Raw genomic sequence first — 144,179 nt, forward strand, 5'->3', positions numbered from 1 at the left:
TAAAGAAAATTTATGAAATCTGTAAAAATTCTAGACTTTAGAATGTTAACTATAACATGGACGAATCTGGTTCATAATCTGTAAAGTTATGCATTTTTCAGGATTTTCAAAGCTTGATCAACACCTCAATGCAATGATTTCACACGGAATTATGAATTTAAAAAAATACCTGTTTATAGAAAAAAATTAAGGCTTCACGACAAAACTTTAATAGATTGTGAAAAAACTTTTCGTAAATGGGCACAGCAAAATATCGCTATGGTTAAGCTCCATGAAACTATTAAGTGAAAGTGATGTCGAAAAATACCATCACATCGGTTCGAACAAAAAAGGAGTTTTTTTTTCAGAAAACGGTTTAAATCTTTTTACGAACCATAGAAAGGCTTTCAAAATTTTTCAACAAAATAAAAAGGAAGCAATTGGTTTTTCGTTTTTGTAAAGAAGAATATTCGCTAAACATTTCAAATCAATTACATTATTTAAATTATTAAATTCGAGATTTAGTGATCAAGCTATTCAATTTTGTCTGATTTAATCACATTATATTGAAAAAAAAAATTTGGTTTTTGTCAAAAATTTTTTGTTGTCAAAAATAACGTAAAGCTCCGCAAACTATTATTACCTGAATTTCATTTTTAATGCGACCCGCCCAAAGAATTTCAAATTAAAAGTGGCCCTTTGTTTCAAAAGATTGCTCACCCCTGTTCTATAACATTTCACAGAAACCAGTATAACACGTGGTCTTCAATAAATTTGATCCTTTATTAAAAATTGTAAATTTGATAAAGTTACTTCAGTATTTACAATTTCTATATGAAATAGCCATAAACCTACACGCAAATATTCCGCACGTAGCGGCTGCGTGAGAAAGTACCGTAATCCGGGGTAAGATTGATCAAATTTTTCTATATATTTAAATTATTCTATCTGTTAAGGGGAATGTGGCATGTTTTATATTTTTAAAATCAAAACTGGACTCATATAAACGTAAAACATGGATGCAAAAATTTATTAGAATTCTTTAAATTTGATTTAAAAATCGTGCTCGTCTCTGTTCACAATTTGATGATTTGGGGTGACATTGAACAGTCTCTATTTTGACGGTTTTAACGAGTTTTCTTGATCATAAAGGATACAAAACACCTTCATAATATTTACATTTGTAAGTTTATCAATTTTACCTTGATTTCTAACGTTTTATTTTAAAAATATTTATAATCGTAAAAAGAACAATGATGTTGCCTACATTTAGGGGCAAAAATTGTAATAGTTGCTAAATAGTTTTAGCTTCAAAATACAAATGAAATTTTACTTTCACACATTCACCTAGGCCCTCTTAATATTTCCATTTTCATTTTTTCTTCAAAGTTAACGATTTGATAAGGTTCCTATCCATTTCTCCAATACGGGCTTACTCTAGCAAAATGTCCTTGTTTTTTTAATATAAAAAATTATTCATTAAATGTCTATAAAAACAACACCACAACTGTTCATATACAAAGAAAAAAAAGATGTTCTTTCACATTAAACAATCCGTTTGCTTCTTAATGCTTTTTGGTATCATCAGGAGAGCTGTTTGATTGCGAACCTAGGAAAAAAAGATATTTTAAGATTCTGAAATAAGATTTTTACTAGCAGAAAAAAATTTCAAATACAAACCAAATTTTGTCTATTTAATACTCAATTTATAGGCTTTCAAACGTAGAAAACAGTTTTCAAATATTCAAACTATAGACTAAGTTATTGATGATAATATGGAATAGTTTATTGTTGGTCAAAATTTATCCCGGTGATCAAAGTTGCCCTGTTTTACGGTACATAAATTTAATCCAATTGATTTACACGTAAAATCATTGAAATCAAAATGTATAAAAAAAACGTCCAATAATAACAGTTGCTTTGTGGAAGACACCTACAAATAACGTAAATTTCTATTGAAGTCAACACGATGTACAATAGGGAAATAAGGACACAAAATCTCTCAAAAATTCATATCCGACGTCGGATTTATCCAGAGCCATCTATGAGAGTTTTATTTGACCTTATTTACTTAGAAATGATTTTTTTTATATGAAATTGTTACAACAGTTGTTTTGAAGGACTGTGATATATGAAACAAACATCAAATGATTTTTAAAATGACGTTTTTTTTTATTTTCACAATGAAAACTTAAAACAGATATAAAATAAATTACAATCCATCGTTGGGTATATATTAGGTTATAAAACTCTGAATTCAGGTCGAAAAACAAAAGGTACAATCTTGCGTTTTCTTTCAAAACCGATCATCGATTGATAATATTTCTAATTATTTTATGACACAATATTCTCAAAAAACACTTCTTAGTTTCTGTTCTGATCTGCCCTTAAATTTAAGCCTGTCTTTATTTTTTTTTTGAGTAAATCTGATCTTTTATTAGTCAGAGAAGTTAACAGAAAATTATGAATGTACATGATGAAGTTGTCTAATTTAAGTTGGATTGAATTTTGCATTTGTCCTAGACAAACCTTTGTTCCTTTTATTCTTTGTAAGTGCTCTTTTTGTCTTACTGTTTTTTCCTAACCACGTTATATATTCATTAAATATGGCACAATTATTCGCCTTATGAATAACTTCAACACCACTTGTTTCAATTGGGTTTTTGCTCTTGATTGATTCTGGATACCGCTCCGGACTTAGGCTACCGAAATCCTCCCTGGAAACATCCTCTGGTAAAAACAGTAGCGATATCCTTTTGACACTCATCGGGAAGATTTCTTCGGTTTTTGTTGACAGAAAAGATTACTTGTCGTCAGCTTGAGGGTTGATTTAATTAAAAATACAAATTTTGATTCCTTTCTATCTGAATTGTATCGATTCGAATGATGCTTCGAAAGACATGGCTACAAAAATCAGTTTTATGTTGACAGTTGTTTGTTTGCAAATGAAACATTAATTGTCAACAGGAATTCATTTCACTTAAGAAATCTAGGATCTGAACAATCCTATTGATAATGGAAATAAAATAAGAAATTATCATAGTCAAGCATCAACCAGCCAACGATTTTTTGGATCAAAAACTCATACTTCTGTTCGAGGTATCGAGAGAATTCTTATTCCAAGAAATCCTAAAGATCAGCCAGTAGCAGTAAAATTAAGCTCCTATCAATAACCCTTCTGAGCTGTTATTTTACTTTTATTTTCAAATTCAGTTCATCTTATCCATTCAAGAGCGCATAACAGTACCTTGATTAGGTTGGGAATAAAAAAAAATCTTGTATACAGTATCTATTCGTTTCTTGAAGATTGATGCTGACGCTGAAACTTTTCCAATGTGGGAAATGAAAGGAGGAAAAAAGCGTCCGGCTCCAAAGAAATTCAACCAACCACAAATTCCGTGGAAAGCACCTTCAAAGTTGGTCCTTTTTTTCCGCAGAGACCCTTGGCTTAGCCACACAAAACTCTCCGCCACTTATTCAAACGTAACTCTCCTGCCGGTTCTTGTCCAACATAATGATGCCCCCGCCATTTGGTCGATGCTCGATGGTTAATCTCGTTACGTAGGGATTTCGAACCGCTGGAGCTGGTGTGGGTCCATGGACAACCGTAACAATCTGATCCGATTCCTGGAAAGTGGAAGCGGAACCAGAAGAAGGTGCTGATCCCGCTTGACCTCGGCTCTCGTTCAAACGGCGCTGCAGGCAGCTCAGGTCCCGGAAATGTTCACTTCGATCGTCCAGCAGCTGCTGATGGCGCCCTACCCGGGCAAAGATGGGGACAATCGTCGATTCGAGCAGCTCGTCATGGCCGCTGATGGCTCCACTAGCCAGAAGCCGGCTGAGCACCTGCAGGATGTGCCGGATGGTTTTCCGCTGGGCTTCCGCCTCAACCCGACTCTGCTCCTCCCCAGGTCTCGTGTAGAACTTTTGGTTGAAAGTTCCGGTCAGGAAATGGATCAGCGGTCGGCTGCTGGCCAGGTGATGGTGGCACTTTTTGTTCGAGGACATGTTGAACAGCATCGCGGTGATTTGTTCCTGTCAAAGAGATAGAAAAGGGAAAAAAGTGGAATTAATTGATTTGTTCTCTGGGGGACTGGTGCAAATTTTAAAATATTTGAACGTTTGGGAATTTTCAACTCTGATTTTTTTTTAATCTCATAGGAAATAATTCTAGAAATTTAAAGGAACATCTTTTTGACCTTACTTATTTTCTATGACAATTGATATGAACGACTGATTGTTCAAACTTAGAATTATTAAATTTTTTGAATCGATCCCACTTAAGTGCCACTTTCGGCATTAAAATATAGAAAATGCAGATGGTTCTGGAGAAAAAAACTCATTCGGCACTCCAAATAGTTTTTGAACCGACTTATCCTGGGGACATTGGACAAAGTTTCCCAATGAGTGACAATTAGCTTTGAGATGTAACAAAGTGAAGAACAAGATAATGATTTAAATTTTAAATTAAAGCTCTGAAAGAGAGAAAGAACATTTGAGTGAATGAACAATTCAATAAAATGATCTGATTTTTTGAATACTATCATACCAATGGCAAATCTGAATCAATTTAAATTGAAGCAATTGAAAATCGTCTTATAATCGATCAATCTTGTTTCGATCATAGTTTATAACATGTGAATTAGGGTTGCACGAAATCGCATTATATCTAGATTTAGGGAAATGAACTTCCAAATGAAATGACACCTAAAGGTGTAAGAAACAAAACTTGATCTGGCGACTCAAAAAAAAATAGTGCTAACAAGTTGCACTGATTTAATTTTTTTTCAAGGACATTCTTCACCACTAAAGTTTGAAAAAAAAATTATTAGACTTCAAAAAATTATAAAACATGTACCTAATCCCGTTTCCCCCGATCTCTATGAAACTTGATGTTGCCTCGAGGAGAATCCATTAACTTAACACTAAGTCGTAAATCTTTCGAATGTGATGGCTAGCACCGATCCTGGTTTTATTTATTTATTTTTCTTCGTAATGTGCGTTTAAAAACAAAAGTTTGTTTCGACTCTTATGTTGCATATATGTAAGTTACGGTCGGACCCGACGCGCACCGAAGGAAGCGCACCCGAATTGCTGATTCAGCTGGGACACGCTAGACACCGCGAGGTACTCAGGTGTCAACCAACAACGCGTGCAAAAGTGGATCGTTTTCTGTAACATCAAAAGCGAGTGAAATAAAGTTAGTTCATATTTAGGTTTGTAACGTGCAGGTTGTTCTTTTTAAAAAGACCGAAAACCCCACCCGGACATAACTTGTATGCTAGACTGGTTCGATTTGGGGTCCTTTGAATTTCTCAAACTCTTGGGTCTAAAACGTTTTGTTTTGGTTCAAAATTCATCGATGATTTGGAAGAATTTTTAAGTAGCGTTTGCATGAGTAAATTTGAGCTTTTGTGATTCTTTGGGAAAATTGAATATTTTGTTCTTAAAAGTCAACATCATTTTTGTTTCTTTTGTAGGATCGAGCCTGGTAATCGGTTTTGTACCAATATATTAGGGAAAAGTTATTATCAGTTGAATAGGGGTCTTTTGACATTGAAAATCAATCGATTCAACTGACATCACTGCTTCTGCCTAGCGAGCAGTAATTCGATAGGCGCAAGTAGTGATGTCAGTTTAATTGCTTGATTTTTAATGCTAAAAGACATACCCCTATTCAACTGACAATAACTTTTTTGCTTAATAAGAGACGAAGTCACGGTCTCGAACAAAGTTGTTTAGCGTAAAATTTCCTTAGAAGAATTTAAAAATTGACATGTTTCATATGTTTTTATTAATTTGTCGAATTATCTGACCCCAATATGCGCTCCAGTAGAACATTGTCACTTCTAGTAATGAACTCAGTGAAGGAATGCGTATTTGGGTCACAAGAATGGAGCAGTTTGGGTAATTTTTCTCTATTTTGACACTTTTTTTTTTGCAACATTCACAGAAGGAGGATACAATAAAAGGTGTGAAATAATAAAAAAAATATTTTTAACACCCTTTAGCCTTAATCCGCTCTTGAGTAACAATATAACACTATTGGAAGTTTGACGGCTTGTAACTTTATTCGGGTGCATCCAAACAGAATAATTTCTTTTGGGACCCTCATTAAATTCTCAAAATCTTTAAATTTACATCATTACTTTTTTATGGAGGTACCCTGAAGGCCCGGGCAGAAAAAACTCTAAAATTAGATGTTTTAAGACAATATTCTGCTACAACACTGATGTTTTCCAGTATTTAAAGTCTAAGAAAACAATCCGAAAAAACATACTTCGAAAACATATTACTGAAAAATTACTAAGCCTCTAAGAAAGCTGAAGTTAGAAGTATCGCAGCGCTTAGTTAATTACACTACTAGAATCGGTATGAATTTGGCTTTCTGGTGAATATAAATTTTACGTAAACATACTCAAAATCCACTGAATACTTATTTGAATTTAGGTGTTAAAGCATCTGAGAATTTGAAATTGACAGAAAGTCCCAAAAACTGGTACCTTGGAAAACTCGTTAAAAATCCTGTGTTTCGTATTTTAAAAATCGAAAGATGCGAAAATGTGCCGAGTTACAGCAACTTTACAATCCTCTTTTCAAATTTATTATACATATTCAAAGTTATCAAATAATTATGGTTTAAAATATATCCTTTTGTGTAATTTAAAGCCTATAACATCAGCTTTTTTGGATGACACAAAATAAAAATTGCTTCAAGCATTCCGTAGCTGATCTGTAATCTTTTTTCCGAAGCATGTTATCTCTTTTTCTTCTTAGATTCTGATTATCGGAAATTCAAAGTTTTGTAGCAAAATTTTATTTGAATTGCGTTACGAGTTTTCCAAAACTATAAATTTTGTATGAATCGGTTGAGAAACGAGAGAGATACAGCAGTTTAAGTCAGGAGAGTCGAATTGACACTCCAGGAACTCTAACTGGTCAAAAATTCAGAGACGGACCAGGGTTAATCAGCTTTTTGTTTTGGAATGGTTGTGATGTTCACTTTTCACAAAACAGTTTTTCTAGGAATTTTACAAATCAGTTTATATAAAAATAAGCCTTAATCACCGTAGACTGAAATTGCAAACAATTCATATTAGCCTTCCTTTTTTAAAGTTTGAAAAGAAATTATATAATTGGAAGTTTGAAAAAAAGGAAATCTGGTTTAGAATTTAAATGTGAAAAATAAAATAATAAATTGGACTAAAATGCTCAAAAGATGGTATGCAAAAAATGATAGAAAACTGCTTATTCGAGCTACGATTATCAGAGCTTTCGCGTTATATGACCCACCACTTTCATACAAAATCTAACGCAATATATTATTACGCTATTCAATTGACGTTTTTCAGTGAGTTTGAATACAAAAATGCCGAAAAACGTCGACCAAATAACATAACAAAATTCATACATGTAGGTACTAAATTATACGCCTCCAGATGATAGGCAGCACCTGATTAAAAGGGTAGGGTTTGTGTATGTATATCATGTGATCTGATGTGGTCCTCCTCCCGACTTTCTTGTATAAGCGAGGTTCTACTGTATCCACTTTGCACAAAACAGATATATGGAGCAGAATTTTAATGAAAATTTAAATATATCGAAAATTATAATTAAAGCTTCCATTTCTCAAATTCTGTTTTTTTTTTGTCTTTTGCAATTGTCCGAAAATTCGTTTTTTTTTCATTTCTAGAACACAGAGAAGTGATTGAAATACCCATCTTTAACAGTTTGACAGTGCTTTATTATTATATTATATTTGTATGAAATCATCGAGTTTGCAATAAAATATTTTAAACTTTTGGAGATTCGAAAAAATAGAAAGGAGAGATTTAATGTTTGTTCCGACTGTTTTTTAGGTAGCAGTTAGCGATTTGCGATTAGCGCTGTAATTTAATTAGCGATCGCTAACTTTGAATGTGTTAGCAATTAATTAAATTAGCGGCGCTCGTTTTGCAGTTAGCGATGCCAAACACTGATCAATACTAATGACAACTGTTTGACAAGCAGTTACCAAAGGATCATTACAGCTAACCCTCTATTGCATGGACTATTTATTCGTTGAGAAAAAAATTTCGTTAAGGGAAACAACTATACTGACCACTAACTGAGCAATTTCTGCCAAAAAATAAAACTGTTGTTAAAATACTTTTGAATGTGGAAACAGTGTAAGAAATGCATTTAGAACATAATAGAATAGATTCTTAAATATTTTTGTATTCTTATACAAGGTTGCATTACGCTAAAAAATGTGAAAAAAGTTCGAAGAGATATATGGTCTGGTACATGGCCGTAGGAACGGGGGGGGGGGGTTTGGGGGGTTAAACCCCCCCCCCCATGAGGATCCAAAACAGAAAGCGAAAGATCCTACTCTACATTCAAAATTTTGAATTTAGAAAGAACTAAATTATGGTAAAAGAGTAAGTTTAATCAACAGTAACAATCCAGACTAAAACTAATGCCAAAACCTCAAAATCTCAACCCAAGTTCAAATTCTGCTTCACTTTTTCATAATTATCTCACTTTTTCATCGAAATTCAGGTCTGAATACAGAATTGCGAATTAAATCAAACCCACTTCACAGGTTCTGATTCCATAATCCTCATGACCAAAAGTGTATTTACCGTAAAGTTTTTCGAATTTTGGATTCTGTATCCAGTTCAGGATTGTTGATTTTCAGTTCGAATAATCACAAGGAATTAGAAATGAAAAGCCGCTTTGAAATCCTGGTTGCGGACCTAAATGTGTTAAGATAGCTTGTCAATTCAATTTTCAGATTTCTGAATCAAAGCAACCGAAAGATTCCTTTTAATTCAACCACGGTAAATGAAAAGTTCATATACCAGCATTTCGATAGCAACTTTCTACCTTCTTCAGTGAACGTTTTCGATTAAGGCTTACAACACAACAGAGTTCCAGATTTCAATTTTTTATACAAAATTAGTTTGTGAACACAATTCAGCTGAAAATCACAAATAAAAGGTAGAATTTGATTTTTTCTTGTTTAATACTCAAAACCCACATTTAAAAAAAAAAACATCTACAGGATTTTCATTATGGAATTTATTTTTTATGAAAAACATTTACTGTTAAAGAAAAATCTTCACCTAAAAATCTGCAAAAAAATCTATATTTTTCCTGTGTATTGTTCAACATTATTAACACATTTATGACACAAAAATTTGTCATTTTATGTTTCAGAAACCAATGAACAAAATACTGTGTTGTGTTACATTTTTTAGAACGAGGTTTCGTTATTAGATTAATAACATTTGAATTATGTTAGCATACTAGCCGCAAACCAAAATCGAGATATCTCGTATTTGGTTCGCAATGTATTGCAGTTTTTTTTAAAACCAAATTTAAAACTGCATGAATTGGTTCAAAAAAATTTGATCCAAAAATCTGATGATTTTTTCCGCTTACTTTTTTTAATTGAAAATTTGATTTATCAAAGTTGAAATCTTTTAATTTGAAAAAAAGTTTGGAAGATTGGGCTTGTTTGTTTTGAGTATAGAAAAGCTTATTTTATTCCGAAATCCAATAAGTTTGATCTACCAGACTCTTAAACAAATTCAAAGATTTCGACCATCGATGAAAGCAAATCTAGCTGACCTTTAAGGTTAAGGACCAATTTTCTAAAGTAACAATTATTACGAAAACTTTTAAGTACTTAAAAATTAATAACCATATAGTTACAAACATTTTTTTGTTAATTTTTTTTTTGTTTTCGTTGTGTGTTGGGCAAAAAATCATAGATACAAATCAGTGACCAAAACCCCCCCCATGAGTCGGTTCTTCCTACGGCCCTGGTCTGGTATGCAGTACAGGGCTCATGACTGCATAATCGAACATTTTAGTTAAGCCCTTTAATCGTAGTGTTGTTTAAAAACAACATTACCAAAATCCAAATATCTCGAAAACGCGTGGATTTTTTTTAAGTAAGATTCTAGAGATTAAAAGAAATTAGCCCAAAGTATTTTATTACGATATTCTAATGTATGTGTGAGATATCGAACAATATCTGCGGAAAAATTTCAAAAATCTATTTTTTTTTTTTGAAAAAGTGGTTTTTAGAAAATCGTTGTAATTTCTTCAGATTTGCAAATTCTAACACATTTTTTAATCTCTATCAATCACAAACACAATTAACAAGGTTTTTAAGAAATTAGCCAAACCGTATTGTAATGAACTAAGAATTTCATAAGTTATTTTTCAACTTTGATGGACCATAACTTTTATAATACCTACTCAAAATAACGACTTCAAACCTTTTGAGTTTTGTTATTCGGATTAAAATGTTATTATTTCATTGAATCTATAACCGCAATTCTCATTTCAAAAAAGTCATGCATTAACGGTTAAGAACCAACTTTTCAATGAAACTTGTTAAATGATCATGCACTTTTTGGGTCAAATAAAAAAAACAGTTTGCTGTTAAAAAAACTCAGACTATTTTTACTGAATTGCTTTTTTCAGAAATATATCCTTTAAAGCCGATATTTTTTAAAGTTTAATTCTTTATACGATTTTTTTCATGAAAAACTTAAGAAATTTTCTATCTTAGTTATTGGTATTTACTGAACTGTAAAAGGTTTTTTCAAAAGTCACCTTGAACACTTGAAACAAATGTTGATGATGCATTTTGTGTACTCATGCTAAACCAAAATGTCAGGTTTTAATTTTTCAAAACTAAATTTTGAGACCAAAACCTCAGTAACTGAATTTTTGTGTAAAATTATTAATGGTCTCACGGAGATTTGAACATGATTGAATCCGATTAATAATTAAATATAGTAAAAATTTATCGAGTTCTTTTAATTTTTAGAAGAACACGATATCAAGAGATTTGGGTGGATGTCTGTCAGAACTCTGGAAGTGTTTGTTATTTTATTTTTATCTAGCAATTGTCAAGTTATTAAATTAGTAATTTGTTATTCAGTGGCTACCGACTAACTTTTTTAAAATAAATATGTTCACCAAAAGGTATTCTTCTCAAACAGTTGTATCACATTTGGTTGAAACTAGTGTTCAATGAAGGTAGTGCTTATCAATCCAACTAGTTAATACAAGTGGAAAGCTTAACTTTCAATAAATAAAAAAAAAAGTTATTAGCTCATTACTAAATAACCACTAGCATTCCATAAGTGGTTTAAATATTTCATGGTATATAACTAATTCAAAATTTCCTTGCTTGACAGCGTTTAATGACATTTCGATTAAATATCAATTGAGCAAAGCACAATATAGTATTTTCTTAGTACGTTCATTGACGCAGCATCCCACAGGACCTCTAGGAAACTCAGCAAAAACGAACCTTGTGGGTGTCAAATCACGTTGCACCATTGCATCAGATCAGATCATCGAACGTTTGACCACAATCCCAATCACCGGGGACCAGGTGCTGCAACGAACGGCTCCATAGACAATCATTTTGTCAACTGCTGCAGATTGCATTGATGAAAAGTTATTGATGCTTCAAAAAGCTTGCGTTTCAGCAGTGTTACCAATGAATGAAATAGTGGTTCCGTAGAAATCTGTCATCCCACCTCTCCGAATCAAAACGGCAGATGGTGATACCAAAGTAAACGTCATGGCTTTCAATCTTCGAGCTGAGTCGGGTGTTCGCCATAATTATCGAAGGCAACGCAAACAACTCCGGAGGGAAATTAATTCACATTAAGGTTTGAAGAAGCTCCCCACCCTCGCACATATTGGAGAGGAAGCTGCTTCAACTAGCTTAGGACGATGTCATCCCATGATTGAAGGTACCCACATTGTACCTATTTACTGGCTGCCACACCATGATGGACGGGTTTCGTTACAGATGGCAGGATAATGGTGATTGAAAACTATCGATTCATGGCTCAGCCCGATCGGCGACAGCAGCAGAACAATCCTTCTATGTCCTATTATACAATAAGGATGAATGAAGACAGTATAATGTATAATGTAGAACCGACCTCCAAGATTAAATGACAGATGCTTGGACTTGAGTTAGCACTTAACTTCTTGCGGTTATCAATTATTTAAATCAATTTGAGCAACTCTCATGAAGTTTTAGAAATATATCATAAATTTCAAAGGAAAAATGTGTAATATTGTATTCACTTACTTCATGCACTCATGATAATAATGTAAACTTTCGAAGGTATTCGTAATCCAAATACACATAGATTAAAATTGAAGGTAACCCGGGTGAATCTAGATCTAGAAGTTGGTAACTTGCGACTCTTTAAATAGCTTACCCTTTAGAACCCAATTTTTTAAGGATGATAGTTTTTTTTTGATAATTTTACACAAACTGCATAACTACAGGCACTAAGGAACATTACTTTCCGTAGTTTTTCGGTTGTAGTTTTTACAGACTTCAGCCATTTTTCCTTTATTTTGAATAACATCAACACTGACTCATAGCAAAGCCGTGCGAACGGGGGAGGGGGGTGGGGGTGATAATTAAGTGGTTTAACCGGCTCCCTAGGAGAATTTTTACATGTTAAATTTTCAATACAAGGAATGCATTTACCGGGAAATCCCAAAAGGTGTTAAAAAATAAGGGTTTACAAATATGCCAGAGAATTGGCTCGCCTCCGATGCAATTTAGTCTTTAATCACTCATGAATTGAAACTTACTTTTAATTGTAGATTTCGATTTGCAATTTAGTAAACCATTTGTATTGAAACTAAAATCTTTACACACGAAAATCCCACCACGTATTAAAAATGGGTTTTTATTTAGAAATGTAACCAAACAAGTTCTAAATTTGAAACCAACCATTTAAACTTCTAAATTCATTCATTTTAGTATTCGATGATTACACATCACAAGTTGGTAGCCATATGTCAGGTGTTAAATTCTCACGATAGTCAACAGAATAAGCCACATAAAAATCAAAACCTAGTATCCATTACGTTATAACTTATCAGCTTAATTATAAAAAAAAAGATAATGCTATTCAAAATTTTATGGTGATATGAAATATTCATCAAGAAACTAATTTCAGCCTTATTTATATTAAGTGTTTCTCATTCTTCTGAATTCTTAACTGCTTTTTTAAATTGGTTTTGATAAATTACTCAAGACTTCAAAATCCGTATTTTTCCGAGGTGCAAAAAATGTATGAGCTTGTTTCAAATAAATTTGAGTTCTGATACAAATGAATTAGTTTTTTTTGTCTAACAGCTTTTGTTTTTGAAATCACTTTTGAAGATAGGTCAAAATCATTTGAAAAAAATTCTAATTTGACTTTTTTGTCAAAAATTTTGAACCATCAAAAAATTTAAAAAGGCTTCATATCAATTATCAACATTCCTCATGATCCCAAATAATTTTGATTTTGATTAGAAAAGTTATAAAAGTCTTCTACTTGTTAAAAAAGACATACACCGTCTTAGCCGATTTAGGCTTTACAGACTGAATAAATGACGTGGACAACTTAAGATTAACATTTAACATCCAGTACCGAGATGGGAATCGAACCCATGCCATCAGTGGACCTAGCGATTACCGTCTTACCACGCTAACCACTCGACCACCGAGACGTACAAACTACTACTTGTTCACACCTCTACTCAAATGGACGAAATTGAATTTGTGATATTTGTAAATAATAAACAAAGCCGGATTCATCAAATTTGTTAAATGAATAAAAACTTTTCTATTTAAATTTCTTCAATCATTTCGGAAATGCTTGTAATCATATTTTCATCATCATCATCACCATCATTATTAGATATTCATTAATCAGTTTTTTAACGTTCTTGTAGATATGTCAAAGCATCAATTTTCAATGATTAATTTCACTCAAAACAATCAAAACTGATTCATTTTTAAACTTGTAAACTCCACTTCATCAAAACTAAAAAGGTATATTTTCAATGTTCTTATTTTGTTCCGATATTCAAATAAATTCAGCAAATTTTTTAACATATTTTTTTAACTTTCTTAGTTTTAAATTGAAAAAAAAATAAATTTTTTCCAAGCTAGTTTCTCATTGTTATTTAATTCTGAATTTTTGTGTTCTGAAAGCATAATGTTCTTCGTTCATAAATTTTCAAAATTATTATTGTGAACTTAAAAAACTATCTTGTCCTTATATTTTGATAACTGGAAGAAATTAAATATCTCTGAATTTGTTATTTGATCACTAGCACTCTTGAAAAAAAATGATTTTCTTCTTTTTTTAGAATAAAATTCAATCAACTAGTAGGTTTGTGTATTGAATAAATTTTCTCAAGTGTAAAATGATTTTTTTCCCTAATTAAGAATTCACAATTCGAATCTTAAAAAATATTACAGCGGAATTTTTCAATCAAGCCTTTAATTGTGAATGAAGAAAAGTAATGTTTACTAAGACGATTTATGAACTACACAGTAATTATCATTTTGCTGAACAATTTTTATTCATGATTATTTTTATGCTTGATCTGAAATTTATTTTGAATTCCGATTAGTTTCTTTTTAAATCTGCGATATTATTTAAACATTTTAATTCTATGATTCTTATGTTAGAAGCTTTAAACTCAGGTTTTATTTGAAATTTTTATTCGAATTTATTTTAAATTTTTAAATTGACTGCTAAAAATTTATTTTCGAGCAAATTTCTGAACAAGACATTTGCTTGAATAAGGAACATCTTTTTAAATAATTTATTGCTAACTTGCCGGAAACAGCATTGATTCGAGACTTCGATTCTGATTTGTTTGAAATCGTTTTTGAAAAATTTATTATTGCTTCGAGCAGTGTTCAGAATATCAATCAAAACAAACACTCAGGATGCGTTTCCTGTTGGAAACATTCTGATTGTATAATGGGATAGCGCCTCTCGCAACTGCTTCGCCTGGCTGGTATGCAATCTCGATCAGCGCTCCTATCAGCTATGCAAACCGAGTCGCATCATTCAGAATTATCGGTTTAGCAAACATCGCATATCGGAGATGATTGAGATACAAACTGATCCATTCTGAATGTAGCTCACTCAGTATCTGCCTGAATTATATGAAATTCAAAATTATTTTTTGCAGGACGAGAAAAATCAAACAGTTGTGCGGGTCACCATAAATTCTCAGTAGTTTTATCGTGACGGACGACAGTTTAATAAAAGTACTTGTAAAAATTTAAAAACACGGCGAAAGTGAACATCTTTCCCTCACAAACACAACTACAATTTGATTTTAATCCTACTGATGTTAAAAAACGTTATAACAACAAATAAATTTATTAATTTGCTGTATATCAAATCAAACAAAATACGCTAATGATCGGCTTCATGTATCACTCACTCACTGCCTGATCCATTCACTCCTGATCGAAGACCAACAAGATTCGCCATATGCATTGCGCATTGGTGAGATTCCAATTTGATGATGGTGCTGCACTGTTTTGACAGCAAGCATCGTGCGAGGTGATCTGTATTTTAGCGATGAATTGAACGATCGATGATCTGGTAGGTCCAGTAGCAATCAATAACGAAACCCGACCGCTGTACGTTCAGGTGCGAAGGGCAATCAGAAACATTCATTGAAAATGAGTGATATTTGGAACACTGGCTTCGAGTTAATATGATGGTCAAGAGTAAAAAAAATTGTCTTAGAAATCAATTTCCTTATATATTGTGCATTTTTGGTACAGTGAAAACCCGATTTTGTCACACACCGATTTTGTCTGCCCCCGATTTTGTCTACCCCCGATTTTGTCTCATTTTTTCTCCCGATTTTGTCATCATTTTTTATTCAACACAAAAATACTAAATATCGCCTTTTTTTCATTTCCGTTGAACATCTTGAGGTTGAAATCATTCTGAAGGGACAAAACTGATGGATGATTACATCGATATTGAAAGTGAAGATGATTGATCAGGGACGTATCAAGATTTTTAAACAAAAAATTCAAGTTTTAAACAGGTTTTTTTGTTAATCAAAGTTGTTGAATACAATTATAACTAAATAAAATGGTATAAAAGAACATATTCAAGTAATCTTAAAGCTGTGTTTTATTTGTTTGAGCTTTCTTCAAAGCAATCTCTCTGATACGTTGCAAGAAGATGACATCTTCTATAGAGAGATCTGAAGCATCAGCCCAATCAACTATGTTGTCTAACATACGTACAGCTTCCACATCAATTATGTTTCTTGAAATTTCACATGAATCATTTGGCGTAGATGCCGCTAATTTTAAGCCTGGAGCTATGTACATCCGAAATTTTTAATGGCCCCAATGATTCGAGGGGCTCTTTTAATGCTGACTGATCATCCAGCGTCATGTTCAGAATTTCTTCATCCGTAAAAGCTTTACTTGCATATCTCTCCTCAGGGTCCTGTGGCAAAATAGTTTCATCGCGGTTATTTACATCAATCAAATGAATCAAGGGAACATCATCTTCGTGAACGAGTTTGATATTTAAAATAATTCCAATTTTCTTCCATTACTACTGCATTACTGTACGCTTTATTTCACTCCAAGCATCGTGCATCCAGAAACATAAATCCCTCAACGTTATGCTCTTCAAGCTTTGACAGATATTGATTTCGCGAGCCATGACATGTAGCAAAAGTTTTTGACGATATTTAAGTTTACAGTTCTGAGTTACATTCTGGTCCATGGGTTGAATTACTGGAGTCACATTTGGAGGCATTAAAAACAGTTATCAAACCATCATCGCTACTTAGCTCATCATTCGTATGATATGCTGAGCAATTATCCAGTAACAACACAGCTTTAGGAAGAATAGACATTTCGGCTGAAAATTTGCGTACTGCTGGTACGAAGTCCTAGAGGAACCAGGGGCGGGATTATGGAACTCGAAACAATCGAGTTTCGTCCGATTCGACCAACTTTGGCATCACCGATCTCGATTCGAATGGAACGTTTCGAGATGATCTACTACCCGATTCACTCAAAATCTAATACGTTAAAATTTAGAACTTGAACGAGATTCGTAATACTGATTCTAATCCGATTCGAGTTCAACTCGAAACGGGTAACTCGAATCGAATAGGGTTCATAATTCCACCCCAGTTTTGGAAAATCATTTGAGTCATCCAGGCATTTTTAGAGGCTAAATATGTGACAGGCACATTATTTTTTTTTATTTGAACCGAAGCTTTGAATCTTATCTTCAGTAAATTATAACCAAAAGAAATAATTAGATCTTTTGGATTTGAATCATTAAAGATTATTTAATTTTTCTGATAACACCGGTCGAAACAAGGTGTTTAAAGATGCGTAAAACCAATATTGTATGATGTTTTGATGTAAAAAAAACCTATAACTAGTAATATATCAAAAAGAGAATATCTACTACAAAACCTCTAAACTGTTTTGTTGGGATAATATACGTTTTTTGTAGTAATTTATTAGTAATATGACGGATTAAAATCATTTTTTCAAAATCTCCCGGTTTTATCACTCTCCCCGATTTATCACTCTAAAATTCATCATGGGGGTGATAAAATCGGGTTTTCACTGTATTATCATTATTTCTAGCTAAATTTTTACCAACTGCAAATTTTTTGGATCACTACAAAAATGATCAATTTTCTAAAAACTGGTTTTTTTTTTACAGTTTTTCATGTTTTGAATCTTCTCTTAGCTGTAACTTTTGACAACTTCGTATCAAACAGGTTTCAGTAACAACGATTGATAGAATGACATATTCCTCATCATTTAGCGAAATTTTTTTTTTTAAACCAACTATTCGATGTGGTTTTATGACATTTTTTCGTAAGGGTTGGGCACTTAAGTGTTTAATACAGAAAGATATTGATCTTCCAAATTGAATAGATATACCAGACTTGGCATAAACTTCCCTCTTTTTTAGATGTTAGCTTTCCCAGAATCTAAAAGAAAACCTTGAAGATCACTCCTTCATCGTCAGTTTGAAACGAAAGTGAGACAGTATCACATGGAAAGACTTTATTAACTCTTCGATGCAAGACTTTTTTTTAAATGAGAATTGCAGTTATTGATTCCGTGAAATACTAACATTTCAATTCGAATAACACAACTGAACAGGTTTGAAGACGTTATTTTGAGTATTATGAAAGTAACGACCCAGCAAATTTGAAAAATAATTTTAGAAATTTCTAATTCAATTTAAAACAATATTTAAATTTCTTCCCAACCTTGTGAATTGGATGCACGAAGGTTTTTGTGATTGATTGAGATAAAAAAAAATTGCTAGAATTTGCAAATCTAATTAAATTATAGAGTTTTTCCCAAATCCTTTTTTTTTCAAAAAAATAAATAAATTTGATTTTTGCAATTTTGTTTTTATATTTTGTTCAATATCATGGACTAGTTTTTCTTAATCTCTAGAATGATTTATTTGTCAATACATAAAAATATATAAGCGTTTTCAAGATATTTGGATTTTGATTTATGTTGTTTTATAACAACAACATTGCATTAAAGCAAGGGTGGCCAAACCCGCGGGCCACATTGAGGAGTTAACTGGCCTCAGAAAAATGTAAGATCGTATCCAAATCGTTAAAAAATCGTAAAAAAAAATCACCTAATCATATTACGTCATAATTAAAATTATACTATTACAACAATTTTATGCTTTCGTAACTTGAATTCTATTTCAACATCTTCGTAGATCCATCAAAATTTACTAACTTTGGCAAACTAAGTGAAATATCAAAAGTTTGCTCTGTAAATTTTCCAAATTTGTTATTTTTTTGCTAAGCTTTAACAGAAAAAAGTGTATTAGCGAAAATTAAGCCAATTCCAAATATATTTTTATTGGCAACATGCTCTGTATTGATGTACATCAATAATGGAAAACTAGAAAGGATTTACAGTTGGGTAGTAGAATTCAACCGGTTTTGTGCTGACAAATATCTCAGAAAAAAACCTTTTTTTCATAACTATTTCTTAAAAAAGGTGCAAAGATTAATTAATTTCATATTTATCCTGTTCATAAAGAGCATTTGCCAAAATCGAATATTGCCAAACCCTCAACTATTTTTTTTTCTTATTACAACAACAAAAAACTGTTATTATCAAAATAAACGTAATTTTTAGTTAATTCTATACTATTTTTAATCATTTTGTTTTCTATATATCATGTTTTTGATACATTTTAAATATTTCTTGTTTTGTTTGTAATTTTGTTTTTTTCAGTCGCATTTGCTATTTTTGTCATTCTTCATCAGTTTTAAGTAATTTTTTTGTCATTTTAACTGTTTTTCTTGTATATGTTTTTCAGTTTTATGAAATATTCATCATTTTTGTCATTTTTTAGTGATTTATAATGTTTTAAAAAAATTTTGTCTCTGTTGTTGTATACTATCACCATTTAAGAACGTAAAAACGTATTTATAGTTTTTGTACAAATTATATAGATCCTGTTATAACGGAAACTCAAGGGCAATGTACCAAAAACCCGTTCGATTTTGGCACATGTGACAAAATCGGATGTTGCCAAAATCGAATGATGCCAAAAACGAACGGGGCCTGTACTGGAAAATTGGATTGCATTGATATTGTTTATGATATAACGAAACATCGTTAAAAATATTATTCTTTTAAATTTCAAAAGCTTATCAACGTTGTTTTTCAATAATTCCATTCTGCTTTTTTTTTTATTTGTCTTTGATCTTGAAAACTTTGGAAAATGAGCGGTTATGTTTATATTTAGAGACCATAAAATTGACTTAATGTCTATTGTAGACACGTGATTTGTCATTTCTGGGATGAATAAACCGAGAAAGTTTTAAATTACTTGAAAAGATTGACGTACATACATAAGTTGAGAGGGATAATTCATTTCGTATTGCGTAATGTTTCTTCTATACATACATCAAACAGAGCAAAATTAGTAAAAATATGAGGGAACCAAAATGACTTATTAAGATCAATCTATACTCGATGTGACGATAGGCAAATGTTTTAATGACGTTTTCAAAAAATCTGTTATCATTTGTTTTCTTTGAATACTCCAGAAAAATTTGTTGTTTGGCCCGCCAACCAATCTAATTTCTGATACTTGGCCCATCTTTGAATTGAAAGGTTAATTCTGAGAAATAATATATCCAAACAATTGCTCCAAGGTTCAAAATATTTAAAACTCCAGTATAATTTCACTTCATAGAACTTAATCGTCACAAAACTCGATGTAACTGAACAGCACTTTTAGTTATAATAAATTCAATTTGATTTTTTTTCGTACAATCGATTGTCGTTTCCAGGTTTTGAATTAAACCTCAAAAATCTGTGACGCAAAATGTGAGTTAAGATAATCAAAGTGAGTAACAGTAGAATATGTCTTAGTGATTATAATTTAAAGAAGTAAAGAGAGAAAAGTGTGGCTTTTTCAAACCTTCAAATTATCTTAATTGTGACATTTAGCTCAAAAGAAACCCTGATAATAAAGTATTAGTATAAATTCAGGCGATTTATTTGAACCAAAGCCAGAGAATGGCATTTACATTCTGAATGTTTTTTAACAATTTCTTTATATGCAACCGCTCATAACCTTTAGGATTTAAGGAGCCAAAATCGATGTTGGTTGTTTACAATTGTTTGCTTAACTTTGTGAGGGAAGAAAGGACGATAGAAATTCTGAATGTTGTTCAGGTTAATTAGAAAAAAAATCAACTGCCCCTTTATATCTTACAAATTAAAGTTGGATTCCATCTAGGTATACAATTCGATTAAAAAATGGAAAATTACTCATGATGACGCTCAATTAAGACATCTATACTTACATATAAAAATATCGAAGCACCGGGGCCACGTCGTTCCACGGCCACTCGCAGCTTGTTGGCCGTTTCGTGGGACATCAGCGAATAGAGAGCGGTTGATTCCAGGCGGGTCATGTTGTTGAGACAGGCCGAACAGAGGAGCAGTGTCTGGCAACAGGTCGTCCTATCGACGAGTGCTGAGGGAGAAAAAGAGGTGAAAAAAGATATTAATGAACAATGATAAACATTAAATCCCTAGAATTATTTTTGTTTGTTTGTTTTTTTTTTTATTTATTTAAGCAATGCATTCAGAACGAACAGACAATTTCAAGAGTTTTCCATTCAATCGCCCATCTTTCATTATCAGAAGACGAATTCTGGGAAACAACTAAAGGATATCGAAGATTTTCCTTTTATAGGGCCCAGAAAAACCTACCAAATGTCAGCCGGAAAAAACCCTTTTCCAATCTACGGAAGTGGAAAATTTTCCACTTCATCGAAATAATTAAGAAAACGGAATACTCGGTGAATGCCAAATACAACAGCCATCAGCAGGCAGCAGCAACTGCGCGGCGAGTAATTATGCTCGGCCATCATCGAAACCCATCCCATTTCTGCTCAAACAGTCTCCGGAAAGGCACAAACGAAACATCATCTGAGAGACCTCAGATAATACAACGGTAATGATAATGAAGAATTTCCTGCCGAGATAATGACCATAACAAGTCTTCCCTTCACATCCACCCTGCGCTTCTTTCCTTGAAGCAAAAAGGATCCATTCTGGTAAAAATAGTGCAGAAGGATCCAAGATGTCCCCCCAGCTAGACAAATAAAAGCCAGAGAGCGGGGGAAAACTTTTAGCAGCTTCAATTGCTCGCGCGAAGCACTTCAATAGTTTTTAATGACGATGGCGACGGGCAAAGACGACGTTCAATTGGTTTTCTTCGCCGCGACGCCCCAGTCGGTTTACTTTTCCCAACTTTATGGTCACTCAAATGGTATTTGTTCCTGAGACTGGCGCCATTCAAACGGACTGATAATTGTTTTCTCCTTCCGGACCTTATGGTGCAAGTAATTTGCTCCAGATGCAAAGTAGCAGCTCATCAGCTGGGTAGCTTAGATAAGTTTGAAAAATTTATATATCGAAAATATGGATTTACAAACTTAGAATGAGTAACGTAAGGAATTCTAATTTTAATCAAATATTTTGAAGTTTCAAATTCATTAAGCAATTTTTCACGGTCGCCATTCTACACTCAAAGAGGAGGATTCAAAATTTCAATGCTGATCGGGGCTAACTATGTGCCGAAAATGTCAGAATTGTGCATTACACCAAAGATGATATGATTGCTTTATACTTACTGGACTGGCTTACAGATTCGAGCTCTTGGGCAAAATAATGTAGGACCACTACATAAAAACATTCAAGCGACACAAAGAAAAATAGATTATGGGATTTTCATCTTATTGGATAATTGTTCAACTCAGAAACAAGAAATTGTAAAAGCTGCCGTTGAGGCAGAACCTTCTTAATGCTGGAAAAACCTCGTAACTTTTTTAAATCAACTCATAGAGGTTTGATGTCTTTGTATGAAATGTTTTCGGTAATAAAAGCTATTTCATCTATTAAAAGATAATATTAAGCACAATATTTGGATTCTTTTTCGAAAGGTACAAAAATTTAGAATATACGTAGGGTATATGACGATAAGTTCACCTTGCCTTGATTACGATAACTCCAGACGAAAAATAAATTACACATCTCAAAATGTTCTACGTTGAAGATGGGACACTGCTCTATCTAACGCACAATTCATAAGAAAAAAATCAGTTGATTCCTAAAAATTGTTTCTTGAAGTTTTGTAAAAAATAAACACGTTTTTTCGTTAAACTTCATGTCTTAATTTATCCAAAAATATTCAGTCCCAGTTTTTTTTAAATAAATGATAAAAAAATTTTCAAAGTCAACACAAAACAAAAATTGTAAAGATTTAACTATGTTTAGACAATTTTTGAAAATTCTTATCAGTTTTTTTTTAAATTATAACTTGACTAAACTAAACTAAATTTATTCATTTGTGACCTTGTGATCAACATAGAATAAACCATTTAGCTACGAGTAGCCAAAGACCTTTCATTAGCTGTTATTCAGTGTAAAAGATTGTTTAAGTTTCAAAAATATAAGGAACTAGTTGACCCGGTAAACTTCGTTTTACCCGTAATTTATTAAATCGTTGGAAAATGTTTAAAGTTCTTCAACTTCTTCGTGCTTGTGAATCGGTTTTCATGAAAATCGTTTTCAAGTTGTTCGAGTAAGTCCTGTTTCTAGTTGATTTTGTATAGGAGCACCTCTTCCATTGAAAGTGAGATTCTTGAAACTATTATACAAACCATCTCTGACCCGAAAAACCCTCGGATACCAAATATCACTTCATTCCGACTGTCCGTTTATTTATACGTGGTGGTGTTACAAAGAAAATGCCTCCATTTTTTCTATACAGTACCGTTCATAATTGTATAGAAATTGGAAGCACACTCACTGTCATTTCGACTTTGAAATTCCATAACTTTTTACTCTGATGATATTTTTTGGTCAAATTTTCTGCGTTAGATAGATCAACTATCACACTATAATATCACAAAGTTTGTGCTCTCTAAAACTTTTGTGGCCTGAGATACAGTAATTCTACAAAAATCGGACTCTTTGGACTTTTATCATTGAAACTGCAATATCTCAGAAACTACGCTACATTTTTTATTGAAATTTTTAAGGTTGATTGTTGAAATATAAAGCTAGCAAGCCTGAAGTTTTTGAAAAGTTCTATTGATGGCATGAAAAGTTACGCGAGGTATTTCAGGCATGAACCTAAAAATGCGATTTTTATAGAATTTTGGACGATTCAAAACAATATTGTTTCCATCCACAAATCAGTCAAAAAATGTCTGGCAAAAGCAATGAAGAAATGAAAAAAATAAATAACTGGTCCATATGTGTTTAGAAATTAGAATCTCGCGATATTGTTTTGATTTGTTGGTTGAAATAGATTTACTGGTTGTTAAACATAAAATAGACTTTTCCTATGAAAACATTCGTCCAAAATTCTATGGAAATCACATTTCTAGGTTCATGCCTGAAATATTATACCACGCTTAACTTTTGATGCCATCAATAGAATTTTTCAAAAACTTCAGACATGCTAGTTTTATATTTCAACAATCAACCTTCAAAATTTCAAGAAAAAGCGTAGCGTAGTTTTTTAGATATAGCAGTTTCATTGGTAAAAGTCCAAAAAGTCCGATTTTCGTAGAATTACTGTATCTCAGGCCACAAAAGTTTTAGAAAGCTCATATTTTTTGATATAATTTTGTGATAGTTGATCTATCTAACGCAGAAAATTTGACCAAAAAATATCATCAGAGTAAAAAGTTATGGAAGTTCAAATTCGAAGTGACAGGGCGCGTGCTTCCAAATTCTATACAATTATGAACGGTACTGTATAACATATAGGTCTTTTCTGACTTTTGTAAATCTGCATTACCAACATCTTCTGCACATAATTCTAGATCATATATGTTAATTCATACTATCGAAACTATTCACCAGAAAGATAATTTAATATCGATTATAGAGTAGTTTTGTATGAATTCTATGATTCTCTGTATGATTCTCTAGATATAGATCGCTGAGCTCACAGAGCATTTTAAAAAGTTTATGCACAAAAGTTCAAGTTTAAATTGTAATAAAAACTTAACTTGACTCCTTGAGTTTATGAAGTAAAAAAATAAAAGTATTTTTAAACTCACTAGGATCTCAAACTTAACAGTATGATTCTTTTTCAAGAACGAGTTAGTGAGAAAAATTATTCAAATTGCATGATAAACATAAAAAATATGCCTCACAAAAAGTTGAATAACTTCTTCATTATTAGCAGATATTTTATGTTGTTTCATAATGTTGAAACTTAGTTCCACATTTGAATATGTAACTTGAGGTAAAATTTAGCTGAAAAATAATACTTTGAGATGGTTGAAATTGCTGAACATCTACGATGTATTGTTATGGCATACTATTCTCGGTATGACTAAAGAGAAGTATTTTGTAAATTTCAATTTTCAAATTTTATGAAAATTAGCGTTAGCGTTTATCTTAAATAAACTTTATATTACAAAGCTATAAAGATATTTTAATTTTATTTTTCAATTAATCACAAAATATTTACCCCAACTTTTCCTACTTTGTAAGTTGCTCAATACATCACATTTTTTGAAGTTTTTGATAGGTTTGAGATGCGCTATCTATCTTTTTTCTTAAAATATAAATATCCAACTTTTAAATAAAAAATAAAAATTTGGTTTAATTTAAGTTTTTGTAGGTTCTACCCTACTGTGCGGCGGTCACAAATCAAATCATCACCGCTGGCGTTCACATCTTATGCCAATGGCGTTTAAATATTGAGCGCCCATGATTGGAGTAAAGGCTTAGCTTTAGGGTGTAGTTTTTGATTTTAGCTCTAAAAACGATATTTTAAATGGTTTTTCGGAAGTCTAAAATACGATTTTAAATCTGTAAAAAAAATGTCAAGTGTTTTTCTTCATTTTTAGGAATAGTTTCTGAAATATATTCGCTATTTCTTCCTACTTCAAATAATTTTTTTTATGTGAATGGCTGAAATTCGTCATAAATCAGCAAAAATGTTGATGAAAAAAGAACCCAAGTAAGAGCGGTGGTCAAATCCAAGCAAACAAAAAAAAAATGTTTTGAACAATTCCGTAGGCTTGCTGGAATTTTCCCGGATATTGCCCGGATTTAGGATTAAAATTTTTTAAATCGAATGCCCGGCTTTTTACAGGTTTTTAGATAAAATGGTCTGGATTTACCCGGTCCGGATACGTTCGGAAAAAATTCAGCAACTTCAGCTTATCCATATAATTATAGTTCTTGCCAACTCCAAAGATTTTTCAGCTTTTTTGTTATCAAAATAAACCTTAGAGCAGGGCGTTAGGAAGGAAACTTACGTTATCCATTGAGAAAAATTTTTGAATTTGCTCATAAATCTGAGATATACATATGAGGTCATTGATTTGGAAAAAAAACTAGTTATTTTAAAACAGCTTAAAATTTCTTTAAAAAAACTTTTTTTATACTTAAATCAAGTAAGAAAAATCTACTCATCTTGTGAGCAAGTTTAAGATTTTTTTTCCATCGATGAAAATTGTTAATCAGATTTTCGAGGTTCAAAATTGATTCCAGCGAACTCGATTCAAATTGAAGATTTTAGTTCGAAATTTGGCTCTTGAAAAATTTACAATTCACACAGAAAATATAGCATTTTCTGCAGGTTTTTTGACATTAATGTTTCTTAATTAGTGATTACTGTGCATTAAAAATCGATTTTAGGAAAAAAATTTTTGGTTAATTTAAGAACAATAAAAATCAGATATTAAATTAAACACAACTTGTAGATAAAATCAAATTGATTTGATATTTTCTGCCAAATTGTGTAAACAAACTGGCTGTGATTCAAAATGTGAAACTTTGAATTTGATTTACCCGACAACCAATATAATCAGTCTACGATTACCTGCTGTTTAAATCTCCTTACGAAATATTCATTTTGATGTTTTTAAAACTAAACGCATTTCTGAGCCGAATCTAAATATGAATTTTGAATAATTATACTGAATCTCTTTTTTTAACCTGAATCCAAAATTTTAATTTTCATTCTGTTTGCGATCTTCAAAACGATTTCTGAAATTTACAAAAAAAAAATTCTGCATCTAAATTGTAGGTCAGAATTTTCAATATGAGTTAAGAAGTGAAATTTGTTTAAGGGGCCCTCAAGCATGAATCTTTAATTGAAAGTCTTATGTTAAAGATTTGAATCTGAATTCATTGTTTCAATTTTTATTTTAAAATCAGACTTGTGAATCCAAACAAAAAAATAGTTTTGAGTTTCGAATCGATCTGATTCTGAATTTTTAATTCTGGATCGCCAGTAAGAAGCTCTGTTAAGTTTATATTTTTTACTAGAATTGAGTTTGAGAATTTCGTATCTGAAAAGTGAACAAAGAGTCAGGATGGTTTCTAATTTTCTTTTTTTCATGTTCGAAAAACTATTATCTGAATAGTAAAAATGCATTGTAGTTTTGAAAATAATAAATTTTGAACGAAATGCAAAACCATATTTGAATCAGAATTGCAGAACAGTATTTCATTTTTTTTTTTCTTATGATTCGAACTGAAAATCAAGAATCCCAAACTACAGACTCCGAAAAATGAATACAAAAAAATAATTTTGATTTTGAAAACAGGGAACCAAAACCTTCGAAACAAGTGACAATATCGAATAAAAATTTAATATTCCGAATCAAACTTCTATAAACATGTGAATTTTTTTTAACTGTAGCAGAATTCTGAACCTTGGATTAGTTTTCGGGGCTCTGTCATTCGTTTTGAAATAAGGATTATTACTCTTGAAAAGCCTTACTGAATCATTTAAATTTAATTGGAAAACAAAATTTCGAGTGAAAATAAGAATTTGAATTAAGAAAATAAGTCTTTTTTTAGCTAAATTTAAATTTTAAACATCTTTAAAGAAATGTGGCTTAAGCCACCATTTCGAGATCATAAGTATTAAGATGTATGTATCAAGAAGTAAAAAAAATACATCTCTGAAAATTTTCCGTATTTTAAAGGAGACTGTCCCTTATTCAACACTTTTATTCATAACCTTAATCACGGAAGAAATCCATCGAGAAGTCTAGAAGACCTTTGTTTTGAAGCATAACAAACAAGTACAAGTGTCAATTTTTCGATTTTTTACTAATAATAATCCTTTAAAACTCCAATCCCCAAGCTAAATATTCTTGATTTTCAGGTCAAATGTTAAATAAATTATGTTTTGAAATCCTGGTTTTTATAAACCATGTTTTAATTTAATTTTGCATTTCATACATACGAAAGTTATTTGCACTCTCAATATTCAAATAATAATTTTCCAAATGAATAAAAACTAGAACTTATCCTAAGTTTTTGTTAAATATTTTGATTCGAAGTTCTTAAACATAAATTTGAGGCAGAATAAAAAAGTAACAAAGCTTTAAAATGGAGAATCAGAACTGAAAACTTTGAATTATGATTCGAAATTCATATTTTAATTAAGATCCTCATGTCGTATTATTTTTTTTCGAAATTTTAAATTTAGATTGAAACCCAAAACTTCTTAATTTGAATAACAGATTCATAATTGAGGGTTCTGAAACAAATTTCACTTCTTTTCTCAAATTTTATCTTCTGATGGGGAATTGTGGGATGTGGGATTGTGCAAAATGCAAATGAATTCAGGTTGAAACTTCGGAATCAGAGTTATTATTTAAAATTAAGATTTTGATTCAGCTCTTTCATCCAATTCAGCTCGAAGAAAATCCCAAGAAAAATATCAAGTTGACTATTTTGTCGAGAAATTCAAGTCACAAGAGATTGCAATTTATATTTTATATTGGTAATTCAATTTCTAAATTTCAAATTATTTCAAAGTCAGTTTGTAAAAAGATTCACCTGTAAATCACAAATATTAATTTGCATTTGAGTTTCTTAAGCAAGTTTTAAAAAAGTCAAAACCTGAATTTTGTTAAAAAAAACATCAACACATTTTAATTATGGAATTTGTTTTGAAAAAATAAAATTAAATTATCATATCATCATCACGCATAAAAATCTGCAGGGAATTCAAGTTTTTCTAGGTGTATTGCCAAAAAAATTTAAATTTACAGGTTTGTAAAACTCAAATTTCCAACTACAATCTTAAATTTGGATCAAGATTGCGAAAAACAGATTTGAACCGCAAAATGTTAATCTGTTACTTTTACTTTTGAACATTTTAATTACTTTCTGCGATGATTGAAATCTTCTTGGTAGATTAAACTAGTTTTAAATTGAAGACTTTCTTTTAAAAAAATTGATTCTGTACTCAAATCAAATGAGCTTATCCTACCAGACTCTAGAGCAAATTCAAAGATTTCATCAAGCCATGAAAAAAACGTTCATTTTTTGTAACTTATTATACAAACGTAGATTTTAAAGCGTTTTTACAAAAGTGACGATTTAATAGAAAACTATTTACGTAAGAGTACTTTAAAATGGATCATCCATCAAATAATACAAACATTTTTTTTAATTCTTGCATTGTTTGATTAAAATTTTTTACCAAAAAAAATCAATCTTTCAACCAATCCCCCCCTCCTTCTTTTCCCCTGAGAAGATTCCTCCTACGGCGCTGATGTATAGTTGTTTCTGAGATTGAGAATGCCGAACCAAAGTGTTTTGAGTCTCAGATTTCTACGTCTACGCGGTCCTTTATTTGTTTATACAAGCTTCAAAATTCATATTTTCAAAACAGTTAACAAAACAAAACAGTTAAGGAATTTTATGTAAAAAATCGAAAAAATTCTCGGTACGTTTATTTTTCCCTTTTTTTTGCTAGACTCCCTGAAGGATTTGTTTCATAATAATGTGTTGAAAAGAGCAGATTCTCCTGTATAAAGTGGCAGAAAGTTTTTGATGATAAAAAAATACAGTGGCCACGCGTGGGTGTAAACGCAATAAAGGTCAAAACTATGGCATCATATAATTTCCAAAATATCTTAGTACCTACTCCTACCCTTGACAAGTGTTTCGTCAATGTGCAAAGTTTAGAACACATTTCGAACTTCAACTCACCAGTCACGGCTTCTACGATGGCGTGCAGATGCTGCTTCAGCCCATCGATGCGGTGATCCTCGCCATGCCAGGGAGCGGTAATCTGCGTTAGAACCGACACCGCCTCCCTCAGTTCCGGCTCGGCTCGTTCCGAGGCCGACCTTCGATCTGAGAGAATATCCCGAAGAACCTCTATTCCGTCAGCTTTCTCCAGCTGCCGGATCGTTTCGGTGGTAGAACAAACCGTTGCCAAGGCTCTCAAAGCGAGAGCTCGTATTGAGGAGAACTTGGACTCGATACAGACGATTAGCAGTGCTCGAACGGCTCCGTTCGAGATGAAGGCGTCGTTTAGGGATGCTAGGCCCTGGTAGTCGAGGTTTGATAGGTTAGCGATGTAGGAGAGGTTGGATCGAAGCATTAGGTCGCACCGAGAGTCCTCGATCGCGTCTACAATCACTTTAACCAGGTTTTTAAAGATTAGCCTCGTTGTTATGAGGAAGTACCGTTTGATGATTTGGATTTCTTCTTCGACGGATCGGTAGTCAAAGTCTTCGCCGTTGGCAGAGGCTATCCTAAGATCTGTAGTCATATCCACTAGGGATTGAGTGTTTTCGCGGAACTTTTTCAGATCTGCTTTCTCCTTTCCGAAGTAGTCGTTGGATTTTTGCTTCTGCACGAAGTCGTAGATGTTGTTGGCCAAGTTGAGGACTATGGGGGCCACCTGCTGGTAGATTTCCTTCTCGTCATCGTCTTCGTCGTCGTCCTCCTCCAGCTGCTGCTGGTAGCGTTTGATCGAGGAGAATATTTTTTCGACCCGTTCGAATTCTCCCTGCAGGGTCATGACTTTGGTTTGGAGGTGCCGGATTAGTTTGACGGCGGTTGCCGAGGTCATTTTGAGATTTCGGCCAGCTTCGGTGCTGATAGATTTGGTCTGCAGGATTGACATAACTTCACTTTGGTAGGAAAAACGAAGTCCATCGAGCCAGGACTGGACGGCTGGGGTGTGGCCGTTGAGGAGAGGATTTTCGTAATGGGTGAAGTTTAGATCGTCTCCGGTGGATATTCGATTGGTAACGTCATGCTGAGGTTCCTCGTAGAAGTTGTCGATCAGTTTGGTCGGTCGAAGTTTCATGGGTGATCGCTGGGTTCTTGTTGGAGTTTGTGGAAGCGATCGGTAGAACTTGGGTGGGTACATTATGGGTGTTGAAGTTCCGTTAGGGTACAGTTCTGAGTAAGTTGGTAACTCCTTGTCTCTCGTAGGTATACTATCGGGATCTCGATCTTTCCATGTGGCATGCTCCGGAGAAACGTATCCGAACACCACAGTTTCATTGTTGTAGCTCTCCGAGGATTTAAGTATACTTTTAGGGGTTTTGAGGGCAGCTAGGTTATCTTCATTCGAAAGTGTTTTGTTAAGGATATTTGAAAGTTCACTGCTGTCCAATGAAATCATTTGTTCGTCGGAATCACGAAGCTGATTGCTTAGATCGCGTTTTACACGAAGCACACACTTCGTAATGACTCTGCCTCTTTTGAGAGAGCTTCCACTACTTCGGGTGGGACATTGGCACGGTGTTGAAGAGCTCGGAGATTCATCCTCCTCGCTCGATTTGGCTGGCTTTTCAGCACTCGTATGACTAGAATCGATTAAAGGTGATGTGTTGTTAAAATTGATGCTATCTATTTTGGCCATCAGATCCTCTTCGCTTGGAGCAGGTGAACTGGGCTCACTACTGTACGATATCCTACGGATGGGAGCATCGGGGCGAGAGTGTTCCGATTGTGGAGCAGGTCTTCGGATCACTGTTGGTGGAGTAGGGGCTTCACTGCCGATTGACGGGGATCGTTGCTGGAACAGCTGTTCGTTGATCGTTCGTTTCGGCGTTAACTTATCCGGTGTGGAAAGGTTTTCGTTTCGATTTCGGCTCGTAGACGCCATGTTTGGCGATAGTTCGGTGTCAGAGAATCCAGAGTCCTGGTTGAAACATAAGAAAAATGTCAGATATTTGGCTTACTATTCTCTCCCTATTTTTATAATCGAGTAAACAAATCAAAATCAAATTCCTCTCCTCTTACCTGACTCTTATGACTAGCGGGGCTTCCCTGACGTCCATTCCAATTAAGATTAGTAGCGCTTCTTGTACTGCTATTATTGCTGCTGCTGCTGCTCACATTTCCATTCGCCTGTTTCTCCGGCGTTCGCTGCAGACTGAGCTCATCTTCTTCATCCAGTTCCGGAAAACTGCTAGGCAGATTCAGCCTCCCACCTAGTGGTGCCCTAATCGCACCCTGGAAATAGTATCCACTTCCACTAATCCCGAACAAACCGCTGCTGGAATAGGCTGGATTATCCTGTGGTGGGCCATTTCCGTACCACACCCGACTCTGGGACCGCTTGAAGTTTGATTGAGACATCTGTAAGTGAAACAGAACCAAAAAAGGCGTACATTAAAAACATGGCAGAGGATGGTGATATTTACACCGTCAAGTGTAGAAGGGACATAATCGATCAAATCCAATTAAAAACCACATGTCACTTGACTAGTAAACGAGCAAATGCTTCGATGTGGCTCGGTTTACATGGGAGCTAATCTGCTTTTAAGTATCGCGTTACAATTGGCTATCATTCAATTTTTTGAGGGATATGGAAGTGGAACTTTCCTTTCGGCTTTGATTCGGTTCAAAGGAACACATTTCACATTTTATGAATACTGTGCGTTGTTCAATATCATTAGTTAGAATTTTTTTTCGTTTATCAAATACCTTTTTAACATTCGGTCCGAAGTTCGACCTTGAACCATTTGCTAAAGTTTGACGGTTTCCTGAAAAAGTATTTTTTTATAATTTTTTCGCATTTACAGGAGCAAGTTTAGTTTAAGTTTTTTATGATCTTTGATGTAGCTGAAATCTAACAAGAATAATAAAACTAAAAGATTAACACTAAAGCACTAAACATGTGTTATTTTTCGTGGGTTAATTTTATGTTCGACCTCACAAATTATATATTTTATACTAGCTGACCCGGCTTACTTTGTTGAGTCTTTAAATTTCGCAAAAATAATGTGCAGATATATAAAAGAAGATAAATAGTGATCTTTGTTCATGAAACTGGACTGGTACCGTAAAATAGGGTGAATTGAGACAGTTTTTGGACAATTTTCGTTATATTTCTGTCATATTATGTTAAGTGTTCCTTAACAACTTACATAATCTTGAACGTGGATCAGGGCGTTGTTCTTTGCTTCGCAAATATTTTATAGCAATTTAACTCGTTAAAGTCAGGCTTCCTACTATTTTTTTTAAATCGAATTCCCCATATTAACCTTTTTGCACGAAATCTAAAATTCAAATTAGGTATTTAAGATCGAAAATTTGAAAATATCTCAAATACATTCTATAGTTCGACTTGTGTCCTTTAAACTGTTTGAATTTTCGAAGAATTTATCAAATTTTTCAATAAAATACCACTTCTGGGTTTTCGGAAAAAACCGAAGGGGGGGAAACAAAAGAAAAATTTGGTATTTGTTCCGGCCTTTTATTCATAGATATGTTATTGGTAGTGCCTACCTCCAGGGGCATAAATTATCGAAGACGATTGATTTCCGGTGAAAGTCCAGAGTGAATATCTTTTGGGATAAACTTAAAAATAATCTAACTTCCGTTTTAAATTATTTTCTTCATTTACAGAGGTTCCTAGAAACTGATATGTTTTTATTAACCCTACGATAAGTGCCCGAAGAATGTTTTGTTGAAATGTGTCGTTATTTTAAGCTGTTGCTTTTTTTCTTTTTTCGCCAAAATGATGATAGAAGTGTTCATTTTCATTCTCTTGAATGTTGGATCATATTTTTACGAGACTTAAATTTAAATTTCTCAAGCTTTTTGCGTTCGAGGATGTTATTGAATCAAATTTCTGTTTTTGACTTCTGAGTGTTGGATCAAATTACGAATGATAGTTCTATTTATATTCTTAATTCTATTAAGTTTTTGAGCACAAAAAAAGAAGTGGAGATTATCGAACGTTACCTTATTTTCCAATTTGTTTTTTTATATTGAAGAGGTTCTGATGAAATCATAAAGTTGATATGATTCTTTCCTCAAACTAACTCAATACATTATTAACGTTTAAAAATAACAAGTTAATCATTGCACAGTGGTCCAGAACAAACATTTATCGTGACAAAATTAATTACGCAAAATATATACGTTTTAGACATATGATGTCTTCTGCAAAGTTTTTCACAATTATGAGGGCCGTATTTTGAAAGAATAATTTATTAGGGCGTGTCATCCTCCTGGGAATTCGTAATGCTAATTTCTTTCAGGAGCTAGATAGAGCAAAATTATGTTCTACAATGTTGTAGATTTGAACATTTCAACAAACTTTGCTGAACACATAAAAGTCGTACGATGAGACGTTTTCGTTTTATAATTTTTTTAAGATTTACATATTAGAACGTGTCGAAAAAATCAGTTTTTTGACCATAACTTTTACTAGTGAAGTTCTACAGTATTAGTGTATTCTAATCAATTGATCAGCATAACAATGCGCACGTTTTTCTCGAAGATTATAGGGAGCTATTGTTTCATTTTCCAAAGTTAGGAGCACAAATGTGTTCAAATTTGACCATTTTTGGGCTGCAATATCTCTGATTTGTGCAAACCTAAAAATCTTAAATTTATTGCAAAATGTAGCTTAAGATATGAATATTCAATGCTGAAAAAAATAGAGATAGGTTTTTCTTTAAATTCGAAATTTATAATTTTGAAAATCGTAATTTCTCATGATTTTTTATGAAATTTTATCTAAATTTAATCCTTTTTTATTAGAAACACAACCTGTACCAATAAACAAGCCAACCATTACTCGTGATATTGTTTAGAATTCTTCAGCTTCTTATTTTACAATTATCTTAAACATTTCATTATTTATAAAAATATTTGGAACAAAATTAACGAACTTCAATTGCTCTAAGAAAATTCAACTGTAGGTGATAGAGGATATGCGGCATGATGGTCGCAGCGATTTTATCTCTGTTTCAATTTTTACCACTTCGCTTTGTGTGAGCGCACTAGTTTCTTTTTAAGCTATTATATTGGTCGACACAATGTTGTTGATAATGGATAATCATTGTTCCAAATTGTACAAATTCCGTTCATTACACGTAGTGGCACCAAAGAACAAGCAAATATATGGGAATCATTATATTCTGCAACGTCTCCATCCGCGTTGCTATCCAAAGTTACTTGCTTGTACCTCGAGTTGTTCGAGCTTCCATCGCAGCCCCACTTAAAGATGAGCGTTGATTCGGATAAGTTGTCTAAATCCGTTGACCTTTCTAGAAAGATCATGAGTCTCTTTATAGTAAGATCGACTTTATTTTGCAAAGGAATCGAGACTGATGATGGGCTTATTTCAATGCCTGTTGGGAAAAGTCAGGGTTTATCAAGTATTTTAACCAGGAAACAAGGAACAAATCGATAAGAGTTTCAGAGAACATCATGCACGCAAATTCAGTAGGGTTGCAAACATCGAAGATGTCTGTACCAACACATGAAAAGGATGTATCTCCATATATGGCGAATCGAGAAAAACGCATTTGAAAAAATACAGCCTATTTTAAATCGCTAATTAAAAATAACTTGAAATTTTTGCATTTTATGAAAGACAAACGATTTTTAGAAGCATCCTCTATATGTTAGAATAGAGGAACATCAATTTTCATGAACAAAAAATAAACGCGCTATCGTAGATAGAACCTAGTTCACGTAATATTTTGTCTAACCTGTTTATACACCCTTTGCTATTTTCTTATTTTTTAACTTTAGTTATATGCTCGCATTCGAAAAATTGTTCCTGAATAAAGGATGTATATCAAAGTGATGGCGGTTCTGGTTTTAGAATGTTTATGGATCCTTTACTCGAATCGAGTTTTTAATGTAACGAAATATTATTTTCTCAAAAGGGTTTTACCGTTAAGTAGTGCAAATGTTGGCCTATCAAGAGGTACTGAGAATTGTTTTTGTTTACTTTTGGAGATAGATCCTTTTCACGTGTTGGTACAGATGTCTTCAAAAGGTTGCCGATTACTTTCTGATCAGCTTATTTCATTGATCAATCACGTTCCGAGAGTCGGAGAAATTTCTCCACTGCCTGAAGCTGCGGAAAATTGGTTGAAGAAAGTTGAATTTTCTTAGAGCAATTGAATTTCGTTAATTTTGTTCCAAATATTTTTATAAATAATGAAATGTTTAAGATAATTGTAAAATAAGAAGCTGTACAATATCACGAGTAATGGTTGGCTTGTGTATTGGTACTGGTTGTGTTTCTGATAAAAAAAGGATTAAAATTGGATAAAATTTCATAAAAAAATCATGAGAAATTACGATTTTCAAAATTATAAATCTCAAATTTAAAGAAAACCCTATCTCTAATTTTTTCAGCATTGAATATTCATATCTTAAGCTACATTTTGCAATAAATTTAAGATTTTTAGGTTTGCACAAATCAGAGATATTGCAGCTCAAAAATGGTCAAATTTGAACACATTTGTGCTCCTAACTTTGGAAAATGAAACAATAGCTCCCTATAATCTTCGAGAAAAACGTGCGCATTGTTATGCTGATCAATTGTTTAGAATATACTAATACTGTAGAACTTCACTAGTAAAAGTTATGGTCAAAAAACTGATTTTTTCGACACGTTCTAATATGTAAATCTTAAAAAAATTATAAAACGAAAACGTTTCATCGTACGACTTTTATGTGTTCAGCAAAGTTTGTTAAAATGTTCAAATCTACAACATTGTAGAACATAATTTTGCTCTATCTAGCTCCTGAAAGAAATTAGCATTACGAATTCCCAGGAGGATGACACGCCCTAATAAATTATTCTTTCAAAATACGGCCCTCATAATTGTGAACAACTTTGCAGAAGACATTATATGTCTAAAACGTATATATTTTGCGTAATTAATTTTGTCACGATAAATGTTTGTTCTGGACCACTGTGCATTGTTTGGTTGCCTTATACTAACTAGTTGAAAATAAGACATTCTCTTGGTGTTATTCCATAATATGAATAGAAGATATTATAATGGAAAATTTCATTGTTATCTGTTTAGTTGTTTTGGATATGTCAAAACTTCTACCGTCATATATCATACCGTCATATATTATTTTCCTTGAGTAATATGATATTGTTTGTAGGGCCGTAAAATTACCAAAATAACGGATTGAATTGAGGTTATCAGATTTTTCCCGCACGTATTCGGGTCAAGCTTATCTGAACTATTTTATCTGAAAACCAAACAATATCCGAGCATAATCCGGGCAATACTAAGCAAGTTTGGACAAAGTTCAGGAAATTATTAACAATAATCAAACAGAAAAACACTTGAATAATTTTTTCATCGAAACACATGAGCATATTTTAAATTGTATTTTAAGCATCCAGAAACCATAAATGATTATTATAACAAAACTTGCTAAAAAATTACGTTCAAATACGCAAAATTAGAAGAAAAAAATCGCTATTTTGATTGAGTTTGATTTTGCCAATAAAGTGAATAAATCCGGGCTTTTTTTTATCGAAATCCGAGAAATCCTGAGATTTTTTTTAAATATCCAGGCAAATTTGGATAAAAACGGACCATCTGGTAAGCTTTAGGTAAATGAGCTTAAAAAAATGTTTAAGCTGCTTTGATTCTGAAACAGAAATGACTAGAACTAAAAATCATTTATCAAATTCCATAAAAACATCTTCGAAATTATCTCTGCTCAGCGCGAAAACAAACACAACAAAAAATATTGCATGCAAATCGGATGAAACCTGCAAGAATAGTTCGTGTAGGTACATATTTACGCCTGGAATTTTAGAAATAAGATTCTGTAATTGTCAAATTTGTCAAAAATATTAAAATTTCTATCATCAAAATTGCCATAAATAATAATCAAAGTTGTTGAAAATTTTAAAATTGTCAAACATATCAAAATTTGGCAAACTCATATCAAGAATTCAATGCGTAAATTAACCCCAAAGTTGTAAAAAATGTTCATCTTTATTTTCATTTTGATGGGTTTTAAATCCAATTCATGGCTGATTAAATATTAATGATTTTCATTTGGTCTACTTCAAATAGAAAAATTTCGTTCTGTCTGTATTTATTTTTCAATCTAGTAAATCGTTCTTTTTTCGTTGATTTTCAACACGATTGATAGAGTGCAAGGCCTTCCAATGGGGAAGGGGGTTTGGGGTCTAACCCCCCTCGTGAGAACTTTTTAAGAATTATTAAAATTGTTTATATCATTAAAAATTTTATGCAAATATGAAATATTCTTCAAGACACATATTGAGGCTTCAATTTTATTTTGTGTTTCTTATTCTTCATCTTCACAAGCGAAAGGGTTTTGATATTTTACACAAGGTAAAGAAATTCATATTTTTCTTATGTGCAAAAAATTTTACAACCAATTTTGATCAATTTTGGAGCCCTGAAACTTTTGAAAATAAAAAAAAAATCATCTGAAAAATTTTGAAAATTACAAAAAAAAATTTAAACATAGGTTTTTAGTTTACATTCTCCAAGAACTCTAGAAGTTTTGACATCTGCGAAAAAAGTGTTTTTTTTTTGTTTACTTTTCGCAATTCTTTGAAACAATAGATTTAAAAAAAATATTATGTAGAAGTCTTACCTAAATTGAATTTAAGATGATTATAAAAGCAAGATTCAAATCGCTTTGCAGACTTCATCAAATTTATTTAATGAATTTATTGTAATTTTCTTCAGTTATGTCAGAAATTCTTGTCTCCCCGAATTTTAAAAAAAAACTGTAGAATGTTACTTTTTCAGATCATATATCATCATATATGACAAAAGATTTGAGTTCAATATGCCAAAATCTACCGAATCGATCATCAAAACAAAGGCATCAAAAAATTTTCTTTCTCATTTACATATGACTTTCGTTTAATTATTAAATCAATCACCGTTAGTTATGTTTGTGGTTTTATTTAATCGACCTTATAGCTGAAAATTGTTTTCTTTTGATAAGAACATTTTAAGGTAATGAATATTACAGGCGAAACGAAAGTAAGGAGCAATGAGGAGAAATTAACAACGAATTTTTATTTTAATCTTCAAATGTTCTTAATAAAACAACATAACATTTACCGATAAGTTCGATAAACTGAATTTTCATTTTATTTTAATTTTCAAAAAAATTTATGGAATTTTATAATAAAACTTATGACACTTTTCGAAATATTTTTATAAGTTTCCTATCGTTTTTCAACTCTCAATATTTATGCTCTGCAAACATCTTCCCAGAAGCATAAAAATCTAGATTTTTAACTTATAAGGAAGCCCTAGTTTCTACCATTCTTCCTTTCCAGGTCCAGGACCTTATATTTCAACTGACGTTGATAACTAAAAGCTTAAAATTTCAAACTAATGGTTGCTCTTCAAAACATTAAAACTTTACCCTTACTTTACTTTACTTACTTAATTGTGAAGCTTTATTCATCTTTATGGAATCGATTATAACTAAATGAAAAAGAAATCTAACTTTTGTAACCTTTTATTTTGAAAACTGTAAGAAGTTGGATAGAAAAAAGAATTTTATCTCTGACATCATCATTTTCAACTAGGGTAAATGTACCCAATCTTGGCCCCTAAGGCATGGTTGACAAGATTTCCCATGATTAAAGTCTTCTTGTAATGTGTACCTTCAAAAGTCCTTGGACAAATATGATTGCTTACTAGCCCTAAATGCAGGAAAAATATGTCCTTGCTTGAAAGCTGTTGATAATTTTAGATAAACCTGATCAAACTATTGATTGAAATGCTCCTAATTGTAGCCCCCGCGCCGAATTGTGGCCCTTTATGTGTTCCTTAAATTGGACGTCTCTGGAAAAAACTTGCCTCACTTATAAACAGCCCCCACGAGTTCATTGAAAATATCCCGGAAGGAAACACAACAATGTTCTGTATTGTTTTCAAAAAGTCGGAAGTACGAAATGTCAATCAACTTTAAAAATTTATATTTGCATGCAGAATTATAATCATACGTAAAAAGTTTTACTTGTTTATTTCAGTTTTTTGTGAGTTTAAAATTCCTATTATAAGAATAATGATCTAAAACAAATAGATTCCAAACTATTGCATTGGTTTACAGAAATATGTTTATTAACTAGGCAAACAAATCGTTTGTTGCGATTTTCTTTTATGTTTGATTTATTTTTTTATTTTTACGCGTATGTTTGACCCTATTTATTAATAATCCACCGGAAATAACATTGATTTGCAAATTTGATTCTGATTTATTTTGGATCATATCAGTAAAGTTTTTTTTTTTTTGAGTTTGTGTGATGGTCGTCAAAAGGAATATGGTTTAAGGAATAAATTTTCTTTTTATTGTGTATTTTTGGTATTGTTTTTATATCCATTTTCATACAATATCCACTTAAAGTTGTGTTTTATTGGGCTCGGGCAAGCAAAAAAAAAAAATAAAGCTTGTCCTTTACTCTTACACAGATTTCCATAAGAACGACAGGTTATCGGAGTGAAATAGGAGTGAAGGCTATTGCTTTCTCTGTTTAATACCTGAGAAATAGTATACCGGGACGGAACTGCGAGCGCGCCCATCATCAAATCAACATTTTTCGTAGCGTTCAAAGTCTAAAATAAACATACCGAAAAACGTCAATTTGTTATTTAACAAAATTCATGTATTTACCGAACTTTGCGTTTTGATGATATGCGTCTGGATGATTGCAAATGATTACACGTTCCGTTTTTCATACTCAGACTTAAGTGGCTTTGATTCAAAACAGCACTTCAGTGGCAGCCCTCAATTTTGAGTTCGAGTGGGCAATCTCAAAACAAAGTTCTGATGGGAATATTTGAAACTAAGATCGGCAGCCAAAATCATATTTATTTATTTTTTCTAGGAATTTCGGTCACGGCATGGGTCACTTTCTGTGGGTTGATGGTGTTAACATTTGTGAGATGCTAGCCATCATATCCTCGTAAGATGTACGTAAGATGTATTGTTAAGTCAAATGCATGGGATAAGCGGGTTCTACTTTATTTCAAAACTCGCGAAGAGAGAAGTTGTTTTCTGAAAACGACCTCGAGAATGGTGCACGGCGCCATTATGATGTATCGATAAAACCAGTAATTAGAACTTTGGGAATGTTGCTACACGCACAATTCAGGATCTACTCCAATCATGGCATACCGGTATGTGTACGTAATTGGCACAGCATTTGCCCATGATTGGTGAAAATAAGCTTTGTGATTGCTGGCATAGTCCTCTCAGCACAACCCTATGACACTTGTATGAAAGAAACCAACAAGGATGGTAACAACCACCGACCAAGTGCCAGGTAGCCAGTGAGGATAAACTCGAAAGAATTGGTCGTGCGCTGTGCGTGTTTATGTAAAGCTTTTGAATAGAAAAATTTTGAAACCAAAAAAAAACAGATTCTCGCTTCTCCCTTTCCCATCACAAGACAAGGAGATTTCAAAATCGATGCTCACTCTCCGTCGTCATTCTTTATTAGGTTCTTGTTTCTGGAATGAATTATCCAATAGGATGAAAATCCCTGAAAAAAATCTTGTTTCGCATGAATATTTGCATGTAGTGGAAATCCATCATTTTGCTCAAGAGTTCAAGTCGTTATTCCAGTAGTTAAAAAGCAATCATGTCATCTTTGGCACAATGCATGTTTCAGCACATTTATGGCATAGAGTTACATAGCTTCTATTAGCATTGCAATTTTACATCCTCTTCTTTAAGTGTAGATTGGGCTCTTAGGAGTACTAAGTAAGTAATATTTATATTTGAAGATGCGTTTTTTTATATAACTCAGTACACAGCTTCCACAAGCTTTTGTCACATGTAATCACAGTATTCTCTCCTTATCTTCATTGGAACCAGCACGTGAAATGTACTGATCTTGTTTCAAATCGAAAATCTTTTATTTTAGAAACATACAACGAGCAAATTCGCACACGTGCCACTACAATTTTTCTCGATTCCAGAACCTGTCGGAATCTCTCAGAGACACCGAATGCTTGCGCGTGTAAATTCGCCTTACTTAGCATCGGAACATCGGCTACAATAAAGATTTCACCAGAATAAAAGTCTCGACCGGCTACGACTGTCTGCCTGTCGTTCGATGGTTTTATAGAAGGAAAGCAAAATCGAGCATGAATTCTTTCATTTTAACCACTTCCCCTGAGAGCCGGAAGAAGATGTGCCTGCGCTCGATTGTATGGGAGGATAGTGACGAAACTGTGTTTCTAGCATTGCTTTTCGTCGTCGTTTCCACCGATTTGGGGAGATTTTTTTTCGGTTTTGTTCCGGTTTTCCCAGGAAGAGATGGCGGAAACACGATTGGGATATTTCCAGTATAATAATGAAACAAATAACATGCAAGCTGTCGTATGTGTCCCAGGAATTGCAACACCGATTCTACATTCGTAAGTTATTGCGAATAAATATTGTAACTTGACAGCGCATTTCTGTTGAAATTGAGAATGGAGTGAGAGGAACATGTAAACATATTCTTCCAAAAAAACATTTTGCATTTAAATCAGTTTATTTTGGAATCATTCAGTGCAGATAAAAAAAAAAGTGGATATTTTTACATACGAAGAAATTTTTGAAAATTTGCCATGCATTAAAATTTTCAAGATTAAATCCAAAAATAGTTGGATTTGCATCACACGGATCATAGGGAATAGAAACAGTGTTGATAAAAAATTCAACGGTTGCAGATCATGAAATTTTTTTTTGAGTTACTTTTCTATTTTCTCAACACGAGTGAACTTGCTCCAAGAATTATTACTATCAATAAATTCATTACACATAAATAAAGGATAAAAGATGATTTGAAAAGACGAAGTTTCGTTGGTGATTTCAGTTGGTGGTTCAGTTTTTAAGCAACTCTTATATTTTACCGCTTTAAGTGTCTAAGTGCAAAACCAAAGAGAAATTTATATTGAAAAAGTATGAATAAATCATATCAGCGGCAGATTTCAAGGAATTACATTTCAAAAAAACATTATGAAAAAGTTTAGTACATATATGCAAACCTATCGAAAGCTTTCAAAAATTCTAACATAAGAAGAAATGCACTTCCTTTTCTATGCCTTTGCAGGAAACCGTATTGGTACCTGTCCAGAAAATTTTTGGTGATAGATATATTCACAGATGATGTGTGAAGTCACCCAATGCTAAGCTATGCTATGGTATATCCATGCTTTGAAATTTTAGTCAATGAGCTATGGAATTTTCAACTTCATTTTCTTCAACAAACCTTAGCCGGAAACTTCTACAAATTTCGGACAGACCTGAAACTTTATAATTACTTATGTTACCGAGTTATAAGTACAAAAAAGCACAAATTCAAATGTAGTGCAACTTTTTAAATTTTAGCGTAAAGCGAAGGTTTTGTATGTATTTCTTTTGAATCTATTTAATACTTGAACGAGCATATCGGGATTTTACAAATTTTGAAAAATCGATCAAATAAAAAAACTTTTATATCTAGTGAACAAACGTTCGTTTTGAAAGAGTTTGATAAGAGGGGGGGTGAAGAGAATGCGGCACACTACCTTTTTTCCTTTAATTTGATCTCATTGAGTTTAATTTGAGGTGTATTTTAAAAAAATCAAATTTTTTATATTTATTATTATAGCTCATTAAGGAATCTCTCGTTTTATATGTCAAATTATAAATTAATATAATACACTTGTTGTTGAGTTGTAGAAAATAATAAGATACTTTCTTTTTTTGTGAGCTTTTTCATATCAACGCAAGGTTATCATGACGAAATTTTGATAATTCTCATATCGAAAAACAAATATATGACACTTAAATGATTCTAAAATATCGCGATGTCTTTATCAACCTTGAAATTAATTTCTCATTGTGAGTAGTGATCCAAGAATTTTGTTTTGAAATCTAAATTAAGTTCCGAAATAAAATAATGAAATATCTTCATTTTCAAACTTTATTCTCTTCATTCTTGAGCGAATGGAATTGAATTTTAATCATTTTTTTTTAGATAAAAAAACGCAATAAATATTTTTTTAAAACAGTAATATGTAACAGACATTGAAAATAAAGAGTTACATAAGTTTTCTATTTAATTTTTCATACAATTCTACGAAAATACATGAATTGGACCAAATTTCAAAGAAATTTCAATTCAGATATATCCGAAAATAAAACGTTTTGCAGTCTTCAACATAGATGATAAACAATTTGATATCTATAATATAAGAAAATTTAAGACGTTCCTCTGTGCTGTCGGCAATGAAAAAGTAGTATGATTTTCATTTGAATTTTATTAAAAATTGTTGAAAAACATTTTTCCTTACTTGTTTTTGGTTTTTATGTTTATGGTTAAGATGCATAAACAGCCATCCTGGTGAATAAAAAGGTCATGTTTTTAAAATGATTAAAAATGAGCAATGATGATTTTTTTAATTGTTTGATTTGATTGGCTTAAAATACATATAAGTTTAACATTCTTCCATGTATTTTTCATCAGTATTATACTCGTTCGATTTGTGCTAGTTTTGAAAAATTTGAGTGAATTTTTTAAATGCTTTTTTTTATTATATTATTCAATTAATGGCTTTTCCGCGAATTATGAAATTCAAAGTAGAATTGTTAGGACAAGGATGGTCGATCTTGGATCGATTTATGGACTCGGACTTTTTGGATTGATTCCTTGGCATAAAAAAGTGTAATGCTTTAAAGCATGGGTGGCCAAACCATGGCCCACGGGCCATATAAGGCCCGCGATCAACTTTTTGCGGTTTGCGAAGCTCTTTTTGAAAAAGCCATGTTCTAAGAATGGATCGGTTTCCTTGGTCTGCGTATATCATTTGGAAAAATATATCTCAATCTTTTTTAACTAAATTCAAAACAAAGATCGGAAAATCTCTTCGAAGTGATATAATCCAAAGAGGAAAAAGTGTATAAAAACTAATTTCGAGAAAACACGCCTTTGAATTGTTGTGTTTGGTCATTTTCCATACATTTTTCGTACATTTGCAATTTTCAATAATTTTGCAATAATTATACAGCATCAAAAGTTTGCTTTGTAATTTTTTTCAATTTGTTATTGTTTGCTAAACTTAAACAGAAAAGGATTAATTTAGGAGAATTAAACCAAATCTAAATATATTTATTATTATTAAGTTTTATTAGTTACACTTTACCATCTTCGTGGCATTCGTGTCATAAATCTAAATATATGTTTTCTGGCACCTTGCTCTGTATTTATGAACATAAATAAATTCAGCATTCATCATGAACATCAATAAAGAAAAACTAGACAGATTTTACAGTTGGATAGTAAAACTCGACTAGAACCGGTTTGGTACTGACAAATCTCTCAGACGGACGACTTTTTTTAAGCAAAATTTTGACTTGAAAAAAATCCGGACTATTTTCATCTCATAACCTGGTAAAATCCAGGCAATTGATTTAAAAATTGTCGACAAAAACTCCAGGCAGTATCAATAGCAAATAAATAGCAACAAAAATTGATAAAAAAAAATGCCTATTAAAAGTAATCAGTAGATTTCAAATCTTGTTTTAGTCTTCCACAAAACCTTTCATGATTAGTTTTTTTAAAACTTAATCGAAAATTCTCTTTTTGGATGCATAACTAAAAAAAAGTACAATAAAATTTGATTTTTTTTTGTTCGATTTGGCATCAGAGCACTTTTGAATGAAATCTGGGTATCCGAGACGGACCGGACTTTTCCTAATTTTTGTATTAAATATCCAGGCAATCTGGCAAGCTTAATCTTTACTCGATGTGGCCTAGGCAAATATTTTTATAGCGTTTGCAAAAATCTGTTTATTTTTTTTTCTAGAACAAATTTTTTTTTAGCCCGCCAGCCAATCTTATTTCAGAAATTTGGCCGCCTGTTGAAAATGTTGGCCACCCATGCTTTAGAGTCTACATCAATTGATATATTTTTAGTTTTGTAGGCTATTTACATTAACTTTTATACACGATTTACCGAAAAAGTGGGTCTTAGAGATTAATAAAAACGAAAGGTGGACAGAAATCGAATAGTTGGTGAAAATGTGAGCTAGAGCTGTGTTGTTTTCAAAATTTAAATTCATTTTCTCAATTGAATTTATCTAGTTAGTTTCATCTAACAATCTAACAATCCATACAATTGGCAACTCTTTGACAAACAGCTGACAACAGCAATACTTAAGAAAAATTTAACAAGAGAAAACTGGAAAAGGATCGATTTATTTTTGTAAAATTATACATGACAACCAAATTAACATTTTTTCGAGGGCTTAAAACTAAGGAACTAATTTATGATAATTTGAGAGCGCTAGTTTTCTAGCAGCTCAGGTGTTCGAGCTATCTCCAGAACTGGTGAAAATTCATTTATTGAATTTTGCGCACTCTTTTGGTAAAAAATAGAGCCTCGCAAATATTTAAAAAATAAAGATTTGAATTCAACGATCAACTTTCCCGGAGACAGCGAATAATTTTTACATCTGGTTATGACAAAAAAGTAATAGATGTTTAATTTTTGTTTATCTTTCCAGATTCCACAAAACAAGAGAAATGTGATGAAATTTCATAATAAATTTGAGATAAATGGAATTTGAGATATTTTATAAAGCAATAGACGAGTTGTTTTGCAGTCTTCCACAAATTAATAAAATAAATTAAAATCATCAATATAAAATTCTTAAAAAATTCTTTAAGTGATGTAAAAAATATGATTTTTTTTTTTCAAACTATATTATCTAGGTTAAAGTTTTAAGCAAAATTTCCGAAAGCTTGAAATCCGATTTGGAATCTGAAAAATTGTTTTGACAAATTTTGCCAGGGTATTGCTCGGATTTTTAGTCGAAATTTTGGAATGAAATGACCGTTTTTTGCCAGGTTTTTAGAAAAATAGCCTGGATTTGTCCGGCCCGTTTACGTGATGGAAACCCAGAAAAACAAAACAACAAAAAAACGTATAAAACAAAATGTACACAAAAAGTTTTATTACGAACAAACACAAAAACTGACATAAACTAGTCGCAACTTCTTTTCATTTATAATATTTATAGCCTGGACAAAATATTGTGTATGTAAAAGACAAATGTTAATGTTGTTTTGATAACTTCTTCTGCAGTTTTCTGTGAATTCTTAAGATCTTTCATACGACGTAATGAAAGCTCACTCGAAATTTGTAATACTTCAATTTGACCCAAAAATTTTGTGACGATTATTTGTGATGCTAGTTTACGAATTTTCATAGAAAGTTCATTGCGAACATCGATAAATTGACTAATTTTGCTTGAAAATAGGCATTCGACATTAATATAGTCAGAAGATTCTAATGAATTAGATTAAAAAAGTTTATCCCAGTAGCAACTAAATTTAATTCATGAAAATTTATAAAACTTTAAAAAAAATCTAGAATTATGTATGTTAACTGTACTTTGATCAAACTTGCTTAAAAATCTGTGAAATTATAAATTTTTCTGTGATTTTAACAACATTGCACAACGGAACGTCATATGAAAATATAGTTTTTTAAGCGTTTTTTTTTAATCTGGTCTTCGAGGAAGAAATTTGAATTGTGAATTTTTTTTTTCAAAAATGTGCACTGAAAAAATACCCAGCAAACATAACATCGCATTAGAAATGTCAGCTCAACTCGTTAACAATGTTAATGCGAATCGTAATTCCTACCAAACCAAGTAAATGATCGTAAAAATGGTTAGTTAAAGTCTACCGACTCGGATATGACAAAATTGCGCCATGTTTGCAAATTTGTCTCCCGCGTGCGGGATTCAAGCGAGAAAATAACCTTGTTGTTCTCTCTGCGATTAGCAGTGCAACGAGTGCAACCAGATTTCTAAAAATCAGAGGGTCCATTTGGTTAAACTGTCCAATGAGAGAAGCAGCAAATATTGTCGCAGGCAACGGTTTGCATGCATTGAGAGCAAAACTTGCGCTCTCTCGCATACTGTCAGGATGTGCGGTAAAAGGTGTTGTATACCGTCCAATTTTTACAACACTTATCGCATAAGCCAGAAGTTAAAAATATGTATGTATATTGCCTCCCCTTTAGTACGTAAATGCTGTTTTTTCGAGTTATATAAGATGATTTTATAATGTATATGAAACGTATAGCAAAGTTTGTTGAGAAATATACCTACAAAAATGTTTGCTGGGTATTTTAAGACTACAAATTTCAACATTGAACTCTGGGAAGACAGTGATTTAAAAAAAATATGGTTTTCGCACTCAAAATTTTCCCAGAGATCAAGCTCCATAATTTCATTTTAAACTGAAGTGATGACGAATAGAAGCATCAGTTAAAACAAAAGAGGTTTTTCTCCTATAAAAGGGTTCAAATCTTCTTCGAATTACAAAAAGTCCTCAAGAACTTTTGTTTTTTTTTTTATAAAAAAAAGGGAAACAAACGATGTCTCTGTTTGAAAGAAGGATCAGTGAAATAGTTAAGATCAATTAAAAAATTAAAATCATGAAAAAATGATCATGATTCAGTTATGCAGGAACCAGTTAAATTTTGGCTAATATGTGTTAAATTTCTGTTTCCTTTAAAAACATGAATTCGTTCTATTTTCTTTTGTTTATCGTCAAAAATGTGTCTTTATAAAAAAATAGCATATTGTTCTGCTAACTATTAAATCTTAAATATTATTTTGAGTGCGACCCGACGAAGTGTTTTCAAATTTCAATTTGGCTCGTTGCTTTAAAAGGTTGCTCACAACTGGCTTAAACGATTCGCTAACTCACGAATTAGATCTTATAATGTGTTGCTATTCATGTGGAGAAGATTGAGTCTGAATCCATGAAACGCAGTAAAAGGCGTGAGTTTGTATCATAAAATTTAAATATTATGTGTACGTTTGTTTTTCAATAATTCAATTTTCAATGAAGCATGTGTTTGCCCCTGAATTTAGGCCCAGCCAATAGCACTGGGTGACAAAATTTTATATGATCTTGATAAATTCTTTAAAAAAATTTCTACTCAACGCCTCAATTTTGCTTAGTTTTAGAGCTTATCATTCTCCTGGGCATGTTTTGAGAAAAATATGAAAAGGCACACTGCAAATTTCGTACTTGTACTCGATTCAAGATTGGCATCTAGTTAAATTTACACGAACTACTTTTGAACTTTGATGTTCATTCTATCTTAAACAACGACATTATGAGTTGGAATTAAAAGTTGAGTTCCGTAAAGTAAACATTGTTAGTTGATGTGGGCATTGAAAATTTCACAACAGATTAAAATCTGAAAGACCGTCTCCATTTCCGGGATAACGAGGATCGAAAATTGCTTCTCTCCGGAAAGACATTCCCCAATTTTCCCGGTTCCGGATTGGAAATGGACGAACTCATTCATTATGTAAAATTTCAACCAAATCTACAAATTAGTTTCCACCAGATCACGCAGCCCCGTTCCAGGAACACTTAATGGAAGATAAATTTCCGGCATTTCCGAGATTTATTTCCAATCCCTGTCGATTGCTTAAAAGTGGGAATGAGCAGCTTATTTACCCTTCCCTTATAATTCCTGAAAAAGATGTTGCTTGGGGTAGATGGTTCAGAAACGCAGATGTAGCTTGCTTTCTTTTTTTCAAGAAATTTTAACAAATCAATAGAATTGAAGGTTTACTTTTCTGAAAAGCCTTCCGACGAAGAGTAGAACTTTTCACTTGATTTTCAGTTGAATCCGTTTACCCCATCCCATTTCGGCTAAGTATTTGGGAAATGAAACATCTGCTGGCCAACGAACCGGAACCCCATTTTGGATCAAGTTATTTCCCAACAGCTTATCACTGGAATCTCTCACAAACGAAAAGCAACAATCACTATCGGGTTTCATCAGGGAATGATGCCCTACCATTAGCCATCATGACAATGACCGAAATTCTCCGGGTAGGTATCCAAAAATCACTACTACGTGTGTGTGTGAATGTCAAAATGGCCAAAATAACCTTATCCTTCCGGAAATTGATACCCTCGGAAAAGTTCCAGACACCTTCGGTCGGTGTTCTTGTTTTCCCCCGGGGGCTGGGCATGGATGCGGTTGACGGTTTTCAGGTTGCTAATGGAATGTCATCGGAACATCGAAAACTCCAAAACGACAAAATCAATAAATTTCAACTTTTGACCCCTGAAACAAAAACCAAACAAATGTTACGACGACGGTGCCGTCATTGTTTTTTTTTTTGGTAGCTAGTTTTGGGGTACATTTTGGTTCGCTTTTTCTGAGGAAAATTCCTTAGGCAAGCTCGGTAGAAATACATTCGTTTCCGGAAAAGGGTCATGAGACGATTGAACTTCTTTGAAATAAGCTGGCCACGAGTCTAGTTTCGGTTTGTTTGGAACAGGTAACGAAAGCTGGTGTTGATATTTATGAGAAATCTGGCAGCTGAGCAGGATGTTTTCTTTCCTATGGTAATTGGACATTTCTGTTGATGTCTTTGGACAAACGCGTAGTGCAAAACAATCATATTCCAGCATATGGAAACGAGATTTAAAAGGTTAATCTTTGATTTGCATTTTGATGCATTTTATCCCAGACTGGTAACTGAATCATAAAAATATTATAAATAAATTTGGTGATTGTCCGAAAAATGTTTTTACACCAACACACTGTTGGTATTTACAGGATAACAAAAGCAATATAAAGTTTGTAGGTGATATTATTAAGCCAAACCGTCATACTGGGTAAAGTTTTTCACGGCATTCGAAAATGTAAAAATTTGTTCATCTATCGCTCGATTTTAAAATTTTCTTTGAGAATCAAAAGGTTTAAAAAACTATCTTACGATGTAAGAAACTATGTCATCATCATTTTGGATCTTTAAATGATAACTAGACTACATTATATTCAAATATAAATTGAGTTAATGTTGTGGTATATGGATGTTGCATCTAGACCCTGCTGTTGCATGATGCTCCGTTCGACGACCAAATATTCGGTACATCTTAATTACCATAATCTGGAGGAACTTTGATCACAGGGGTAACTTTGATCAACATGAAATTTTCGCAGATAATCATCATTAACTAAGTCTGAAATGAAAATATCTGAAAACTGATTTCTTCGTTTGAAAACCTATGAATTTAGTTTCAAATAGACTAACTTTGGCTTCTAGTTGGAGATTTTTTTATATTCCTTAAAATGTGGTTTTAAAATTTTAAAATATCTGGTTTTTCGAAGACTCACAAACCAACACTTCTCCTGATAAAATGATAGCATTTAGAAGCAAATGGATTGTTTTATATGAAAGTTTAACTTTAATCCTTCGTATAGGTATAGTTTTAGATTTATTTTTATGGTCATTCAATGATAATTTTTGGATATTTCAAAAAACGGACATTTTCTATGAGAAAGTCTGTATAGAAAAAATGGCTTAAAATGCTATCAAATTGCTCAGTTTAAATAAAAAAGAAAGAAAGGAACAGAAGGAGGACCTAGGGAGTTGCATGAAGGTAAAATTTCATTTGTTTTTAGGCCAAAAAATATTGAGAAATGCTTATAATTTTTGCCCCTAAATGTATGCAGCAACATTGTTCATCTTTTGAGTATATTTGTTTTTGAAAGAAAACGTTGAAAAACTCAATTAAGTTCAAACAAAAAAAATTACTGTTATTGATGTGTTAAGCCTACTGTGCTAATTGGCATCAAAACAGTAATTTTGAAGATGTTGAGATACGTTAAAACCAAAGTGATCAAAGTTACCCCGAAACATGAAATCTGGTTTTGTAACAATCATTTAGTTATATCCTCTAATGTCTTTTGAATATTCTGCCATCAAAGATCATGCTTTATACTCCTTACCTCAGAATGTATTTTAAAACTTTAAAGTGTTCAAAAAAGTAACCCCTTCCAAAATATTCGAAAATGAATTAAAAAAGTGATCAATGTTCCCTCAGTATACGGTATCTATATACCGAATACCGATTCTCTGCAAAACACACTGATTTCATATCGGTTCTTGAAATATTTATTTAGATATAAATATTTTTTTTTCTAAAATATGAGAGTCTCGCGTGAGCACCCAACGAGTGAGTTTCGTCTCTGGGTTTGCTTGGTTTTTTGGAGTCGTTTGTATTGTTTTATTTGTGTTAAAAAAGAAAGGATGGAAATACGTGATTTTATAAAATATCAGACTTATTAAAGCGATGTAATGGAATTGAGCCGTTTTTGGGTTTCATTATCATTGAAAAGATACGATTCTAGCCCTGTTTTCGAAATGTGCAAAAACGTGAATTTCAAAGAATTTAAAAATCTTTTAAATTAAATCGATTTTTTTAGTTTTTTAATACTATACGTCAAATTGCTTTGCAGTATTTAACAAAGTTGTTAAATGAATCAACATCTTTAATATCAAATGATCAATGACTTTCTTGAATACTGTCTGAAATAGTTGTAATCTTATCATTTTTTTTTATTTTCGCGACTTTGTATTTCTTAATAGAGAACTTTTGGGTAAGTTCTGTATCCATGATTTAATGAAAGAATAGAAATTGAATCCAAAACAGCTTTGAGTTTTCATGCAGGTTTATTAGTTTACAAAGCAGTTTTCAAAGTTCAATTTTACTGAAAACTGACAAATTTTGAAATTTCCATCCGCCATATTGCCAAAACTAGGGGTTATAGGCAAAATCTGACAAATGTTTTGTATTTAGTACACCAAAATTTTCCAAAATCAGTTTTGAAAACATAGGCATCTAAAATGCTGTTCCCCTTCCTAGAATTCTGATTACAGAATTGAGTAGCATAAAATACTAAATCATAATAGCATTTACGTGTATAACACAAAAGCCGCAGCGACTCTTTAACAGAAAATAAACTCTTTTCAATATCACGATACTAGGAAAATAGCATTTTTTTAAATATTTTTTCAACATTCTTGGTTTGGAAAGCTTCGAACAAAATCAGTATTAAAACAGTTTTTTTCCATTTCCATACAGAATACCGATTTATTGAAGATCTTACAAAAAACTCAAATTTAGTTATTATAATTTTTCATTTTTAAGGTCCAAACAGATTTTTTTTTATGGCAAGCTTCATCCAAATTATCATGACTAGGGTTTCGGAAGCCGAAAAAAAGATTTAAAATGTGCTGATGTTTTTGAATGAATAAAATAATATTTCAAGTGTTTTTTTCATGAAGAATTCCGTGGTTTTAACCAAAATTTCGCGGATATTGCGCGGATGTTTGGGTTGAACATTTTGAAATCAAATGCTCCGAATTTGCCAGATTTTTATATAAAATTGCCCGGATTTGCTTGGCCCAAATTTGAACTTGATTGAAGTGTAGATATTTTTAAAGCAAAAATCAGTTCCTATCTCAGATTTCAAGCAGTTTGTCAAATGAAATTAAACTTAATTTTTTAATTTTTCATCACAACGTCAGAAAAATTTACTCTATATTTTTCAAAACTGTAGAGTTTAACTTTTCAGATCATCAATCGTCATCATCATCATCAAGCTCTATAGATACAATTCATTTTTTATTTACATTTCAGATTGGCTACCGGCAAAAAGCGCAAAGTCAAAGGGCCGAGGCGGAAATAAAACTGGATGTTGAAGGGCTGCTGATTGTCGCCATGATATCATTTCAAACAAATAAACTAAAAATAAAATGATTTGAAAAACAATCTTGAATTATTTTTTTGTATGCGAAATTTTCGATTTCCATAAGAATATATTATAAAAAAATCCCTCATTGAAACCGGTGTTCATCCTTGGAGTTCATTTCCATCATAAGGCAATCTTTTGAATTTCGATATTTTTTCTTATGGCGCCACTTCATAAGAGAATCTTATGGCATACTTAATAGGATTTTTCTCAGTGTAGATTTGTGAGTTAATCAGTTATCATAATTGATTTCACTCACATCCCAAGCAACCAAAAGTCCCATAAAACAGGTACAGAAGCGCTTACTCAGTCCCATCATTGATATGAAATGCATTCTGTGCAATTCAAAATTTAAGTTCTTATTGATACTTTGAAGTTCCAAAACAAGTCTTAATGATCTTCTATTCAGCTTCCAACAGCCTTTTAATTCAGCTTCCAAAAAATCATAAAATGAGCAAACAATCTTTCTCTATCTCAACTGCCCCTTGGCATCAGTTTATATCACCTTCTCTTGATTATTTACTATGTTCTGTACACGGTACCGCCATGATGCCACACGGCGGATTCCAAACTTGACAAATTGCTCAATTTCTTCTTTCCTTCATTTCCTACATATATTGCATCAGGTCACTCAATTATCAAATTACTTATTGAAAAAAAACTTGCCCGGCTTGGGGATCAAACCCCGTCCCAAGGTTGCCGAAATCACAGAAAAATCTGTAATGTCACAGAATTTTGAACAAATTTTCATCACAGAATCTGTGTCACAGAACACAGAATTTCGGAAATTTTCACAGATTTCACAGATTTTTTATGTTTTGAGTATGTTTCAAAAATTTCATCTTTTTATTTTAATTTTAATTTTGAATTTTTATGTTAAGATTGGAAAAATATGATAAGATAAGTAGAGATATTTGATTTTGCTCAAATGAAATGTAAAAAAGACACACTTTTTCTTAAATTTTCAATGAAATAGCTTCACAGAATCCATCACAGAATTTTTATGTAAAATCACAGAAATTCAGAATTTTTTTTTGCCAAAACACAGATTTTTTTTTCGGCAACCTTGCCCCGTCCTTCGTGATGAGAATCGAACACGTTACCACTAGACCACGCCTTGATGTTGTTCTAACTGAAACTAAAACTCGAAGTGGTGATTTAACTTTGAAAGCACCTCAAGGCACTTTTTCTGACTTACCAAATCCCGTTTTGAGCACTTCTGTGCCCTTTATGTGACTTAAGTCACATACAACGTACATATTAATCACTATTGCAACTTTCAAGATCATTAATGAGTACATAAAGTTCATTAAAGGGAATCGGGCAGTTGATTCCCTTTGTCAGCCAATATGTAACTTTCAATGCAATCATTTAAGTGAATATGTGACTGATGGTTGCTTGGGATTTTTAAACTTATAATTTTCATATTGCCAAATGAAGAGGTGATAGACAAAATATGAAAAAGATAACGAGTTCAACACGTCTTATTTTACCATAGATAATAAAATGCCGTCTCTTGAGTTATCAATTAAATAACATCAAAAAAAGGTTTTAAAAAGGTAAGTAAACAAAACACTTTCTAAAATGTTAAATCTTATCGTTATCATATTTATGTTATATTTAAATTCATGAAGAGTTTAATCACCGTTAGTTATAAAAAAATTTAATTGAAAGAAAGAAAAATTTATTAGGTATTCAAAATTAGAAAGTAAATTTTATTAGAAGAATTTACATCATGACACAAAATTTTCATTTTCATAATCTTGAAATATTCTTACATAACTTTCACCAATAAGACCGATAAATTTAATTTTATATTTAAATAAATTTAAAATTATTAAAGTTTTTTTTTAGTTTTCAAATAAACTTACAAACTTTTATGGGCGAACAAAAAAAAGGAAATATTTTTCATAAGCTTGCCTTTGTTTTTCTTATCTGAGTTTAAGTGTTCTGAAAACATAATTTGAATCTAATTTTTAATAAAACAAACTTAGTTTATTACTTTTGTCCTTTTCAATACTCTATTTTTTAATTGACGACGAGAAAACATTCATTGCGAAAACTTGTAAACTGGAAAATTGATAAACGTTTTACTAATTTTTATAATCTTTATTGTTTATCCTCATTTTTGAATCGATGATGATTTTTGAAACAATCTGTGGAAAGTGGAAATGATTCGAAGAGGCTGATTTAAAGCTTAATTTTATTATGTAATGTTAATATTTGTATTTTGCTTTCGTTATTTACAACAAAACTAACACTTCCTTATTTTTATTTTTATCTGTTTCGTATTTGATCCTTCAAGAAATCATCCATTTTTCAGCCTGTACATTGTCAGGAATGACAAAGTGAATATATTGTATTTTAACTTTTAAAGTTATTTAGCTAAACTTTAAAGTGACTAAAAGTTTTTTATTTTAATAACTGGAAGATCTTTAATATCATAAGGAATTTTATCTCTGAATGTGACCTCTGGCACTCTTGAAATATTATTTTTCTTTTTATTTAATTTGATTTAATTATCATCCATGTGTTTTGAATAAATTCTCTAAAGTTCAATATGGCTTTTTTTTCCTTATCCAAAATTCACTTTTCAAATCTCGATCGGATGTTATTTCAAATTCAAAATGATACAGAGGAATTTTCAATAAACTCTCCAATTGTTAATAATGAACAGTTATTATCATTTTTGCTAAACAAAAACTTATCATAGGTAATTTCTGACCTGGTTCGAAGTTTATTCTGGAATTCGAATTGAACTTCTTTTCAAATCTGATGTTATATTTTATAAATTCAATTTCTGTGCACTGATTTTCATATCCAAAGCTTTAAATTCTGGTTTTTTCTTGAAATTTTAATTCGCAATCGTTTTTTGGTGTTTCGAAAATATTGACTTAATATTTCAAGTTCAAGCGAAACAAGAAAAATGTTTTATGGGATTTTCATCCTACTGAATAATTCATCCCAGAATACAGGGTAATATATGCTGGCTGTCTCAAATAGAATTATCACCGCTAGTGTTCACATATTGTGTTGATGGCGTTGAAATATTGATAACTCATGATTGGAGTAAAGGATTAGTGTGTGAAAATCTTTGAAATTTTGTTTTTGTTTCGATAAAGTCCTACCTATTATAAGTTTTTTCGTGTATGGATTTGTTCATAAATAAAACCGTTTGATTTCTCTGGCAACTTTTTCATTAGAAAGAAAGGTTACTCTTCCGTCGAGCAACCAGAAATTCCGTCATACAGATGTCACAAAAGCCAAAACAAACACAATTGGCTCCCTGTTGTTTATCTCGAACAACCTACAACGATTGATTTCGTGCCACCGGAGCAGCAAACTAAACAGCTTCCCTTGTTTACTTTTTTTCTCTGCTCCACCCGGTAGATAAACATGTTTCCATGAATGCATGAATGAATCCACAACACAGCCCTAGACAGGTTTGAATGAGAATGACTCGCGCACCCGGAGAGGATCATAAAACTACAACAAATGTTTTACAGACATTCTTACTTTATTTAACACACAAACCGGCTTTGAGTGTCGAAGAAAAAAATATCACGCATCGGTAGTAATTCGCAGCAGCCAGCGGCGAGCGACGTTGTGAATTCCAACCATTCATGCGAAGCTGCAAATTTTAAGATAAAGACAGAGGACCTTGCCGAGTGATTAATAAAGGTGATTCGCGAACAAGTGTCATAGAGCTAAAAGCGACGCCAGGCACTTCCGCGGAATCTTCTGCTGGATGATGATTCATCCTTGGGATAATTTATTTGGTGAGTCGATGGCGACGCCTCTAAGACGGTGTTTTAGCTGAACCAGCTTTATTACGTTTCATGTAGATGTTTATTTTTTTTTCCAGAAATTACTCAAATGTTTTTCCTTGCACTTTTGATTCAAAAACAGCAAGGGAATTAAAGTTTCTTAAACATTAACCAACTGTCCCTCAATAATGCTGCGATAGGGATTACTCATTCCTAGGGTTGTTTGCAAGCTCATCTGGATTAGTCACTCGACTAACTATTCCCCATTTGCTGTAAACTCCAACGTTGTTAGAACGATTAATTCCAATGGAATTCCTTAGCTCGGGCAAATGGAAGCATTTCCTGACTCCTCATGTTAATAGTTTGCCATGTGAGCTTTGTCTGACTTTGTATGTCCTTTTGCCAGCTGGCATTCCACTGGGGTGGGTATTATGAGCCCCCACTTATGGGGTGAAAGGGTAAGGAATTTCTAGACCTGGAGAAGCATAAAGGAGAGAGAAAAAAAACCACATCACAAACCCAGCAGCTTCAACTTTGGCAAATAGTAAAAGTGAATTATTGTTATAGTAACAGTCCTACATGAATGTTTGTCATGCTTGGCTTAGGTTCACAAGGCGGAAGCTGGCTGATCTCTTCTAGTTGTTGGTCGTAATAAATGCAATTGCTGGTGACTTTAATGCCAGACACACGTGTGCACAGTTTGTGGCATGACTTACATACATGGCGATTAATATTAACATTTGTGCCGTATCGAGATGGCTCTCATCCGCTTTGGGCAGACAAACAAATTTGCATTAAATGGCAATCAAATGAATCCCGGAGAGTTGGGTGATAGAAATTATTGGTTACAGTGAATTAGAATGTTGATAACGGACTTGTATTCAGATAGCTTTCTGATAGCTGAATGTTCTAATTCGGCCCGGCTGCCCAGATTTCATTGAAAAAATGCCAGGATTTTGCCCGGATTTATTCACTTTGTTTGGCAAATCATACAAATAAAAACAACAAACGCCTCCAAAACAAATTTTGTGGAGCATATTTTATAAAAACAATCATAAAAGGTATTTTGGAAGCCTAAAATACGATTCAAAATCTGCCGATGACTTTGATGAAACTTTTTTTTAAATTTTTCTATCTTGAATTTTGCTTAGTAATTTCTGGGTTTTGAGAAAATTTGCCCGGATATTGCCCGGATTTATGGTCGTCACTTTTGAAATCAAATGCCCGGATGTTGTCTGGTTTTAATAAAAAAAAATGCTCGTTATGTCCGGCCCGGATACGTTCTAAAAAAATTCTAGTAGCCTTACTAGAAACCCTAAATAATAAGGAAATCTATATATAGGGGAGAATGAGGACACTTGATCCCTGGATAAACTTGATTCCTTAGCTATATCTCCAAACTGGAATGTTGTACAAAGATCAAATGTTCTAGAAAAATGTGCCAAGTGGAACAAAACAGCAATGGTTGAAGCTCAAAAAATTTTAACAAAATAATTTTTTGGGTTATTGAACTTTGTTTGAAGATTTTCACAAAATGTGACTTGAAGATCTTTTTTCATCATTTTAAAATGTTCCTAACATAGAAATATTGCAGAAAAAATATTTATTCCAATACATCTATCATTCGAGTGTAAAATGAACTTCAAAATATTATATTTTCAATGCGATGGAAAACCCCCAACTTTTTTCAGAAAAAGTTTTCTAAAATATTGATTTTGGGTACAATTGATCCCTAATATATGGGTACAAATGATCCCGGTATATTCTTCTTCTCAATGGATCGTGGTCATTGCTGATTACGAGATTTCTAATTTTTATCCAATAGCTAATATTCATCCACCATTTATCTGAAGAAAAGGGCTTAAATAATTGATTTTCTCTTGTTTATAAAAAATTGCGCCCGTAAATATGCAATGACATAAGGGTTGAGAATAAGCTATAGAATTTTTTTGTCTGACAATTATAGATTGTGTAATGAGAACAAACATGACCATGACTTGGGGTTTTGTTTGATTTTTTCCATGGATTAGGGCTTCCTGAATAAAGGATCAAGTCTCCCCTAACTTCAAAAATATCGCAATTTTTTTACTCCCACGAAAATGCTTCTTGTTCATCTACGGGTTCAAGTATCGTTCTAATTTCAGGAGCATATAAACTTGAAGTTACACGCTGTCAGAAAATGTAAAAGAGTGCGAGTTGCTGAATTTTTCCAAAAAGATATGGTGAAAATAAGAAAAAGGGATCAAGTATCCCCACTCTCCCCTATATAAATTTATGTTTGTCTTTCTGTCTGTTCCCTATAGACTCGGAAACTACTGAACCGATCATCGTCAAAGTGGGCGTCTGAGAGTTTTTGGGGCTGAAGATAATTTCTATATTAATAACATACCCCTCCTTAACTTAAGGGAAGGGAGCTCCCATACAAAATTTACATAATATATGACACAATCCATACAATTTGTTAGTAATTTTCATTAAATTTTCGACACAAACCTATTTTAACATAAATAAATGATTTATTATGGTGGAGAACAGGTTTTGATGTATTTGAACCAAGAATTGTATTTACAAATACTTTTGTATGAAAGGGGGGGGGGGGGGTGTTATTGCACATTCACTGTAAAATATATCAGAACTGGAGAAATTTTCAAAAGATTTTGATCAAATTTGACACAAAATAAAATTCTTGATGTCATGAGAATTTTTAGAGATTTCTAAACGTTTTTGTAATGGAGGCTCCTATACAAAATTTTTAAAAATATGATTAAATTCGACAGTTTTCGAACGAATTTTGTCAAAAATTGATAAACATAAACGTTTTAACACGATCAGATGATTTATTGATTTGGCACACAGGTTTTGATCAAATTATATGATTTGTTGTATGTATTGAAAGACCCTTTTTTTTGTCTTTATTAAAGAGACTTTCAGCCTTTGGCTGGTTCGTCTCTGGCTGAAAGACCCTTACAATTTAAATAATGAGGGAAATTGCTATCTTCTATATCTATAAAAATGAATGTTTGTCTGTCCGTCTCCTGCAACCTAAAACCTACTGAACCGATTAACTTGAAATTTTGTTTCTAGCCGTTTTCGAAACCGAGAATGCTTTCTATAATACTTTCAAATCTCTCTGAATCTAAAAAGAGGGATGTCCCATACAAAATTACCAAAACTTTGATAGAATTCGAGCAATTTTTGGAAACTACGAAACCGATCAACGTGAAATTTGGTAAGTAGCCGTTTTCAAGACCTGAAATGGTTTCTAAAATTCTTTTAAACCCTTTCAAATTCAAAAAGGGGACGCTCCCACAGAAAATAAACAAAAATTGTCAAAATTTTAGTAATCCTTGAAGAACATTTGTTAAAAATTGATAAACGTAAGCGTTTTGACATAATGAGATGATGTATTGAAATGACAAATAAGTTTCAACAAAATTGAATGATATATTAACAGACGCTTCCCATTTTCACAAACGAAGACTCTCATCTATATAAAAATGAATGTTTGTCTGTCTGCCTGTTCCCTATAGACTCGAAAACTACAGAACCGATCAATGATGAATTTGTGATGCAGGAAGTTTTGGGGTCGGAGATGGTTTCTAAAATACTTCAAAACTGTTCCGACATCAAGGAGGGAAAATATAACGAAAATTTGCCTCCATTTGAAAATTTTTCGGAAACTATTGAACCGATCAACGCAAAATTTCCTGTGTAACCGTTTTCAACACCGAGAATGGTTTAAAAAATACTATTAAACCCCTTCAAATCCAAAAGAGGGAGACTCCCATACAAATTTGACAAAAATTTGACAAAATTCGAACCAATTTCGGAAAATATTGAACCGATCAACGTGATATACGGTGTGTAGCCGTCTTCAAGACCGAATACGGTTTCTACAATACTTTTAAACATCTCCTAATCCAAAAAAAGGCTCCCATACAAAATACATACAAAATCGACACAATCTTAAAAACTTTTAAGGGATTTTTGTTAAAAACTCATAAACGTATGCGTTTTGACTTACGAAGATGATTTATTGAATTTTCGAATAAGTTTTTACAAAATAAGATGATATACTGTATTGATAGACCTTCCCATTTTAATGAATGAAGCCTCTGATCTTACTAAACAAATATTAATGTGTGTCTGTCTGTCTGTTCCCTATAGACTCGGAAATTGTAGAACCGATTAACGTGAAATTATTTATGTACGAGTTTTTTGGGTTGGAGATGGTTCCTGAAATACTTTCAAAGCACTCCGACTCCAAGGAGGGAGAGCTCCTTACAAAATTAATAGAAACATGAAACAACTCGATCAATTTTTGGAATTTACTGCACCGATCAATAAAAAATTTGGTGTGTTGCCGTTTTCAAGACCGGGAATGGTTTTTTTAAGACTTTCAAACCCCTCCGAATCTCAAAAGAAGAGGAGGCTTCCAAACAAAATTTAAAAAAAAAATTACACAATTTGAACAAGTTTCGGAACCGTAAAACTAGAAATCTTGTATGTAGCCGTTTTCAAGACCAGGAATGGTTTCTATAATACTTTTAAACCTCTCCAAATCCAAAAATGGAGGCTTTCATACAAAATTAACAAACAATTGACAAAAAAATTTACAATCGTTGAAGTATTTTTGTAAATCAAATTGATAAACGGTGATTTATTGAATTGACAAATAAGTTTTTACTAAATTAGATGATAAATTGTATTGGAAGACTTTCATATTTAATAAATGTAAAATTGGGCACACTTTTTGATTAACTACAAATTTGCCTGTTCGAATAATCTTCCCATTCAAAAAGGGTTTTTTTTTTATTTGAAAGGTTTATATACTGTATCGATAATCCCCCTATCACTTATTCTAAAGAGTGGCTCCTTCAACTTTCAAACTTTCAAGTTTCTTTGAGACTCAAGACAACTTAGAAGCTTATATGCCATGAAACATAGTTTGCTTCTGAATATCATGGAAATCTTATTTAAATGAAGTTTATTTTAATTATAATAATTTTAACGAACATATTTTCAATGGAAGGGGTAGCAAAGCACACCGGGTTAGCTAGTTATAAAAATAAAAATTATTATTAAGTGGATCAGAACGAAAAATTAAATAAAATACCATTTAAAGTAATATAATGTGTTAGAAGCTACTACGACCGGAAAAAATGGTTTCACCATACTCATCTTTTCTGAGAATAGAGCATATGTTATCAATTATAGTTAGACTTGTGCGAAAGATTAAACAAAGAAGGGTTATCGAAATTCTACATGAGAAAAAAAAACATAAAAAAACATGATAAGTAAATTCGCCGTCGGTCGTGGCCTAGAGGATAGCGTTCCAGTCTTCTAAGCCAGAGTCCATGAGATCGAATCCCGATCACGGCACATATAGTACTCTTTCTGTGGGCTGGTGGTTTTAGCATTTGTTAGATGCTAGCCATAATATCCTTGAAAGATGTACGCCTTAGAGTTAAGTAAATAAGATCTCTTCAAAGAAACATGAAGTTTCACTGAGATCCTATATGTGTGTGTTCGTTTTTTTTTTAAGAGAAAAATACACCTCTCCTTTAACTGTTGAGCTTACTTTCTCATAATATTAATTCGGAATCAAGTGCAATCAAATTTAGAAAGGATCAAATCTCACATTGTCAGAATAAAAATTCTGAGTTAAAATCTTGATTATCAAATAAGACATATTTAATAATTTTTTAAAAGCGTTCAGTTCAGTGATCAGTATGAGAATTTTGAGAAACGGATGAAACCTGGGGTGGGATTATGGAACTCGAAACAATCGAGTTTCGTTCGATTCGATCAACTTTGGCATTATCGATCTCGAGTCGAATGGAACGTTTCGAGATGATCTACTACCCGATTTACTCGAAATCTAATACGTTAAAATTTAGAACTCGAACGAGATTCGTAATACTGATTCTAATCCGATTCGAGTTCAACTCGAAACGGGTAACTCGAATCGAAAAGGATTCATAATTCCACCTCTGCTCTTTTTTCCCAGATATTAAATCAATTCCAAGTACTCTCACCAACCAGACCACAAATCTAGACGATTGTGAATAATTTGCTGTGGGCACGTCTGCTGGAGGCAATTCCTGGGCGACAATTGTAACAATTTGCCGTGATGACGGGCGTTGAGAAAATGAAAACAAAAACCGAAGCCAATTTGTTTATGGAACGTGTGAGACGTGATCCCGTGAACAGGATATTTGCTCGAATTTAGCCGGGCGCGATTGGGCTGATTTGTGTCTTCACGGCTGCTGGTGCCGGTGTTGAATTATGATGACGGATGTTTTTTGTCTGGTTCCTTCATCAAGCAATTTGATTGAATTGCTTCATCTGCTTGAAAGTAGATTGTGAATTATATTGTGTGAAACATGGTTACCAATTTTGTATTTAGTGTTTAACACAGTTGCAATAAAATCTTTCAGTTACACATCTTTCATTTGATCACATCTCACTCTTCCTTTCTTTTTTTTAGGTTTTCAGTTTGAGTCATTGTGTTATATTGTGCAACCAATGAAATGTTACGTTTGCAAGTGGTTATAATCGGCTGTCAAGTGTTTCATCAAACTACTTCAGTGATCTGTTCTCTTATCAATGTTACATCAGATACACAATTTCTGAGCCTCCACTTAGCAAAAATTGTCGATAACCTTCGATTAGCAATCATGCTCGTTTTACTAACATTATAGCAAAAAGCGTGTTTTGCTTGAGTTAAGTAAGACCTAAATTTCTTGGACACTTTCTTCTTTGCGTCTTAGGCGCCGCAAAAAAAAAATCAATTGTGTTAAGACATGTCTCATGTCTCATGTCTCATATCTCATGTCTCAGGTCTCATGTCTCATGTCTCAGGTCTCAGGTCTCAGGTCTCAGGTCTCAGGTCTCAGGTCTCAGGTCTCAGGTCTCAGGTCTCAGGTCTAAAGTCTCATGTCTCAGGTCTTATGTTTCATGGCTCTTGTCTCATGCCTCAGGTCTCATGTCTTATGTCTCATGTCTCATGCTCAGCTTTCAAGGTCTCAAGTCTTAGGCCTCAGGTCTCAGGTCTCATGTTTCAGGTCTCAGGTCTCAGGCCCCAGAGCTAAGATTTACCCAACTTGAAAAACATTCTAAGTGTTTTCCTTTGAAAAGGACTTTCTCAGGAATATTTTCTCTCAAAAACCGTGTTAATTCGCGAAATCCGTGTAAAAAAACGCGTAAAAAAAATGGTGTATGTAAGTCTATTATTTAAGTGTTTTAGAAAGCTTTGAATTATTTTAATGTAAAAATTTGGTGAGTTAGTAAATAAATCATTAACTAATTATAATAAACTAAGTTTACATTAAGTAAGTTTGTTACATAATAAGTCACCAAGAGAGTAAATTGGTATGTAGTACGTAGTAAAAAAATAAATAAGAAAAGTCTCATATTTATAAGGTTGTTATAAAAGAGACAGTAGGCCTTGGCGAATTCGGAGCGGACGCTTATTTTTTTCCCTCGTCGCGTTTCGAAAATTTTAATTTTTTTTGCGATAAGAAAACAAAGTCTTCAAAAAAAAGCACTTGATTATACGTCAAAGTTTACAGTTTGATGTGTTTGCCACTAATAATTCAGAAAAAGTGAAATATCAAAACAAAGAATGTGGTTCCTTCAATTCAGACCCTTGGTTTTTAGATAGCCTTCATATTTCGAATTTGCCCTCTTGTTAACATTTAGTAAAGAAATATCTAAACTTTTTAGAAAAAATCAAAGGGTCCCAAGAAAATTTTATGAGAAAGTGTCAAACCAGCAATTGGCTGGCTGAAAGTCTCTCTAATAAAGATATTAAAAAAATTGGTTTATGTTTACTGTCTTGTGGAGAAGGTAAATTACATGCCATTTATAAGTTTTTAAGCCTGGTCAATAACTAGGATTTGGTGAAAATAAAATGTTCCCCGCGGTTAATAAGTTGCTAAGTGTGCTAAATTGCATCCGATCATTGAAACAATCGGAAATATTTTTAATACTATCGGAAACGGCCTGTATTAGTTGTGCAAATTTTGCTTGAAAAAGGGCTTTTGGGGTTAAAAAATGACCCTTTTTAAACATATTTTAAGATGCCAGATATAATTTTTTTTCCCAATGAGCCCGATTATCTTAGCTCACAGGAAACTCAATAAGTAAAATACTGAATTTCTGAATTTCTCAAATAAACCTTCCGAGTTCTCCAAAACCTCAAAAAAATTGAGTTCCATTAATTTTCTTTGTTCTTTCTATTTTCAAGAGCGAGGTAAGGAGTTCTAACCTAGGTCGACGACCAGAAATGATGGAACACAGAAATCTAAAACAGTAGAGAGCCGAATAAAAGAATCAAAATTTTAAATATTTTATACAAAATAGTTCATATCCAGCCGCTTAAGGAGGAATGACACTCCCAATATCGAAAAGAAATACTTCTTAGCATGGTGCCAATGAATTGTTCCACGGAACGTATGTCACTTGTGGTTCACGCTCCTGCTTTCATTTGATCCTGAGGTCTCTGCGTTCTCTGCTGCACAGTGGGCCTGGCCAGTTTATAGTTTCTCTTATTTAATTTATTTTATGAAAACATAGTGCAAAGCATGCACTAAGATCGGAAGAATGTTAACAATCTTTTATTATACCCCGGGATCAGACATAAGTTCTGGCTGTGCTAGAAAGTTAGCAAGTAAGTACGTTGGTGCGTTAGTTAAGTTAGTTAAGTTAGTGAGTTAGTAAGTTAATATGTTAATAAGTTAGTAAATCAATAAGTTGGTAAGTTGGTAAGTCAGTGAGTTAGTAAGTTAGTAAGTTACTAAATTATTAAGTTAGAAAGTAAGTGAGTTAGTAAATAAGTAAGTTAGTAAGTTAATAAGTAAGTAAGTTTGTGAGTTAAAAAGTAAGTAAGTGAGTAAGTTAGTAAGTTAGTAAGTTAGTAAGTTAGTAAGTAAGTAAGTTAGTAAGTAAGTAAGTTAGTAAGTTAGTAAGTTACTAAGTTATAAGGTTAGTAAGTTAGTGAGTTAGTCATTAGGTTAGTTAGTAAATAAGTAAGTAAGTAAGTTAGTAAGTTAGTAAGTTTGTGAGTTAAAAAGTAAGTAAGTGAGTAAGTTAGTAAGTAAGTAAGTTAGTAAGTTAGTAAGTTAGTAAGTAAGTAAGTTAGTAAGTAAGTAAGTTAGTAAGTAAGTAAGTTAGTAAGTTAGTAAGTTACTAAGTTATAAGGTTAGTAAGTTAGTGAGTTACACACAAAACTTTCGGGGCTCCACTTAGCAAAATTTCGCTGTTACTTTCCGTTAGCAAAAATATTTTTTTACTATTCAGTTAGCACTTTCCCAAATTGTCATGACTTTTGCTCAATTTGGGTAAAAAAACCCCTTTGCTACTAAATTGAGTAATTCTATTAGCATGGACTCGAACCGCAGTCGTTTTTTCCGAGTGTCGTTCGGTCTGACCGTCTGACGCAATTTCGAGCAGAAAAAAAGTGTTATGATTTCGTGTTTACGTGAAAGTGTAAATCTCTCATTGATCAACCTGTTCCACGCAGAACCGCCAACCAACAATGTCAGCTTTGCTGATCGGTGCAACCCGGTTAATGTATTGTGTTTCTGTTTTATGTTCCCGGGGCATTCATCCCAGGCTGCTCCGAAATCCACCTACACAGGTGCGGGTACCACTGAGCATTCTTCCGGTGTGGATGACATTTGGTGATCCGGCCAAAGATAATGTTGGGATGTACGCCCGAGGAAGAGCTCATAACATCGCTGTAATGGTGCGACCAATCAACTCTTTATACAAAATAGTTAAACCGTTCCGGAATTCTCCGCTCGGAGATTTGGGGTTTTCGATTGATCCGGTAACGTTGCTGCTGCTCACGGAAGCCAAATCAATTCATAGAGAAGAATATTCTGCAGAATTCGCTCGGTAAGTGTAATTTTCAACTTAACAACAATTATAATTAACTTAAAATATTTTTTCATTTCAGCTAACGGAGAAGAAAAGCTTCCGATGGCACACCACAGGTGAGCGGCCTCTAAAAATTCAAAACGACAGCAAGCATACTAGGAAGTAGTATAATTCGAGAAAGACGAGCAATATTGATGAATAATTTAAGAAGACTTTACGACTCGCAAGGAGCTAGAGTGCTGCTCCTTTGGTGATGATGACGGTTGGGGCAAACCTCAACTTACAATCAAGAATGGCGTAAGTTTTTAGTTCAGTACCAACTTATTCAAATTTCTCTATAATCATTTCGTTTTTCAGAACGCCATTAGGGAACCTGTAATAAACAGCACCCAATAAAGAGAACTGGTCTCCAAATTAAAAAAAATCTTTCGAGCAGGAGGAAGAAAGTGAAGATGAAGAATCGCATCAAGGTTCTAATACTGGACAGCGATCACAGGTAAAATAATTTCTAACATAAAAAAGAAATTAAGTTTTAATTTTCGAAACATTTTTGTGGAACTTGTTATGAAACCATTTATGTCACCATTTTTGTGGAACTCATATCAAGTAATTTGATATTCGCAAAATTGCGTTTTTCTGCTAAGGTGACATACTCTAGCAAGTGTTTTTTTTTACAAAACAGTGCAATTTAGATCGTGTGTAATGAACATAATTCTGGAGTTTTCACGGGAATCCTAATTTCAAAAAATAAATCTTGAACACGATAAAAAAAAACATTGTAATCCTGATCTCTAATCTCACATCTGAAACTGAAATCTTCACCTGTAATCTGATTAATGAAATTGATGTCTCAATCTAAATGAGATCTGTTTCTAGAATCTCAAAATCTGACGCAAAAACTTTATATGAAAGTCTTAACTAATTTTAAATCAAAAATGTGATTATAATCTGCTTTAGGTTTGAATTTTAAGCACTTTTAAGTATTGATGCAACTGATTAGAAACTACAAAAAAAAAAGTATATTTTTGTAATTACACATATAAACAAAGGTTAATTTTTTTTTCAGAATCATCATCGAATCCAAACATTTAAAGCGGGTCAATGAATCGCAATGAATATGCTGACCATATCTTATTTTATTATTCGGTCGGCGCCTAAAACCTGAATCTCCAATTCGGACACGATGAAGAATGGTGCGACGTAAAACAGCGAAGAATAAATTTAAAACAACATCTAAAAAAAATCTTATTAATTAACCCTCCAAAGCCGTTCGGGTCAATATGACCCGAAACACACATTTCAAACCATCTTTATCATCATTCCAATATACTGATGAACTGGGTAGTTTTGACAGACCAAGTATGTTTTATGAAAATATGATCCAAACTAAACGCCAAAAAAACTAAATTTGAGTTTTTAAAATCGGTTCATTGAGAACTGAAATGTAGCAAGCAAAGCCAAAACTGGATGTCGTTTTTTAAAGTAAGACTTTTTTCTACCGGAAGATCTGTCATTGCGGTAAAAACTTTCATTGGACCCCAACATATCTATACATTGTCGGATAGATGGATTCTTGAAAATTTCAAACATCAACGAAATAATTAAATAAAGAAAAGCTGTCAGAAGTTATGAGAATTTTAAAAATAAAATGGATTTTTCGGACTTTTTACTTTCTGAACCAGTTTCCGATAACCTGGTAATACATTTCGACTTTATTTTGAAATGTTGAGTAATTAGAATAAATTACCTACACAATGAATATAATATCATCAAAATCGGTTAACATTTACAGCCAGGAGAACGAAATCAAATTACAACTCACATTTCCCCGAAACGGATATTTTAGCGAACGGCTTTGGAAGGTTAAAATGAATATCACAACCCAGAAGAAAAAAAACAGATTTAAAATTTACGAAATTTCTAGCAATTATTGGGGGATTTTTTTTGTTGCTACATTTTTAGCAAACAATGATTTTATTTTACTAAAAATTAGTAACCATTCAGTCAGGACACTTTTTGCTATTTTGCTAAAATTTTAGTTTAAAAAATTGCTAATTTCATTGCTAACTTTTTAGCTGGTCAAATTTGAGCAAAATTTTGCTAAATTCCGGCCTCGAAAATTTTGTGTGTAGTCATTAGGTTAGTTAGTAAATTAGTAAGTAAGTAAGTTAGTAAGTTAGTAAGTTGGTAAGTTAGTAAGTTAGTAAGTTAGTAAGTTAGTAAGTTAGTAAGTTAGTATGTTAGTAAGTTTGTTCATTAGTAAGTTGGTAAGTGGATAAGTTAGGAAGTTAGTAAGTTAGTAAGTAAGTAAGTTAGAAAGTTAGTAAGTTAGTATATTGGTAAGTAAGTAAGTAAGTAAGTTAGTAAGTTAGTAAGTTAGTAAGTTAGTAAGTTAGTAAGTTAGTAAGTGTGTAAGTTAGTAAGTTAGTAAGTTAGTAAGTTAGTAAGTTAGTAAGTTAGTAAGTTAGTAAGTTGGTAAGTCCGTAAGTTAGTAAGTTAGTAAGTTGGTAAGTTAGTAAGTTAGTAAGTTAGTAAGTTAGTAATTTAGTAAGTTAGTAAGTTAGTAAGTTAGTAAGTTAGTAAGTTAGTAAGTGAGTAAGTTAGTAAGTTAGTAAGTAAGTAGGTTAGTAAGTTTGTTCATTAGTAAGTTGGTAAGTGGATAAGTTAGGAAGTTAGTAAGTTAGTAAGTAAGTAAGTTAGTAAGTTAGTAAGTTAGTAAGTTAGTAAGTTAGTAAGTTAGTAAGTTAGTAAGTTAGTAAGTTAGTAAGTTAGTAAGTTTGTTCATTAGTAAGTTGGTAAGTGGATACGTTAGTAAGTTAGTAAGTTAGTATATTAGTAAGTTAGTATTTAGTAAGTTAGTAAGTTAGTAAGTTAGTAAGTTAGTAAGTTAGTAAGTTAGTAAGTTAGTAAGTTAGTAAGTTAGTAAGTTAGTAAGTTAGTAAGTTAGTAAGTTAGTAAGTTAGTAAGTTAGTAAGTAAGTAAGTTAGTAAGTAAGTAAGTTAGTAAGTTAGTAAGTAAGTAATTTAGTAAGTTACTAAGTTATAAGGTTAGTAAGTTAGTGAGTTAGTCATTAGGTTAGTTAGTAAATTAGTAAGTAAGTAAGTTAGTGAGGTAATAAGTGAGTAAGTTAGTAAGTTAGTAATTTGTTAAGTTAGTAAGTTAATAAGTTAGTAAGTTAGTTAGTAAGTAAGTTAGTAAGTTAGTAAGTTAGTAAGTTAGTAAGTAAGTAAGTTAGTAAGTTAGTAAGTTAGTTAGTCAGTAAGTTAGTAAGTTAGTAAGTTAGTAAGTTAGTAAATTTGTAAGTTAGTAAGTTAGTAAGTTAGTAAGTTAATCAGTTAGTAAATTAGTAAGTTAGTAAGTTAGTAAGTTAGTAAGTTAGTAAGTTTTTAAGTTAGTAAAATAGTAAGTTAGTTAGTTAATCAGTTAGTAAATTAGTAAGTTTGTAAGTTAGTTAGTTAGTAAGTAAGTGAGTTAGTAAGTATGTAAGTTAGTAAGTTAGTTTATTAGTAAGTTAGTAAGTTAGTAAGTTTGTAAGTTAGTAAGTTAGTAAGTTAGTAAGTTAGTAAGTTAGTAAGTTAGTAAGTTAGTAAGTTAGTAAGTTAGTAAGTTAGTAAGTTAGTAAGTTAGTAAGTTAGTAAGTTAGTAAGTTAGTAAGTTAGTAAGTAAGTAAGTTAGTAAGTTAGTAAGTTAGTAAGTTAGTAAGTTAGTAAGTTAGTAAGTTAGAAACTTAGTAAGTTAGTAAGTTAGTAAGTTAATAAGTTAGTAAGTTAGTAACTGTTTAAGTTAGTAGGTTAGAAAGTTAGTAAGTTAGTAAGTTAGTAAGTTAGTAAGTTAGTAAGTTAGTAAGTTAGTAAGTTAGTAAGTTAGTTAGTTAGTAAGTTAGTTAGTTAGTCAGTTAGTATGTTAGTTAGTTAGTAAGTTAGTAAGTTAGTAAGTTAGTAAGTTAGTAAGTTAGTAAGTTAGTAAGTTAGTAAGTTAGTAAGTTAGTAAGTTAGTAAGTTAGTAAGTTAGTCAGTTAGTGAGTTAGTAAGTTTGTAAGTAATAAGTTAGTAAGTAAGTAAGTTAGTAAGTGTGTAAGTAATAAGTTAGTGAGTAAGTAAGTTAGTAAGTTAATAAGTTAGTAAGTAAGTAAGTTAGGTAGTTTGTAAGTTAGTAAGTTAGTAAGTTAGTAAGTTAGTAAGTTAGTAAGTTAGTAAGTTAGTATATTAGTAAGTTAGTAAGTTAGTAAGTTAGTAAGTTAGTAAGTTAGTAAGTTCGTAAGTTAGTAAGTTAGTAAGTTAGTAAGTTAGTAAGTTAGTAAGTTAGTAAGTTAGTAAGTTAGTAAGTTAGTAAGTTAGTAAGTTAGTAAGTTAGTTATTTAGTTTGTAAGATAGTTAGATTTTAAGTAAGTATGTTAGTGAGTTTTTTTAGTTTGGTAATAATTAAATTTATGAGTTAGTTCGTTTGTTTGATGGAAAGTTTGTTGGTTTTCAAATTTGTCGAATAGTTATAAAATAAGTAAGTAAAATTTCAAGATTAAAATGATTCGAATGGCCCATTTCTCAAAAATGAGAATGAATTTTCAAGAATGAAGAATTTGAATAATTTTTACTTCCAGTTTCATGAAAAAAATATATTATTATATATTAAATACAACCTTCATTTCCGGAGTGCTAGAGGTCTCACGTAATATGCATTTACAGGGCATTTTTAAGTAAAGTAGTTTTATTATGGCGTGTATTCCATTAAAAACTGCTATCTTTGAAAAAAAAACGCAAGTGTACTCTTCAGGTATAAAATAGCCATTGATTCTGTAAATTCCATATCTTAAAACTACCTGTCTTGGAAATGCAAATCTGTCCTAGAGTTAAAGATGAACCCCATATGAAAAGCAAAATAAATTGCAAAAAGGATAATCTTCATCCTTCAAGACGAAAGAGGAAAGATGTCCACATGGAACAGGCACAATCGTTGAAATCTATGCTGCCTTAAAAAATTGTTCTCTTTACGAAGGACTTTAGAAAAAATCTTTCGATCTCTGGATCGTTTTTTTTTGGAATCTGTTTCTCAAATTGCTTCAAACAAAACAGATCTAAGAATCACATGAATTTAATAAATATTGAATAGATAATGTTTCACTTACGGAACTCATTTCAGCTATACAACCTGCGGTGAGATTATTCAATCAAAAATAAATATTATTAATCACTTGCATGATTCACTGATTTAATATATACACACACACGTGCAGCAATCACATTACTGCAAATGGACTTTGGCACAATAAGCTTCCAATAATAGGTGCAATGGGTAATATCAGCGGGATGCAATCTTCGAATCAATCTCGCGTTCGAATGGCAAACGAATTCAATTCGTCGATTCGTCAACAATCGGAACAATTTCACATTATACACGGTCTAACCGAATCACTGTTCGATTCAATCAGGCGTAATTCTTTGCCAAAACGCTTTATTTCCACAACACTCAACAACAGCAAAGCCTTAATCCAGGTGGCCAAACGCTGCTAGTTCACCAGACTATTATTGGTGGCACTTTTGAAACCCCTATCAGAAGTTTCCTTAACGGTTTCTCTCAAATGGTTGCGGGTGGCCTTTTTCCGACTGTTTATCGAATGCCGGTGTTCCGATAAGATCCCCAATCAAAACGCACTCGGGCTGGAACACCTCCATAAACCGTGGCACTAAACTCCAACGACGATGACGACGCGACGCGCTATGTAAATTGCGTTTAATAACCACCACATCACACTCGTCGAAAACACCTTTGCTTAGTCGTTGACGCCGTCGATTGAACCGCGCTTATCGCCTCCAATCACCAATAGTAATAATTCTAAAAGTACAAGTACCTACGAGTTACTACTAGTACTGTGCGCCTTCGTTCTAGAGGAGAAATAACCAGCGGGCTTTTCTGTCCTACCGGTCGGTCGTCCGTTCGTTCGTTCGTCCGTCTTCGATATTTACCGATTCAGTACTGACTGGCTGTCAACTCCGATGAATGAGGCAAAGCCGGTAAGGCACCTCTTGCTCAATCGACGTCGCCAGCCGGCGCGGGCATCGTATATGCTGTACTGGTGTGCCTTGGGGTGGAATGGGAAATGCGCCCCTAAAAATAATATAGCTTGAGAGTCGATGACTCTTTTTGGGGGTTTGGAACTCCATCTTACTTAGGCAAACGGAAACATTCTTAAAAAAGATATATTGTTTTTAAGAGGAATAAAATAAACTTAAATGACACCAGCTGTGAGATCCGGCGGCTAATGATCAGCGGAAGTCGAGAAGACTTGACCCTCGCACGAAGTACTTGAATATGAACTCATTAGACTGGTTGTTCTCTGCGGGCACGAGACATGGATATTGCTCGAGGAGGACCTGCGTACACTCGGAGTATTCGAGCGACGAGTGTTAAGAATCATCTTTGGTGGCGTGTAGGAGAACGGAGTGTGGAGGCGAAGGATGAACCTCAAGCTTACGCAACTCTACGGCGAACCCAGTATCCAGAAGGTGGTGAAGGCTGGCCGGACACGCTGGGCAGGACTTGATCCAACAGATCCGACAGGCAGATCCGACAGGCAGATCCGACAACTAGAAGCGCTCTGATATAATATACAGTGCGTACAGATTTAAGATGAACAATAATTACATGGACTTGGCCGGCGTCGTTATTGGTTCATATTAAAGATTGAGATTGGAAAGTGAGAGTGTGTTGCTTATTTCCAGCACTTTTCATTTGGTTCACTGGCCAATGTTGATTATCTCGAGCCAATCACGGAGTGCCATTGCTTGGCCGTAGGAAAGGGGGAAGGGGGGGGGGGGGGGAGGCAGTTTTGAAATTTAACCCAGAAGGATCCAAAACAGGAAGCGAGATATTCTATTCTACACTCAAAATTTTAAATTCAAAACCAAATCATTATAATAGAGTAAGGTCAATCCTGAGTACCAATCTAGGCTAAAAACTAATGCCAAAACCTTAAAACCCCATCCCAAGTAGAAAGTTTTGCTACAATTTTGGAAAAATTTCTCTCTTGGTCATCGAAATTCAGGTCTGAATATTTAATTTCGAATTAAATTAAACCCATTTCGGCGATTTTGATTTCATAACTCCCATAACCAAAATTATATCTCTATTTTCGTATTTCGGATTCTGTATCCTGTTCAGGATTCTTGATTTTTCTTGATTATTAATGTGGAGAAATGAATCCAACTTAGATGAAATTTCAGGAACTAAATAAGAGAAAATCGATGTTGAAAAACATGCGAAAAAAAAATTTTCCTTGTCTCCCGGTAGGACTTGAACCCACATCTTGCGCTTCTCCGGGGCCCATGTATTAACATTCTACTACAGGAGATCAACCTGGCGTATGAATATTATACTGGTTGAGTGTCGATGTCTATCGGAATGAAGGGAATAGTTCTCCCATGTGATCATAATCATTTATGATCTGGGTCGCAGTTTAAAAAAAATGATCATTAATTTTCATGCCTTTGATACCATAAAATTTGTTACCATAGAATAAGGAGAATCGGGCCAGATTTCGGACTATATTCGTTATTTTTTTTTTGTCGAATTATATTAAGAAGATCTTAACAGAGAACTTAATCAAAAGAAAGTTATAAGTATTTTTACTATTCTGAAGAGTAATTTTTATTGATTCCACTAGTAAGGGACAGTGGCTCATAAGAATTTGACAAAGAATTTTTTGTTGAAATGTGTCTCCTTTTCGCATAGTTTTAGTCAATTCTCTTTCTTTCTTCACCAAAATCACGTTTGATGTATTCTTCACCGTATACCAAATTTGCAGATATGGCAAATCACTATTTGCAGTTTTTTAAAAAAGCACTGTGCATGGTATGAAATTTCGCGTTATTATGTTTTTTTTTTTTTTTACAAATTCCAAAAAAACATTTTGTTTTTACGATATTTGTGACCTGAAATGCATTTTATTATCTAAGAGAAAGTATGACCAAGCTGGTTAAAATCCTCTTTAAATAATCAAAATAGAATAGAACTGAATTTTACTATCTTCTCTGAATTATACTATCTTTTCATATTATTTGTCAAAAAATGATTGCTTTAGTTCTGGTCAAATAAAATCATAACATAAACAATATTCATCGAATTCTGATTCACAGAAATTTCAAATCAGATGCTTACAATCTTTTTTTTAACAATAAGACATTGAAAACTCTAAATTTACGTAGAGAAAAAAGGAATTTCAATTTCATTCTTAAATTCACTTTTTGAATTCAAGGAACGCTTTTTTTAATTTAGGCCTAAAATATTTTATAAACAAAAATTTAACGTTTATTCAACAGTTTGGTTTATTGTTATATTGATTTCAAAATCAGAAATTTGTTGTCAATCATTTCATTTTGTTGTTTTCTTAGTTCTAATATCTGGTATAAAACTCTCCATTTTTGTTTTAAATGTTGGTTAAAATTTTGGTTCAGACTATAGTTTTTATTATCTAAGCTTCTTGTGTTCGTAGATGTTATTGAATCAAATTCATGTTTCTGGCCTCTGATTTTGGGTGTGGGATCTAATTAAATATAAATTTTAGTTTTACAAATTTACCCTCACTCATATTCTTAAATCCGTTTAGTTTTTACACATCTAAGCATGAAGGAAGAAGAGTAATTTTTTATGGAATCACAAAATTGATGAAATTCCATTCCCAAACTAACTGAATACATCTTGAAAAATTCATAAAAAATCGATAAAATCAATTTAAGTTTGCCTAAACTTATTAGATTCAAATAAGACCTTCTCGTGATGTTACCATAAATAAAATATGATGATTTTTCAATGGAATATTTTATCGTTATTAAGAGCATGTTAAAAATTTGGCAGTCATATTGTTGAATATTGTTCTTTTTGAGTAATTTGATATTCTTCAATATGGTCGTAAAATCAACAAAACAAAATAACGGGGTAAATTGAGGTTACCAGATTTTTTCCTCCTTGCGCTCCTCGGGCTATTTTATTTAGAAACCTGACAATATTCGGCATTAAATAACAAAATTTAATCTAAGTTTGGCCAAATCCAGAAACTACTCCAAAAAACACCTAGATAATTTTTTGTTAAAACCTCGCTCCAAAAATTAAATTTTTATACTATAAAATCATAATAATTAAACAGTTAAACAAAAGTTAAAGTTTTATTTCGCTAATGAAATAAATTAAACCGGGTTAAATCCGTAATTTTTTTCAAGGAAATCCGGGCAACCGGGTCGGACCGGACCTTTCTCAAAATGTGTATCAAGTGTCCGAATATGCTCATGCAAAAACGAGCAATTTGACAAGCATTGGGTTGATCTGATTAAAAAATGTTTGAGTTGCCTGGATCTTGAAGCAAAAATGGCTATATTCAGAAATATGCTCCTTTCCGGCTGATAGCGTTTTTTTCACCCCATAAGCAAGGTTTACAATCACATCCAAGTATCCATTTTTTTGGTGCCAAGTGAGGAGACCAGTACCAATGAAAATGGGCGCCAACATAGAGATGGATGAACATCAGTAAGCCTTGATTGCTTTTGGCGCCTTCCTACTCTGGGTGATTTGAATGAAAAAAAAAATGGAAAACTGGTGCCATGACTTTTATTTGATACGAATAAAAACTAAAGATCGATTATAAAATTCCTCAAAACCATTTTTGAAATCATTTGCAATAGTTATTCGTGTTCGCACATATTTATGCCTCCATTTTTATGTATAAAATTCTTATTCACATAATAGATAAAAAAAAATAATTAAAATTGTAAATTTAGATTAAACCTGAACTACAGAATTTGAATAATAGGTCTACGAATGAAGGCAACAAAACTTGGTTCAAAAAATTGTGATCTGAAATAAGATTCGGAAATCGTATTTTTGTACATTTTAGAAATCGTGTGAAAATTCGGATACAAATTCAAAGCGGAATTTTTATATTCAGGTTCACAATTGAGATTCAGAATGCAGATTCAAAATTCAGACAATGGTTTAGTTTGTAAATAAATTTTACAATCTATGTACATAAATTGCTGAGAAATTCAAGAGATCATAAACATAACACATTGCGGACCAAATGCGAAATATCTCGTTTTTTGCTTGCCAACATTGTGCTGCACTTCGGAGTATAACTCGAATGGACTGAATTTAAGTGATAAACTTTATTAGATAAAATTGAAAACAACATTTGGCGTTACTTAATAATGCTGAATTTGTTAAATTTAGTCCAGGGGTTTCTAAGATATAGAATGCCCAATTTCGTTGTTTCTCGTCATAGATTTCTATGCGATTCTTAATGTGTTAAGATTGCTTGTCAGTTAAATTTCCAGATTTAAATTTTTCAAACAAAGTTAGTTTGTAAACACAATTCAGCTGGAAATCACAAAAAAGGTAGAATTTGAGTATTTGTTTTATTCGCCAAAAAAAATTATTTTAAAAAAAATATCAACAGGATTATGATTATGTTATTGATTCTTTATGAAACATATTTACTGTTAAAGAAAAATTTTCACCTAGAAATTTGCACAAAATCTATGTTTTCCCAGTGTATTGTTTAACATTATTAACACATTAAGGACACCTTAATTTACCATTTTATGTTTCAGAAACCTATAGATAAAATTCTGCTAATTTAATATAGATATTTGAGTAAAGGGAAGTGTTGTGTTACATTTTGTAGAATGAGGTTTGATGATAAGATTCATAACATTTGAGTTATGCTTTTTGATGGAGCATACTAGCGGCCAGCAAAAAAACGTGATATGTCATATTTGGTCCGGTTTTGGTTTGCATCAAGAAAAATTGTTCCGAAAATCTGATGATTTTTATTTCTTACTTTTTTCGAAAATTCCATCTAGTTACATCAAAGGTTTAAATCGTTGAATTTGCAATCTAGTTTGGAAGATTGGGCTTGTTTGATTTGAGTATTACCCTTTATTAGGATATATTGACAGTTCTATACGAACAAGACTTTATCGAAAAGCCTCACCCCTAACCTCTAAAGAAGAATGATATGATTAACTTTTACAAAAGAACGTACCGTAAACTGGGGGAACTTTGATCAGCGGGGTAACTTGGATCAACATGAATTTTTTGCAGATAATCATCATTAACTATGTATAAAGTTGAAATATCTGAAAACTGTTTACTACGTTTGAAAGCCTATGAATTGAGTTACAAATAAGCTAAATTTGGTTTTTATTAGGATACTAGCTGACCCGGTGTGCTTTGCTACACCTTTCAGAATCAAATGATATTTTCAGAAATCATTCAAATTTTTATTGTTATTGGTATTATTTTAAATCAAATTATAACGAAATTAATAAGCAACCACTATAAAATGGAGCTTCAGCTGGAGTTTCAAATTGCAACACAAACCATAACTTATATTCTGAATCTTGATCTATAAATTTGTTTTAAAGATCTTATAATTTTCATCTGTTTCCTTAAGTTTCGCCCTAAAAAAGAAGGGTCCCAAATTAATCGTTCGCGAATAATCTAACTTATAAAGTATGGTTGTTTTTGCTTGATATGTTCTGGATTTATGCTAAAAAACTGATTAGAGAGCCTCTCCCTGTCCTTCCCTTAACCCCCTGCTGAATGGAGATCGTGATCTTTAATAATCATACCCATTTTTTTTCGTTCCAAAAAATCCTCTTATATCAAATATAGTTCCATTGGTTGATAAGTATTTAAGCTTTACAACAAAAATTATATGGAGCCCCTTTCTTTCTTCCCCTCTACACTGTAAATCGTAAGAGTCTATAACAATCGTAGAAACATATCTCGTAACCAAGTACCTTTCCACGCCATATTTGTTTCCATTTGTTGGCTTCGTAAGCATAAATTGAGAACATATGCTAACAAAATTGTATTGGGATCACCTCCCTCCTCCCATGTACCTTCTCACTGAAAGGAGGATGATGTGTCAAATAATCATAGAGTCATACCGAAATGATTTTCCATTTCTCAGATTTTGTAAAATAAAAGTTAAATGTTAGTTTCCGTCTTCCCTTCCTATATTCCATGCCATGCCAAATTTGGTTTTATTTACGTAGTAAATTTTTGAGTTATGTATAAACTTGAAAGGGAGTACCATCCCCCTTTCCGTTCTCTTCTTTCAATAGAAGGGTGATAACTTAATATTCATAAAAGTATTTTTCGCACTCAAATACTTTTTGATGCCAAATTTGGTTTCATTTGCTCGATTAATTCTCGAGTTGTGCAAAAAAAAATGGAAACCCCCCCTTCTTCCTTCATATCTTACCGCTTAAAAGGTACGGCTTCAATTTATAATAGAAACATTTCTCGTATCCAAATACACTCACATGTCAAATATGGTTCAATTTGCTTGATCAGCTCTCCAGTTATACTGAAAATTGTAAGGGAGACCTCGCCTCCCCCTTTTTAATCCACCTCTTCGAAAGAGTGAGGGATACCAAATATTCATAGAAGCATTTCTCGTACCCAAATATCGTTCCATGCCAAATTTGGTTCCATTTACTGTTGTAGTTCTTGAGTTATGCAGTAAAAATTGTATGAAACTCCCCTCCCTATTTCCTTCCTCCCCGCTGTAAGAAGGAAGGGGTCTCAAACAATCATTAGAACATGTCACGTTCCCAAATACCCGCCCATGCCAAGTTTGGTTCCATTTGCTTAATTAGTTTCTTGGTTATGTTGAAAACTATAAAAGAGGCCCCTCCCCCCTTTATACCTCCCTACTGGAAAGAGGGAGGGGTTTTAAATAATCATAGAAATATTTTTCGTATCCAAATACCCTCCCATGCCAAATTTGGTTCCATTTGCTTTATTAGTTTTTGAACTATGTAAAAAAATATGAAAGAGGGCCCTCCCTCTTTCAACTGGAAAGAGGGAGGGGTCTCAAATAATCATTGAAATATTTTTCATATCCAGATACCTTCCCATGCCAAATTTGGATCCAATATCTTGATTAGTTCTCGAGTTATATAAAAAAATTGTAAGGTAGCCCCCTCTCCCCTTCCTATCGCGCCACTGAAAGGAGGGAGGGGTAACAAATTTTCATAGAAATATTCCTCGTTCCCAAATACCACCCCATGCCAAATATGATACCATTTGCTTGATGGGTTCTCGAGTTATGCAAAAAATTGTCTTTTGTTTGGGAGGCCCCTCCCCCCATTCATGAGAAAGGGAGGGGTCTCAAACCACAATTGGAACCTTCCCCTGCCTCCAATACCCCCACCTTCCAAGTTTCACGCAAATCGGTTCAGTAGTTTCCGAGTCTATAGGGAACAGACAGACAGACAGACAGACAGACAGACAGACAGACAGAAATTCATTTTTATATATATAGATTTTTTATATTACTTAAAATATAATTCAAAAATATTAAAATATCTGATTTTTTGAAGGCTCACAAACAATCATCTCTCCTGATCAAATTTAAGCATTTAGGGGCAAATGTGTTATTTAATGTGAAAGTTCAACTATTTTTCTTGGTTTAAGTTAAGTTTATGTGTTATTTTTATGGTCATTTGATGATAATTTTTGGATATTGAAAAAAAACGGTCATTTTCCATGAAAAAGCCTGTATAGGAAAAATGGCTAAACACCCTATCAAATGGTAAAGTTTGAAGAAAAAAAGAACGTGGGAACAGTAAGAGGACTTAGGGAATTGCATGAAGGTATAATTTTATTTGTTTTCGAGGCCAAAAAATATTGAGAAATGTTTATAATTTTTGCCCCTAAATGTATGCAGCAACATTGTCCATCATTCGAGTATATTTGTGTTTGAAAGAAAACGCTGAAAAATTCAAATGAGTCCAAACAAAAAATTACTGTTATCGATGTTTTGAGCCTTCTGTGCTTAATGGCATCAAAACAATAAATTTGAAGATGTTGAGATACGTAAAAACCATAGTAATCAAAGTTACCCCGAAACTCGAAATCTGGTTTTGTAACAAACATTTAATTATGACCACAAATGTCGTTTTAATTTACTGCAATCCATGATCATGTTTAAAACTCCTCACCTCAGTTAGGGTTTTAAAGCTTCAGGTATTACGAATAAACAACCCCTACCAAAATATTCTAAAATGAATGAAAAAAGTGATCAAAGTTCCCCCAGTTTACGGTACCACAATCGCAATTTTCCTAAGACAAAGTAGTTGTTTTCGCCCCTTGGAGGAACCGGTAGCTTTTTCAATGTTTTGAATTTGAGGGCTACCCAGTGGAGCCAGATCAAATCATTTGTCAATATTCGCACTGAGGTTTTTAAATCTCACCTGAAAATCATAATGAAAATCATAAATTAAAGCAAATGCAACAATATTTTGAATAGTTCTCTTCATGTCTCAGTTCAAGTAATATATTTAATGTAAAATATAACATGTCCTAAGGGCTTGAGATATAGCTCAGTTGGCAAGTCTGTTGTCTCCTGAGCCGATGTCCGCGAGTTCGAGCCCAAGAGTAAACATCGAACACAGTTGTACCGGATAAGTTTTTCAATAACGATCCGCCAACTGCAACGTTGATAAAGTCGCGAATGCCATAAAGATGGTAAAACGACTATAATCGAAACAAAAAAAAAAAAAAAAAAAAATAACATGTCCTCAAGTCCGTATTCAATTTGTTTAGGTTTGTAAATGTCACTTGATTGAAATCAACCGGCAGCAATTAACTCGAAATATGCACATACTTCTTGCCTCAACACCACAAATTTCCATCGATACCATGCTTAGAAATTTTACATTTTCTTTATCTACTTAAATGAAGATATGGCATACGCAAGGCGCGTACATGACTTTTGAAAATCTACAAACAAGTGTGTAGGAAATTTCTAAAGTTGAAAGATTAAGTTAAAACTTTCGAGAAATAAAAAGCGAACAAATATTCGTTTCTGTCTTAACAACCTGGCAACTCTCATGAGCCCAAATTCAAATCAAGTTTCGAGGTTATGGCTGAGGTCAACCAGCCATCAATATTATTGACCGTATATACCCTTTTATATGGTCGATAATATTGATAACTAATTGGCCTCAGCCATTATCTCGAAACTTGATTTGGATTTGGCCTCATCAGAGTTGCCCGGTTGCTAAGAAAAAAATAAATATTTGCTTGCTTTTTATTTCCTGAATATTTTAACTCAATTTTCAACTATCAAGATTTCCTACACATTTGATTACAACGTTACAGAATTATTACAGTCATATACGTGCCTTGCGTATGCAAAAAAAATCAATTCAGTAGATAAAGAAAATGAAATATTTCGAAGTATGGTATTGTTGGAAATTTTGGTTATTAAGGCAGTAGTGAGTGATAGAGAGCTTAAAATGTTTCATATTACGATTCAATCACTACAAATTATAAGCAGTATCAGCATGTTTCAAATAAATTGCTGCAGGTTTTTTTTTTCAAACAAATGACAATTACAAACCTAAACAAATTAAATACGGACTTGAGGAATGTAGTCACTACTGGACATTAAATTCTACGTTGAATTCATTATTTGAGCTCAGATATGAAGAGGACTTTTTAAAACATTGTTAAATTTGCTTTGACTTATGATTTTCATGTTGATTTTCAGATGAAATTTTAAAAAAATCAGTACGAATATTGAAAACAATACTCAATCTACTCAAAACATTTAAAACTCAACCGCTTTCTCGAAGGGGCGAAAACGGCCATTCGGTAAAGTAGTGTTCGTAAAGAACCTGTCGATATATACTAATAGAATAGTTTTTTTTTAAGAAAAGGAAGCTTATTTTATGCCAAAATCAACTAAGTTCGATCTACCAGACTCTTAAACATATTCAAATATTTTAACCATCGATGAAAGCAAATTTACCTCACCTTTTAGCTTTAGGGCCAATTTTCTAAAGTAACGATTTCATACGAAAACTTTTAATGTCAAAGATCCCCCCCCCCCTTCAACAGCCCTGGCTGTTATGATAAACTTTCGAAAACTGTATCCAAATACGTCGTAACCATCATATCTAAGTATTTTCATCAGAAAACAAACAGTGAAAGAAACATAGCGAAGATAGAAGGAAATGTAACTCTTTAAAACTCTTCTGTATCAGCAAAATTTCTAAACTCAAAAAAAAAAAAACAATAACAATATCTAACACTAATTATTCTAATATCTGTGGAATTAGAAACAAAAAAATTAAAATTTCAATAGAGAAATCCACGAAATTATTCAAAAATCTTAAAAGCCATTTTTCTCGTATGAATGTATTTACATATGGGACAGTCTTGCTGAGAGCGGCAGTATTCTTTTGGAGTATTTTGCAAATTAAAAATCTAAATATAAATCGTGGAGACAGTTAGTTGTAAGGGGTCATTTGGAAGAACTGATTGCTTATTTCTAGTAGCTAAAAAAAATTTAATATGATTTATTCAGGGACAAAACTCCCTGCCAGCCTCTGAATCACTCACATACCTTCAACGGCCGAGCGTTCTTGTATGCTGAGTCAGCTCCTACTCGGTTGGCCTATAGTTTCATTCCCAAAAGGTAGGACTTTTCGAAACCACTAGGTACTCTGGCCCAACAAAGTCAGAGGGGGAAGGACGGAACGCTCGTAGTAATTCCCATATTGCAAGCCCTTTAGGGGGAAGGAACGAAGCGAAATAAAAACACAACAAAGGTGGCAATAATGCAATCAGCAGAAATGCGCTCCTTTTTTCTGTTGGTAGGACACCAATCCAATACGGTACGCTACCTTCTCAGCTGGGAGAAAACGTGAACAAAGCGAAGCAGCCGGCAGCTTTGGCATGACGCGCGCCTCATCATCGAAGCATCGAAGCAGCAGCAGCAAGCAGAAGTCGCAGCAGAGTCCTCCCTTTAAAGCGCCACGGGCAGATGTTTCTGATCCTCATTCGTCGGATCGGTATCAGCTGCCTGGTTGCCTGCTTTCTCGCTTGACAAGGGAGAATATCCGGGCCAAAACAAAACACGACGAAGCATAACGTACGCGCGTCCTTTTTAAATGGATACAATTTATGCTGCAGTATGGATCGTCCTCCTGAATGTGTGTAGACAAACATAAAACGGTATACATACGTTCATACATAGAATGTGCATGAACCAAAGCATCGGACACAGAAAACCGTAGCTGAATGATGATGCCGGGAACCCACAAATCGATCATCGAAGTGCGTCCGTTTGTCGTTGGCCTCTTATCATGGTTTACACTTCTCCCGACTAACCCAAAAAGCTGGGGTGGTTCGAACCGAGCCGAACTCAAGGTAAACATTAAAAAGCAAAATATGTGGTGCTGTTTGCTTTCGTTTATGGGCCAAGTCGTCAAGGCTTGGCGCACTCATGAAATGACAACGGAACAAGCTGATAGAAGTTTTGATGAGAAATTCAATTTGGGAGTATCTGTCCCGGTTTATTTTTTTTTATCGGCTGACCAAGGTTTTCGAAACCTCCTCCGATAACAGGAATATCAGTGCTACGATATAAGGGTATGTACATTGTACATACATAGGTTTAACCCTTTTCTTGGTGAAAATTGATAAGGATATGGATATCGCTGGTTATGTTCATTACATATGGTACTCTTTAGTTTTTTCTTTTGCATTTGTTATCATCTAACAATATCTAACAATAATATTCAAAATTTTCTAAGTTGGGGTTGAATAGTTCGACTTGTAGTTATTTCCGGTGTGCGGTGAACAAGTTTGACTATATTTAGGATTTTGTTGATATTGTTCGGTTAAATTGTAATTATTTGTTAATAAAGTATGGATCATCTTAAATCTGGACGCAGTAAAAGGGTCAATCTCGGAGCTATGTAAACGAAATAAAAATGTTTTGTACTCAATACTGATGTTATGAAATCGTTTGGTACATCTTTGTACCTGAAAATAATCACATTTTCGTAGATGACGGAAAGAATTAAAGAAACATAAGCTATCAAAGAACGAAAGAACATAAGCCGTAAATATCATGAATTTTTCGAAAAAGATACAACGGCTGAAATTGGCTAACGCGCCGTTGTACTGAAGCGGAGATTGCAGGTTCAAGTCCTGTCGGTTAGCCGTTGTATCTTTTTCGAAAAATTCATGATATTTACGGCTTATGTTCTTTCGTTCTTTGATAGCTTATGTTTCTTTAATTCTTTCCGTCATCTACGAAAATGTTTTGTACTCAAAATGTAGGGTTTTTATTGCACTTTAATGGATTAAAAAAAAATTATTCCGATGTTGTCTTGATGAAATTTCGATTTTTTTTACATTGATCTTTCTCAACACCTGCAAATGCAATTTACGATCCTTAGTTGCACTTTGACGCTTGATATGCCGATCATCTCACGAAAACGTTTGAGAACGCTGCACACGGTCGATTAGACCATTTTTAACGATTTCGCGATTTTTTAATGCGACCACGCCGGGGTTTTGACGTGTCTGTCCAAAATTAATTTTCGTCTCGCGGCTGCCATCACGTGAAACTTTTTTGAAACAAAACGAATCGTGATGAAATTTTCAGCACTGATAGAGGAAACATTTTCGAAGTACTATCAAAACATTCCAGATCCGACAACTAGAAGTGCTATGGTATTGAAAACAGTGCGTCCAGATTTAAGAAGATCCATGCTTTAGTAGCATTTTGTGCATACTGAAAAGAATTCTTTATTTATACAAATTTTTTCGTTCGTCAAATTCAAAGTCGAAAATTTAAAAAAGGTCAGTTCAGAAAACTCTGATTTTTGTTCTGTCATTAATTTTTTTTAATAACTAGCAGTTAACCAATTTCAACTTGAAATTTCGTAAGCTTCAAATGTGGTTCAATTTGCGTTTAAGATGTGAAAGCTTGGAACGAAAAACCAGTTCACTTTTTATTTAATCTGTATAAACCAAAGAAAAGTATAATTCTTTTTTTTATCTGCCAAATTCATTTGATAAACACTTAATAATCAATATAATTTGATTGATGATAATGATGATAATTAATTTGATGATTAATTTAATATAAATTTCAAGTTTAATTCGGAAAACACGCTCTCATGAGTCAACATAAATTTTCAGACGACTTTGTTATGACGATGTATTTTCTATGTCCACTCTCATTGAAGCCGGAGTGCCGTAAAAATAATTAAAACTTTATTATCTTAGAAAATAATCGCTCTTTCGAAATAAAGATATTATTAAACATTATTTACCTACATGAATAATTAATTCTTTTATAACTTATTTATTCAGTTTTTACCAACCAGAACTATTTTACATTTACAGCAATACACAATATTGGAGTTTTTTTTTTTCATCCAGATAAAATGTTTTTCTTCTATTCAACTATCTCTTTTGAGTTTAAAAATACATGAAAGCGGGCCGGAAGAACAAATCAAAATCGGAAGCTACAAATGATTACAGGCATTTATAAGTCCGTTGCTCAGATACTGAATAAAATATAGTCTCTAACAAGAAGACTTGATGAGACTTTCGTTCTTGAATACTGAGGGATCTTATCGACATGATTCAGAATCAAAATGATCTAGTGAATTCCGAGCTCTTAACAAAACCAATATCTGTGATTTGGTTGAACAAGTGTGGAGGAAAATTTTTTCAAAAAATTCATAGAGAAATCATGACATTGAGAAATTGTGTCATTTTACTTGAAAATTAGCAATCCACATTGTCTTAGTTAGATAAGCTTTCTAATTCAGTGATATTGAAATTAAATTTATAAAATCTATTAAATCTGTAAAATTTAACTATTATAAAAAATGTTAACTGAATTTTTGGCGAAATTTGTTAAAAAAAAATCTGAAAAATTATGATTATTTTGGAGATTGCTACAACCTGGTTCGAAATCTTAATGCAATGATCTTATACGCAACTTTGAATTTAAAAACAGTTTTTTCACCGTTTGTAAAAAAAAAATTAAGGCATTTAGGACAGAATAAAATTGTGGAAACATTTCTAGAAGATACGCACAGAAAAATGGAATTCATGTAAATAAATTTTAATAACCATTCAAGATGCACTGCCGAGGTGTCTGAGAATTCTCTAAAAACTAAAAATATATTTTCACGCTAATTGTTATAACTTTGGTACAGCTTCAGTCTTGTAAATGGAAAACCATCTGTTTTAACATAAAAGGATTTGTCTGGAAAAAACGGTTCAAACTTTTCAAATAACAAAACATAAACTGAACGAGAGAAAAGTAGGTTGTAGCGAAAAAAAGGTTTTCGAGGAAGAATTATGAAATTATGGAAAAACTTTTACGTAAAAAATCTTACGGAAAAAAAAGTTAGTCAATGAATTTCAACATCCAACGCAAAAGAAAATGACTTCAAAAAAAATACATTTTTCTACCTACAACTTATCACTGCGGTATAGCTTATGTAAGTTTGTCAGATTTGCTTCAAAACGTACCCGGGCCGAGCAAATCAGGGCTTTTTTTTATCTAAAATCCTGTCAAAATCCGGGAATGTGATTTCAAAATTGTTGTATGTATGTATGTATGTATGTATGAGAACCCACCAGTAGCTGATAGGTCTTTCGACCCGAGTCGACGGGAAGTCTCGATCGCACATTCAAATATTGTTCATGCTTAACTCATCAACAATAATTGCAGCACTACCAAGGGGTCCGTTACCACTGGTTTGGGATAGGTTTGACTTACCAAACTCTCTTCCAACTGTTCGAAACAAATTTAGAGTTATGAAAAGGTACTCTAGTATCTTTCGCATAATTCCTAATTTGACGAAATACTCCGGCTGGCTTGGACCCACAATCCATTGTATTTCAGTCTTTCGTTCGTTTGATGTCCTATCCAACCCCCCACTAATCCCCTTGAATAGAGTTAAGCTATTATACATTGAACTATTTATAACATTGATCATACCACACCATCAATAAAACAGAAATTATCAAGGATACTTATTATTGTATAACAATAATTGTTAATTCCTTTAGAAAACGGCCTTTATTTGTGCTGAACAATAAAAAGGCCGGAAAAAAGGCGAAAAGATTTCAAATTCAAATTAGTCCGTTGACTCAAAAGGATACTCACCCCTGATGTAAACAATAATAGATAAGTGATAACTTTCCTATCTGAACTCAAAACTGCTTTCGATCTTCACGAACAAGAAGCATAGAAAATACAGCATAATGAAATTATATTTTTGAAATTTTTACAGTGTTGCCAGTTGTCAGATACTTCTACGGTTATTTAAATGTCACTATTTTCACTATTTTCAACCATCTATTGCCAACCCTGCTGTTAACGAAATCACGGACTACGAATCTGTTTTGCTGCATTCTTATTGGATCACGGGACGCACCACTCATGCCAATTCGGAAGCTCTCTTCTCTGGCCACCAACTACCGATTGTTCCTGCATTAAGCCGTCCCGTTTTTCGGTCAGGTGGTCCAGAGGGAGGCTTCCAATTGCCATGTCACGGCAAGTATTTATGTCATTTGAGCATTTCTCCCGGTTATGCATATCTGCCTTCTAGCCCCGCTCCGTGTTCATCGAATATTGTTTTTTCTGTTGACGACGAGGAGGTCAACCTAACGCTCCAGCCTGCCACTAACGGCAGCTCGGCTCATGAAACCGTATCGCCACTCTCTCAATGGACATCGGGACGCACCACTCATGCCAATTTGGAAGCTCTCTTCTCTGGCCACCAACGATCGACTGTTCCTGCACCAAGTCGTCCCGTTTTTCGGTCAGGTGGTCCAGGGGGAGGCTTCCAATTGCCATGTCAAGGCAAGTACTTGTCTCATTCGAGCAATTCTCCTAGTCATACATCCGTGCTTTCCAGCTCCGCATTGTGTACCCGTCCAAACGACACAGCTTGGTGTTACTACCAAAACGTCCGTGGTCTTCGCACTAAAATAGAGGAGTTTTATTTGCAAACTATTGATTGTACCTTTGATGTCATAATTTTGACTGAGACGGGCCTGACTGACTCATTTAGTTCATCCCAATTGTTTGGCAACGAGTATACAGTCTTTCGTAGCGATCGCAGTCCACGAAATAGCAGCAAAAATCCTTCGGTGGAGTTCTGATTGCCGTAAAGCATAGTCATGTAAGTAGTTTTGTCACAACGGAACATGGAAACGACTTAGAACAAGTTTGTGTTGCTGCCAATATCAACGGAAAAAGATTGCTGTTATGTGCCGTATATATTCCACCCGATAAAAGCAGTTGTGTCCACTTTCTAGAGTCCCATGTGGCGACTATACGTGAACTGTGCAACCGAGCTTCTCCTGGCGAGTCTGTATTAGTTTGTGGCGACTTTAATCAACCTTGATTGATATGGGAGGTCAATGATGAAGGCGCTGAACTGTTAACTGTGAATCCTCTTAGTGCTGCTGCCGCCACCTTGGTTGATGGAATGAATTCGCTGGGTTTGATTCAGTTCAATGCAATCAAGAATCACCTTGGACGGACGCTGGATCTGGTCTTCGGCCCTAGTGAGGATGAAATTAAAATAAGCACTGCTCCCGATGTTTTGGTACCTGTAGATACGCACCACCCTCCCATCGTCTTCGATTTACCTGTGAGTTTGCTGGTCACAGAAGGCTCATCAAACCTTGAGAGTAACAACACATCGTTGAACTTCCGGAAGACTAATTTTATGCTGCTTTCACAACATTTGAATGGAATTGACTGGGACGCAATTTTTGGCAATTCATCTATTGATCTGATGACAGTTTCGTTTTGTAATGTGATTTGTCAGTGGTTGAATTCGTTTGTTCCCAAATTCAAACCACCTGTTTCACCTGCTTGGAGCACACCTACCTTGCGACAACTTCGCCGTGAAAGGAATGCCTGTTTACGAAAACTCCGAAAAAATCGAACTGAACACCAGCAAGCACGGTTTAGAACAGCAAGCACTGCCTACAGAAGACTCAATGCCTTACTCTACAAGAGCTATTAACAATCTGGTTTACGCAGAAACCCCCGAAGTTTTTGGTCTTTCGTTAACTCCAAACGAAAATCTAGCTCCCTGCCGTCTTCAGTGTATTATAATGAAAGTGTTGCAAATTCACCAGATATGTGTTGCAATTTGTTTGCAGAACATTTTCGATCGATCTTTTTGGACACTATTTCATCTGAAAGCGAGTGCAACGAAGCAACTCTTCACGTTCCGGTTGATGCGATTGACTTTAACACGTTTACAGTACATCGAGAAGCTATCGAATCTGCGGCAAGGAAACTCAAAACGTCGTTTTCTCCTGGGCCCGATGGAATTCCTCATGTTGTTTACTGTCGTTGCATTGAAGCTTTGTCATTGCCCTTAGCTCGAATCTTCAATCAGTCGTTTCAGCAACGTAAGTTTCCTGATATATGGAAAAATTCGTTCATGTTTCCGGTCTTTAAGAATGGCGAACGTCGTAACGTGAAACAATATCGTGGCATTACCAGTTTGTCAGCAGGATCAAAATTATTTGAAATTATTGTAAGTGATGCCCTTTTACGCGCCTCATCACAGTATATAGCCATTGAACAGCACGGGTTCATGCCAGGCAGATCAGTTTCTTCGAATCTTTTGGAATACACATCTTTTTGTTTGAATCAGTTGGAAAAGAAAAAACAAGTTGACGCGGTGTACACCGACATCAAAGCTGCATTCGACACAATTGATCATGGAATTCTACTAGCTAAGCTGGCTAAGCTTGGAATCCATAACAACATGATTGTTTGGCTGAATTCATTTCTTACTGCGCGATGCATAAGAATAAAGCTTGGCAATAGCATATCTTTTCCCTTCACGAATCAATCTGGCGTTCCTCAAGGAAGTAACTTGGGACCTCTATTGTTTGCGCTATTCTTTAATGATCTAATTCTCAGCTTAGACGACGGAACCAAAATTGGATACGCTGATGATTTAAAAATATTTGTTCCCGTTGAAACCACTGCTGATTGCGTTCACCTTCAAGTGCTGTTGCATCGTTTCGGAGATTGGTGTAAACTAAACAAACTGTCCGTTAGTGTCTCGAAATGCACTGTCATAACATTCCATCGAGGTAAAACGCCACTTCTTTATGATTATAACATCGGCAACCAGATTTTGAACCGGGTTTCGGAGGTAAATGACCTTGGAGTTATACTTGATTCGCAACTCACGTTCAACAGTCAACGCTCTTCAGTCATCAACAAAGCTAATCGTCAACTCGGATTCATCACCAAAGTGGCACGTGATTTCACAGATCCTCTATGCTTGAAGTCTCTGTACTGTGCCCTCGTCAGGTCAGTGATTGAACATGCTTCTATTGTCTGGGCTCCTTACCAGTTAAGTTGGATTCTGCGAATAGAGCGTGTTCAGAAACGGTTTATCAGATTCGCATTGAGACATCTGCCCTGGCGCCATCCCGAAGATCTTCCAGCTTATCCAGACCGATGTCAGCTCTTGGGTCATGATACTCTTGGATGCCGCCGAAAGACTCAACAGGCCGCATACATGGCCAAAATAATGAATGGAGAAGTGCAATCGCTCAAGCTGCTAAGTTTGATAAACTTCAGTGCCCCATCGAGGAATCTACGATCTAATTCGTTACTCGCAAGTCAAATTCACCGAACTTCATACGGCTTCAACGAGCCACTAAGTGCAATGATGCGTTTGTTCCGGGATACTGAACATCTATACCAGTTTGGAGAGCCTACTAGTCGTTTTGTTCGTCGTATACGCCAATCCAGGTTTTTTAATTCAGTTTGACTTTGTTTTTAATACTCATTTAAACTTTAATGTTCGATGAATTAATAATAATAATAAAAAGATAATAAAAAGATAAATGTTTTTAATAAATTGTTTTACTAAATTTGTTCATGTTTTCCATAAAGGAGGTTTAAAATCCCTTCCGTCAAAATTGTCTAAACTTTTCCTATCTTTTGAATGAATTTCATAACCCTTTAGCTAAAATTATGTATTCTTAATTTGCTTGTTTCTATTATTGGAGGGAAAAAAACGAATTTTTTGACCACAAAAAATTGAACCAGACCCCTTGAACAGTCATCTAAAATATGGCAAGTTCTCAAGAATAGTCAAATTTTTGTTATGATTTTATCAATTATCTCACCCAAATAAAAAAATGGCAAAGAAAGATGATTTTTTCAAAGATTTATGAACAAAATATTGTTCCTGCTAGGACGCACAGTGGTCCAATTCTCAAAAAAAAACCTTACCAAAAGAATGTTTTCAACAATTAAATTTCTGAAACTGACCAATTTTGTACAAAAATCATTATTTTACAGAAAAAACTTCCTATTTTTAAATTTTATTTGAATTGTATTATATTTTTACCGTAGGAACTTGAAAAAAAAATAAATTACTGGGAAAATAGTTGTTTTAAAATTTTCTACAGATTGCGGTAAAATATCTCACATCCTAGAAAGGTTAATTGAATCTAACGTTTTTTTTTTTTTAATTTTTTAATTAACTTATGAGTCAATTTAGAAATGTTATGTTAGATAAATTTTTTCATGTAAGACGAAATTTTTCAAACAATTTCGAAAATACTGATGAAAATTTTCAAAATAAGGTATGCAGGTTTTTTTTTCTTTAATTATCATTTATTCTTTAAATGAGTGTTTTTAACACAAAACACTATCTGTTTATTTTTACACAAGAAAAAGATACTTTTTGCTTAATATTTTCATAATTTCTTTTGATTTTTATTTTTATTTTTTATCCTGTTCATACATATATTGAATATAATTGCTTTAAAGTTTCTAACTGGTTTTTAAATTTGAAACTATGAAACATGCTCATGAAAATTATCAACGTTTTTTTTACGTTTTTTGAACCATATTTTTTCAACAATCATGATTTTTCAATTAATCCATTAAAGTTCGAAAAATGGATCGAAGAATCATTTTTAATGCTAAATTTTAATTCGCATTTCATTTTGTTTGCTTTGTACACTTAATATTGCATACCAAATAATATTAAAATTCTTTATTTTAATCTTTTTTCTGTATCAGTTTATTGATTATATACTCTTAAGTTGAATGTTTTTCCTCAATAAAAAAAACTCACATTTCAAACTGTGAAATAATATTTTTTCTTCAATTTCAAGATAATACAGCGGAATTTTTCTATCAACTCTTTTGTATTTATACGCAATTTTTATTCGTATTCGTTTTCTAGTGTTTCGGGAATATTGGTTTCAAATTAATCAACTAGACTAAAATTTATTTTCAATCAGATTTCTGGTTCAGAATAAGAAACACAATTTTTAATAGGGTAGAAGCACTAGTTATTGAACAGGCACCAGATATTGAACACTAGTAAAACATTTAAAAAAAGACATACACCGTCTTAGCCGATTTAGGCTTTACAGACTGAATAAATGACGTGGACAACTTAAGATTAACATTTAACACCCAGTACCGAGATGGGAATCGAACCCATGCCATCAGAGGACCAGCGATTACCGTCTTACCACGCTAACCACTCGACCACCGAGACGTACCGACCACCGAGACGGACCAATTAAAACAATAATATACAGTAGAAAAATGAATCAAAATTCGTTGTGCCACTCTTGAAGCATTTTCTACTTCTGTTCAAATTTTTATCAAGAATTTTGGACTCTTAAGCCACAATCCCCGAAACTAGAATATGTGTTCAAATTTTGGCTTGGTTTTTCGACCGGATGAAGAAAACAGCCAATTTTTGATAGGGGGAAAAATGGATAAAATACTAATAAACGTCTAAGATGATGATATTAGAGTTTTCAACTAAGTCTTTTTGAATGATTTCTGGAAGAGTGGCAGCCTTTATTATCCTTATTTTCTTAAATTTAACAAATTATAGTGTTCAATCATTGGATCACCGAAAAGGCCAATGTTTCAATTATTGAACATTCAATCTTGCAGTACTCGTTTCGTAAAGAAATGCATGTACCAGTTATTGAACAAACATCGGTTGGTGTTTGGAAATATAAACAAACTGTTTCTTGGTTGCAAGCTCAACCAAAATCGCCCCTGCAAGGCACACTATCAAGCGAAATACCCCTAAATATATGCAATGTTTACGTGTTCAATAATTAGAACATTGCCTGTTCAATATTTGAATCATTGCGTTTGATCATTGGGACAAAAGTAGTTTTGAATAAAAAGGCTTAAATAATAATTTTAAAACATATTCCCGCGAAAAAAATATAGATTCGAAGCTGAGAAATAAGCTTAAGCTACGTTATCAAAAATTTATCAGAAAAACCTTCCTTTATTATTTATTGGCCACAAATGTGTTGAATCCCAAAGATGGTGTTCAATACATAGTGTTCTTACCCTAATTATTAATTGGCTTCTCGGAAACACCATTTGTTTGAAATTATAATTCTGATTTCTTTTGAATCGTATCAGTGAAATTTACCTTTGTTTCGAGCTTGTGTAATGGTAATGAGTAAAAAAGGGTTTTGAAAATCAATTTCCTTATTAATTGTGCATTTTTGGTATTGTTAGAGCACCTGCAACGGTTCAGGCGTAAATATTGGTTTTAAATATACCAGTTTGAGCACAATTTGAAATTTTAGAATCGGCTAAAACACCCACTCCCCACCGGTGTAGGAGCAAATTTAAAACGGAAACACTTTCATTGCAGACACTCAATAATTGAGAAGAAAAAACCCATTTTATTGGAAAAATTGCATAAGTTTTGAGTTTCACGGATGATTTTCTTAAAATTCTTTAATTAATTCAATCAAATTGCTCTGAATCAATGAAATAAGGTTTAGTTAAAATGAAATGAAAAAGCAATTTTTTTTTCAAGTTTTTGCTTACATTGATAAAGAAAACGAGAAATGTTTATCCCAAAGTCAAAGGAAATTTTCCTATGATTTGTCGACATTTTTGTTTGACAAAAACTTGTGTCACTATTTGTAAATTTATGTATGGATACAGAAAAATATGCTGATATTGACGAAAACTCCGAGCAATCTATACGAAACTAAAAATCTCTCAATATCTCAAATGAAACAAAAATTATAGAACAAACAATAAACATTTATTTTACCTCATCGAAAAAGTATTAAAATTTTCTTTTCGTTTATTTTTTTCAAATTTTAGAACGCTGACTGGATTCATTAACTCGTCGAGCCCAAATGAAAAGCTTTTTATTTAATTATATTCAATCGAGAATAATGTGACATCTTTGATTTATAATTGATATGGTTTTTATTAACATCTATTCTCAATTTATGTTACGTATAGGGTGTTTGATGCGAAAAAAAAATTCAAATAATATCTCAAAAAGAAATTATTATCACACCCAATGTTATCCAAACATGTGTGAAAGAAATCATTGTTGGCTAAAATTTTCTCACCGTGAACTAAATCGGTCTGTCGTATATTTTGAAATCCTGTTCCAAATTTGCATGAATTTGGAACAAAGGCGTATAACTGTTGCGAATTTTGAAATCGATAACTGAAAACAGCAATTAACGCCACCGGTGCCAGCCGAAATGTTTTAGCGTGGTCGAAAACCGTGTTTTGCATCTACCGTTGGGACAGCCTTTATAGTTTCTAGCTAAATTTGAATTTCGAAACCCCCCCCCCCCCCCCCCCATTGACAAGTATTTCGCACCGGCTTTCTGTACGCAAATATTGACCATATATTGATAGACATAATGAATTTGCCATTTGCAAACCATTCAAGGTTACTCTATTATGTCCAGGAAAAGCATCGCCTCTTCATCGGTCCAAAATACGGTCTAAGTAAAAAAAAACTAATTTTAGAGACCAACCAGCCAAAGGCTGAAAATCTCTCTTATAATAATAAAAAAAAAGTAATAAAGATCAACTCTACCCTACCACCATAAGCCACATGTAAGCGAAGTAGGAAATCCTCATCGTTGGTGATCGAAGTCCTCTACGAAACTACTGGCAGTTGTTTTCACAACTGTTCGAGTTTTTTTTTTATACGCGACGCGAAAGATGCTCGATAACATGCGCCGCCAGATGAGTAGGTAGTCGCACCCTTATTTATTTCTACCCCAAACAGCCAGAGAGTGTAGCGCAAACAAGCGAGGGGTTGAACTTCTGCGCAACTTTTTCTCCCTCTCCCCTTAAAATACACTCGGTGGTTTTCCGTCAGGCATGTCGCTTTATTTGAATTTTATGGAAAACTGACACGAGAAAGGACCCGTGTTTGATGAAAATAACTAGATATATGTAAGTATGAATCCATCGATCCAATCGTAGATTCATTTACATTTGGGAAGATTCAAACAGAATGACCACCGAAAACCATAGCTATAAGAGGATAAATAGTCACGTATGTACATAGGTATGATGGAAGGTATGCTCATGATCATCTTCTTCATCGCAGACATTTCATATGCATTACCATAATTGTTTGAGGTGGTTCGTTATCAAGGTGCTATTTGAGCATAAACACTCGCGAGAGACGCCATGCTGCAACTAAATTATAATGAGATGACACAGAAGGATGCTGCTAATGAACACATATGGCAATGTTGCACTGACGAATGAGCATATGCTGTTTCATATGCAGGGGTATTTATTAGTTTAATTGATTAACATCTGTTCAGAAAGTTGGTGCGTTCTCAAAACATAAAAATAAAAAACGGAAAAAGGGATACGATTGCGAGAATCGAAACTACGCTTTTGATGCTGACGTCATTAACCATTTTACCATCTTAATTCCACCACAAATCTACATTTCGATACCCAAATTTTTGGGCAAATGTATTCGCCTAATGTAATGCATTCGCACGGGTTTTTGGTATTAGAAATGGTTCAATTTTTCTCCGGTGAATTGCGAAGAAAATAAAAACTGTTATTCTTACCTTTTTTTCTCTTACTGCCCCACGGATTCCTGCAAGAAACAAGAGAAAAAAAAATCGAAATTAAAGACCATTTTACGCAAAAAATAATCTAGAAGGAAATCGACGACGGTAAAACAATTTGCAACCCCCTGACAGCGGCGCATTCATCGTTTTCATTTGCTGCCTATTTGCCTATACAATGTAATAAGCTGCGGATGTAAAAAGTTCCGGGTGGGTCCGATCCCGTGGAATAAGTTTCCATTTTCCACGGTTCCTTGGGTCTGCCAAGGAAGGAAGGAAATCTTGAGAATGTTTTCCGACCTCACGTTTGTAGGAAACTACCCCTCCTTGTAATTATGCAACAAGCAGAAAACTGGGGATTAAGTAGCAAAAAGGAACGTTCTAAAAATAACTTCCATTGAGGCACATTTTGGATCGCAAAGGAAGTAGACTCGCTCATAATTCTCTAATTACAGCTTGGCACCAAAAAAAAATATGTATTTATAGCAGGACAATATTGATGAGAGAAAAGTTAAAACTAAATAGTTTAATGAATTCAATTTAATTGAATTAAATTTAAAAATTTTTCATAACCTAAGTATAAGGTTGCCAAATTGCCCGGTTTTAATCGGGTTTTCCCGGATACCAATACAAAATTTGGGAACGGCCCGGTTCGGTTGTCAGGATTTCATTGAAAAATGCCTAAAGTTTGCCCGTATTTATTTTATATGTAATATTATGAAAGGTTTTTTGGAAACCAAAAAATCAATTTATTACCTTTATTTTTGTTGAGTAATTTCTGGTTTTGACATAATTTGCCCGGATATTGTCGTAAAATTTTGAAATCAAATGCCCGGATTTCGCCAGGTTTTTATATAAAATTGCTCGGATTTGTCTAACTCGGATGCGTGCTGATAAAATTTGGGCAACCTTACCTTTGTATTACCGATTGTTCTGATAGGATGGCCAGATCTTTGATGAAACAAAAACTTTCTTAACATTCCATAAAACTTTGAATTTTACTTGATAAGGGTAACCAAAGCTAAAATAAGTCAAGGTTTTTAGAGGTTCTTCTTCATATGGGTCCTTCAGAGCCGATTGCTTTCAAAAATTATTGAAAACATTGAAAGCCGTTAAGGCGGCCGCACAATAGCCCGTCCGTCGTCGCGTCGCGTTGACATTTTATTTTGAGGATGCCATTTTCCGTTTGAGTCACCACAATGGTGCGTCGCGTCAGTGATGGCATTGTACTAAAACGCAAAACTTGTTCTAAACGGCAGTGTTTTCCAGCGTCGACGTTTTGGTTTTGAAAAAAAATCAAAATTCAAGCGCGTCAGCAGGGTTTGAACTATTTGTTTTTGATATTTTTCGTCAAAGATTGACACAAATAGATTCAAAAATCATATCATTGTATTTTTATCTCTTCTATGATACAAATTTGTTAGAAACGTCATTGAAGTTTATTTTAAAAATATAATATATTTGACATATTGATGAAATCATATAGCATTTATTATAAATATCAGCTTGATTTGTAAGTTCCCGTTTTTCAAAAATAAAGATAATAATGAATGAAACATTTTGTGTTGGAGTTTGCGAGTTTTGTCTCAATATCTCCCTGTCAGCCCTGTCAGTGGACGCTATATTGTGGTGCGAAAATTGTAGAGTGCGTCGCGTCAACGTTTTAGTACTTAACGACGGCGTTGACAGCTGACGCGACGCGACGACCGGCGTGCTATTGTGCGGGCGCCTTTAGGCTTGAGAAACTTCAAATTAGGATTGGTCGATCTTGGATCGATCCTTGGTAGATCGATCTTTTCAACTCCGATTTTGGATTTTTTGGATCGATTCTTCGGCCAGGAAAAAATCGATCATCTTTCGATCTTTTTTTTCTTATTTGGTTTAAATAAGAGCATAATGGCCACCTTAAGGACGACACTTATTTAACCATAGAAAACAGCTATAACATGTGAGTTACATCATTTTTGTTCAAACACTAAAAAAGTCAATTTTATAACTGGATGAAACTTGAAAATAGTAGATATAAACGTTTAAAATTACATTTTAATTTTTTGTGCCGAAATCTGAAAATCTGTCTCTGTAGGGGCAGTATAAGCACCATCAATCGGGGGACGATGTGCGTTTTCTGCCGTAGAATCTAGCAGCGAATTTAATATGACGAAGTCAACTGAATTATAGAGCTGCAGTTTGACTAGTTTACATCTGAGGGTTTATCTATTGGTAAGGTGTCGAAGATAATCAGAAAACTCGAGTTCGATTCCTGGTCGAGCCGATTTTTTTTTTTTTCATTGAGTATTCATGATCAGTTAAAAAAAAAAGAAATTTTTAATTCATTTTATAACAATTTAGAAACTTATTTCCAAATCTAGTGAATTAGGTGCAGCATGGTGTTTGTGATTGATTAGAATTTAAAAAAATTGCTAGATTTAGCTAATCTGAAGAAATAAAAGTGATTTTCCAAAAATTACTTTTTTCAAAAATATAAATAAATGTGATTCTTGTTTTTTCCGCATATTTTGTTCGATACCTCACATTAACATTAAAAAATCTCAATAAAAATTCCTTGAAATAATTTCTATTAAACTCTAAAATATTTATTGCCATTACATTACTTAGACATATCAAAGCGTTTTCGAGATATTCGGATTTTTACTTGTGATGTTTTAAAACACTAACTCCGGGTTGCCTTACATAAAAGCGCTTGATATTTTTTCCTTTCCATATGTAGAAAGATTATACGAATTTTGCGCCATTTTTTCATATTTTTAATAAAAAGCAGTTCCCTCTTGTTACAAATGGAAAAGATCGATTAATCGGAGATCGATCTTCAAGCTCCGATTTTTTAGATGGATCGATCCTAGAACCGTTCATCTGAATCGATCTTGGAGATCGATCTTTTCCCGAAAATCGAACAATCCTACTTCAAATTGTTTAATTTCCTCACATCCCCTGGAATCTTATGATTTAAAATGATTTCATTTTAAAGCGATTTTCGAAAAAAAAAACTCAATAAAAATGCAGTTTCAGGAGATTGAAAACAACTATCAACAGTTTTTAAAGAACCTTCAACAAACAATTCGACAAATGAAAAATTAAATCTAAGCAAATAGAAAATCAAGGTTAAAAATCAAATATATACAATAGAAGGTATTTTAAAATTTCCTGGGAGCTTTAAACTGTCAAAAACCTAAGATATTCTTAAACATTTTTTATTGAAACAAGACATTTTAAATACTCAAAATAATCTAATGTGTGAACTATAACACATCGTCTTGCCCGAAACTTTGGAATGACCCCCTCAAAAATATAAAAAATTTGCTTGGGCATATTTCAGCCTTTAAATGTCATATAACATTGGACTTAGTCGATATGAGTGTTTTTTTTATATTTTTCATTGCCCTCGATCTTAAAAGCCGTTTTTGTTTAAATATCATCCTTGATTTATGGCAGGATTTAAAAGTAACGTGCACGTGAGTAAATCTTAATTTAAAGGTTTGTATGAGAGAATTTATTAATTTGTTCTGAAAAATAATTGATCATGTTTTCGAAAGAAGTATTGAACCTATCAAAAATTCTGTGCTAATTTGTTTGTTACTTCCTTTTTTCAAAGCTTAAAGTTATAAACTTATGAATAGAGGTAAATATGTCTTTAAGTAGGAGAATTGAGGATACTTGATCCCTGGGGACTCTTGATTCCATGTTATATTTCGAAACCGGAATGTCTTAAAAATATCAAATGTTCTAGAAAAATATACCAAATATAACAAAACAATAGTGCTGTTTTCTCAACAAATTTAAAAAAAAAATTCGAGTTATTGATCTTGGTATGAAAAATTTAAATAAATGTGACTTGAAGATCTTTTTTTATACCTTCCAAATGTTTCCCACGTGAAAAACTATAATATAAATGTTTATTCCAATACATCAATCGTTAGAGTATAAACAGATCTTCATAATGTCATATCTTTTAAGCAATAGTATACTCTAATTTTTTCAAAGTTTTCAAAAATGTATATTATGGGTTTTAGTGATCGCTAGAATCCAAACAGATATATTTTCTTACTGAATGGATCGTGATCATTGGTATCACGAAATTACTAATATTTGTCCAACAACCAATGTTTATCTAGCACCCAGCAATCATTTTTGTAGCTATATTCCTATGCTGTTTTAAAATACGTTCCATATACATTATAGAATGATTGTATGAATGATGGAAAAACAGTATTTACATACCAAAGTGGAGGCAATATACATACATACGTAAATTTCATTTCTTTCTAAAGCGATGAAAACTTTGATGAAAAATTGGGCGTTATCCGACACCTTATTCGTACCTATCGGGAGAATGCAAGATTTGGCACTCATAGTCTTCAAATCGTTGCCAATGACAGTATTGTAAACGAATTAGGTTATCATTTCTGATACGATTTCATGTTTGCTGGGTAATTATCTGTTTAAAGGACACAAAATACTGTATTTATCAAAAAGCTAGAAAATTGCGCCTTAAAGTATGCAATTACTCTAGGGTAGTAGACAAACTTTAAAAATTCTCTTTGCAAACTGGGAATAGGGACTAATATGGTAAAAAATAGTCAACGAACATTTTATTTTCGGGTTTTGCTTAATTTTTGGGCACCCTGAATGAAGGACCAAGTCTCCTTTAGTAAAAGATCAAGTCTGCTTTAACTTAAAAAAATATCACAAATTTTTTCTCTAACTGAATATGCCTCTAGTTTATTAACGGGTTCATGTAACGTTCTAACTTTTGGTGCATATAAACTTGAAGTTGCACGCTGTTAGAAAATGCAAAAGACGGCGAGTTGCTACATTTTCCCAAAAAGATATGGTGAAAATAAGACAAAGGGATCAAGCATCCTCATTATCTCCTATTGAAAAGGATTTTTGAAGAGAAAATTTAGTTTTATTGACGGTTTTTGACCTTGACGGTAGTATATTAAAAGTCTGTTTGAATTAAAGATTTTAAGTGGTTATCTATCAAAATCGGACGAAAATTGTAGAAGTTATTTACTTTACTATAAAAATAATATTTGCATTTTTAAATACATATGTACTTAATTCAATCAATTATAGTGTAAAGCAGAGTAACAAATCTTAGTATACGAAGATTTAAAAATGATAAATCTTATCTTTCAAGTAAAAATCGATCATTGGTTTACCAGTAAGTCACAAGTCAAATTTAAGTATGATCTAACTATAGGAAGAGTTGCCTTGAGCTTTCAGTGTGTATGGGATATAATGGTATTTTGCTTAAGAGGAGCAAAAATACTACTTTCTCATTATTAACGTTTTTCTTTAGAGACCGATTTACTAAACTTTAAGACAAATATTTCTCGCCTAGACCGCAACACGACTGTACATCTAACAATAACATTATTACGGTTTAAAATTTGGCATACAATTCTGAAGATCAGCTTTCATTTAAATATGTCTTTAATTGTACCTATCTTTAATTGTAACATTACAATTAAAATAAATAATTACATTAAACTAGGTGTTCAGCTCAATAAGACTGGAACAAATATAGATTTTTTCTTTTGTCATCCCCCCTCCCTTTGAAATTTTCAAAAAAATCCGAAGAGGGAAATAAATAACATTGTAAGTGTTTTATGTACAATTCAAAAAAAAAATCAAATATCCGAAAAATTACAAGACCAAAAAACGAATTGTGGAAGATATAAGTTATTTCACCTTTTGTGTTCTTGATTTTTTTGATAAAAATTATTTGATTTATAGGGTTTGTGCAATGATATATATATAGTATTCAATTTTGTTGCATACAAGCTTTCATGCAATTTATTTCAATTTATTTGTTTTTCGCATTTTTTATAACCCTCCCCTCCTCGCGATGTTCCAACTCCGAGTGACAACAGAAGGATTTGAAATTTATTCCTGCCTAAAGAACTGCTTAGAGCACTATTGTTACCAAAATATTAAAAATTATTTATTAGACGCAAATTTGCTGAGCTCAATGAAGTATTTTAATGAAGATGAACATCCTGTAATGTAAAAATGTTATAAACCTTAATCTAAAAACTATTCTAAAATAAAAACTAATTTTATAAAGAACGAATCTTTGTTATGGAAGACTTCATCAATTAAAGATTAGATAAAGTAATGTATGCAATGCTTGTTAGATGATAATGGTTGTCGAAATGCAATATTTGAATCGCAATAACTTTTTTTTGCAGTCCAACCGTGTTGTGGTTCCAGAGTGAAATATTTGTCTTAATTTAAACTTCAAGAAAATTATTTATTGAAAAAAATCGGTAAGTGAAAAAAAAAGTTTCCAATGAAAAATCAGTATGTTGAGTAAGGTGGGATAAAAGTACGATTTGAGATTATCACAAATTGAGAACAACAAAATTCCAAACTCTGGAGTGGATTGATAATGATTCAGAAAACCTTCATCCAAACATAATTTTTTTTCATAGAAATTGAAAATACTCCGAAAAATGAGATAAAGTAGCTTTTTGCATAAATGATGTAATATTTAAGTTAACGGCAAACATGTTTGAGCAATCAAAATTCTGGCTTTCAATGAAACTGTTAATGTGAATGTTTAGTTGTTTTCTACCACTATCAAATGCCGAAGAAATAATTTCATTAACATGTGTCTGTTTTGCACAATAAACTGTGCATCACAAGAAACCGCGAAGAGGCAAAAGTACGAATTGCAAATGGGGCAAAAAAACATCAGCGCATATTTTTGTTTCTAAAGAGACCTGCTCACGCGCAGAGTTGCTCAAATATGATGTGAACTGGATTTCATAAGCTAGTGGAATATGGACAATAAGTGGAGAACTCCGTATTCACATATCTTGCTCGCCTATGTATAGGGTTTGTATCAGAAGCGAACACAGAAGCTGCTGCTGTAAGCAAAGATTGATATAAAATAATTTTCCTCTTGACTTCATTACGAGATGTGGAATGTTTAATGGTCTTTTACCCCACATCATTCGAACTTTTGCCCCAGAGGTGGGGTAAAAGCACGTTTCGAAAGGAGTTGGACATTTTCACTACTGCTATCAAATGCGTCGATCGATTATCTTCGAAATTTTTTTGAAGAGAAATGAATGTCTAAGGAATAAAAAGCTGTTCTTGGTTTTTTGGAAATCCAACTGCAAAGTTTTCTAAAAATAGGATAGCACTAAGGTCGTACTTTTACCCCACCAAACTCTAATGCTTCTTCCGAGCAGATTATCTCAAAATCCCATTTTCGCTTGAGGCTCAAAGCAATCCCTCCCCAAAAGGGTGTGGTGAATTGCAACTTTTCGGTCAAATCGAATGACAAATTTTTGCAGATTTTAAAATAAAGATTTTGACTAGGGTTTTGATTTGAAAATTTGTAAGAAAAAACACGAACATTTGTTCGGAGAGTTTCATTTTCATGGATTTTTCTTAAATATTTCAATATATGAAGCTTACTGGAAAACTTTCTGGCTACAACTTAAACTTAGACAGCAAAGCAGTATAAGTAGCAGAACAAAAATTTAAACGTCTCAAACTAAGCTTATTTATAAAAGGAGACTAGCAATACTGACAGATTATCCATCAAATTTTCAGATTTTTTTTATGTTCTGACAGAATGATTTACATTAAATTCAATATTTCTAAGAAGAATTAAATTAGGGTCATGGCCGTACGAACGGTGGAGCTTGGGGATTAAACCCCCCGTGGGTATTGTAAAGTGTGTTCACGATGAAATGACCACTCTATGAAATTGCTCTAACGTTTTAACCGTTGGGTAGAATTTAATAAAAATTTGGGTAGATTTAGTTTATGGTGCATTGTTTACATCCTGCAAGTCCTGTGATCAAAAATCGCGGAAATAGAGTCAAAAAACAGCTCGTGCGTGATCAAATCTTGCGCATTCATCACGAGAACAATGATCTCTCGCATCGTTCCATCGCTAAAATGTTGGGAATCGCGAATTCCCCGGTGTCGTGGGTGATTAAGTGGTTCGAGAAACGTTTGACCACCGATCGGAAGCCCAGAAGTGTAGGAAAAAGTATTCCGTACAACACCAAAAATCAAAACCACGTATTTAGGGCCTTAAACCAAAACCCAAACGCCTCCGTTCGGGATTAGGCTAAAAAGCTGCACCTAAGCCGAAGTTTTGTCCAGAAGGCCAAAACTAAGGCTGGGCTACGAACTTTCAAGGTACCAAAGGCCCCGAATTGCTACGAGAAGCAGAACAAGTTCGCCAAAACCCGTGCCAGGAAGTTGTACCTCAACATGCTGACGAAAGTTGAATGCTGCATCATGGACGACGAACATATGTGAAGGCAGACTTCAAACAGATCTCCGGCAACCTGTTTTTCACGGCCAAGGATAAGTCCAGCATTCCGGAGCATGTCCTAAGCATGTACTCAGAAGATGTCCAAATTTGTGAAAAAAACTGCTGGTTTGGCAAGCCATCTGCACGTGCGGGAAGCGGAGTGCACCTTTCGTGACTCAGACGGGACACGATGCACAGTGCGGTGATCCCATAGAGCCGATGGACAAAAGTCGTAAACAGTTTTAATTCTATAAAATATTTGTTTAAATGTTCAATTATTGAAAATACGTCAGAAAAACTGTGTTTTGAAGGTTTTGTCTTAATTTAGATTTTTTAAGCCTTAAAATCCATGACTCAAAAAACCCATATTTTGAAGATTTTCAATCTTTCTTATAAAAGATCCTTTGGATCTGTCAAATATTTGCTTTCATGTATGATTAAGTTTGGTACTGATAATGTTACACATAGAAAATAGCTGAATACAACAATTTCCTTTTCAAGCGAATATGGTATTCACGGGAACTTGGCCTATGTATGCTTTATCTATAATATTTCAAAATTCAAACCACAAAGCTTCTTATAATTTTTCAATGAGATTTCAAATCCACGACCATATCAAAATCCGTTTTTTTTCAAAATATTTTTTTAAAATATAATACTGATAAGTTCAAGAAGAAAAATTCACTTGATTTCGGTTTTCGTTTTACCACAGCGGTTCTTTTTCGAAAGAAAATTCATTCCTGTGGCGTAAAAATGACCCTCCGTAAACTGCTCATATCTCTGTTAGCGCAAAAAAACGCAATTCAGCAAGCATAGTGGGTGTTCAGGATGAAATTCCCTAGCATTTGAGTGTAAAATGGTAGTGACGTCTTGTGACGCGAATTTGTTCTGTCTAACTAAAGTTGAGCAATTTTTGTTGATGAAATTTACAAAAATAATGGTAGATTCAAAGGTAGCTGTAAAGACCAGAAACGATTTTTCTCACTCAAAAAACACAATACGACATGCGTTGAGTTTAAATCTTCAACTTGTAGAACGAAGAATTTGAATGTGCTGCGAAACTTGTCAACGTTAAAAAATGTTTCAAAAAAAGTGTATGTTTTCGAAAAAAAAATGTGTTTCTTGCCTTCTTAATGTATCGACTTTGAACCAATGCTGCGTGTGCAGGAAGCAAAATTATGTCAAAAACATGGCCGTTCATGAAACTCCAACCTCTTTCCAAACGATTGGTAAAGTTGAATTTAATGTTTGATAAACTAAAATTTTTGACTTTTGTCCACTGGTCACCGCACTGTGCGATGAACGGACAGATGTACATGAAATAGTGCTCCAGAAGCGTCTGCTGCCTCTCCTGAAGGCCCATAACGTCCCAACAATCTTCAATATTTTGGTAAGAGATTCGAACAAATAAAATTTAATTTCATACAATCGTGATAAACAAAAAATTACAGCGCTTCAATTAATCCGATCCCCGTCGCTGGGAGAAAATTGTACTTGCACCCGGTAATTATCTTTTTAGGTCAAACTAAACGTTCGGATCGAAGTTCTGTTTAATGCTCGTCACTGTTCCTTACACTCGAATTGGACGAGGCAGCTACTCTAAGGCGATGTAAGTCCAATCGAAACCAAAAAGGACACCTTTGGTTTAATAAAAAAATAACACTAATTTTCAAACTGGTTAGTTAAAATCACTTAACAAAATCCACTTTATTACCTGCAAAAACTTTGAAGTGGTTGTTGCAGATATTTCGATATCTCTTTTCCTCCAATTCAGGGCAGGTTCCAGGCTCAGCCGTGCTCAACGCAAACTGTACTTGGATCACTAAAATGTAATTTTTTTTTTCATGAGCTGCTTGCTTAGGTACAACGTTGAATTGCTTTCCGATTTTTTACAAATCGAAATTGTCACTCGTTAAATCTATTTTCAATTTATAAAATCCAGAGTGCGAACAAAATCCAAGAATAAGGACCACTATAAAAACCGGGATCGTAAACCGAAGTCTCGATCCAGGATGACATTATGATCCGGTATCCGGATCCACGATGTGATTCTTCAACCAAGATCTGGAAGCAGATCTCGAATCAACATTTAATCTTAGATGATGATCATGATGATGATGATCTTAGATGATGATCAATATTAGGATCCAAGATCTAAATACAAGTTAAAAATCTGGGATCTGGATTCAAAATTCCAAGATCAGGACCCGAAATTCAGTATCTTAAGATCCTAATCTGGAATATAGATCTATAGATCTGGGATATAGATATTTTTTACCTGTTTAAGATTTCAAAAGCGGAATTTCAAGCAACAACCAATTTAACTATCCGTGTTTGGTAGCGCGGCTCGAAGATAAAATATTTTTTGCTTGTTTTCCATGTGAATGTTGGCATGGCACTTTTAATTTTTCTTAGTGGCACTGAACTGATAGAAAAAAATGTCTCTGAATCTGAAGACTGTGTGAATGCAGTCGCAATTAGGAGACCTTCAACCCACCATTTCTCGATGGATGTGTGAAGAATAAAAACTGTTGAGAATGACAAAAATATTTATCATGAATGCTACTTGAAGCAGATATCTCCAGAATTTCTTTCTCGAGAAAAAAAAACAAAAAAAATGCAAGTACACCCATGAGAACGGGCCCGTGGACCAGGCTGTTTTCGTCGCTCGTTCGACAGCGGAAAACTTCATAATTACAAAGCAAGGTTGTTGTTTTCTTGGAACCTTGAAGACAAAAGTACCCGAAATAGACATTAGTATCAAAACCACTCCACCGCTCCAGATACGTACAATGTAGGTACATATGTATGTAGGATGTTATGTGCTTCAACAGAGGTTTGTATTCACTAATGAATATGAAGCTGGAAAAACTATCCGACAGTTGGTTTTCTGTATCAAATTAGAAAGAACGCGACCCAACAGCGAAGATCAAGGACTCCGGGTTCTTCTGACGGTTTTTTTCCTGGCAATTGTAGCAAAGCGAATTGGAATACTGTAAAACGGTAGGTATACCTAACATATAGGAAGGACGAAAGAAAAATAAAACCTCAGCTAGTGTACTGGCAATGAAGGGGAAAATCTCACGGTTTAATGTGTGCTCGGGTCTGACAATGTCAACCGCGCGCTGCCGCCGGTTAGTTTCGTCGTTGCTTCGAATCACAAGGAACTCCCGGGAAAGGATCACGCGACGACTAGTCTCGACTCGACTCGACTCAACTCGGGCAGCAAAGGGCGGGAACGGAAACTCGGCAAAGCCATAAAGGCAGCTGAGAGTTAAAAGTTGCTCCGTTCCATATAATAATGTGGCTGGCATTCCCCCTCTTGCTTTTACCGGTGTAAATCCAAAATCAGAGTTTTGGTTCGAAAAATGAAACGGGCCCCGAAAAGAAAAAAAATCTGCCAGATGTGATATTTTTGGTCGTCCTTTGAACAATTGAACCCCTCGCGCATTCACTTCGTTTCCTTATACATTAGGGCATGTCATTTATAAGTACACTGTTTTAGAAATACAAAACGCTTTATCTGAAAAGTATAACAACTAACAACATTTTCTTCTCGGTCAAAACCGAAATGTGTACACTGAGGTTTTTTTTTACGCGGTTTTTTTTACACGGTTTTTTTTTACGCGGCTTTTTTTACGCGGATTTTCGAATTAACGCGGTTTTTTTTTTACGCGGATTTTCGAATTAACGCGGTTTTTGAGAGAAAATATTCTAAGACTTTTTCAAAGGAAAACACTTAGAATCTTTTTGTAGTTGGGAAAATCTTAGCTCTGAGACTAAGAACGTGATACATGATATCTGAGTCCTGAGACCTGAGACCTGAGACATGAGACCTGAGACATGAGACATGAGACCTGAGACATGAGACATGAGACATGAGACCTGAGACATGAGACATGAGACCTGAGATATGAGACCTGAGACATGAGACCTGAGACATGAGACCTGAGACATGAGACCTGAGACTTGAGACATGAGACATGAGACATGAGACCTGAGACCTGAGACCTGAGACATGAGAGATGAGACTTGAGACCTAAGACATGAGACATGAGACATGAGAACTGAGACCAGAGACCTGAGACATGAGACCTGAGACATGAGACATGAGACCTGAGATATGAGACCTGAGACATGAGACATGAGATATGAGACCTAAGACATGAGACCTGAGACAAAAGACATGAGACATGAGACCTGAGATATGAGACATGAGACCTAAGATATGAGACCTGAGACATGAGACATGAGACCAGAGACATGAAACATGAGACCTGAGACATGAGACCTGAGACATGAGACATGAGACCTGAGACATGAAACATGAGACCTGGGATATGAGACCTAAGACATGAGACATGAGACCTGAGACATGGAACATGAGACCTGAGACATGAGACATCAGACGATCTAATTGATTTTGTTTTTTATCTTAAAAATAAACTATCATTGTACGCAAATTTTTAAATAATCATGGTTCTTTCGCATTTTTTTAGTAACGTGCTTTTTTGCTCGAATTTTTTAATTAAAATGGTTTTTTACGTGGATTTTCGAAATTCGGGGTATTTTTACGCGGATTTTCGAATTAACGAGGTTTTTTTTTACGCGGATTTTCGAATTAACGCGGTTTTTTTTTACGCGGATTTTCGAATTAACGCGGTTTTTTTTTACGCGGATTTTCGAATTAACGCGGTTTTTTTTTACGCGGGTTTTTTTTACGCGGGACGAAATACCGCGTAAAAAAAAACCTGAGTGTACTCGTTTTCGTGCTTGATGTTTTGTACAAAAAAATGGAAGGAAGGAGAGAGTCTCTTTTAAGATTTTCTAGATTTTCTAGATAGAAGCAATCGAAATAGTCTTTTATTCATAAAAATTAATACTGCCTGAGAAAATAGTTCAAGTTTCATAAATATTTTTAGGTTCAAACAGAAAATTATCAATTATAGAGCCTAGAAATGATCTGAAACCCAGGTATTTTGAATTCGAAAAAAGTATCAATTTGACACACTCTAATGTAAAGGTGTAGCTGTGATGTGGTATTTCAGTCTCTATGTGTGTTGTGTGGTTCAGGTGAGGCACGTCGTCGTCGTTTCAAAATTTCGCTTCTATAATCATTATTACCTTCCTCCACAGGTACCACTAGAGAGGAGTTCCGGAAGATGTGCAATTTCACTTCTGGTTAAATTTCTTCCGATTATTTCATTTTTCGCGTACCCACCTATCTCAAGGGGTCTTTGCAAGGGCGCAACTGTTGGCTTGGCAGACGCGAATTTTTTTCCCAGAACTTTTTTCATCATGTCATAATGGGAGATACTCGACATTTTTGCCTCCTTCGACGAAAAATTACATCAACCTAAGAATAACTGACACATTGGAAGGCAAATTTCATGGCTATGGAAAAGCTTTCGCTAAAAATTTCTACTGAAGATGATTTTTTTTCATTACGATATGTTTGTTTTTCCCTGCTGTAGCAAGAATAACGTTTATGTGGTTAAACGCCTCGGTACAAAAAAAATTGTCTCTGGATTTTTATTGGAATGCACAAATGTTTCAATTTAGCATTCATTGAAAAGTTGCCAAAAGATCATAATCAAATCATTTTCATTTAACTAGACGAAATTGATTAGACTCGAAAACTACTTTCCATCCACCCCAAATTAAGAGAGGAAGAGCTCCAATACAAAATAAATAAAAATATAACCCAAATCGAACAATTTCTGGAAACTATAGAACCGATCAACGTGATATTTGGTTTGTAGCCGTTTTTAAGACCGGGAATGGTTTCTAAAATAATAAATTTCAAACCCCTCCGAATCCAAAATGAGGGGTGTTCCATACAAAATTAGCAAAAATATGATTAAAATCATTGATGGTTTCTTTTAATACGAAATTGATAAACCTTAGCGTTTTGACATAAATGACAATGATTCATTGCTTTGACAATTTTTTAAAAAAAATTAGATGATATATTAATAGACGCATCTTTTTTAATGAATGAAGATTCTCATATCAAGAGAATGTAACATAAAATTTCTAAGCAGATACGAATGGCCCGATGGTTGAGTGCTGTTATTAAAAAAAAACATGTTATTGACAAATTCAATGTCTCAGTGTTTTCATAAAGTTTGGCACAACTTTTGATTATGTGCAAAAATTTGCCTGCCTGTGCAAGCCCGAGAAAAGTTACGATTAAAAGGATTTTAAATGTTTTTTTGAGACTTTTTCAAACTTTTGCAAATTTTCTTTCTAAAACTGATAATTTCTGGATTTCTTTTTAATTTTAACAAATCTAAGAAAAAGTGAATTGATCCTCGTAAATGTTTTTAAACTCCACCTGCTTTAAAAAGGCGCGATTTAATTTTTAAGTTTAAAGGGATTATTTATTGTTTTAAAGATCCTGGCTGCTTCAACTTTCACATCTTCAAAATACGTTTAGACTCATAACAATCTAGAAGCTCAGATGCAATGAAAAATAGTTGGCTTTTGCATAATGTTGAAATTCAATTTAAATTTATTTTAAATAACATAATTTTAACAAATCCTAATTTTTCCATGAAAGGGGTAGCAAAGCACACCGGGTCAGCTTGTAAATATAAAAAAAAATCTAAATCTAAATCGAATTAAAGTGAGTTTTCCTTTTCATCTAATAACGTTTTAAATCAATTCCTGAATCTTATTAAAAAAAATTTTAATGTTAGTTCACATGTCGGAATTATAAACTCACGCAGAACGATTTCAATTCTCTCGAGTACCTTTTATTAAGCCAAATGAATGGTTTATAAGGGTATATGCGGACGATAGTATTGGCAAAAATTGGCCTCAGCCATAACCTCAAACTTTGATTTGCTGTCGGCTTCACCAGTGATGCTAGGTGCGTTACTAAAATTAGCATTTGTTTGTTTTAAACTAACTATAATATTTCTTAATTGATTAAATTTTACAACTATCAACAGCTAAACGTTTGAATTCATTACGGGGTGTCCCGAAATGGATGAAGATAAGCCATCTTTTGCTAAAGAATTTTCAAGGTGAATTTAAAATATCTGAAATGTGTTTTCATGTACTAATTGGTAGATTAAAAAAGAGTTGTTTCTATCTTCTAAGCGAATGCAAAATCATTCAATGTTACAAAAAAAGTTAAATTAATGATAACCCGTGTATGTTGACTTTGAGAATAATCGCCTGCATGCTCTGATTATTTAAAACATATCCACATAATTCGCTACATCGTTTAAGTATGCGATACAGACAGTTGTTATTTTGTTCAGATAAATGTTGCGTTTAATTTCACATCCAAATATAAATCTACGGGAAAGTTGCAAATTCTCAATTAAATTCATAAAAATATAATCATTTTCCAAATTTCAATGCACTGAACACTCAAAAATCAAAACACGAACATCTGTGTATCGCTTTTCCAGAGGGCGAATTTATCGATATTAGTACCGGGAAATCGCGTTTATTGTGCGCCCTTCTCAAAAATCGATTCTGTTCTCCCATGGTTTGAGGTTAGGGATGAGGCCTCCTGCTCAGGTGGTGTTCGTGTAAAACTGTCAATATATCCTAATATCAGGGTCATAGGAAGAACGGTCTCATGGGAGACGATTTTGTGACAAAAATTTTCCTATTATATTTTTGCTTGAAATATGCATACTTGAAGAATAGTAGAAAAAAAGGGATACTAAGAGTTCTCATTATGGGGATTGATGTTTATTTATATTAGGTAATATTTATTTATTTAAAACCATTATTTTCGAAAATGGGTTCTAAAAGTGATCGGTTTTCAAAGCTTTAATAAATAAATTAGAGATCTTGAAGGCTTCATTTGAAAGAAAAATTTGTGTGTCCAGAAAACCCTTAGGGGAAAGGTTTCCTAAATGGGCCTATCGGGTTAAATGACCCTACGGTTGTTTGATGAAATGGCTTACTAGACAGTTTATCTGATCAATGCATTTTGAGCGTGATACGCTTAGAACATATGGCAATTTCTTGAATTCTATCTTGAATTTTATGAATTTACAAACTCAAAAAAATTTAAAAAATCATACAAGGTTTTGATACATTTTGGTGTAATATTTCGACTTTTGAAAATTATTCGTAAAGAAGCTTAAAACAAAAACTAAGATGGTTTTTGTTTCTTACTCAAATGAACTTAAGAAATAAAACATATTTCAGCTTTTGTGAAGGTTTAATAATGATTACTTAGTGGAATTATAAAGTGTTTTTGTATGCCCCCATCATGTTTGTAAAATGCCTCCATCCTAAAATAACAGGTTAAATAGAATAATTTAATGATTTTTATCATTGAACCTTCAAATCTAAGCTCTGATTAACATCTTAAGAGAGAATTGGAGATTTAAAAACAGATTTGATAAAGTTTTTCTCATGGATGAACTGCCTCTATAGTTCTAACACTTATAATAATATCATTTTCTTGGAAACAGAAGAAAATTTTAACATAAAAATTACTACAATGTATAGAAAACAAATGCCTGCACACGTGTATATAGTTTTTGTTGAATTTGGATTTATCGCCGCGAATGTTTGCTCTTGGATTTTATCGACTTTTTTCGGCGAGTTTTAATATAAAAAATCAATTTTTACCAGTTGTCCAGACGTTTCGAGCTACTCTGGCTTTCGCTCTTCTTCAGTGGACACTAAAATTATATTTTTCCTTAAACATTCAATCTTAATTTTAATTTTTAATTGGAACTTACAAATTACTGGCCATCGTCTGAACTACTTTGATTTTGGACAGTTTTTTTTGTTTTTCGTTTACATTTGCGTGTCAGTGTATGTGTTAATTTAGCAATGACAGGGTCGTAAGCAGTTTTAAAATTCAATGAATCCCTTTGTCTATTGACTACATTATCGTCGCCTCTTAACTTAATATAAAACGTTTCGGTTGTTATCCTGACGTTGTATCCGGCGACTCTTTCCAAAATTTTGGTGTTTTCAAAATCAAATAAATGTCCATTCTCAAGACTATGTTGCGCTAAACCTGTGCTTATTTATTTTGTAGATACAGTTGTTTTATGTTGTTTTATACGTTTTTCTAAAAACTGGCTAGTTTCACCGATGTATGATTTCCTACATTGTCCACATTTAATTTCATAAACAACATTTATGTTTTTGTTCTTTGGAATTTTGTCTTTTGTTTTTGTGAAAATCATGTTCTTTACCTTGTCTAACGGATGAAAAGCGACATTGATTTTGAATTGCTTCAAATATCTTGATAACTTTTCTCCCAGACCAGCGCAGTATTGAATGGTTACAAAGTTGGTCATATTTTTACTAGAAACACTCAAACTATTGTATATTTTGTGTGTTCGTTCTGCTATTACATTTGTGACTAGGTTTGAAGGATAATTATTTACTTTAAGTATATTTTTAACTGTTTTTAGGGTATTTTCCCTGTATTTTGTGTGAGTTAGCTTAATTGCTCTATCCACTAAAGCTACGATTGTGTTTTTCTTATGCGAAAATGGACTAACTGAATTGAAGTCCAGATAACGACCTTTTTCATCCTTCGGGAACCATTCCGTTGTGATGTTGTCCGATCTTCGGCGTAGAATCGTATCGAGGAATTTAATTTTTCCATTCACCTCGTTTTCAATGGTAAACTGGAGCCTCTGATGAAAACCATTGAAAGCGCGCACGTTCTCGTCCTGTTCTTCACTTTTTGCAGCTACCAAACAGTCATCTAGGTACCGTTTGAAAAACACCGGCACGATCCCTTGTGTTTGCAGACCAGCGAGAGCAGCTTGTTCGATCCTCTCTAGAGCTATAGAGGACACTACGGGACTCAATGGGGAGCCCATTGGAACACCAAACTGTGAACACCTGTCGTGTGTCAGTTTTCCGGTCAATGTTTTTATGGAATGCGGTGAGTCGTATCAAAAACTGAGTAAAGTGGTCACCAAATTCAAAAAACAGCTTCTGAACCTGATGATTTCGGACACAATTAGGTTCATTGCAAAAAACAACCGTCTGCTAGCACACATCTCGGACTCTTTACGAAGGTATGTTAGCGGCGCTGATTTCGAGATGATGATCCGATCATCATCGCGCAAACAAAATAACACTTTTGCACGGAGCAAATCTCGCTTAACCAATAAGCTTGAGAAGCTTACGGGGGCAAAATGGGAAAAAACTATCGTGTGTGAGAATTGGGTACAAAACGTAAGCGGCGAGGATCTGCCGCAAGATGTTCTACGACCGCTTCAATTGGGAAGCGGCTACAACTGCCCAGATCCTCACCGTGTGCCGTATGTTCGGATTCTGTCCGAGATCGAGTGTGCAATAAAACACATTCCGCAGGCACCAAGGATAAGAGCTGATATTTCCAACGCTATTGTGAATCATATAAATTTTGCAAATCAACCATCTCACGATGAGCATGAGGTGATGAGGAGTAAGATGCGGAAATCGTTGGTGTGTTTTAAGAATCGCCCTGATCTGTTGGTTACGAAAGCGGATAAAGGCAAGGCTATCGTAATCATGAAACGAAATGAATATAATGAAAAAATGCAAAACCTTCTGAATGATCACGATACTTACATTAGCCTTGAAAAGGATCCGACTAGTTCAACTTTGAAAAAGATAAACGCTATTATCACGGATTGGTACAAACGGGGCTGCATCGATCAACGTACGATGTACAAATTGAAAGTGTATCACTGCAACCCACCGAGAGTGTACGGTCTTCCAAAAACGCACAAGGATGGTAGACCACTCCGTTTAATCGTTTCCACTATTGGGACTGCTACCTACAAAATAGCAAAATACCTAACTGGGATTTTAAACAATATCGCCGGAAACACAACACATCATATCAATAACAGCTTTGATTTTGCAGACGAAATGCGGAGTGTCGTTCTCCCCCCCGAGACAGTTTTGTTCTCGTTAGATGTCGTCTCATTATTTTCGAATGTACCGGTGGATTTTGCTCTGGGATCAATTGCGTTGCGTTGGGATGATTTGGAACCGCATACAAAAATTGAAAAAGTGGAATTTCGGAAATTGTTGAAACTAGTATTGGAATCAACTTTTTTCCAATATTGCGGTAAATTTTACGCCCAGAAGTTTGGTGTTCCAATGGGCTCCCCATTGAGTCCCGTAGTGTCCTCTATAGCTCTAGAGAGGATCGAACAAGCTGCTCTCGCTGGTCTGCAAACACAAGGGATCGTGCCGGTGTTTTTCAAACGGTACGTAGATGACTGTTTGGTAGCTGCAAAAAGTGAAGAACAGGACGAGATCGTGCGCGCTTTCAATGGTTTTCATCAGAGGCTCCAGTTTACCATTGAAAACGAGGTGAATGGAAAAATTAAATTCCTCAATACGATTCTACGCCGAAGATCGGACAACATCACAACGGAATGGTTCCCGAAGGATGAAAAAGGTCGTTATCTGGACTTCAATTCAGTTAGTCCATTTTCGCATAAGAAAAACACAATCGTAGCTTTAGTGGATAGAGCAATTAAGCTAACTCACACAAAATACAGGGAAAATACCCTAAAAACAGTTAAAAATATACTTAAAGTAAATAATTATCCTTCAAACCTAGTCACAAATGTAATAGCAGAACGAACACACAAAATATATGTTTAGAAATGGTAGTTAGATTCCGTCATTTATAGAAGCCCCAAGTGAGACGTGTTAACGTTCATTGATTCGCTCTATTTCTCACGTCTCACTGATACACCGTAGATATGTTGTGAGAGTACCAGAGAGCCGAACTGGTAGAAGTAAAGAAACGGCAATAAAGTTTAAGTTTGATTGCAACCACCAACGAGCGCGTACGATTTCTAACTCGATCCGAAAACCCAGTACTGGAGTGAAACAAAACTGCTCCCCCATCGTCGGAACGGGGTGATAGTGCAGTGGAGCGTTGATTAATCGCTCGAAGTGTTGTTTTAAAAGTTTTTATTGAGTGTTTACAGTCCACTCTTTAGTGTTATCGAACAATATACAATAGTTTGAGTGTTTCTAGTAAAAATATGACCAACTTTGTAACCATTCCATACTGCGCTGGTCTGGGAGAAAAGTTATCAAGATATTTGAAGCAATTCGAAATCAATGTCGCTTTTCAACCGTTAGACAAGGTAAAGAACATGATTTTCACAAAAACAAAAGACAAAATTCCAAAGAACAAAAACATAAATGTTGTTTATGAAATTAAATGTGGACAATGTAGGAAATCATACATCGGTGAAACTAGCCAGTTTTTAGAAAAACGTATAAAACAACATAAAACAACTGTATCTACAAAATAAATAAGCACAGGTTTAGCGCAACATAGTCTTGAGAATGGACATTTATTTGATTTTGAAAACACCAAAATTTTGGAAAGAGTCGCCGGATACAACGTCAGGATAACAACCGAAACGTTTTATATTAAGTTAAGAGGCGACGATAATGTAGTCAATAGACAAAGGGATTCATTGAATTTTAAAACTGCTTACGACCCTGTCATTGCTAAATTAACACATACACTGACACGCAAATGTAAACGAAAAACAAAAAAAACTGTCCAAAATCAAAGTAGTTCAGACGATGGCCAGTAATTTGTAAGTTCCAATTAAAAATTAAAATTAAGATTGAATGTTTAAGGAAAAATATAATTTTAGTGTCCACTGAAGAGGAGCGAAAGCCAGAGTAGCTCGAAACGTCCGGACAACTGGTAAAAATTGGTTTTTTATATTAAAACTCGCCGAAAAAAGTCGATAAAATCCAAGAGCGTATATAGTTTTTGTACACATATTCGATGTGATATTTGATTAAATCAGTGTTCTGCTTAATAGGCGCATATAGCCCGCTCCTCTCCTACTAGTTTTTTACTCATTAGGTCAACTTTAAGGGGTGTCTTAGCAAAGTTTAAATTTTCACGAAATTTTGACACCTTTAATTTTCGCAAAACTCAAAAAATCACCATTATGGATCTCATAAATGTGTTTATCAATATGTTTCAAAATAAAGGAAAAAATTATTGAAGTGTGTAAAAATTACAACCGAAAAAGTACTGGAAGTCGAGTTCGCTTGCCGCTGTGGTTATTTTCGAATGATTTTCCTCATTTGTAAAGTTCTTCGTAGAACAAAAGTTGTTTGTAATAATAAAACAAAGCTTCTTTGAATTTATTAGCGAAAAAAAATTTGTTTTGAAATCAAACCATGTTTCAAGAGCTGATGATCCAAAAGAGAATTTATGTATTTAAAGGTAAACAAAAACAGATTTTACAGAGACATACAAGAACTAGAAAAAAACTTTTTTTTATAAGACATCATCAATAAAATTTTCATGTGGCTCTTAAAAATTCTGGCTCTCCCAACTCAAAAGATTGCCGACCACTGTCCTATACCTTGTCGGTGTTAAAATATTTTTCGGACAATCTCCAATTTTTTTTTAAATAAATATTGTAATGATTCAGTAACCGGTCTGACACTGACACTGACCATACTGACTGGACACTCGATTTCGTTTTCTGGATAATTTTTCCAACAGTACGCAATATCGATTCCAGAGTGCGCATCGATCAATTCGAAGAAATGCTATCCCAGTTAGGAAATGCCACCCAACATTAAAAAAAAAACAGGCAATATTCACGATAAAATCGAGCTAAACAGGTACATTTTTCCTACAGGGTATTTTTTGTCACATTTTTCAGGTTCGCCACAAGCCGTCGGTATTGCAAACTTACAAAATCTGACAAAATAAATAAGACAGAAACTGGATGAATTTTTGTTCTAATTGTCATGTCAGTGTGATCAGTGTTTTAAATCTCGTTGCCATATGCTGGAATATGCTTGCTTTGCATCACGCGTTGGTTAATTTCAAAATTTCATTCATCAAAACATTATTTTTTATGATTTCAGCAAGCAGAATGTTTTGTAGTATTTTTTTATTCCTAAATGTATGCATCACTTTAATGCTTTTTTGAACCCATTTTTGACAGAAAAATGTAAAATTTGATTCGAACAAAACTTAAAACTACTGCAATTGGTTCTATATTCGTTATAACATCCCAAACATATAAAAAACTATAAATTTTTAGACGTTTTCATTTGATTTCTCATTAAAAACAAAGTTTGTTGTAATCTACCCCTTTTTCTTAGTAGAGTGAAAATCGCATGTTTTCGTAAATTTAAAAATAACTGGTGTAATCAAAAAACTTTCCTGACTACGTCAAATTGATGTCCCATCAACCTTAAATCTTTTGATCTACAGGCGTTATGATTATCTGTGAACATTAAGTTTAATAAAGCAATTGAAGTTATAAAGTGTTGCATGATGTCCCAGTTGATAGTATTTTTGAAAAGGTTGCTTTTTCGCAACACCTAAATTAATGCATGATCATATCAATTTCTGAATATTTAAACGATATTAGTGGATGCAATATTTTACGTTTACTTTCAAAAACGTTCATCTTCCAAAACGGGACATAACTGCTGCCTACATTAGAGGCAAAACAAAATTAAGGAAATTTATTAAAAATTAAATTTTCTAGGCCCTCTCACTATTTCCATTTTTTCTGACAGGGTTTCTAGCCATTAGTTCTACAGAGGCTTACTTTTACTGCAAATGTTTTTTAAGTATCAAACTACAAATAACTAAAATTCAAAATTTTTATAAATATAACACTAAAACAAACAAGAAATAAATATTCAAAGATTTTACATTTTTGGTAACAGTCAACATTTTCAACAATAATTGATTTTTTTGTAACTCATTTAATTTTTAAAATTTAAACAAAGTAATTGGTGATTATGCGGAAAATTTCATTTTGATCAAATTTGCCCCAGTGATAAAAGTAACCCTAGTTTACTGCCACAAATTAAAATAATCTTATCCACGGTGTCTCTGATGAAATCATTATATTCATCAAAAATTAGCATCGCAAATTGTTTCACCATTAGAAAGCTGGGACTTTTCCCTTTCTTTTGAGCCCAAACTTAAAATAATCTATCGGGGGGTCTACAACAATTTATTTTTTAGAAGATTTATTTTTTATTTTTTTTTTCAAAGATACAATCATACTAATTACTTATAAAACGCTTGTCTTACCTTAAGAATTAATCCAACTCCATGTTTCAATAAAATGATCTCATGGGAAACTTCCCTGGCTATAAATTTTTAGAAATCTTTCACATAAATTTGATCAGAATAATCTGAAGTAAAGAACATTTATGAGTGTTCATTATTCCGGAACAAATATCAAACTCTTTTTTGTCACACCGATTTTTCCAAAAAACCCGAAGGAGGGAATAAGTAAAGTTTAAGGTATTTTAAACAAAAACTCAATACATTCTTCGAAAATTCAAACAGTTTAAAGAGCGAAAGCCAAACTGTTGAAGACGAAAATGATATCACCTGTTGTTCAGGAGTTTTTTTTTTTCAATGTTTCGATCTAAATCATCTCGATTGCACACTATAGGCTATATAAAAGGTTAAAATTTTTAACTGATTTTTATCAATTCATATAATTTCCTTTTAGATAATTTTATTGAATAATGGAATTGGAAAAACTCTAAACACTTCTTTTCATGATTTTTTATTTTTCTTTAAAAAGTACATCAAGAAAAAAATAAAAACGCTTATTTACTTTTTTCATACATTAATTTTTGCAAATTTGTTACTTTATGAAACGAAGGGTTTAGGTCGGTAAGGCAAGAAATTTAACAGTGATAATTATGATTTTGACTATGAAAAACCATTAAAAATCTTAAAAATTTTCAAAAAAAAAATTATTGTCCTAGGCCTCCTGATGGATTATTTTAAATTTTGGCTCAAATGAAAGTCCCGGCTTTCTAATGGTGCAAAAAAAGCGATGCTCATTTTCGAAAAAAGCAATTTTCTCCCAGAGACACCATGAATTGTTGACTAACGGAGCGGAGTTGGGCAAATATGCATTACGAAGAAAAAAATCGAAGATTGTTAATTCCATCCCGTTGTCAGCCTTATCTTTCTTTTCAATGTTTTGATTTTAAATGTCTTGAAAATTTTGTGTTGCTTATCTTTTCCAAATTTAAGTCAGTGATCAGCGATTGGCGATTTGAATAAGTAGAGATTGCAAACTTTTAAACGACTTTTAGTGATTTTGACTATAATGACGGTAAGAAATATTTCTGTTTTGAGTTAAAAAAAATCATTTGTAAAGCTCCAGTATTGAGATTTGAGATTTGGTGATGAGTCTGTTGTTCTGACCTAGCTGATAACTTAGTTGACATTCAAATAGTTACTTTTTCAGTTAGAGCAAACGATATCTACACAATAAATTCTTTGAATTTTCAGCAGAAGATTCTTAACTGATAAAAATTGTAACATTATCGAAGCCATTTCACTTTTCATTGTTTTGCGCTTGACAAGGAAGCTTGGATGTATAAAACCCATTTTGATGTATCCAGTCTGTTTTTTATTGTTTTATTCGTCTCTAGAATCGTAATTTTTGGTTAGAAGTTTCAACACATTGAGAATCAAATACGAGATGTGTTATGATTAAAAACAACCTTCTGTTTTAAAGGTTTGAAGTCGTCTTAGAATCTAAAACATTATTTAAAGGTCATGTAAACCTTGAAGTTATGAAAATTCATAGACCCTAAACCAACGGTTTTATGCTTGGATGCAACCGATGCACGGTTTGGCCATCCTTTTCTCACTTTGCTTGCATAACCAGCTGACAGCCCAATTTAAATTCCCTATCGTCGAGACTGTCGCGTGCCATACGTGATGGTTTTGGTAGGATATTTTCCTGCATACATACATTTTGCTTCCATTTCTTCCCGAAGGTACGTTTCCGGTTCGTCGAGCTCCCTGAATCGGCGGTCCCTGCTTGAGGAAATTCAAATAAATTTAAAATTCTACGCCTGCGGTCTGTTTGTGAGTGGATAATTTTTTCCACGTGTCACACCTTCGTTGATTGCATATTACGAAACGCCCACATTCGTAAGGCAACTTTGTTATTTTTTTTTTTCACATAGGTAAATGTTCTTCTGATAAGTTTTAATTTTGAAGGTAGCTATAGGACATGTTTTAAATCTATTTTTGAATTGAGAAGTATTCACCAAAGAGATGTCAAAAATAAGTTGTTTACATTTACCCATCAGGAAAATTGTTTCTTGCCAGTATTTTTATAAGCACAACACGAACAGAAGTCTTAGAAGATATTCCAACATTGACCTGAAACCGCCAATCTAAAATTATCCTTATTAATTTAATGCAAATCATCAGAGATTCTCTTCATCCAACAGCGCTGCTCCTTCTGAGAAATCCAGTTAATTAAGAATCCTTTACGGGGCGGAATCTCCTTGCTCAATACAAAGTAAAGTAGGTAACCTCGTCGCTCAAGTAAATTTCCACTTCCGGTCGTTCGTTGCTCGGTGGTCACGGTTGAGAAAAGAATGCTCGAATAAAGTTTGCCACGTGGCACATTCAACTATACAGTTGTTTCAGAACCAGACAACAACAGTAAGATTAAAAAAATGTTCAAATGGTATGTTTTTGAACCATCCCAGCTAAGCTCTGGTTGGTAGAGTAGAGTTGAAGTTGAAATTTACATACCGAGGATTTTCCAAACAGGCAGTAAGAGAGAAAGAGTGGCAAGACGAGAGAGACAGACCAGTTGAAAGCTCGTTCAGCAAGATAATTGAATTGAAATTTAATTTGCGGTGTTGGTTTATGGATAACCTGGGGGCATTTTTAGAATGAATTATATTCAAATTAATGTTGATTGCACTTCTTGATAAGCGAATTTTGGCTAATGATCAGTCAACGATTTTTTTTATTTTAAATATGGCATGAAAACATTTTATGGAATTAGTTTCTAGTTTCTATGTTATACAAAATTTGATCAAATAGACAAAGTGAAAACTTTTGTTAATTGGATCGAATCGTCTTTTATCCACTTAAGAAGTGCGTAAGGGCTCCAAAATCAACGTAAGGTCTCTGATCTTGGTTCCACTCACAACCGCGACGAAATTAAACTTCACGCTAGTGTTTTCTAAGACAATGTTTTCAAACGAAGTCATCTTCATCACAAACATTGTTAAAAACCACTCGATCGGACAATTCAGGACGAATTTTTGAAAAATTTGTCAAAAAAGGCAAATCTTAACAAAATATAGGCAAAAAACATCAAAGAGCAAAGAAAAAGAAAATAACTTCAAATTTCGTATCTAACGATAGAAAAAATTTTTGATCATTTGGAAATTTTGAAGAAAAAAAAACGATTTTGAACATCAATTTAAAGATTTTTTTATTTATAACTAGCTGCCCGGTGTGCTTTGCTACACCTTTCAAAAATAAATGAAATTAGTAAAAATTGTTTAGTATTTTTTGTAGGTATAAGTTTAAAGCAAAGATGATTTTATCTCATTTGGTGAAAGTTGATCTTTAAATTTTTTCATCTAGGTCTGAAATTTTTACTGTGTTTTGTAAGTTTCATAATTATGCCAAAATGTATGTTTTATTCGAGTGGATTATCTACCGTCTCCCTCTACCAAAGTGGGGAAGGCTCTCGAACTTTCATAAAAACATTGATTCTAAATATCGTCACACGCCACATTTGGCTTCATTTGTTTGATAATTTTCTAGTTATGGCAATTAAAATATGTAAAAAATACTCTTTTGTTACTCCGCCTTTACAAAAGGGAGGGTCTACAAACATCCTCTTTTATAAAATATGGTCCCTTTTGATTGAACCAACCCATGAAAATATCTGGGCGGCTCTAAGGCGACGAGGGGTCCCAGAGAAACTAGTCCATCTCATCGAAGCACAATACGAGGCATTTTCGTGCAAGGTCTTGCACGATGGTGTCTTGTCCGATCCAATCCCGGTAACTGCTGGAGTGAGACAAGGATGTATTCTATCACCGCTACTTTTTCTAATCGTAATGGATGAGATTCTGATTGGATCGATTGACTGTGCACCGAACCGAGGATTGCCGTTGAATCCTTCAACAATGGAGCAACTGAACGACCTTGACCTGGCTGACGATATTGTTTTGCTCGCCCAAACACAACCGGATATGCAGAACAAACTCGACGACCTCACCGAAAGTTCCAAGGCAGCAGGTCTCAAAGTCAATGTCGGAAAGACCAAGTCGATGGAGATCAACACAGCAAATCCCTCCAGTTTCATGGTAGCAACAAGTTGAGAAAGTGGAGTGCTTCCAGTATCTTGGTAGCCAGATTACGCCTGATGGTGGTACCAGGAAAGACATCGAAACCCGGATCAGAAAGACCCGTTTTGCATTTGCGAGTGTCCGAAACATCTGACATCTGAAACGCCAGATCTCTCTACGAACGAAAATTCGAATCTTCAACTCAAACGTCAAATCCGTATTGTTGTCAGACGGCGGCAACGCTATTCAAACCGTATGGAGCACATCTTTCGGATTTCCCCTGTTTTTCCCCTCGTTTTGACAGATTTAAGCTTTTTTCTTCAGATCTAAGCTTTCGTCTCCTATCTTCTCAAGGTAAAAAAAGCTTAAATCTGAGGAAAAAAAGCTTAAAAACGAGATTCACGACCACTTATTTAAAAGATGTTGGTCACACGATACATAGACAAAACGTGTAACGTTGCCTCCCTCTGATTGTTGTACGGGTGTGAAACTTGGTGCACATATGCGGTGACGACGCGGAAACTGCAAGTATTTGTGAATCGCTGCCTGCGGAGTATCATCCGCGCTTGGTGGCCTGGCAATTGGATCTCAAATGAGGAACTACATCGCCGGTGTCATCAAAAGGCGCTAGAAATTGAGATTCGGGAACGTAAGTGGAGATGGATTGGGCACACGCTGTGAAGAGATGAGAACGAGATTTGTAGAGAGGCACTTCAATGGAATCCAGAGGGACATCGAAGGAGAGGTAGGCTCAGAAACTTGTGGCGGCGAAGCCTAGCCGCCAAAGTACGAACTGTCGACGAGAGTCTTGACTGGGACCAAGTGAAGACGCTGGCTCCGGATCGTCAACAATGGAGGTCTTTTACCACGGCCCTATGCACCGGAGGATCGGCGCGGGAATATTAAGTAAGTACAATACAAGTCTCATTTTGACGGTTTGGCGGTTTGATTATGAATGACTCAACATGCACGGCAGCACGCCTTTTTATATTTTCGGCTAGTCGGCTGCTGCTTGCTGATTGACTGACGACTCTCATCTCTGAACTGACTGAACATACTCGCCATTTGAAGAATGTTCAGAAACGGTTGACTTGGTGTGTGGAAAGTTCTTTTCGATGATTCTGGACGCTTCTGGAACATCGGAAATAGCGGCATTTGGGAATGTTTTCTCCACCTTATTGCTTGCGTTGACGCTTTTTGGAGAAAACTGACTTGCGCTGAAACGTCCTCCTCTCGAATTGCATTTTAGGAACATTTTCGACCTTGGGCTGCTCTTCCATGATTTTGGCTGATCGTTGACGTGACGCTCTTGAAGAAGACCATTCTTGACTTGACTGGCTCTTCTTACTTCTTCTTGAATTTATCGGTTGCTTGCTGAACCGATCTCCACCCTGGTGTAGATTCTGGCAGTGTCAGCTAGTTCTAGATGATTCCATATCTCGATTTGGTTGTGTCGCCGTCTTTTCGATGCTTGCTTCCTTCCTGCTGCGCTCGCCTAATTTGCTGCCCGATTATTGCTTTTAGACTGATTTACTTGCTCTAAAAAATTTTCAATCAGCTGAGGAATGAATCTATCAGACTGATCAACTCAATTTTCTAAGGGTAGAGGTCAACTCTTTCTACCTACCAATTCTAGTGATTGGCTGTCACCAAATAATACCAATTTGGTATGCGACCAAGACGGGAAAATAGTCAAAAACTCGATCTAAAGATTGATATGAATAATGTGCAAATTCACTTTGGTTCACGCAATGATTCAAAGAAAAGCTCTTTCACAATGATCAATATTTTCCAGCACAGTAACAAAACGAATAATTAATAAATTTTCAACAAGCTAGTGACTTACTTGTACAATTTCTCAATTTTGTTCGATCTGTTGATGTTTCCGGTCATTCCGTGTTGACAATGTCAACTTGACATGCATAATCATATGTTTGTTGTTTGTTGTTTGCACTGTGGTTTGCTATTCATGCTACTCCTCGTTTCTACAAAGTTCCTCTGGTTTCTGCTTGCTCTCCCACTGCTGCAATCTAATTTTCCGCTCAAGATCTTCGTGCTCCAATCATTCCAATAAGATTCCTTCCTGACACGACCCTCCACTTTCACTTTCCTCGTTCTCTCTTTCTTACGGTTCTTCGCAACTACGTAAACAATCCTTGCTATTGCCGTTTGAACGTATACGCAGATATCAGATGAGTGTCATCTGTCATACTAATAGCGACTTGCATTTTACCGACGAGGAATTTCATCCAATGAGTCTCATACGCACACGAGCGTTGGTATTCACGCCTCGCATGTGTCTGTGAATCCACCGGGCGAATGGTGGTAATCGTGCCAGGTGTTGTTTACGCTAGAATCACACCTGAATAAAAGCCCTGAAGGCAAATGGTTAGTACACATCAAAATAAACATCATCGGTGACGTCATGCCTCCTTTGAGGGCGTGGTTGTAGACGTGGTGAATTTGCTCTTGCTTTGTCACCCCACTTCGTTGACCTTTGTAGCTGATAATGGAATTCCAATTTAGAATTTACTTCGAAAGGTCGTTATTGGACCATCATTTTATTTTTTTTATACCTTATAATGAATTCCTTTCCGATTCAGTTGCCGTTCTTAGTACAATATTGATCTGGGCACGAGTGTGGTTATTCGGAATCGGGTCTTTTCTAATAATTTTTGAGAGAGTTCGGTGTTGCGAGAGTCGAACCTTTGGGGATGTATTATGTTCTCAGACTTGTGAAATTATCATCTTGGAAAACAGTTTTACCTTTTCTTATATCTACTACCCACTCCGTCGACTATGTGGAGCGTAACTAGGTCGAGCAATCCCCAGCGGGTGTCTAAATGTCCCGTCACCGTCTATTTTCTCAGCAGCACTTCTTTTCGCCTATTTTCTCAGCAGATCACTTTGACTAACTTAATGACTTTAAGGACCGCGAAATGATACTTTGTAGCCTCGTAAAATAATTCGACCACACTCATTAAGACTTGCTTTCATTGTAACGGAAGATCCTCTGACGGCATTCCCGATGACGTTTTGTAAAGACTTTTACCTCAGTGCTTGATTAGTCTGCCTCTAGATGAACAGGCTTTTATTCCATTCTCCAGTGGTTCTCATCATTCAGTGTTTATTGATTCTTTGCGATTATTGTCAGTGTGATGAAAAAAAAACGGTTATACGATCCACTCAACACACACACACAATCATGACGGAGGTATTCCGTCGGAAGGTACCGGCTTCCCATCCGGTTCGAAGGATCATTTCATGTTATGGCCATGAAAAGTCATAGCACTGTAGGGGGGAGCGGCCTTGGAGAAACTACCACTGCCCTTTCCGCTTCTGGGATTGAATTTTGACAACCGATGGTGGAGGCAGTTCCGCTTACTGTCAGCTTGGAGGCCAAGGCCGGGTCTATGTGTGTGCTTGGGAAAACTACCAATGATGGTCCGCCCGTTCCACTCGTGGGATGGGACCTCAAGAGACCACACCTGGTTGTCCCATCAGTGGAGGCAGGTCCTCATGACGCTGCCTGGTTGACAGAGATCCAAGCTCTTTCGGAGGGTTTCTTTACGAATGACTCATCACGCTTATTTTTCCGGGAATTTAACACTTCGACTCATCACGCGCGGAAACGTGCGTTTTAATATCTTCGGCTAGTCGGCTGCTGCTCGCTGATTGACCGTTGACTCTCAAATCTTTTCTCGCGCTCTACTTTAAACTTTTAGTCCGCTCGTCGGTCTGAACATGATGTTTTATACAATGTTATTGAAAAGTTAAATTCTAGATTTTTATTATTGTTTATTAATACTTTTTTACTCTATGGGTTATTAGACTAAGTCGATTTGGAATTATTTTTGAATTCTCACACCCTGGGGACTTAAAAGCTTCGTCTTGATTCAAAACTCATCCATGATTTTTTGCAGAATTTTTAAGTAATTGATGAATTATGGATTGCTCCTTTCTCCGCTGCTACATCCCGGTATTCAAACAGGTTGTTGGGTCCCAAATAGAAGGATAAAATCCGCTTTTTACAGATGCGCTTGCCTTAAAATGGTCCAAAGGCTATATCTCCTAGGGCCCCAGCGCAGGGTTGGCCTGGATCCTACCAAGATTCAGACTCAGAGCCAGAGCTTAAACCATTTTTCAGCTATTGATATCGGGTTTTTAAACCACACTTCCAATTCCAATGTATGTTACGAGTTTACCAAACATTTATTACATTTTGATCGCCGAAAGCGAGCGAGAACGAATTGAGAATCAATTGGAAATTATACAGTCTGACCATGAAAAATGTCTGACTGCTCTGTCTGCTTAGGACGATAAGATGCAGAATCAGCTAGAATCATGGTGTTCTATTTAATAGCCACTTTTATGGTTTTAGCTCTATCTGTCGTTCAACCTGTTTATTTCAATTTAACTGCAAGTTAAAAGAGGGAATGGCCGATTTTCCATTCACATTGTACGATATGTCTTTTCCTACATACATACAGACGAATATAGACGATCCGCTGTTTAACAAAAACTTCTTTGCTAGACTTTAGCGTCCTAAATCCAACAACGTATAAGTCGGCTCCTGTTTTTAAGCTGAGCTGATCTTCGACGAACACGCTTTCATCGGTCCAAACGGGGAATGATTTTACGATATTGAGATTAAGGCAGCATTTAAATTCATGTTGTGTTTGGCACTGTCGAATGTTCTGACAAAGTAATAATCGTTACTTTTTTTTCCTGCCCCCACCCGAATGTGGTCATATTAAAAGTTGTTGAATGAATTGCTCGGTAAATGAAATGGTAAAAAAAAAATCTAGAAAATAAATGCCACATCGTCGGGTGTTGAAGTCAGTTACGTGTGAATCGCAATAAATGCTAAACACTCGATTCCGGGGGATGTTTGGCACGTCATTTGATGAGGGAGGATAAGATGAAAAACCTGTTCTGTGTTTTGCGAAATAATGGTCTCGGAACAGACATTGCTGAATTGAAATTATATGTCTAAGTTCATATTTTGATGCGCGAACAATACAGTGTATGTGAGAATCATCGAATGTAATGGTCGATCAAACGAGTATTAAACTGGTAAAATGCTAGAAGAATAAAGTTATGGGTTTCAATTCTGATGTGTCATCCTGATTACACAAGGGAACAGCATTTTTGGTGCCTAAGTTTGCGGTGCCTTAGTTGAAAGATTTTAGTTTTATGAATAGGAATTTTTCTAAGATCTTCAATCAGCTCTAGTTTCGGTGGTTTAGTCTGTGGAAATTTTAAAATTGATCCTGTTCGAATAAAATAAATCATTTATAAATGACAAACCAACTAACCTAAATTAAAAACAAAAGCTAATTTTGATTCATTTCATATCTTTTATCCATAACACAAACTTTAAAAATGATTATTTATCTATATGCGTCTCCTCATGCACCTCGGTAAAATGTGAAATTTGTTGCCTTGTGTTATCATTGGCTGCTTAAAAACGATTTATAATCGTCCCTTTCTCAAAAGTTGAACGCAATGTGGCAATTTTCTAATTTTCTGTTAAAGATTTCAGATTGAATGACGACGTTGGAAAATTATTCCGGAAAATCTAAACATCGATAGCTATTTTGAATTCTGAATTGTTTTTTTTTTTTTTTTTTTTTTTTCTTTTTTGTTTCGATTATAGTCGTTTTACCATCTTTAGGGCATTCGCGACTCTATCAACGTTGCAGTTGGCGGATTGTTATTGAAAAACTTATCCGGTACAACTGTGTTCGATGTTTACTCTTGGGCTCGAACTCACGGACATCGGCTCAGGAAGCAACAGACTTGCCAACTGAGCTATATCACAAGCCACAATTCTGAATTGTGTTTTTGATTACTTTCATGGGATGATGCTGTTATTTTTTCTCTACAAAAAATCCTAGATAAAATTAGCTAATGGTCACCCCACATGTAATTGTAGGCAAAATAACACCCTACAAACAATTTAACGGGAATTTAAATGCCATCATCGAATTGTGCAAATCAAATTGCAGGAGAATGGAGTGAAGCCCCGATGCTGTTGACAGTCCTTTGCTGTTCACTTTTACGGAATGTAGTTCTGGTTTTGCGGGGACGTGAGCAGACTGCACGATTTCAGACGCGTCAAACGGTTTGGATTGGGCCGTTTTTTTTTTGTCTCCATCCATGTATTTCATCATTATTACGCATGAGTTGAATGTTGATTGGAACAGAAGAATATTCTATACCGGCTCTTACTCTTTGTTTAATGCTTATGAGAATGCAGTGCATAAATTTTATTGCAATTTAGTGGAGAAGTTGTCAAGAGTGGAACAATTTAAAATGTTGCATCGAAGTTTTAAAAGTCAAATTGTTTCAATATGCTTCTTGTATTTAACACGCTCAAAAAATATACTTACATAATTGATCAAGCACTTGCAAATTGTATCAACGTTTAATCCATTCACACATCTCCCTCTAATCCCTAACAAAATAACTTTAAAATAAAAAGAAACTGTTTTAAAATCGTTTCTTTTCATAAGGATTTAAAAAAATATTTAAAATCGACAACAAGTAAATTTTTGTTTTGAAAAACTCGTCTATTTAGCTTCTGCCATGCATTCTATCGAAAGACTGATGTGAAGTAGGTACAAGCACCTTGCGCTACAATGCGTGGCCGATGCATCCTTAAAGGGTGTCCACGATGAAATTGCCACATTATGAAATCGCTCTAATTTTTTAACTTTTGGATAGAATTTAATAAAAATTTGAGTGGATTTAGTTCATAGTGCATTGTTTACATCCTACAAGTTTCAATTCCTGTGATCAAAACTCGCGGAAATGGAGTCGAAAGAACAGCTCGTGCGTGATGAAATCTTGCGCCTTCATCACGAGAACAAGGATCTCTCGCATCGTTCTATCACTAAAACGTTGGGAATCACGAATTCCACGGTGTCGCGCGTGTTTAAGCGATTCGAGGAACGTTTGACCACCGATCGGTAACCCAGAAGTGAAGGAAAAAGTATTCCGTACAAACCCAAAAATCACAACCGCGTAGTTGGGTCCTTCAACCGAAACCCGAACGCCTCCGTTCGGGATGTGGCTAAGAAGCTGCACCTAACACGAAGTTTTGTGCAGAAGGCCAAAACTAAGGCTGGGCTACGAACGTTCAAGGTATAGGGGTTGTATCCCTTTATGAAACTCCATATTATCATAATATGGTTTTGAAGTTTCGGCTTCAAAATTTTTGTGACCGGTTCTGTTAACACTGAGCTGGTTTTCTATTGCCGATAAGGAAAAGCCACAGGGACAAATTGAGAAAAATAAAAGTCAAAGAGATAACTAGGTGGGGAGACAATGCATTTTTCAGTATACACATTCATTATATTTATACGACAGTAACGATGATTGCTGTGCTTTTGCTGTCATTTTCATTAGAAAGATGCCCATGCATCGCTATTAGCATTTCAGAAAAGATTATCAGTCAGTTGTACTTTAGAGAATAAGCTGAATAATGGCCGTTTTTAATCGAAACTTTGATCCGAAATATTTCCAAGCGTACGTTTTACTACAAAGAAGATTTGCACGTGACTCATGTAGCGTTCATTTCTGTAAACTTTTATTGTGTTGTGTTTCAAAAGCATATTGAACGGAATTAAAGATCTTCATTCGTAATTGAAAAAAAAAAGGTACAAGATCCCTAATCACGACGAAAAACAGAACAAGTTCGCCAAAACCCGTGCCAGGTAGTTGTACCTCAACTTGTTGACAAAAGTTGAATGCTGCAATATGGACGACGAAACATATGTGATGGTCGACTTCAAACATATCCGGAGCATGTCCGCACTCAGAAGATGTCCAAATTTGCAAATAAATTCCTGGTTTGGCAAGCCATCTGCACGTGCGGGAGAGAAGTGCACCTTTCGTGACCCATGGAAAGGTCACGATGAACGAACAGGTTTACATGAAAGAGTGCCTCCAGAAGCGGCTGCTTCCTCTCCTGAAGGCCCACAACGTCCCAACAATCTTCTGGCTGGATTTGGCTTCATGCCACTATTTATTCCTAGGTCGTGCCTGTCGTGGCTCAGGGCCTTGTTGTTCAAATTCGCACTACTATTTTTCATATTAATGAAAACACTTTATTACGATTACAAAAACGCGTCAGTCACTTCCAAATTTATCCAACTGAATAACATTTCTTTCTCCTGAAATCACTCTCTTCCTCTCTTTCTCTGTGATCTCTTTTAGTAGCTCAGGGATCTCAAACCTCAACAAAACTCATTCTCTCAGTTACTTATAAACGCTTAAGCTGTTTTGCAACATTTGAGTTAACAGTTTCATTAATTTCGTCAGAAAATTGCTCATTATGAACTACGAAGGAATTCAGTATATGTATTCATTCGTAATATTATAAGTAATGAATTTAAACCAAAACTTATATTTCTTTTATCGCTATCATACACCTTATTTCCTATAGTGCCGAAAATGTTCAACCCTCCTAACACTCCGAAGCTCCGCTCCATCGAGAAGTACTGGGTGATTATGAAGCAGCATCTCCTTAAACGACCTATTTAAGGTAGTGAAGACAGTCGAGGAACTGACGAAAGTATGGGTTTACATGCAAAAAACGGTTGATTCACAGGTTTAGTAGAATCTCTTTTAATCTCCATTGATCGAAATCATCGTGTTATATGATGATCGTGATCATCATTTTATGATTATGTTCGATGAAATGAGATCTCTGTTTGACCATCGACTAGCTCTGTGATGATGATATATGATTTTTTTTCTTCCTTTCAAGTTGTCCTCTCGACACGCTTCATTGTTGAATCATTTCTCAAGCTGATCTCCGTTGGTTATCAATTTTATAAGATATTCATAAAGTCTTCTCGACTCGAATTTTTCTAGGCTCGCATCAAACTTCTAGCTGTCCTCTCTACCCGATTGAAATTTCTATTGATGCTTTCAGTGTTAAAATTCGTCGGTAGACAACCACTAATAAGTTAAAGTCAACAGAACGATTTGAAACGGAAGGTCTTGAAATTGATAAGTGGTGAAACTAGAGGTCTTTTGTTATACAATCAAACGAAATTATTATTTTCCAGGTGAGTCGAAATGTTTGAAGAAAACATACACGGTTAACAATAATTTCATCATATTAGCAAATATTAGCATTCATATTAGCAAAAGTCAATCTGACATTCATAGGTTACTTTATGATTTCACGTTAGATCGAGAGGACCAACATGAAAAGTATTCTTGAGAATTTACGTTGGTTCGGGAGGACCAACATGAAGAATGTTCTGAAGGTTCACTTTTTGAAATTACCTTGGATCAGGAGGACCAACAAGAAAAGTGTTCTAAAGGTTCACTTTATGAATTTACCCGATCCAACGGGAGAACCAACATGAAAAGGGTGCTGAAGGTTAACTTTGTGATGGTTACCTTCATACCGTGTTTTGGTAACCAGTCGAATTGGTCAGAAGCAAGCTGACCATTAAAAAAAAGGTCATAAAAAGGTATAAAAATAAGGTTTGGAATCACCAGTTTGAACAGTCCAGTACAAAAACTAGACTTGAAAAGATTAGAGAATTGAATCGAGATAAGATTGAAGTTTGTCTCGAGCTGACTACCTAGTTTATACAAGCTGGAAACATGTTGTTCAGTTGGGAAAGACTGGAGTGACAAATAGAGACAATTGATGTCGCCACAATGATTGAGAAAGCATATGTCGTTCCTAAATTCATTGAATTGAAGAAATGATGTTTTCCGTCAGTTTTAATTTTTATTCATGATAATCGATAATTCCTAGTCGTAGTAGTAGTGAGAATATTGAAATATAATGGAATCATAGCATTGGATTTTTGAGGATGAAGCGACAGTGGAAATTCTTTGGTTAGTCATTTTATGAAGAAAAAGGAGCATCTCAGCGTGTCACGCATTAAGGAGGCCTTATACTAAGAGGTTCTAGGAATTTGTCTGGATCAAGAATTGAAGAAAGTTCACGAATGGCTAAAGAAATAAACGTACCACGATATTCGAGTGTCACGAGCTAGTTTACTTCAAAACAGGGCCGTAGGAAGAACGGCCTCATGGAGAGGGAGGGGGGGGGGGGTGTGAGGTTGGTGACTATTTTTTATATTTGCTTATATATAGCACGTTAAAAAAAATCCGAAGTATTTTTTAAGTCATAGGTTTGTTTATTGAGGCATTTTTTTTTTAATTCGAAAGAAATATTTCTTATTACTTTTTACTGTACCATTTTTTTAGTTCTTTGACATTAAAAGTTTTATGTATTGCATAGATTATTGAACAAAAACATCCGAAAATCTGTAATATGGTTAACAAGATTTGTATCAGGAATCCTTATGTAAAAAATTAGAGAACTTACTTACATTTCACTTTGAATTTGCTCTAAATCTGATCAATTTAGCTTATTTGATTTGAAAAATGTATCATTTATTCGAAAGCTTTCGATTTGTTAAAAAAAAAAAAGTAATTCTTTGTTCAAATCAAAAAAGCTGAAAGTACCAAACTCTCGAGAAAATAGAAAGATTTTAGCCATGAATTAAAATAAGTTAAGTTTTCAAAAGTACATTTAATCGATTTAAGTTTTACGGTTCAAACCTGGTACTTGCAATCTCGATCCAAATTCAATTTTGAGATTGAAATTTTGCTCTTGTTAAAACTGCAGTAATAATATTCATAATCTTTTTTACAAGATATTACATGTTTCTTTATCTGCAAATACTTTTCGTACAATCAAAATTATAAGTCTGCTATCTCTTGCAATTTGAATTCCTCAACGAATATGAATTCAGATTCAGAACTAAGATACAGTATTATTATTCAAAATTCAGATTAAGCTCATAAATGAACTAAAATTTTCAAAATTACTCATTGTGAAATTTCAATTTTGGATATTTTAGATTTCAGATCAACCAACCGGTATGAACCAAGAACTGAAATTTGTTTCAAAGCCTTCAATCATCAATCTAGATTTTTGTATTTGATGTCTCGGGTTTCAATCTGAATTATTTTTTTTATTTTTTATCTGAATTAAAATATGAATTTCGAATAGTGAATCTTATTTTGAGATTTCAATTCTGAATCACCAATTTGAAGTTTTAAATTCTGTAAAAAATTAAGTTTAAAAACTTCGCATCTGAATATGAAACAAAAACTCGGGATAATTTCTAAAGCTATGGTCATTTAGAGTCCGGACACTACATGTCGGTGATAACTATATTCCTAGGGTTTGTTTTTTGATCAAATGAATAGTTTTTCAAATACACGCGTCTGTCACTGCCCAGATTCTAAATTATCATAGCCTTAATAGGGTAAGAACACTATATATTGAACACCATCTTTGGGATTCAACACATTTTTGGCCAGTAAATAATAACGAAAGGTTTTTCTGATAAAATTTTGATAGCGTAGCTTAAGCTTATTTCTCAGCTTCGAATCAATATATTTTTTTCGCGGGAATATGTTTTGAAATTATTATTTAAGCCTTTTTATTCAAAATTACTTTTGTCCCAATGATTAAACACAATGATTCAAATATTGAACAGGCAATGTTCTAGTTATTGAACACGTAAACATTGAATATCATTGCATATATTTAGGGGTATTTCGCTTGATAGTATGCCTTGCAGGGGCGATTTTGGTTGAGCTAGCAACCAAGAAACAGTTTGTTTATATTTCCAAACACCAACCGATGTTTGTTCAATAACTGGTACATGCATTTCATTACGAAACGAGTACTGCAAGATTGAACGTTCAATAATTGAAACATTGGCGTTTTCTGTGATCCAGCCAATGATTGAACACTTTAATTTGTTAAATTTTAAGAAAATAAGGATAATAAAGGCTGCCACTCTTCCAGAAATCATCCAAAAAGACTTAGTTGAAAACACTCATATCATTATCTTAGACATTTATTTGTCTTTTATCCATTTTTTCCCCCAATCTAAAATAGGCTGTTTTCTTCATCCAGTCGAAAAATCAATTCAAAATTTGAACACATATTCTAGTTTCGGGGATTGTGGCTTTAAGAGTCCGAGATTCTTGATAAAAATTGGAACAGAGGTAGAAAATGCTTCAACAGTGGCACAACGAATTTTGATTCATTTTTCTACTGTATATTATGGTTTTAATAGGTAAATGTTTTACTAGTGTTCAATATCTGGTACCTGTTCAATAACTAGTGCTTCTACCCTATTGTGTTTTTTTTCCATAATCGGAAAATAATAATTTTGATGCATATGAATTAAAAAAAATATGGATGAAATTTTGAATGATTTTTTTTGTTTCCTTTATAGTTGTTTTACCAACATTATGGCATTCGCGACTTTATATCGACGTTGCAATTGGCGAACAGTTATTGAAAAACATGTCCAGTACAACTGTGTTCGATATTTACTCTAGGGCTCGTACTCGCGGACATCGACTCAGGAGGCAACTGACCTGCCAACTGAGCTATTTCAAAAGCCCATATTTTGAATAAAATGCAAAACAAAACTTGTATAACAGAATGAAAATACCTTTTTAAGTATTTTCTTATGATGATGCAACCTGAAAATCAAAATCCTAAATTGAATACATAATACGAAATATGGATACAGAAATAAAATTTAGACTTTGACAATAGGGAACCAGGACCCTGAAATAAGTTTCATCTATTTAAATTTAGTATTCAGAAATAAATTTCAATCTCTCTTTAATCTTTGTGTAGGGGGGAGATGTGAAGCCGATGATTGCGAGCACGACAATCTCTCGGCTGAAAGGCCTTTTCCTTTTGTCTCCCGTTCAGCCGATGAGTGCTAAACGAAGCTGCACTAAGCCCTTGATCGCCGATTCGCAACATGGTTTCGTTAAAAAAAAGGTCAACTGTCACCAACTTAAAGTGCTACGTGAGCTCACTGAACAACAATCTGGAAGAAGGATGTCAAGTAGATTCTGTTTACACCGTTTTCGCGAAAAAATACTCGAGGAAATTTGCGATGCCGTCCGGAGTACCGCAAGGTAGTCATCTCGGACCCATGTGGTTTATCTATAGGTGGGGACAACCAAAAACTTTAGTGTTAGTTCGTTGTATCCATACAGTTGTTTATGAACGATTGTGACGTAACACGACGCCGTCGCGGTGGCGAACGTTCAACGCACCAAGGAAAGCGTAGCAACGTCCCAGAATGTTTGTTATTGACGTTACTATGAAAGCATGTTACTAAATTTTCGAGATGCCGTCGTGTTGTGAATGCGTAATGATTCTCGGTGCGTTTAAAATTGTAGTTTTCTATTTCATTTTTCGGGTTCTCGAAGCGGTTTGACGGATTCCGCTACAAAAGATTAGTTTGCTCGCAAAATTTTGTTCGGGAAAAACTGTTCTGAAATCGGAACCAGCAACAAAGGTTGCTTTTTGGTGCGTCAAAAGTTCCTAGAAGAAACTGACGGAGCAGAATTAGTTGGAGGACTTTAGTGGAATTCGTTCGAAGTTAGTTTTTAAATAGAAATCCGTGGTCAGTTTTAATTTTTTGTGAACACAAATAAAAATTATTCCATCATTTTCATTAATATCTTCTGTTTCAAAAATTCCGCAAATGCCAATTAAGAAGCAAAAAGTTAGATTTCCTATTCGATTGAGAGTTCAAATTTTAAATTGCACATTCCACGTTTCCCATATCCGATTTTAAACTCAAAACAAGATTTCACAAGCAATTGTCATGTTCAGTCTAAACATAAAGTTTTTTTCAATAAATTTTAGAGCCAGTTTCTCGAATTTCTAACAAAAATTCCATGATTGGACTTCTTCAAATTTACAAATAGCTCGAGATGTGTTTGTATTTGGAATCATTTGGAAATTATTGTATCGCTTTTGCAAGGATGGATAATTCAATTCAATTTTGAACATAAGTACTTTAATTATCACTTCCATTTGATACCCAAGCTCGATGGTATTATGTACGTATGAAAATTGTCGTCGCAAGGCGAATCCAACGTCGAGACGCTCATGAACGTTTGTGACGTAGCAATCAAAACATTGAAAAAACTGATTCTCACACTCGTGCAACGGCAGTCTTGACCGCACCTATAGATAAACCACATGGATCTCGGACCTCTATTATTTATCATTTTTGTAAGTGACTTGTGTGCAACACTTCAATTTGACACGCTCATGTATGCTGAAGATCTAAAACTGTTTAGGAAAGTTCTTAGCGAATTTGATTGCCTCGCCTTACAAACCGACATTGCCAAACTAAAGGACTGGTGCCACTCAAATGGAATGAAGGCGATCACAAAAAAAGGTGAAGTGGTCAATTTCTCGCGTTCACGTAATATTCTTCATTACAACCATCAACTTTCTGGAGTGAGCCTGGAGAACGTGAAGTCTATTGTAGATTTAAGTCGAATTGAATCCTCATATATTCTCCAACGTGTCAACATGTACGTCCCAACCCGAACACTTCGACAACGCCAGTTTCTCTGGATTCCCTATCACCGTAATGCATTTGGCTGAAATGACCCGTTGGATAAATGTTGTGAACGTTTCAATTCAGTATACACTCTGTTCGATTTTAACATGTGTAACCGAAGTTTTAAAATAGCTATAAGCCGTTTTCCTTAATCTTAAGTTACATATTCTGTAAGGTCCATTTACCAAAGACAAAAAAATTAACAATTTGATTTATGTGATCGAGGTTCAAAATTATGAAAGCAATAGTATTTATGCGCTTATTTTTTGAAGGTAAGGATAGGATAGTTTTAGATAAGCATCGAGCTTCTTCGGAATCTTGGTTTAGTTCCGGAGATGGTTAGACAACATACGAAATTGACCAAACAATTGTGCAGATTATCTAGAAATGATGATCATTACACCTTATTCGGATGCACAAATGCTGGCCTTGCTGATGCCGAAATAAAACCCGGACGAAACAGATGTTAGGCCTCTAATCACATCTTTATTGGTAGGTAATTTTCGACAGCGAAAGCTGTATCTGTTACATAGTCATTGCCAAGCGTTATGATAATGATATAACATTCACAACTCGGGTCCACAATTTGAAGTGCTCATAAAACTTAAGACCCGCAAAAAAACAAAATTCCTGGAGCCTTGACAGGTTTGCCTGAACAGGCGTAATTCCCGTCGTCTAACTCGATTGAGGGTCCAACACTTTTTTCCCTGCTTTTATCTTCAACTGATCTTGCCGAGATTGGCCTTTTCCTTCTCCCATTTCTGAAGTGCATACTTAGGCCCACCACAAGCACATGTAATGACCATTATCTTTGCTTCGGCGAATCATTGCTCTCTATCATTAAGTTGAAAGGCGCAATTGTTCAAGTGGGCTCGGGCAAAACTTAAAGCTTTGAAGATTCGAAGGTACAAGACGATGGGGATCTACACGCAGAAAAATATATTTTAAAAATAATAAAATTTGGACCAATAATAATAAAATTTTTGGTTGGGAAAAAGCACAAATATATTTTTGGTGGCACTGACAAAAAATATCGATTTACTTTAAACTTATCGTTTAATTGAAAGCAAAAATACACCCTTTTTAAAAGTGATCCATCATTAATTTCAAAATAATAAAATTTTTGCGTGAAGATTGCAATAACAATCTGCTTTAGAAAAAAACATAATTTTGATGTTTGAAATCAATCTATTTGTTTTTAATTTGAAATGAAACAGAGGTATTGCCTGCTAATATGTACTTGCATTTCGGATTTCTATATAGTATTTTAAATTCATCGCAATTTAAAGATTTTTATTGCACCTTTTTTAAAATCTTACATGAACTTTTAACATCTTGATACTTCGTTCCTTATTGATAGGCTGCATGTCCATTGTCGCTGAGATTCGAAGCATTGCCAGAATCAGCAACAAATCCTGTAAGAACAACTAAGTATTAATCATTACAAAAATAGACAATTATGAGAAAAAAAAACTGTATAACTTACGTTCATCTACCCAGAATTCCATTCAATGATCATTAGTTGCAGCTTAGAGGGACACGGTAGAGCCAGTTGCTTCAGGGGCCAAGTACGCAAAGCCTGGATCTAAGTCACACCAAAACCATTACGCCGACGGACGGGCGTTTGTACCCATACGACGTCAGCTGCATCCTAATTTTGAACACCAACGAGGACTGAGCCGCGAGCTTCTTTGCTCAGGCGAGCATCCGTAGTCGGTGTGCTCATCGCCTTCCTGGTGCTTATATTCATCGAGTGCCGGATGCGCAGAAAAAGGACGCAGCTACGTTCTGGACTATCAGAAGCATTCCTCGGCGGCCAACACCTACGCCAAGAACGCCAATCGGGAGTTTTTAAATTTTCGACCGCCTTCAGCAGTGTCGTGTCCCGGCCGTCGTGGCATAGCCATTTTTTTTGCTCGATTCCATCCAGCAGCAGTGGCATCTGGAAAAGAAATGAAAAATTGATGAAAAATTTAAAAGATTTCCCCCATCCTGATTTGAGCAGTTCCGGCTAGTTCGAAACTTACCTTTAAAGCGGCGGAACCCTGATGTTGGTTCCGTATCCTCGCCTGGGTCTACTCGACGGACTTCCCTCTGTTATTTTTCGGATCGGATTCTGATTTTTTTTTCTTTTTTCGACTTATCGTTTTTCAGCTACACGATTGTCAAATAAACTCAAAATGGTTTCAAAATAAACCAAATTTTAATTTGATGTTATAAAAAATGAGCGTGTAAAAATAACAAAATTTTTCATTTATCTATATTCTAATTTTTTGTGAAAGCTATCAATAAACATGCTTTCAAAATACAAAATAAAATAACAAAACCGTTTTATTGAAACCATCACCGTTCTTTTTCTGCGTGTAACAACAGTTTTGAATTTTTTATTCCTATTCTCTTTCTCTCTTAACTCCTCCTAGACTCCTTTCCGAATTGGAGGAGAAAGGCTTAGACAAGCGAGCCCAGCTTAAAACACCCGAAGCAGTTTGACACTCTACAAGCTAGATCTTAAACGATCTCGTGAGTTGTCTTAATCTTGACAATGGAGAGCTTCATAGGTTTAGGTATGGCTCAGTCTCGAACTTGTCAAATGTGGGCTCGATCGAGTACCAATATGCAAAATTGGGCACAAATTCTACCAATTTGGGGGGAACGCTTTCACCAGGCTCTAACGGTTCTTGGGATTTGGCCTCAAAAGTGTTTTCAATTTGTTTGTTTACCGAATGGAGAAACAAAACAATTTATAGAATCAATCCAGGTTCGGTTCAAATTTGACTGCCAAAAATACAGTGGAAAACAGTTTTCAAAATTATTTCCGAGAAAAACAAACCTTCCACGCAATTGACTCGGATTTCAATTTTTAAAAGCTCCAATCATCTGTCGGATTATCGCTCTCGCCCATCAACTCTTGCAATGCTGTAAGCAGACAAAAAAAGCGAATCCATACCTTGCACAACAGAAGCAAAACACGCAAAAAAAAAAAATAAACCACGCTGCAGCAAAAATATTTTGTTCCCCTAACAATGATATATCAATCATCGCGTTGGCGAATCGAACGAAGGGGAGTGCAATTATTTGTTTAAATCAGATGGAAACATTGAAACCCTCATCCATAAAACCGCATTACATTTACATGACTGGAAACGTTTGTTTTTGTTAGGGTTTAAATTTAGCCTGTTAGTGTGTGTCATCGAAGAAGAAATGTTTGAGGCAATCGATCGTTCATGATTCGTTCTACATTTTTATTAGTTGAATTAAGCTTTATTTACTTATTCTTGTTTGTTTTCTAGAAATAATACAAAATTTGAATATTTACAAAGTATTTTTAATTCTGTTAATTTTTTGAACGCATAACGGTCGCTTATTTGCTCATGTTTTTTTTATATATATATTTTTAACCTTCTCAATGAACCTAAGTAAGATTTTAATTAAAAAATAACTATGTAACCTTCTTTTACAAAGAGGAAGACTGACCAAGGTGGTTAAATGCAATGCTTCTCAATAAATGAAATTTTTATGATGGATAACTAATTTAACTCACTCAAAAGTGTTGATTAAGCATGGAGGTTAAAATCATGCTCAGCGTGTTTTAATTCAATTAAAAAAATAAACACAAACACACACAGGATCTCAATGAAACTTGATGCTTCCTCGGAGAGAATCCTTTTTACTTAACTTTAAAGTACAGTTTTTGAGGATATGATGGCTGGCATCTTACAAATGCTTAAACAATCAACCCAGAGAAAGTGTACACAATGTATGTCGTGACCGGGATTCGATCTCATGACCGTTGGCTTAGAAGATTTGAAGGCTGTCCTCTATGCCACGGGCTGCGGCCATTTTTTATGTTCATTTAACCACCAAAAAACTTTTTTTTTTCTGCGGATGTGCATCTCTCAAACGGGATGTCGCAAAATTCATGTAGATAAAGGAAATCATAGAAAACATTATCTATATATATAAAAAGCAATTATCTGTATGTTTGTTTGTTTGTTTGTTTGTTTGTCCTCTATAGACTCAGCCGTCTTAAGAGCTAGAGATCTGAAATTTGGCATGGATGCTCATTAGGACCAGGAATGATGAAAAATGTTTTTAGATTTTTGGACGACCCCTTCTGAAGGGGGTCGTCCATACAAGACAAATATTGTTTTCACGTTATTGACGTTATTTTCCGTCGGATTGTGATGAAAATTTGCACATGAGTGTTTTGAGAGACGAGCAATCGATTTCAGTTATCAAATTTAGGGTCAGGGGTCGGCCAAAGGGGTCGTCCATATTCACTGATTAATGTTTTTGCGATATTGGTGTTATTATACACTGGATTGTGATTAAAATTTGCACATGAGTGTTTTGAAAGACGAGCAATCGATTTCAAGTTTCGAATTGCGGATCAGAAGTCAGCTGAAGGAGTCGTCCATACCCAACTTTAATGTTTTTGCGATTTTGACGTTATTCTACATTGGATTGAGATGAAAATTTCCGCATAGGAGTTTTGAGGGACGCTTTTTTTCTTTCAGGTTTCAATCTTGACTCAGGGGTCGGCAAAAGGGGTTATTATCTGTTCACTGTTTTTACGATATTCTCTTGATTGAGCATAGAATTGTAATGAAAATTGGCACATGGGAGTTTAACAGAAAAGATAATTGATTTCAGGTGTCAAGTTTTGAATCGTGGTCAAAAAAAAGGCCGTCCATGTTAGTTGCTCACTGTTTTCGCGATAGTGTCGTGATCATGCATCGGATTGAGATGAAAACGTTCAGATGAGGGTTATAAACTATGAGCAATTGACTCCAGGTAGCATGTTCTTTGTCAAGGGTCGGCGAAAGGGGCGTCTATATTCACTGATCACTGTTTTCAAGTTCCTGACGTTATTTTACATATAATTTGAAAAGAAAAAATTGCACAAGGGTGTTTTGAGGAACGTAAAATTGGTTTCAATTATCGAATTTCAGGCCATGGGACAGAAAAAGAGGGTTTCATTGAAAGTTCAGTGTTTTGTGCAATAATTTTGTTGGAGGCAGTTAATTGATACCAATTTAAGTGTGAAGGTCAAGCAAAAGAGTCGTGCACACAAACAAATAGTACATGTTTCTGCCATAATGTCTAGATTTTGCAACCGATCGAGTAGAAAATACTCTCACATAAATTTTAATAAAAAGCCAATCAACAGTTTAATTTGAATTTCAAGTAATAGTAATAGTAGCGACTTTAAATACTGTTGAATTTTTTCCCCAAAATTGTCAAAAGAATATTTCGAATTCATTTTCTAAACTCATTTTGACGTACCAATGATTTAAAGCGAAACGAAGTTCGTACGGGCTCAGCTAGTAATCAATAAAACACTTAAATACAGCAAAGCAGTCAGACCTTGGATAGCACTCACCGGTACTCAGTGTTCGGCACAAAAGCGCTAATCCGCTAATCGCTAGTTAGTCCGCTATCTTTCCGTTAGCGGTTTAATTTTGCCGCTAAGTTTTGTTTGGTCTAGCGAATTAAATAGTTCCGCTATTTTTTGGTTCCGCTAATTGAAGACCGCTAACTTCCATATATTTGTATGAATCTCTTGAATTACTTATTAGGGATGGAGAAAACTTTTTGTCATTATTCAAGTTGATTGGAGTCATTGGAGGAATGCGTACTTGAGTTAGAGGAAAGATCTATTTTGTATCATTTTTCGCACTTTTAGTACTTTTTTGGCAACATTTACAAAAGAATATAACAATAAAAGGTATAAAACTATTTTGAACATCCCTTAATCAGCTATTGTTTTAAAGTGGTTGAGATATTTACTTTCTACAATACAGTTTTTTAGAGATTTTACAAATCAGTTCACATGGAAATAAGATAAAATTACCATAGATTTTT

General features: G+C 33.9%; 2 protein-coding genes across 2 annotated transcripts; one reads left to right on the forward strand and one right to left on the reverse strand.

The window, feature by feature from the left end:
* Positions 1-2,127: 2,127 nt before the first annotated feature.
* LOC129747602 (uncharacterized) lies at positions 2,128-72,659 on the reverse strand. Its single transcript, XM_055741895.1, has 5 exons — positions 71,827-72,659; positions 31,442-31,780; positions 29,387-31,340; positions 20,692-20,864; positions 2,128-4,014 (listed from the first exon to the last, which is right to left on the reverse strand). The coding sequence occupies exons 1-5, from the start codon at positions 71,833-71,835 to the stop codon at positions 3,457-3,459; spliced, it is 3,033 nt and encodes a 1,010-aa protein (XP_055597870.1). The 5' UTR covers positions 71,836-72,659; the 3' UTR covers positions 2,128-3,456.
* Positions 66,384-66,891, forward strand: LOC129747603 (uncharacterized). The gene is made up of 2 exons (XM_055741896.1): positions 66,384-66,722; positions 66,784-66,891. Exons 1-2 carry the CDS (start codon positions 66,394-66,396, stop codon positions 66,785-66,787), a joined length of 333 nt encoding a protein of 110 aa, XP_055597871.1. The 5' UTR covers positions 66,384-66,393; the 3' UTR covers positions 66,788-66,891.
* Positions 72,660-144,179: the final 71,520 nt, after the last annotated feature.

This window comes from Uranotaenia lowii, chromosome 2 (genome assembly GCF_029784155.1).
Source record: "Uranotaenia lowii strain MFRU-FL chromosome 2, ASM2978415v1, whole genome shotgun sequence".
Lineage (NCBI taxonomy): Eukaryota > Metazoa > Arthropoda > Insecta > Diptera > Culicidae > Uranotaenia > Uranotaenia lowii.

Coding starts and splice junctions, on each gene's coding strand:
- LOC129747603 (XM_055741896.1), top strand. CDS start 66,394: ATGTATTGTGTTTCTGTTTTATGTTCCCGGGGCATTCATCCCAGGCTG.
- LOC129747602 (XM_055741895.1), bottom strand. Junction 31,341..31,441: donor CCGCTAGTCATAAGAGTCAG/GTAAGAGGAGAG, acceptor TGTTTCAACCAG/GACTCTGGATTCTCTGACAC. Junction 4,015..20,691: donor GTGCTTCGATATTTTTATAT/GTAAGTATAGAT, acceptor TCTCTTTGACAG/GAACAAATCACCGCGATGCT.